General features: G+C 45.4%; 4 protein-coding genes, 1 long non-coding RNA gene and 1 pseudogene across 10 annotated transcripts; 4 read left to right on the top strand and 2 right to left on the bottom strand.

The window, feature by feature from the left end:
- Positions 1–562: 562 nt before the first annotated feature.
- ITGAM (integrin subunit alpha M) lies at positions 563–46,997 on the top strand. 2 transcript variants are annotated; one of them, XM_077141152.1, is made up of 30 exons: positions 4,969–5,065; positions 6,223–6,328; positions 8,512–8,615; positions 8,926–8,996; positions 9,147–9,264; positions 13,909–14,039; positions 14,450–14,595; positions 15,298–15,451; positions 16,488–16,638; positions 17,223–17,296; positions 17,431–17,560; positions 18,848–18,990; positions 32,828–32,968; positions 33,058–33,267; positions 37,465–37,595; positions 37,691–37,854; positions 39,794–39,948; positions 40,045–40,176; positions 40,347–40,420; positions 40,660–40,801; positions 40,901–41,023; positions 41,570–41,649; positions 42,403–42,486; positions 42,824–42,899; positions 43,320–43,427; positions 43,579–43,662; positions 43,746–43,859; positions 43,986–44,087; positions 44,343–44,453; positions 44,753–46,997. In XM_077141152.1, the coding sequence occupies exons 1-30, from the start codon at positions 5,038–5,040 to the stop codon at positions 44,822–44,824; spliced, it is 3,459 nt and encodes a 1,152-aa protein (XP_076997267.1). In that variant the 5' UTR covers positions 4,969–5,037; the 3' UTR covers positions 44,825–46,997. The 2 variants fall into 2 exon arrangements, with proteins under 2 accessions (XP_076997268.1, XP_076997267.1); XM_077141153.1 differs by lacking the exons at positions 4,969–5,065; positions 6,223–6,328 and adding an exon at positions 563–758.
- A 9,132-nt stretch (positions 46,998–56,129) lies between these two features.
- Positions 56,130–56,997, bottom strand: LOC143666721 (tripartite motif-containing protein 64B-like; annotated as a pseudogene).
- A 2,899-nt stretch (positions 56,998–59,896) lies between these two features.
- On the top strand, positions 59,897–80,709 carry ITGAX (integrin subunit alpha X). Of its 3 annotated transcripts, XM_077141149.1 has the most exons (30): positions 59,897–60,166; positions 60,737–60,839; positions 61,301–61,404; positions 61,754–61,824; positions 61,962–62,076; positions 63,302–63,432; positions 63,669–63,814; positions 64,006–64,159; positions 64,460–64,610; positions 64,813–64,886; positions 65,059–65,188; positions 65,289–65,431; positions 65,618–65,758; positions 65,848–66,057; positions 67,819–67,949; positions 68,099–68,256; positions 68,999–69,153; positions 69,905–70,036; positions 70,126–70,196; positions 70,367–70,508; positions 72,390–72,506; positions 72,599–72,678; positions 72,769–72,852; positions 74,508–74,586; positions 74,695–74,802; positions 74,911–74,994; positions 75,196–75,309; positions 75,432–75,533; positions 75,810–75,920; positions 76,446–80,708. In XM_077141149.1, exons 1-30 carry the CDS (start codon positions 60,136–60,138, stop codon positions 76,542–76,544), a joined length of 3,471 nt encoding a protein of 1,156 aa, XP_076997264.1. In that variant the 5' UTR covers positions 59,897–60,135; the 3' UTR covers positions 76,545–80,708. The 3 variants fall into 3 exon arrangements, with proteins under 3 accessions (XP_076997264.1, XP_076997265.1, XP_076997266.1); XM_077141150.1 differs by lacking the exon at positions 65,848–66,057; XM_077141151.1 differs by lacking the exons at positions 59,897–60,166; positions 60,737–60,839; positions 61,301–61,404; positions 61,754–61,824; positions 61,962–62,076 and adding an exon at positions 62,558–62,947 and having other exon boundaries at positions 76,446–80,709.
- Positions 80,710–84,157: 3,448 nt separating this feature from the next.
- ITGAD (integrin subunit alpha D) lies at positions 84,158–132,817 on the top strand. 3 transcript variants are annotated; one of them, XM_077141144.1, is made up of 30 exons: positions 84,159–84,310; positions 86,409–86,514; positions 88,711–88,814; positions 88,944–89,014; positions 89,121–89,235; positions 92,287–92,417; positions 94,017–94,162; positions 118,558–118,711; positions 118,816–118,966; positions 119,167–119,240; positions 120,516–120,645; positions 120,753–120,895; positions 121,082–121,222; positions 121,312–121,521; positions 122,204–122,334; positions 122,418–122,575; positions 123,407–123,561; positions 123,801–123,932; positions 124,700–124,773; positions 125,003–125,144; positions 126,846–126,962; positions 127,075–127,154; positions 127,251–127,334; positions 129,863–129,941; positions 130,101–130,208; positions 130,310–130,387; positions 131,276–131,389; positions 131,519–131,620; positions 131,872–131,982; positions 132,458–132,816. In XM_077141144.1, the coding sequence occupies exons 1-30, from the start codon at positions 84,280–84,282 to the stop codon at positions 132,536–132,538; spliced, it is 3,453 nt and encodes a 1,150-aa protein (XP_076997259.1). In that variant the 5' UTR covers positions 84,159–84,279; the 3' UTR covers positions 132,539–132,816. The 3 variants fall into 3 exon arrangements, with proteins under 3 accessions (XP_076997260.1, XP_076997259.1, XP_076997261.1); XM_077141145.1 differs by lacking the exon at positions 131,872–131,982 and having other exon boundaries at positions 84,158–84,310; positions 132,458–132,817; XM_077141146.1 differs by lacking the exon at positions 86,409–86,514 and having other exon boundaries at positions 84,160–84,310.
- A 1,830-nt stretch (positions 132,818–134,647) lies between these two features.
- On the bottom strand, positions 134,648–135,406 carry COX6A2 (cytochrome c oxidase subunit 6A2). Its single transcript, XM_077141148.1, has 3 exons — positions 135,249–135,406; positions 134,877–135,013; positions 134,648–134,780 (listed from the first exon to the last, which is right to left on the bottom strand). Exons 1-3 carry the CDS (start codon positions 135,319–135,321, stop codon positions 134,697–134,699), a joined length of 294 nt encoding a protein of 97 aa, XP_076997263.1. The 5' UTR covers positions 135,322–135,406; the 3' UTR covers positions 134,648–134,696.
- Positions 134,844–138,562, top strand: LOC143667201 (uncharacterized). The gene is made up of 3 exons (XR_013167947.1): positions 134,844–135,049; positions 135,934–135,969; positions 136,980–138,562. It is a non-coding gene; the product is annotated as an uncharacterized LOC143667201 (long non-coding RNA).
- The last annotated feature ends 1,836 nt before the right edge of the window (positions 138,563–140,398 follow it).

The following is a 140,398-nucleotide window of genomic DNA, read 5'->3' as shown; positions in this document are numbered from 1 at the left end:
ACAATGTTATACTAAAATGATGCAGAATGAAACCTACCCCATCATGACAAATTGATAAATGATATCAGTACAGGGCTGAAACCTGGGGGGGAGTTCAGAAAAGCTGATAAGTTATGGTGGTTGGACTGTGTGTTGTATTTTCTTTAATATTGTCATAATACTGTTTGTATAGTCAATACAACTGGGAGAAGAATGCACAATTACACTAACTTCCTAGGCCTGACTCAACCTCTCTCAGGTTCAGTGGGATCAGATACCTTAGGATGTACCTGACCCACTTTCCAGAAATGACCCGTCCCATAGAGTTGAAGAGAGATTGCTGTCCTTTGACATTTGCCTCCACCCCTAGAAGCAAAAGCATCCCCATAAAAAAGTTCATGGTTCTCCTCCACCCAACCAGTGCAACTTCCTTCCTGTCTTACTCTAGGAGTGAGTAGTTTTCTCCCTGGTCCTCACTGGGTCAGGCCCTGAGCTACTTCTGCTTTTGAGGGGTGAAGTAAGAAGAACTATTTCAGGGGCATAGCTGTCCCTGCCCTGCAAACAGCTGCTGGTCTTGAATGTGATCTTGGTAAGAATACCCATGACTCTGGTAGGGCGGTTTCTCTCACCCGCCTATATTTGAACCCCTGCTTGGACAACTGAGGAAGGAGGGTGGAACAGATTTCTAACTGAGTAACAGTGAGGCAACTTTGAGGTCGACAAACTTTTTATGTTTCACTGGACTGTGTTAACCACAACATTGGTCAACTTAAGGCACAGTAAGTAGAAAAATTATTGCAAATACGCTTTGACATCTATTATCTAATTGAGTTGTCACAACAACCCCAAGAGATGAATACTATTATTACCTGAATTTCTCAGATGAGGACTAAGGGGTTCATAGAGTAGCTATGAGGTCCAAATTCACACATTTATAAAACCAGCATTTTGAACTCTTAGTCTGACCCCAGACCTCAAAGACTTAGCCGGTTTGTTGTAGATGACAGTCAAGTGAAGGTTTTCTTGACAACCTGGTGCAACGGAAATGAATATTTTATTTGTGCTTCCCAGAAACTTCTCAGGAGGGTGGCTCCTGTGTGGCCAGTTCCGATGAATGTAGTTGGTTAAGCAAATTGGTGGAGTTTAGACAGAGCTTAATTGTCTGTGTAACCAAGGGAGAGAGATTTTCAGGGGTGGGTATGGGAGATTGTACTGAGAAAGAGAGGAGCTATGATTCTGGGTGATATTGGGGCAGCAGGAGTTGAGGGAGACCCAGCCAACCCCATTCCTTTGAGATCACACTGAATAATTGGAGGGAGAACTGACATCTTTATTATATTGTCATGTCATCTGTGAATGTGGCCTACCTCTCTATTCTTTTATGCCTTTCAGGAAAATCCAAGTTTTTAAAAATAGAGTTCTTCCATATTGCTTGCTAGATTCATGCCTAAATATTTTGTAGTATTTTTGGTGCTACAAATGGTGTCTTTCCTATTATATTTTCTGACTAGATCAGAAATAAGAATGGCAAATAAGAAATGAATTAGATTTTTATATATTGATCTCACTGAACAAGATTAGTTCTAACAAGTTGTCAGTTAACGACCTTGGATTTTCACAATAGTTGATCATACCCTCGGCAAATAATGACCTTTTTGTCCACTGAATCCCCCTCTAGGATGAAACAGAGTTATGCTTGGATGTTATTCCTTCCCATCCTGTTTTCTCTTGAGAAAGCAATGAAAGGGGTCAGAACAGTTCTTTCTCTTGAAGCAATTTCCATATGGTCCCTCACTCAGCATATCTTATCACTTTCTGCAAGTTAACTCTGATCTTCTCTTACTAATGATCAGCTTCTTCTGCTTATTTATAACTTCATTTTATGCAAGCCTTCTCCAAACTCAGATCTACAACCTGATGTTTCAGCCTCAGCTCCCACTGCTAACTGGAAATTCTTCTCAGTAGGTCTTAGTTCTTAGTCCAAATTCCCAGGGAATTTGAGTGGTTCCAACTTATCTTCCCATTTCATGTTACCTCATTCATTCAGTTAATTTTCATTATAAACCAGGCACTGTTCTGTGCACTGGAGATAGAGGAGTGAGCAAGACAGAAAAAAATTTCTGCAGTCATGGAGCTTATGAACTCTAGTAGGGGAATCAGACAATAGACAACTAAATTCATATATAATATAATTATATATTATGTATATTTTATATATTATTTATATAAATATTTTATATATTTGTATAATATAGCATAATTTCAGGTAATAATAAGTGCTATGAACAAATATCAAGGATCTGTAACAGATGCTGTAGTGGTTGCACCCATATCCCATCAGCATTTAACATTCTTGTGCAAGCTGGCCAGATTTCCAGCTGCTATTACCTGCAACTGCTTACCTGAGAACTTTCCGGCTGGAGCCTCCTCTGGCTGGCAATGCCAGAAAATCAGGGCTTCCCTAGAGAGCAGCCTTCAACCAATAGCTGATGCAAGTTGTGAATAAAAATCTAGTTCCCGTGCTTCTCAGGTGGGATAACTCTCAGACTTGCTCTACGCTGGCTGCCAGAATTCCTCAGTGAATTGAGTTTCAGTTGCCCACGCAGATAACTTGTTTCATAACCCACTTTTTATGGCCTCCTTCCCTTTTCCCTTTCCCACCAGTATTTCCTGGATCACCTCCTAAATAAATTGCTTGCATTCAAAACCTTGTCTCAGGATCCACTTATAGGCGAATCCAAGCTAAAGATGATATCAGGAGTGGAGTGGGGGCCAGGAAGGAGAGAATGAGTATCGGTGTGTAGGTGGGCTGGCCTGGTCGGGTGCCCACCATGGTCTCTGGTCACATGCACACCCACTGGGGGGTCGTTGAGAAAGAATCTGCGGGCTGGAGTTATTCTGAGACTTTGCCTGTACCTTACAGAGGGTGGGCCCTGCTTGGAATAGAGAGGGCCTGCCAGTGCTGAGCTAGAGCCGCCCCTGTGGTGGTCAGAGCGTGAAAGCTTTTGCCAAAACCAACCGTGCTTATCTCTTAGACTACGTAGCACCACACTTTGGTGTGTATTTTCTAGTGGATCTAGAATGTTCCTGTATCCTCAGCCCTTTTACCTTTTAATACAAATAGATATTTTGTTGTTTTAAATGGTTTCCTGGTAGGTTTTCTTTTTCTTCAGATTAGAAAAGTCATTCATTTTTTGTTGTGATTTAAAAGTTTTAAGTAAAAAAAAATACAGAAGAAAATTAAAATCATCCCGCGGCAGATTGGAGATGGCCACAAATCCTTTGACTTTCAATGAGAACTGCCTGGCAAGGTCAGCCAACAGACAGACCTAGACAATATAATATTAAATTGCTGTATGAGGCCAGTAAATGTTGGGGTCATTTGCTATGCTGCAAAAGATAACTGGAGCACACCTGTGGCTCTGTCATCTGCAGATAACCACTGTTAGCATTTTGGTTTTCAAACAGCTGATTTTAAAACAGATGCACAGATTTTTTTTTAACTGTTTACAGACAATCATGCGTAAAATACAGGTTTCCCAAACCCCCCACAACCACCTTGCATTACTGTGAAACATTCGTTACAATTGAGGACAGCGCATTTGTATAATTGTACTATTAATTAAAGTCTATTAACCCTATTAACTTACGGTTCCGTATTTGTGTAGTGTAGTTCCATGGATCTTAAAATTTTTTAAAAATTCTGTTGTTATATTTCCCTTGGGAAAATGTTAGATTGTATATATGACAACAATGTTGTGCTACCATCACCTAAACATTTCCATCATTCCAAATAGGAACCCTGTACATTTTAAGCCATAACTTCCCATTACCTTTTCCCACCCTGTCCCCTGGTAACCTAAATCCTAGATTCTGACTCTTTAAGTTTACTTATTCTAATTGTTTCAGCTCAGTGAGATCATACACTATTTATCCTTTGTATCTGGCTTATTTCATTTCACATGATGTCGTCAAGGTTCAGCTATGCTTTCACATGTATCAGGACTTCATTCCTCTTTACAGCTGTATAATATTCCATTGTATATATATATATACACCATGTTTTATTTATCCATAACACACAGAATTTTTATGGGCTTTTATTTTTTTCCATCAGCAAACATTTGTTTCTATTTGAATATTGGGAAAATAGAACTAGGGACAAAGGAAAAGTTATGAGAGAAAGAATAGAGAAGTTATCTGCTTGAGAATCACATATGGTCATACACAAGATATGGTTTGGTGTTCTATATATTTCATAGAATTTCATATTGCAAGTATCTTTCCATGTCTTTGAAAACAGATTTACAAGTGACTGCACTCCATGGAATGGGACTCCCAACAGAGTGGGACATTATTTAACCACTCCCCTGTTGCTGGATATTTAGGCTGTTAGTAGTTTCTCACTGTAATAAACAATGCTGCTGCACCCAAGTTTGTACATATATCTTGGACTGCACTTCTGAGTTATTCCTTGGGGTAAAAACTTGAAGGGGAAAATTCTTGGGCAAAGGGTTTCAGCATTTTAAAGCTTTTTCTTTCTTAAAGCAAAATATCCAAAAGGCACTGGGTTTTTTTGGTTTGGTTTTTTGGGCACTGGATTTTTCTGCTCCTGAATTGTCCTTGTTGATGGCTACAGAGGAAGACAATTCTGGCTGAAGGATGCCGGTGCTTCTGTGGGCTAGAGGAGGGACATGTTACAAAGTTTGCTTGGATTGTTTAGAACATATGTTCCAGGAGGCATCCTCCAAGTCCATCCAGCTTGCTTTTCACAATGCTTTGGCCAATGTCAGAAGTAGGTGGGCAACACATGACACCTTCTTGATAGGGATTTTGATGGTTTCAGCCAGGAAGCTGGGCAGGAAGGGAGAAGGCTGCGCACAGTCCCAGGAGGAAGGTCAAGCAGGGCTGTGTGTTCACTGAGTCCCGCCCTCTTCCTTTGGGTCTCTAATCAAACTTCTGCCTTCTACTTCTCACTTTCCACCCTTCCTGGCTTTGGTGACTTCCTTGAGATAGCTCAGTGGTACCCAAGCTCAGCGGTTCCTGCTCCTTCCAGCCATGACTCGAAGAGTTCTACTGTTGACAGGTGCCTGAGGGGGCTGAGGAGGCTCTTAGGGTGGGGAGGAAGTTGACTTTTGGGTCTGTGAGTGGAGATAGAGGGCACAGAATATCTAGGGGTTAGACTGGGGGTGGGAACAAATGGAACTTGGGGAAAGATAAAGGGTTTAAGAAGCAGAGTGCTGCTAGTTCAAGATGAGCTGTCCAGAGAAGAGCATGGACAAATGACTAAATCTGTAGCCTGGGCAAGGAGGTTTGATGGTTTCCTTCACTTTATGGATGAGGAAACTGAAGCCCAGAGAGGTGATGTGACTTGCCCAAGTGCACGCAGCTGGTATGGGACTCCTCTCCCAGAGCATTTCCTCTTGGACTCCACCTTCCATCCCTACTTTGCCTCCAGTCCTATTTTCCAGGTGTCAATGTTTGTTAAGTGACTGATAGATCAAAATGATTTGAATTTGTTGTCTTTTAAGCCTGTTTTGCTGAGAATGAGCTGAAGGAGGGAAGGAAATTCTTGAGAGTTATGTAGGAAGGAAATTACCCAACAGAACGTTTATAGAAACTTGATTGTTGGGCAAATCAGTGGTGTGGGGGCGCTGTGAGAAAGGGTGATTTGTGAGTTCAACAAGGAGGGTGAAGCGCAGAGAGCGGCTCATTGTGTCCCTTCATGATGACCCAAGTAGACCTCAGGCCAGGGGTTGGCAAACTATCCTTGTGCAATCTGTGAGCTAATATCAGCTTTTAAGATGAACATTGGTAATTGATTTGATGATAGGGAATGCTAACTTTGCACCCCAATTAAGCAAAATGTTATCCCCCCCAAAGAATTCTATTTGTTTCATTAGTAGACCTTCAGGGTCAAAAAATTATACTAAATTATTATTATGATATTTTGAATTTCCTCAATTAAAATTTTTGTGGCAATGGGTTTTCTCTCTTGTTATATACATATATGTAATATACCCTATTTTGACTCTTATCCATCAAAGCCTAAAATATCTGCTATCTGGGCCTTTACGGAAATGTGTGGTCACCCCTGTCTCAGGTTATCAGTGCTGGACCTGGGAGGCAAGACATTTGAGTAGGGGGCACCCAGGAGGAAGTTGCTTGGAGCAGGACGGGACTCTGCTTGCTTTGTTGTTCCCTTTACTCCCGCTGACCCTCACCCCCTTGTTCTCCCTCCAGCCCTGTCCTTGTGTCATGGGTTCAACCTGGACACTGAAAACTCAAAGATCTTCCAAATCAACGCAAGGGGCTTTGGGCAGAGCGTGGTCCAGTTTGAGGGATCCCGGTAAGAGCCTCAGGTGGAGTTTCCTGCCTCCTGTGCGTTCCCTCCAAATACCTGAAAAAAAAAAAAAGACAATTTCCTTGATATATATTTTTATTGTGAAATATAACAGATACACAAAGAAAAGAAAGAAACGGCAATAATTTTCAAAGTAGACATCAACAGGCAGCTACAGAACAGAACAGATTTCAAAGTTTGTTACGGGTCCGTTCCAACTATTTCAGGTTTTCCCTTCTAGCTGGCTCCAAAACTCTGGAGGCTAGAAGGAGTATTAATAGAGTGATTCAACAGTCATACTCGTTTATTAAATCCTGTTTTGTCTGTTATAGCTCCTCCTTCTCCTTTGATTCTTCTCTCAATCGATAGGGATCTTTAGGCAGTGCCTCTTCTGACTTTTTCATGTTGAGAAAGGGTATTGACACCAAAGAATAGGGGGGGTGTAATTAGCTGATAATCTTGGAGAGGCTGGTCCCTCTGGGTTTCGGGATTTATCTGACCTTGGAACCCTTTGGAAATTATAGGTTCCAGAAAAGCAAACAGTGCCTGAAACTATTAGAGAAACTCAGTTTGAGCCCTAGGTGTTCTTAAGAGTTAAAGGGAGTGATATTGGTTGGGGTTTAGCAAACCATGGCAATTAGCATTATCTAACTGAAGCTTGCATAGGAGCAGCCTCCAGAATAGCCTCTTGACTCTATTTGATCTCTCTTAGCCACTGATGCCTTGTTTTACTACAATTTTACTGGTTTTGTTCAGGAAGGGGTTGTCGATCCCAAGATGCCAGGGCCAGACTCATCCCGGGGTGTCACGCCCCAAGTTGTCAGGGAGACTTTCACCCCTGAATGTCATGTGCTAGTAGCGGAGAGGGTAATCATTTTCCTTGCAGAGTTGGGCTAAGAGAGAGAGAAGCCACATCTGAGCAATGAAAATATTTTTTGAATTTTAAGTTGTAGGTTCTAAATTCAAAAGATACAAAAAGGTGTAACAGTAAAAAGTCTCTTCCTCATTCCTTTCATTCAAGTCTCTTCCCAGGAAAGAACCACAAGATAAATGGTTTCTTGTGTATAGCACATTGTGTATAGCACACGTTACACCTTATACCAGAGACTGGCCAAACCACAACTTGTGGTCTCTGTCTGGTTGTAAGTTTTATTGAGCTGAGACTGTATGTCCTGTAAAGTATAAATTATTTACTATCTAAACTTAACAGAAGTTTGCAGACATCTGCTTATACTGTCCCTTGCTTCCGCCCCCCTTTCTTAATATAGTTTGGTGATTTTACCAAATAAGTACATAAAGAACCTCATTCTTTCTTATGCTTGCATTGTGTTTCTATTATATAGAGATACTGTGATTTACATTTATAGTACATTAAATCTCTTCTTATTGTGCATGTAGATTATTTCCAAACTTTGCTATACAAACAAAGCTGTCACTATGCCTTGTTTATGTGCAAGTATATTTGGAAATAAATTCCTAGAAGTGGATTGCTGGATCAAAGAGTACACGTGCAGATTGCACATAATTTTAATAGATTTTTCCAGATTAGCTTCCATAGAGGTGACCTCAACTTACATTTACAGCAGAAATTTATGAAAATACCTACTTCCCTAGCCATTTGGTAGCCCAATGGGTTATCAATATCATGGACTTTTTCAAATTTGATAAGTGTGAAATGGTATCCTAATTAGTTTCAAATTGCATTTCTCTTTTTATGAGTGATATATTGCGTTTCCTTCTCTGTGAACACTTTTTCTCATCTGCTGCTCATTTTTCTATTAAACTATTGTTTTGTTTTACTTATTGGTTTCTAAGAGCTTTGGCTGTTTTTGCAAGGTAGTCGGTGCGTGAGTTGCTCATCTCCCTTGCCCAGCTTATCATTTGTCTTTTGACTTTGTTTTGGTCATTTATCAGATTTATCTAAAATGTCTGTGTAGTTGAATTTATCCATCCTTAAGGATCTCTGGATTATTAAAGGTTCTTAGGCCTTTCCTACGCGGTGATTTAGAATGCTCCCATTTTTTTTTTCCTTCTTTGATTCTTTCAATTTCTGGGAATTGGGGGATCAATGTGAGGGTTAGCGCCCCCACTTTCCTCTGGTGGTAGAACTTCTTCTCTGGTCCCATCTCTCCCAACATGTGAGATTCTCTTTTGTTCCCATGGTGAGCTGTCCCCACATCTCCCCGCAGGGTGGTGGTTGGAGCCCCCCAGGAGATCAAGGCTGCCAACCAGTCGGGTGGCCTCTACCAGTGCGACTACAGCATGGGCACCTGTGAGCCCATCCCCCTGCAGGGTGAGTCTCTGGGTCCCACCTGTGTACACACCTAGATTCTTCCTGCACATTCCTGGGTTGTGGGGGGTCCGTGGTGAGGGGGGTTGGGAGTCCTTCTCCCCAGCCTCTGCCCTGTCTGCAGACTCCACCAAGATCCTCACAGGCAGCCCTGCTATGTTGCTTTCTCATGACCCATATGACCCCTTGACCGGTTGACCTTGGTGTCTCCAGGACCAAGGCAGCCCTAGCACTGCCCTCTGCAGTCCTGTGGGCCCTAAATTGCCCTCTCTGTCCCCCTGACATGACCCCATGTGCATATCTGTCCCCTCAGTGCCACCAGAGGCTGTGAATATGTCCTTGGGCCTGTCCCTGGCGGCTGCCACCAACCCCTCCCGGTTGCTGGTGAGTTGCACTGGGTCGTGGGAGGGTTCCCGAGGGAACAAGTTGGGTGCCCACAGGCGTGGGAGCCAGGGGTGTCGTGGAGGTTGAAGATGCTGGGAGGAGAGGACAGGAAAGCAGGCTAGCTCCTCCCATTGGCACCCTGCCCCTTAGGCCTGTGGCCCCACCGTGCACCAGATGTGCAAGGAAAGTACCTATGCGAAAGGCTTCTGCTTCCTGTTTGGATCCAATCTCCTACAGCCACCTCAGAGGTTCCCAGAGAACCTTAAAGGTAAGTAACCTCTGACAGGGGACACAGAACGGCAGTGTGGGAGCAGAGGGCTGGGGGCAGGGCTTGCTTGGGGACTATTTGTGGTCTGGGGGTTGGCTTAGAGGGAATGAGAGAACAGGGTTCCAATAGAAAGAGCAGCTGCTGTACTACACAAAGGTTCATAAATAGTCACCTTTATGAGAGCAAAGTACTGAGACACTTGATTTCACAACATCCCAGCTTCTGTCCTTAAAGTGAATGCCTGAGTCTCCAGACTATGGCCTTGGAGGCTCCACACGGCCTGGTCCCTGCCAACCTCTCCAGCTTTTCTCCCATTCCCTCCAACTCAGATGCCGTGCTCCAGCTACACGGCTGCTTGAGCTTGTCCCTGCCTCAGAGCCTTTGTACTTACTGGTCCTCCAGCCAGGCATGCTCTTCCCCCATGTATTAGTTAGGGTTCTCTAGAGAAACAGAATCAACAGGGAACACTCACAAATATAAAATGTATATAAGTGTCTCTCGTGACCGTGGGAACACAGAGTCCAAAATCCGCAAGGCAGGCTGTGAAGCCAACGATTCCAATGGAGGGTCTGGATGAACTCCACAGGAGAGGCTTGCCAGCTGAAGCAGGAAGAGAGCCTGTCTTTTCTGAATCCTCCTTAAAAGGCTTCCAGTGATTAGATTAAGCATCACTCATTGCAGAAGACACTCCCTTGGCTGATTACAAATGGAATCAGCTTTGGATACAGCTGACATGATCATGATTTAATTCTATGAAATGTCCTCATTACAACAGACAGGCCAGCACTTGCCCAACCAGACAAACAGGTACCACCCATATGACACCCCATAACTCATAACTGATGGTCATCTCAGCTCAAATGTTACCCCTCGAAAGAGGTTTTCCTTATTCAGCCTTTCCAATCTGTCCTGCCCATATCCACTATCTCTTGCTATCACATTACCCTATTTCACCATCAACGTATCTATATATTCATATTTGACATGCTTCTTCTCTGTCCTTTCTTTCATGTAGATTCTATGAAAACAGGGAGCTTGTCCATCTTGTTCACTGTTTCATGACCTTTTATTAGTTATTTATTGCTGCTGAACAAATTGTCCCCCGAATTAGTAGCTTAAAACAACAACCATACATTATCTCACAGTGTATGTGAGTCAGGAGTCTGGGCATGGCTTAGCTGGAGACCTTTGCCTCAGGGTCTCCAAAAGCTTGAATGGGGAAGATCTGGTTCGAAGCTTACTCTCGTGGTTGGTAAGGATTCAGTTCTTCATGGTCTGTTGAACTGAGGTCCTCAACTATTCAGGGGCTGTTGGCTGGAAGTTCAGCTCTTTGCTACATGGGTCTTTTCACAGAGCAGCTCACAACGTAGCAGCCACAAGCTTCCCTCAGCAAGAGAACAAAGAAAGTGAGCCAAGACAGAAGTCACAGTCTATTATAACTTAGTCTCAGAAGTAACATCTCATTATTTCTTCCATGTTCCTTAGAAGTGAGTAAAAAAGTCCAACTCACAATCAAAGGGGAGGGACTATGCAAAGTGTGTCTACTAGGAAGTGGGAATTGGGGACCATCTGGGTGGCTGCCTAGCACACCTCTGTTCCCCAAACCTCTGTTGATTGACAGAGAGTAAATGAATGAATGCATCAGAGAGGGGCACTGACTTCTCCTACTGCTTTTTTCAACTGCTTGGCCATCATTTTGTTTGCCTCCAAGTTGATCATCAAACCCAGGGCAGATATTTCTCCTCTTACAATTTTTCTTTCTCAAGCCCTACTCCTCTACACCTCAGTCTCAATGATCTTCCTTCCTTTTTCACAGAGAAAACTGAGGCTGACATCCAGGGACTCCCTCTGCTTTTCTCTTCTCCTGTCCATAATGGTACCACCCTTGGGAGCATCTCACTGGTTTAAGAAGAAGTCTATCTTTCCTCTTTTCCACTTGGGCTTTTGAGACGCTATCCTGTCACCAACTTTTGGACCCACATCTCCAAAAAACCTATTCTCCCCATGAGCTTTAGTTTCTTCCCCTTCTCTTTAGGTAAACATGCTCACATCACCTTATCTTAAAAACAGTCAACCAATAGCAGGACAACAATGGAAACAACTTTCTGTCCCCATCTTCTGCCATGTCTCCTTCCTTTCACCACCAAACTTCTTGAAAGGATTGTCCCTGCTTTCCATTGCTCTCTATTCCCTGACAAATGGTTTCTATCCACCCATTGAATAGACCTTGCCCTAGTGACATCACCTGTGACCCAGAATATCTACTCTTTTTCTGTCCTCTTTCTTCACTGACCCAAAGATCACCTTTCTTTTTCAAACACCCCAGCCTTAGACATCCAATCTCTTCTTCTCCACCTGCCTGAAGGTTTTTCCTCAGCTTCATCCCCAAGGCAGTGTACCTCTGCCTTCCCTGTCTGCCCAGTGCAGTTGGGATTGCAGCATCTCTTTGCTCACTTGCCCACACACTCTTTCTGCATGATCTCATCACATAGCTTCAACCACCACCCCCACATCTTCTCTTTATACCTCATGCTCATGAATTAAAGATTGTTTCTTTAAAAAAAACTTTTTCAGTTCTTTAAAAACAGACAAAAGGGAGGGGTAAGGAGTATGAAAGGGAGGGGTAAGGGGTATGGTATATATGAATTTTTTTCTGTTGTCTTTTTATTTCTTTTTCTGAATTGATTCAAATGTTCTAAGAAATGACCATGATGATAAATATGCAACTATGTGATGATATTGTGAATTACTGATTATATATGCAGAACTGAATGATCAAAAGTTAAGAATGTTTGTGTTTATTTGTTGTTCTTTTTTTAAAAAAAATTTAAAAATTAATAAAAAACAAAACAAAACAAAAAACAGACAGGATATGCCCTTGGTTCAAAATTCAAAAGGTGCTAAGGGGTATACTGGAAACCACCCCCTCCCTGGTCCTCCAGCCCCTTTTCCAAGTATCTAAGGAAACTTATAACCAGTTTCTTGTCCTCTGGGGATACTTCATGTATTTAAAAACATATATGTATCTATACTGGCAGCATATTCTGTGCCTTGACTCTTTACTTAACAAGGTGCCTTTGAGATTTTAGAAAAATTTCTTGGCTAATCTTTGTATATTTTCCATGAAAGTGGTAGAATCTGTTCACTGGGTATGAGAAAAAAAGTGCATTTTGGAGGTAAATTTATTTTCTTCAATTATCATACAGTAAAACTGACTCTTTTAGTGTACAGTTCCATGAATTTTTAACATATGTCTACATTTCTGTGCTTACGACCACAATCAGGATACAAAACAGCTCTATTGCCCTCCCAAACTCCTTGTGCTGTCCCTTTATCATTACCTCCTTCTCCATCCCTTAACCTTTGGCAACCACTGATCTGTTCTCCATCGCTATACTTTGTCCTTTCGAAAATACCGTAGAAATGGGATTGGCCTTTTTGAGATTGGCTTCTTTCATCTAACATAATGCATTTGAGACTTATCCATGTTGTTGCCTGGATCAGTAGTGCATTCCGTTTTTTCTTGCTGAATAATGTCTCACAGAATGTTCCAGGCCATTCACCAGTTCATCCAATCACCTGGGGAAGGATGCTCCAATGTTTGGCAATCATGGACAGAACTGCTATGAATGCCTCATTGCTATGACTATCATTTAAAATAAAAACTAAATCTTCTTCCTTCCTTTTTAAAGAACCTTCAGTGGCTTAAGGGATAAAGTCAAACTTCTTACTGGGGTGGAGAGGCCTTTCCAAGTCTGGTTTTTGCTTCCTGTCACAGCCTTGTCTCTAACCCATCAGTATATTTACCTTTGTAGTACCACTTCCATTCCTTGATTCTCCTAGAATTCTTTTAGGGCCCTCTCCCCTTTGCCACTGTCAGAGTGTAATTAGATACACTCTAATTACAATGATTTGAGATCTGAATAGAGTTTAATTAAAAAGGTGTGGGGAGGGTTTAGGTGACTACAGGGATGGTCCAGGAACCCACGTGAGCAGAAGCAGAGCTGTTACCAACTGTAGGTTGATGGACTGAGGATGATGAGGAGAGGTTATCAAAGCCTGGAGGGAGAGAAAGCAGGTCTCTTTGGTGGGGGAGCCATGGTCTTCTGTTGGGGTTCCACTGGACCCAAAGCAGCTTTGCAGGGAGGGAGCCAAGGGGGGAATACCCTGACCTCTCTCCTCCCTCCAGTCTCCTGTTGGGGCTCTTAATTGGCCAGACCCAACTAGGAGCCACTGGACAAGGGAGCCCTATTCATGTGGTTTTTATAGGCTGGCATCCTGGGCCACCAAGCACTGGATGAGGATAGAAAGTGGACTTAGGGATGGAGGCAGAAGACAGGAAGACATCCAGCACAACTTGATATATGCTATCCCCTTTGTAACTTATTTCTCCCTTTGTAGTCCTGGCAAATTATTACTTGTTTTTTTTTTTTTGTGATGCAGTTTAAATACCACTGTTGTCCCTGACCCTCTTGGGCAGAATTAACCAAATACTTCCATAGCACTTTGCCCATGTTTTAACTTTGCTTGGAGTATGGGTTTGTATCTCGTTGTCCTATACCCTCAGTGCTCAGCATAGAGCTGACATGCAAAAAACAAACACGGAGCCTCTATTAATAAGTATCAATTCATATTCTTTCCCAGACTGTCCTCAGCAGGACAGTGACATTGTCTTCTTGATTGACGGCTCTGGCAGCATCATTCCAAGGGACTTTCAACGGATGAAGGAGTTTGTCTCAACTGTGATGGAACAACTCACGAAGTCCACAACCTTGGTGAGGGTCAATGGAAAGGTTAGGGTATAGCCTATATAAGGCTGCCAAATAAAAACCAGTGCCAATCACTATTGGTTTTCTTTCATACTGCTCCTTCCCACTCGGTTAGGATGCAGCCTCAGCATTCTTCTCAGCCTTGTGCAAAGGTAGCCTTTGAAAGACAGTGGATAGGAGGTTTGCTTGGGAGATGAAACCCATGTATCATCTCTGGCTGAGTTTTATGCTGAGAAGAAGTGGGAGCTGGATGGCAGATCTCTGTCCTGGTGAGAAAGAAGGGCTGGGGGGCAGTGGAGAGAAGGAATTCGGAGGGTGGGTGTTTTAAGATTTATATAGGACCTACTGGGATAAACAAGACACTTTCTGGGGTTGGGGGCACCTTCTCCTATGTAATGCCAGGTGTCTGTTCCCAGTTCTCTTTGATGCAGTACTCTGATGACTTCTGGACTCATTTCACTTTCAATTATTTCAAAGAAAACTCTAACCCGGAACTTCTGGTGAAGCCAATAAGCCAGCTGAATGGGAGGACACACACCGCCACGGCCATCCGCAAAGTAGTGTAAGCTGTCCTCCCCTCTGCTCAGGATGGAAGGAGGAGGTGGCATTTCTAGCTGGTCTTTGAAGGATGAAGGGAGTTGATCAGACGGAGATGGGGTAAAGGATATTTCTGGTGATGGATAGATTGTGTATGGAATGTTCATGAACAAACAAGGTGCAAGTAAAGGGAAACAGTGAGGGGAGGGTGGCTGGAGGGTGTCTAGAAAGGGGGGTTGAGGTCAGGTCACTAAAGATATCTAAAGAGTTTGGTTTTTATCTATTAGTCAGTGCAGAGGTGGGTGTCCATTGAAGATTTTAAACATTGGAGGAATATTATCACATCTAATTTTGAAAAGTTCACTCTGATTTCAGAGAACATGTACACGTGTGTGTGTATAGAGGCAAGGGTGGGAGTTAGGACAAAAGTGCAGGAAGATGAGCTAGAGAGCTGTTGAAGTGTTCCAGGAAAGGTCTGATGAAGACCCAACAAAGCTCATTTTTTAATTATTTAAATTTAAATTTTAGGAATTTAAATTTGCTCTGCAAAAGTATATAAAGGTAGCGAAAATGAAGGCTGCCTTTCCAGGTGTTGGAACAGCCTCATCTTAGTATTAGTCTCACAGGAAACTGAATCCCTTCTAGACTCTGCTGACATTTCCTCTCCAGCGTCAATAGCATTTCTGTCTACTTCCATTTGACTTTGTCCCTCCTCTTCCCTGGACAGACGAGAACTTTTTAACAGCAAAAATGGGGCCCGGAAGAATGCCCTTAAGATTCTAGTTGTCATCACAGATGGAGAAAAGTATGGTGATCCCTTGAGCTATGAGGATGTCATTCCTGAGGCAGACAGAGAAGGAGTCATCCGCTACGTCATTGGGGTAGGCCTGATACTTCTTCTCTGGAGGGTTCTGCTTGGATACACCTTCCCTTCAATTTGCAAATACCAACAAAATCCAAGTGGGGACAGGGTTGCTGCCAGGCCATAAACATCTGTATCAGTTGTCAATGGTCACAGTAATGCTGTGTAACAAATCATCCTCAAATTCAGTGGCTTAAGACAATCAGTAAGTCTGTGGGTTTTCTCATCTCTTCTGGGTTTGCCCATGCATCCATAGAGAGCTGCAGGGTGGCAGGTGGGCTGCTGTTTTTGGCTGGGCCCTCTCACCTGTTTGGGGGTTGCCAGCTCTGTCTGTTTTCTGGACTAGAATGGTCTTGCCTGGGACAACTGGGTCAACCTGGCTCTGCCCCGCTGTGGCATATCCTCCAGGGGGCCAGCTCAGGCATGTCTTCATGGTGAAGGCAGCGGAACAAGAGAGCCACTGGAGATGCACAGGTGCTTTTTCAGGCTTCTGCTTGCATACCGTGATGACATCCATTGGCCAAAGCAATTAAGCACATTGCTGATCCCAGAGACATTAGGTGGTCAGATTTTCCAGCCAAGAGTAGCAGGCAAGGAAAAGTTTTGGGGAAAGGGCTGGACATGGATACAGGAGGGCATAAAGAGTTGAGGTTATCAATGTGATCAGATCACAATATCACCTTCTGTGAATGAGAAAAAGGCATTACCATGGGTGTATGGCTTGGCAAGCAGGAAACACTTTCATGTGAAGGAAAAAGCTCCCTTCCTCTGGGAGTGTTGACTGGGGGGAGGGGAGGATCAGCCCCGAATCATGGTGCTTGACACAGCAAATGAACCAAAATCTGGATTTCAGCCCTACTTGCTCCCTTGGCAGGGTGCCATTGTGCAGCATACAGCCTGCTCAACTGTTTTGACAGCCCCATTCCAGAGTCCTTCTGCTGCATTCTCTCATTTGACAAATAATGTTTCAGATTCTTTTCCTGAAGAATTGTCTAACTGGATAAGACTGCGACCCTCAGGAAGTGTCTGAATTGGCCTCCGTTCTTTGGTAACAGGTGGGAGATGCCTTCAAGAGTGGGAAATCATACCAAGAGCTTAATACCATTGCATCCAAGCCACCTCGTGATCACGTGTTCCAGGTGAATAACTTTGAAGCTCTGAAGACCATTCAGAACCAACTGCAGGAAAAGATCTTTGCCATTGAGGGTGAGTCAGGGTTCTGAATTCCCAGGACAGTTCCAGAGGTAGCACCTATCCCCCAAACACTTATTCTGTTCTCTAGAATGTCCCAACCCTTGGCATCCTGACCCTCCACTCCTAACTCTCTCTCCACCTTTTCCAGCTCACAGCCACCATTTGCAAGTCTTGACTACAAGCTGAAATTTGAAAATGGGGAGAACCAAATCCCACATAGCATTTTCCTCAAAACTTGGATGTATTGCCAACATTTGTCTGGTCCACTGATATTTCCCCAGTGCCTAGGATAATGCCAGGCACACAAAATTTGCTCAATGAATTTCTGTTGAATAAAAGAATTTAAAAGTTAGGAAACTGAGTTTCTGGCTTCTCTTGAAAAGTTGGAAGATTAGGCACTTCAAGGACTACATCCCACTTGGAAAAGATAACTGGAGCTGAACAGTTGCCACCCCATTAAAAGAGACATCTGTTTTCCAGCCAACACAGTTCACAGTTCAATCTCCTTTTGATTGACCACCACAGACATTTGAGTTTCCGGCCCCTGTTCTTGGCTCTTCTGCTTTCTTTACTGTAGAAAGTTTTCCTCATCACAGGTACTCCTGCAGGAAGTACCAGCTCCTTTGAATATGAGATGTCCCAGGAAGGCTTCAGTGCTGCCATCACTTCTGTAAGTGGTCCTTCATTAAACTGCAGTGGCAAGAAGGGAGAATAGAGGCACAAGAGTTTGGTTTCTCTGTGATGGCAACTTTGTTAGGGATGGTGGGCAGCAGAGATTGATTCTCTTCTATCTCCTTCTCCCAGAATGGTCCCTTGCTGGGGACTGTGGGAAGCTTTGACTGGGCTGGTGGAGCTTTTCTGCATACTTCAAAGAACAAAGCCATCTTCATCAACACAACCAGGGTTAATGCAGACATGAACGATGCTTACTTGGGTAAGTGGGGAGGGCAGGGATACTCTAAGATGAAGACAGGCTGTGATGTAACTCAACCTGTGCTGATGTCATTGCATCCTCCCTAGGAGATAGCTTTAATTTCAAGATTCAATTTAAAAAAATTTTTTTTACTGTATAGTATAACATATACGCAAAGCAAAGAAATAGAAAAGCAATAGTTTTCAAAGCACTCTTCAAAAAATGGCTACAGGATCCCAGAGTTTGTCATGGGCTACCATATGATCCTCTCATAGTTGCTTCGGAATATAGGAGGCTAGAGGATCATATGGTAGCCCATGACATATGGGCTGGGTTGACATATGGGTTGATTTTATTAGCACAATCAACTTTTTTTCCTTCTTTTTTTTGTGAATAATAACATATATACAAAAAGAAACTGTAAATTTCCAAGCACAGCACCACAATTAATTGTAGAACGTGTTTTAGACTTTGATATGGGTTACAATTTCACAATTTTAGGTTTTTGTTTTTAGCTGCTCTGGAGACTAAAAGAGGTATCATTTTAATGATTCAGCATCCATTTTCATTTATTAAGTCCTATCTTATATGTAAAATTCCACCATCACCTTTGATCTTTCCCTACCTCTCATTGGGATTGTTTGGGCTATGGCAATTCTAAATTATTGTTGTTGGAAGGGTCTGTCACTGATATGGGGTAAGAAGATGAAACTATCTGATGTTCTGGAGAGGCTGGGCTAGGTGTCAGGACTTATCTGGACCAGGGACCCATCTGGAGGTTGTAGGTTTCTGGAAAGTTACTCTAGTGCCTGGAACCCTTGTGGAATCTTATAAATTTCCCTGGGTGTTCTTTAGGATTGGCTGGAATGGTCCTGGCTGGAGGCTGGCAGGTTATGACAGGTAGCAAGGTCTACTTGAAGCTTGTGTAAGAGCAACCTCCGGAGTAGCCTCTCTACTCTATTTGAATACTCCCTGCCACTGATACTTTATTAATTACACATCTTTTCCCCCATTTGGTCGGGATGCAATTGTCGATCCCATGGTCCCAGGTCTGGATTCATCCCTGGGAGTCCCTCTCCCACGTCGCCAGGGAGACTCTCCCCACTAGATGTCATGTCCTATGTAGGGGGGAGGGTAATGATTTCACTTGCAGAGTTGAGCTTAGACAGACTCAAGATTCCATTTTTAATTGCATTTTCAATGACAAATATAAAGCAGGGTGCAGTGACTCCAACCTGCCACGTGTGGGGCTGCCCCATTGTCCCTACCCAAGGGAAAGCACTTCTGCCTTTAGACCAATGTCTTCAGGTTACGCTGCTAAAGTCTTCATGTGGAACCGGATGCAGACCCTGGTTCTGGGGGCACCTCGATATCAGCACACTGGCCTGGTGGTGATGTTCAGACCAAATGCTGGCACCTGGGAGGCCAACGCTGTTGTCAAAGGTACTCAGGTGAGTGCAGAGTATGTGATGCTTGAATGTGCAGATAAACAACCTACTAGGTTTGAGGGATTCTAGGAGGGGAACGAAGCTTCAGAGGGCTTTAGCTGGAGTTCCAGGATCAGAGCTGCATCTGAGAATGTCATGTGCTCAGCTTTACTAACAACAATACATAACGATGCTCAACTCTAAGTTTACCTAGACCCAGAGCTGGCATTCTATCAGTACATAACCTGTATAGCCATATGAGTTATTGAAATATTAAAATATTGAGGCAATATTGACATGATATTCTATGTCAATAAACAGCTGTTACCCCAACATACACTCACTCTGGTGCCTCTCCTGAGCTCTTTTGGGGTTCCCCAGGATCTAGCTACTATGAGGTCAGGCTGGGCACCTCAGGGGGCTCAAGGCCTGCTCCAACTAGCCCACTCCTATGTAGACCCAGCCATTTGATGTTCTGAGTAAAAATCATCCCAGCATAAGCAATGTGGTTGTTTGTTATGTGGGTGCTGGTGTGCGAGGCAAACATCTCGAGTTAAAATCATCTTCGCAAATCGCTGAAACAGAACTGCACCTACAATATTGGGCACGTAGTTTTATGTCTGTTCCTTTCATTAAAAAAGCACCCAACAGATTTATTGAGATACAATCTGTTTACAAGGCAATTCAATATATTTTTTTTTAGCATACTTACAGAGTTGTGCAATCTCCACCACAGGCAATTTTAGAACATTTTCATTTCCCCAAAAAGAAACCCTGCACCCCTTAACCATCTTCCCCTCCAAACTCCTCATCCTTTTAGCCCTATTCAGTTGCTGATCTGCTTTTTTTTTTTTTTTTTTACATGGGAAGGCACCAGGAATCGAACCCGGGTCCTCTGGCATGGCAGGTGAGCATTCTTGCCTGCCGAGCCACCGTGGCCCACCCTGCTTTTTTTTTTAAATCTGCTTTTCCTCACTATGAATTTGCCTATTCTAGACATTTCATATTAATGGAATATTTGTCCTATTGTGACTGGCTGTTTTCACTTAGCATAATGCCTTCAAGGTTCACACATGTTGTAGCATGTACATTCATTTTTTTTATTGCAGAATAATATCCCATCATATGTGCAGACCATGCTTTGTTTATATATTCGTCCGTTGATGGACACTTGGGTTGCTTCCATCGTTTGGCTATCGTGAATAATACTGATATGAACATTAGTGTACAAATATCCGTCCAACTCCTTGCTTATTATTTGGACTGAAACTTCCAAGTCCTCTGGTAATTCTCTGTTTAACTTTCTGAGCAGCCACCAAACTACTTTTCACAGTGGCTGCACCATTTTGCATTTTTACCAACAATGTGTGTTGTATGTATGTTGAGAAATGTTGTATGTATGTTGAGAAATGTTCTTATTTCTCTACGTCCTTGCCAACTCTCATCATTTTCCATTAAAAAAAAAATATTGTAGGGCGGGCCGCGGTGGCTCAGCGGGCAAGAGTGCTTGCCTGCCGTGCCGGAGGACCCCGGTTCGATTCCCGGCCCCAGCCCATGTAAAAAACAAACAAACAAACAAAATATAATAAAACAAGAAAATGTTTAAAGATGTTTCCCTTTCTTCCTCCCTTCCTTCCTTCCATCCTTCCTTCCTTCTCTGTCTTTCCTTCCCTTCCTCCCTCTCTCTTAAAAAAAAAAAAAAAAAAAAAAAAAAAAATATTGTAGCCACTCCAGTGGGTGTGACAATGTATTTCATTGTGGATTTAGTTTCTGCTTCTTTAATGGTTAATCATGTGACCATCTTTTCATATACTTGTTGGCCACTTGAATATCTTCTTTAAAGACTCTATTCAAATACTGGGTCCATTTAAAAATTTTTTTTTGTTGTTGTTGAGTTGTAGAAGTTATTTAATATTCTGGGTATTCAGGTTTAGATGTACTACAGGTTATTGAAAGTGGTGTATTGCAGTCCCCAGCCAGTATTGTATAACTATCTATTTCTTCCATCAATTCTGTCAATTTTTGCTTCATGTATTTTGAGGCTTTGTTGTGAGGTGCATATGTTTATAATCATTGTCTTTTCTTGATGGATTTAAACTTTTATCAATATATAATATCCTTCCATGTCTCTTGTATTCGTTTTTGACTTAAAGTCTATTTTGTCTGACGAAAATAGAGCCACTCTGCCTCTCCTTTGGGTACTGTTTGCATGAAATATCTTCTCCCTCCCTTTTACTTTCAATCTCTTTGAGTTGTTGTACCTAAAGTGAGTCTTTTGCAGACTGCATGTAGATGGATCACGTTTTTTCATCCAATCTGCCAGGCTCTGCTTTTTAATAAGGGAATTAAATTCATTGACATTTAAGGTAATAACTGAGAAGGAAGCATTTACTTCTGCCATTTAACTTATTTATTTATTTATTTATTTTGGGGTAACACATTTTCCCATTAAGTCAATAGAAGGAAAAAGCAGTTACAAGCCACAAGTACAATAATGCAAGATACTATATTTACCAATGTTGTTTATTTCTTTTTATGTCTTTAAGTTACTATCTAGTGTCCTTTTATCTCAGCCTGAAGGACTCCCTTTAGCATTTCTTGTAGAGCAGGTCTTCTGATAATAAACTCTTTCTGCATTTGTTTATCTATAAATATCTTAATTTCTCATTCAGTGTTTAAAAAATATTTTTATTGAGTAATCTTCACACACATACAGTCCACACATGGTATACAATCAACGGCTCACAATATCATCATATAGTTGTCTATTCACCATGATTATTTTAGAACATTTGCATCACTCCAGAAAAAGAAAGAAAAAACTCATACATTCTATACCCCTTACCCCTCCCTCTCACTGACCACTGGTAGTTCCATCTACATTTTTAACCTTTCTTTAAAAAATTTAAGGATTATTATCATTATTTTTTATTCATCTTTCCATACTCTTGATAAAAGTAGCATAAGACACAAGGTTTTCACAATCACACAGTTACATTGTAAAAGCCATATAGTTATGCAATCGTCTTCAAGAATCAAGGCTACTGGAACACAGAATCAAGGCTACTGGAACACAGCTCAACAGTTTCAGGTGCTTTCCTCCAGCCACTCCAATACACCATAAACTAAAAAGGGATATCTATGTAATGCATAAAAATAACCTTCAGGATAACCTCTCTATTCTATTTGAAATCTCTCAGCCACTTATATTTTATTTTGTTTCATTTCTCTTTCCCCTTTTGGTTAAGAAGGCTTTCTCAATCCCATGATGCCAGTCCCAGATCATCCTGGGAGTCCTGTCCCATGTTGCCAGGGAAATTTACACCCCTGGGAGTCATGTCCCACATAAGAGGGAGAGTAGTGAGTTCACTTGCAGAGTTACTTACAGAGAGGCCACATCTGAGAAACAAAAGAGGCTTTCTGGGGGTGACTCTTAGGCATAATTATAAATAGGCTTAGCTGCTTCTTTGCAGGAATAAGTTTCATAGGGGTGAGCCCCAAGATTGAGGGGCTCAGCCTATTGAATAGGTTGTCACCACTGCTTGTGGGGACAAATGTGGAAGTTTAATATTTCCTCCAAATGTGGAAGTTTAATATTTCCTCCTTTCTCCCCAGTTCCCCAAGGGAACTTTGAAAATACGTCTTTATTCTCTGCCCAAATTACTTTGAGAAAATATCCTGGCATCACAGTAACCTGTTTAAAACCACAGGATCTCACGCCCTACTCAAGAATCCATGTAATTATGGTATTTTAAATAAACTGATAGTACATGTTAAACTAGATAATGCACTACCCAAAATATAAATTTTGCACCAAATAAACATCCCTTCCTTTGATCTCACACAGAAGTCGAAGTTTTGAAATATGGACAATATCATCCTTTACCCTGTATTCTGATCTACCTTAGTCCTATCCAGATCAGCTTCATTCATATCTCTAGTTGAAGTCTGATCCCTTTTCAACTTTTTTTCTTTTTTTCTTTTTTAACATGGGCAGGCACCGGGAATTGAACCCGGGTCCTCGGGCATGGCAGGCAAGCACTCGTACCTGCTGAGCCACCGTGGCCTGCCCCCCTATTTCAACTTTTTAAACAGTTCTGTATGGGGTATACTGACTTTCATATCTTCAGAGCCCTAACACTGAGTCTCAGGTGTCACATAAATACCTGAAGTTTCTAAGAATGACCAGGTTTCTAAGAATGACCAGGTATATTAACATCCTTAATATATGCTCATTCTGTTCTACATATATAATCAGTAATTCAGAATATCATCACATAATTGCGTATTCATCATCATGATCATTTCTTAGAACATTTGCATCAATTCAGAAAAAGAAATGAAAAGACAACAGAAAAAATAAAACAAAAACAGAAAAAGAAAAAAATTATACATACTATACCCCTTACCCCTCCCTTTCATTGATCACTAGCATTTCAAACTGAATTCATTTTAACATTTGTTCCTCCATTATTTATTTTTATTCCATATGTTCTACTCATCTGTTGACAAGATAAAAGCAGCATCAGACACAAGGTTTTCACAATCACACAGTCACATTGTGAAAGCTATATCATTATAGAATCATCATCAAGAAACATGACTACTGGCACACAGCTCTATATTTTCAGGCAGTTCCCTCCAGCCTCTCCATTACATCTTGAATAACAAGGTGATATCTACTTAATGCATAAGAATAACCTCCAGGATAACCTCTTGACTCTGCTTGGAATCTCACAGCCGTTGACACTTTGTCTCATTTCATTCTTCCCCCTTTTGGTCGAGAAGGTTTTCTCAATCCCTTGATGCTGAGTCTCAGCTCATTCTAGGATTTCTGTCCCACATTGCCAGGAGGGTCCACACCCCTGGGAGTCATGTCCCACATAGACAGGGGGAGGGTGGTGAGTTTGTTTGTTGTGTTGGCTGGAGAGAGAGGCCACATCTGAGCAACAAAAGAGGCTCTCTTGGGGGTGACTCTTAGGCCTAAATTTTAAGTAGATTTGACCTATCCTTTGTGGGGTTAAGTTTCATGTGAACAAACCCCAAGACTGGAGGCTCAGCCTATAGCTGTGGTTGTCTGCACTGCTTGTGAGAATATCAATAATTCAACTTGGGGAGGTTGAATTTTCCCCTGTTCTCACCATTCCCTGAAGGGGACTTTGCAAATACTTTCCCACACACTGATCAAATCACTCTGGGATTCATTGGGGGATCACTCTGGACAAACCAATAAAATCTAATGTCCTACCCAAGGTTCCATGTACTTATGTTGTTCAACCTACTATCTACATAAGTTATATTAGGGGATGCACTATTCAAAATATAAGTTTTGTACCAAGTAAATGTTTTTTTATTTAGTCTCACACATAAGTTGAAATTTTAAAATATTAATTACCATATATTTTCAGCACCCTGCAGTAATGATATTCCTTTGTTCTTCCTCATGCAAAAACATTTTTAAATTTGTACATTTAGTCATTATCATTATACACTCTAGGCATTCCTAGATTATACCATCTCAATCTTTATCGTCTATCTTTCTTTCTGATTTCATTTATGCCCCCAGCCCTCCTCCCTCTATCATTCTCACATTCAGCTTCATTCAGTGTTTTAACATAATTGTATTACAGTTAGGTAGTGTTGTGCTGTCCATTTCTGAGTTTTTATATTCAGTCCTGTTGCACAATCTGTATCCCTTCAGCTCCAGTCACCCAATCTCTTACCCTATTTCTATGTCCTGATGGTCTCTGTTACCAAGGAAATATTCCAAGTTTATTCACTAATGTCAGTTCATATCAGTGAGACCATACAATATTTGTCCTTTTGTTTTTGGCTAATCACACTCAGCATAATGTCCTTAAGGTCCATCCATGTTGTTACATACTTCATAACTTTATTCTGTCTTACAGCTGCATAATATCCCATCGTATGTATATACCACAGTTTGTTTAGCCACCCATCTGTTGATGGACATTTTGGCTGTTTCCATCTCTTGATAATTGTAAATAATGCTGCTATAAACATTGGTGTGCAAATGTCCGTCTGTGTCCTAGCTCTCATGTCCTTTGAATAGAGACAGCATATAGATGGGTCTTATTTTTTTAATCCATTCTGCCAGTCTATGTCTTTTGACTGGAGAGTTTAATCCATTAACATTTAGTGTTATTACTGCATGGGTATTACTTTCTTCTACTATTTTGCCTTCTGGATTTTATATGTCATATCTAATTTTCCTTCTTTTTAACCTTTACTCATAGTCTTCCTTTCTCCACTCTTCTCCACTCCTCTCTCTTCTGTCTTTTTGTATCTGTCTCTAGGACTCCCTTTAGTATTTCTTGTAGAGCTGGTCTCTTGGTCACAAATTCTGTCAGTGATTTTTTTGTCTGAAAATGTTTTAATTTGTCCCTCATTTTTGAAGGACAATTTTGCTTGATATAGAATTCTTGGTTGGCAGTTTTTCTCTTTTAATAATTTAAATATATCACCCCACTGTCTTCTTGCCTCCATTGTTTCTGCTGAGAGATCTACGCATAGTCTTATTGGGCTTCCCTTGTACGTGGTGGTTTGCTTTTCTCTTGCTGCTTTCAAGATTCTCTCTTTCTCTTTGACCTCTGACATTCTGATTAATAAATGTCTTCCAGTAGTCTATTTGGATCTATTCTCTTTGGGGTATGCTGCACTTCTTGGATCTGTAATTTTAAGTCTTTCATAAGAGTTGGGAAATTTTCAGTGATAATTTCCTCCATTAGATATCTCCTCCTTTTCCCTTCTCTTCTCCTTCTGGGATACCCACAACACGTATATTCGTGCACTTCATATTGTCTTTCAGTTCCCTGAGTCCCTGCTCATATTTTTCCATTTTTTCCCTATATTTTCTTTTTGTTGCTGGATTTCAGATGTTCCATCCTCCAGTTCAGAAATCCTATGTTCTGCCTCTCGAAATCTACCATTGTAGGTTTCCATTGTTTTTTTCATCTCTTCTACCGTGCCTTTCATTCCCATAAGTTCTGTGATTTGTTTTCTCAGACTTTCGATTTCTTCTTTTTGTTCATTCCTTGCCTTCTTTATATCCTCCCTCAATTCACTGATTTGGTTTTTGATGAGGTTTTCCATGTCTGTTCATATATTCTGAATTAATTGTTTCAGCTCCTGTATCTCATTTGAACTGTTGGTTTGTTCCTTTGACTGGGCCATATCTTCAATTTTCCTAGTGTGATTTATTATTTTTTGCTGGCATCTAGGCATTTAATTACCTTAATGAGTTTATTCTGGAGATTGCTTGTACTTCTTTTACCTAGGGTTTTCTTGCTGGATGAATTTGTTGTCTATATGTTCTTTGAGATTCAATTCAGCTTTATCCGGACCTCTAGCTTAAGTTTTGTTTAACAGAGGATAATTTTTCAGTTTTTGTTTTCTTGTTTCTTGCCCTGCTTTTATGGTGCCTTTCCCCCCCCACACACACTTAGGAGGGTCTACTTAGGTATTATAGACTGCAGCCGGATTTTCCCAGACCAAACTGGCCTCCTGTTAGGAGGAAAGAGTCACCTGTGTCAGTTTTTCCTGAGGATGAGACCCATCAGTTTGAAAGACTTTCCCGTGAAGTCGCTGGACTCTGTTTTTCTTATCCTGCCCAGTATGTGGTGCTTGTCTACCTGCAGGTCCCACCAGCATAAGATGATGCGGTACCTTTAACTTTGGCTGGGGGCGTGATAGAGACAGAGGAGAGGTTGTAGGCTGATTTTAATGGCTTCAAATTACCAAGCCCTGGTGTTTGAATTCCTTGCAAGAGGGGTTCCACCTGAGTTGGGCTTCACCCCTCCCCTGAGGAAGGCACAGACTCCAGACAAGCCCTCAAACGAGTTTGTTTCTGACTATGTCTGGGGCAGTTGCAGCCTGAGGAGCCCTGCCACTGTATCCAAAGGCAGTCAAGCCTCTGTAGAAATGCAGCCACAAAAACCTGTGTTTCCTTCTTTTTTTCCCCTTTTCCCATCAGCCCTGCCCCCTTGGTGACGGGGCAAAAATGAGCGACCTCCGCTTTGACCAGGTTCTCCTGAGCTGGGGGCCTATTTTTAATAGTCAGAATTTGTTAATTAGTGCCACAATTGGTGTTTGGTTGGACTCAGTCCCTGCTGCTGGTAAAGTCCCTTTTCTTTCCCCTCTGGGAAGCAGTCTGTGGGGGAGGGGCACCGGCCACCATGGCTTGGGGAACTGACGGTTCTGGGGGTGCTTGCAGCTGGTCTAGATTGGGGTACACTGTGTGTCTGGTCACTGACGTGGCCCCAGGAGCTGTTCTGTACTGTGCCTGGTTATTTAGTAGTTGTTTTGGAGGATGAACTAAAATGCGAACTTAAATTGTTAAGCTGCCATCTTGGCCCGGAAGTCGCCCTGGATCTGTAATTTTAAGTCTTTCATAAGAGTAGGGAAATTTTCAGTGATAATTTCCTCTGTTAGTTTTCTTCTCCTTTTCCCTTCTCTTCTCTTTCTGGGACAGCCACAACACGTATATTCATGCACTTCATGTTGTCATTCAACTCCCTGAGTCCCTGCTCATATTTTTCCATTCTTTTCCCTATATTTTCTTTTGTCAGATTTCAGATGTCCCATCCTCCCATTCACTAAACCTATCTTCTGCCTCTTGAAATCTGACATTGTAGGTTTCCATTGTTTTTTTCATCTCTTCTACCTTGCCTTTCATTCCCATAAGTTCTGTGATTTGTTTTTTCAGAGTTTCGATTTCTTCTTTTTTGTTCATTCCTTGCCTTCTTTATATCCTCCCTCAATTCATTGATTTGATTTTTGATGAGATTTTCCACATCTGTTCGAACATTCTGAATTAATTGTTTCAACGCCTGTATCTCATTTGAATTGCTGGTTTGTTCCTTTGACTGGGCCAAATCTTCAATTTTCCTAGTATGATTTATTATTTTTTGCTGGCGTCTAGGCATTTAATTACCTTAATTAGTTTATTCTGGAGATTGTTTTCACTTTTTTTCCCCTAGGATTTTCTTGCTGGATGGCTTCGTTGTCTACCTGTTCACTGATATTCAGTTTAGCTTATTCTAGTCCTCCAGCTTAGGTTTTATTTACTAGATCAGAATTTTTCAGTTCCTGTTTTTCTGTTTCTTGCCCTGTCTGTATGGTGTCTTTCGGCCACCCCTTAGGAGGGTCTACTTAGGTATTATAGACCCCAGCCAGAGTTTCCCAGACCCAGCTGGTCTCCTCTCAGGAGGAAAGAGTCACCTGCGTCAGTTTTGCCTGAGGGTGAGATCCAGCAGATTAAAAGGCTTTCCTATGAAGTCTGTGGACTTTGTGTTTTTCCTATCCTGCCCAGTGTGTGGCGCTTTTCTGCCTGCAGGTCCCACCAGCATAAGGTGATGCAGTACCTTTAACTCCAGTAGGTTCTCCCTGCTGGGGCATGGTGGAGACAGAGGAGAGGTTGTAGGCTGGCTTTAATGGCTTCATTTTTCCAGACCCTGGGGTCTGAATTCCTTGAGGGAGGGATTCCACCTGAGCTGCGCCCCACTTCTCTCCTGGGGAAGGCAAAGGCTCCAGACAAGGTCTCAAACAAGCTCAATTCTGCCTATGCCTGGGGCAGTGGAGCCTGAGAAGCCTTGCAGCTGTATCCAAAGAGTAATCAATCTATAGAAATACAGCCACAAAAGAGAAAAAGAAAAATCCTTTTCCGAGTAGGACCCCGTTCCTTAGGTTTGCCAATCAAGAGCTTAAGTTGGTACATTGTTCTGTGTATCTCCAGGTCCTATGTGCCCCTTCTTTCCTGCAGGCCCCAGACCTTTTCAGATCCAAAAAACCTCTGTTTTTTTTCTTTTTTGTTTTTCTGTCAGCCCTGCCCCCTCTGCACCAGGGCAAAAGCCAGCGACCTCCGCTTTTACTCGAGGTTCAGCTGAGCTGGGGGCCTATTTTTAGAGTCAGAATTTGTTAATTAATTCCACAATTGGAGTTTTGTTGCACTCAGCCCCTGCTGCTAGTCAAGTCCCTTTCCTTTCTCCTCTGGGAAGCAGCCTGTGGGGGAGGGGCGCCAGCCGCTGCGGCTTGGGGAACTCATGGTTCTGGGGGGGCTCACAGCCGGTTCAGCTGGTCCAGACAGGGGTACACTGTGTGTCTGGTCACTGACGTGGCCCCAGCAGTTCTGTGCTATTCCTGGCTATTTACTACCTGCTGTGGAGGATGAACTAAATCCCACACCTCACTAAGCCGCCATCTTGTCTCTGTCTCTCACTCAGTTTTTAAAAATAATTTTTCCAGATATAGAATTTCTGGTTGAGACTTTTTCCCTTTATAACTTTAAATATGTCATCCAACTGCCTACTATCTTCCGTGGTTCCAATGAGAATGACAAGTTGCTTCTCTCTTCCTGCTTTCAAATCCTCTCTGTCTTTGGATTTTGACAATTTAGCTATAATAAGCTTTGGCATAACTCTCTTAGAGTCTATCTAAGAACCAAAGTCTATAGTTCTCTTTGCCTTCCAATTAATGAATCATATGCGCATGAAGCCAGTTTGCCCTGATACCTGAACAGCTTGTCCTAATTCTTTGCTCTTAACGAAATTCTTCACATGATCTTTTTTTGGTTTCATCAACAAATATTGATGATTGATGGAGTCAATGCCTGTACTTATAAGGGAGGGGTGGGGGAAAACATGTAGGGGAATTCCAGGAAGTCAATAGTAAGTATGAAGCTGCTTCCTTGTTTTGTGGGGGGGGGGCCAGGATCATAAGAGGAAAGCTGACTGTTCAACTCCTCTCCCACTCCCACAAGTAATCACATGAGCAAATTACCATGATGGGTGATACATGCTTAAATAGGACTGTCTCCTATTTAAGGAACAAATCGGAAGGACACCCACACAAAGGCATCAGGGAAGGCTCTCTGGCAGAACTGACAGATAAGTCAAGACCTGAAGAGAGGAGCTAAAGTGGTGAAGCTGGCAGCAGAAAAAGAGACAGGAGAGAGCAAGTATAGGACAGAGTTCAGTAAGGCTGTCTCTCTCTCTCTCTCTCTCTCTCTCTCTCTCTCTCTCTCTGTTAGAGTGAAAGGAGTAGTGTGAGAATACACTGGGAAGGAGGCTAGAAAGTAGCTACCTCTTACATTTCTTCACTCCCTCCTTTGAGTGACATCAGCCTGGCCCAGGCCATCTTCATCTCTTCTCCGGACCTATCTACAGTCTCTTAACTTGTCTCCCAAAGTCCAGCATTGTTCCTTTCCAGTTCACATAGGGTGGGTGAACTTTCTAAATGAGAAATCGTTATATCAATCTTCAACTTATGACCCTTTGTTCACTCCAGGCCAATATCCTTCATAAATATAAATGTAAAAATCCTCAACAAAAAATTAACAAGTTGAATCCACCAATATATAAAAAGAGTAAAACATCATGACCAAGTAGAGTTTATCCCAGGAAAGCTAAGATTACTCAACATTCAAAAATCAACCAACATTGCAGAAATGGACAAACTTATTCTAAAATTAGGATGGAAATGCAAGGAATCCAGAATAGTCAAGCAATCTTGAAAAAGAAGAACAAAGTTGGAGAACTCACACTTCCTGATTTCAAAAACTTATGTCAAAGCTACGCTAATCAAGACAGTGTGTTACAACACAAGGATAGACGTACAGAAAGAAGTAGAATTGAGAGTCCAGAAATAAACCCACACATCTATGGTCAGCTAATTTTCCACAATTATGATTTATGATTAGCCATAACAGCAACGGATCAAAGAACTAAACGTTTAACTGATAAAGCTATAAAACTCTTGGAAGAAAACATGGGGGTACATTTTCATGACCTTGATTTGGCTTCTGAGATATGAAACCAAAAGCAGGAGCAATCAGGAAAATTGGACCTCATTAAAAAAATTAAAAACTTTTCGTGTCAAGACACCATAAAAAATTAAAAAGACAACATCCGGAATGGTAGAAAATATTTGCAAATTATGAATCTGACAGGGGAATTGTATCTAGACTACACGATGAACACTTACAACTCAAAAAGACAAATACCGCCCCCAAAATAAGCCAAGGGTCTGAATAGACATTTCTTCAAAGAAGATATACAAATGGCCAAAAAACACACGAAAAGATGTTCAACATCATCAGTCAATAGGACACTGCAAATCAAAACTACAATGAGATCCCTCACACTCATTAGGATAGCTTTAATGAATAGTAATAATAATAACAATAATAATAAGATGTTGGTGAGGATATGGAAAAAAATCTGAAACCCTCATACATTGCTGATGGAAATGTAAAATGGTACAGCCTCTTTAGGAAACAGTTTGGCAGTTTCTGAAAAGGTTAAACATAAACCTTTGACCCAGTGATTCCACTCCATATGATCCAGTGATATGCCACATGACCCAGTGATTTGCCATGTGACCCAGTGATTCCACTCTTAGGACTATAACCAAAAGAAATGAAGCATTATGTTCATACAAAAACTTACACATGAATGTTCATAGCAGAATTATTCATAAGAGCCAAAATGAGGAAAAACTCAAATGTTCATCAACTGGTGAATGGATAAACACAATGTAGTATATCCATTCAATGGAGAATTACTCAACCATAGAAAAAATGAGGTGCTGATACATGTTACAGCATGGATGAACCTTGAAAGCATGCTAAGTGAAAGACGACAGTCACAAAAGGTCTCATATTTATATGAATTGTCCAGAACAGACAAAGCCATAGAGACAGAAGGTAGATTAGTGGTTCCCAGAGAATACAGGGAGGGGGAAATTGGTAATGACTGCTAACTAATGCACGATTTCTTTTTGTAGTAATGGAAAACTCCTGGAATTAAATAGTGGTGATGATATGCACACTGTGTCTATACTAAAAAACAATTTTAGAATGGTGACATTTATGTTATGTGAATTTTATCTCAATTAAAAAATTATCCCTAAAAAAATCAATGTAATTCATTATAGCAACAGACTAGAGAAGAAAAATCGTGTAATCATCTTAACAAATACAGGAAAAGAATCTGACAACATATATATCCTTTGATGATAAAAATCCTTAGCAAGCTAGAAACTGAAAGGAACTTAACCTGAAAAAGATCATTTAAAAAACCTACTGCTAACATTATACTAATATTGAGAGGAGTATTTTCTCCTAAAATAGGAACAGGACAAGAACGTCCACTTTAATCTCTCCTATTGAGCATTGTAGTGGAAGACTTAGCCAGTGCCATAAGGTAAGAAATAAAGAACAGCTACACAGAGTGGAAAAGAAAGAAATGAAACTGTCTCTATTTGCAGACAACATGATTAGCACTGAAAATCATTACGTATAAGTCTCACAAAATATGTACAATATTTGTATGCTGAAAACTCCAAAACACTGATGAGAGAATTCAAAGAACCAAATAAAAATGGAGAGATATACTGTGTTCATGAATCAGAAGACTCAAAATTGTTAAGACATTGATTCTCCCCCAATTGATCTATAGATTCAAAACAATCTCGGTCAACATCTTTGAAGGATATTAATAATTGACAAATTGATTCTAAAATTTAAACAGAAGATCGAAGGTAGTAGAATATCTAAAGCAGTTTTAAAAATGAACTTACATAAATATCTCTTAGATTATTTAGTGGAAGATGCACAAACTGCCGGATTTCAAGATTTATTAGAAAATTAAGGTAATTTTGACAGTGTGCTCCTTGACCTGGAAGCACATTCTCATACCATAATGTAACGTGACTCTGTAACAATCCCATCTGTTCCAAAAGCTTTCCCCAGCAAGCTTGATTTTTCTTCACAGGGAGAAAACCCCCATACTCTGCTTTCAGTGGAAAAAGGCATAGATATGAGATTCTGTTCTGTCTCTTTCAGATCGGCTCCTACTTCGGGGCTTCCCTCTGCTCAGTGGATGTGAAGAGAGATGGCAACACGAACCTAATCCTCATCGGGGCCCCGCATTACTACGAACAGACCCGGGGGGGCCAGGTGTCCGTCTGTCCCTTGCCCCGGGGGGTGAGTGGCTGACGGGGCCTGGGCTGGAGGGGGTGGGTGGGGTGGAGGGGTTGCCCGCCTTGGCACCTGGCACCGGTTTTGCTCTGCAGCGGGCTCGGTGGCAGTGTGAGGCCGTTCTCCGCGGGGAGCAGGGCCACCCCTGGGCCCGCTTTGGGGCAGCCCTGACCGTGCTGGGGGACGTGAATGGGGACAAGCTGATGGACGTGGCCATCGGGGCCCCAGGGGAGCAGGAGAACCGGGGCGCTGTCTACCTGTTTCATGGAACCTCGGGACTGGGCATCAGCCCCGCCCACAGCCAGGTGAGGCTTGATTTCTTATCACGACAGTGGCTTCTTTGCGGATCTGTCCCTTTCTTATGCAGTGTTCCCACAGCTGCCACACTGGTTGTCCCAGGCCTTCTTTCCAGAAACTTCAAAAATAATAATTCATTTCACAGAAATCTCAAAGTGATTTCTAGATAATCCTCACCACAATTATAAGAGGTGTGTGTGGATGTCCATATGCTCACTGAAGAGAAGATCTAGGCCCAGAGATGACAATTGGCAAGCTGGAGATGTTCCTTCCTCTCAGGTGGGGTAGGGTGACCACCCATCCAAGTTTGCTCAGATTTGTCCCCTTTCTTAGCACTGGAAGTCTGACATTTCAGGAAGCTGCTGTGTTAGCACTCTGTTGGGAGAGCAAGCTTCCTGGGTGAGTGACTCAGGCAGGACCTGACCTCAGAAAAGCCTTGCCTTTTGTCTAATGCTCTGCTGAAGTCATCTTGAAATCTTCATTTTTGAGTAAGGGAACCTGCATTTTCCTATTGTACTGGATCCTGCAAATTATGTAGCACATCCTGAGGGATGGTCACTATTTTAGTTTGTTAATGCTGCCGGAAATGCAATATACCAGAAATGGAATGGCTTTTATAAAGGGAATTTATTAAGATGCAAGTTTACAGTTCTAAGGCCAACAAAAATGTCCAGAGTAAGATACCTTAATTTAAGAAAGTCAAGCACATGACTTTCTGGGAAGGCATGTGGCTGGCATCTGCTGGTCCTTTAGCTTCTGGTTCAAACAGCTTCCCTGGGGGCGTTTTCTTTATGCATCGCCACATGTCTGTTTGTGTTGACTCAGCTCCTGGCATTTCCTGGGCTCCTGTGTCTGCATCAGCCTAAAGCTTTTCCCAAAATGGTTCCCTCTTAAAGGACTCCAGTAAATGACCCTTGAATGGGTAGAGAAACATCACCATGGAAACCACCTAATCAAGAAATCCCACCCACAATTGGGTGGGTCACATCTCCATGGAAACAATTTAATCAAAAGATCCCACCCAACAATATTGAATCAGGATTAAAGAACATGGCTTTTCTGGGGTACATAACAATTTCAACCTGGCACAGTCACTCTAAACCCTGGCCTCCACAAGTGTTTTCCTCTCTGTTTCCTAGCAGAGGGAATGCACTCGTGGCACTACCCTTATTCATGTTCTATTAAAAGCTGAAACTTTCTCTGTCTTCTGGCCTCTGGGCTCTGGTTCTCCACTAATAAGGGCTCTGATTTAACTGGTCTGAGTTGGGCACCAGGCTTCAATAGGTGTCTTCTTTTTGTTGAGAAAAATTTCAAATATACAGCAAAGTTGAAAGAATTGTACAATGAATACCCATATATTTATCAGCAAGAATTCACAATGAACATGCTACTATATTTACTTTATCATATATCTGTCCTTCTATCCATCCTTTTTTTCTGTCCATCCGTCAGTCCATCTTATCTTTTTTTTTTGAATCATTTCAAAGTAAGCTGAAACTTCAGTTTATTCTGCCAAATGTTTCAGCATGTATATCATTAATTACATTTCAGTATTTTTTTACAGCTCTCCTTTAGGTAGAATTTACAGATGATGAAATGCATAAATGTTTAGTGTCTACATATTCAATGAGTTTTGTTAAAGGAACTTTTTCAAACTTACAGGACAAAATCATACAGAGAACTCCAACACCACCCCCTACCCCGATACCCAGATCCATCAACTTGTAATATTTTGCCACACTTGCTGAATCATTCTATTTGCTCATCATCCATCTGTCCATCTATCTGTTTACCTGTCTGTCATTCAGTGAGTTTCACAATTGCATGTAACTGTGTAACCCACACCCCTGAAAGTTCCTTCTTGCCCCCTTTTAGTCAAATTTCTGTTCCCAGGCCTATCCCAGAGGAAACCATGGCTTAGATTATTTTCCACCACAGATTACTTCTGCTTCTTCTGGAACTTCATACAAATGGAATAATACATTATGTGGAGCACAGAATTTTTTTACAAGCTCTTTAAATGCAGCCACGGTTGAGAACTGCTGTCTTGCCTACTTCTCTCTGCATGCCTACCTTTCTCTACAACTGTATGACTATCCGAATTATGTTCCTTTTTACCTGGTGCCCATTGTCTCACTGTGTAAACAAGGTTTGAGAATTCTGGTTTTATTTTATTTTTATTACAAAAGTTTTGCATGCTTGTTGCATAACTGTAAGCTCTAACTCCATCATCCACACCATAAATCACCCTTCAAAGGAAGATATGACTCAGGGAAGAGTTCTTTATAAGCCTACACTAGCACACACACAGACTTTGGAATTAAAAACGAATATGAAAAGGATCATGCTGTCTTACTTTTATTCATTTCCTAAGGCTGCCAGAATGCAACATACCAGAACTGGAACAGCTTTTATAAAGGGAACTTATTATAAGTTTACAGTTCTAGGGCCATAAAAATGTCCAAACTAAGTCATCCAGGAAAAGACACCTTAACTCCAAAAAAAAGGCTGATGTCTATCATCTGCGAAGGCATGTGGCTGTGTCTGCTGATCCTTGTTCCTGGATCCATTGCTTCCAGCTTCTGATGCCAGTGATTTCCGCTCTAAGAGTCTGTGGGCCCTCACTTAACTCCTCCGGGACACAATGCTGGGTTCTGACTTGCTTAACATCTCATCAGAAGGCACCTGGTGAAGTCTCCTGACTCCAAATGTCTCTGTCTAGGCATGTGTTCTCTCTGTCAGCACTCCAAGCATCTCCAAATGTCTCTCTCGGCTCTCAAGCAACTGTTCTCCAAATGTCTGCATCTCAGGTTTCTCCGAAATGTTTCTCCTTTTAAAGGGTTCTAGTAAACTAATCAAGACCCACCTTGAATGAGTGGAGTCACATCTCCATCTAACCCATGGTCACACCCACACCCATGGAAACAATCCAATCAAAATGTCCCACCCTAAACAGTAGGTCTGGCCCCACAAGATTGGATCAGGATTAAAACATCGCTTTTCTGGGGTATATAATAGTTTCAAATCGGCACCTGACTGTTTGCATTTTTTACCTATTTTTTAGTCTGGCTGGCGTTAGGGGTGGGGGGTGTTGGTGTTTGAACAAGCAAGCACACTGTGGATCTCCAAACTACCACACTTTATGTGATTTCACAACAAAACTTCCCCCCAATAGAACAAAATCACTTTTTCTTAAAAAATGTGTGAGGTCTAACATACATGCCCTAAATACACAAATGAATTTTTACATATGTCTACACCCAAGTAATCATCCCCTGGATGAAGATATAGCACGTTTCCAGCATCCTATCTTTCCCTGTGCTTCCTTCCAGTGGATAAAGTTACTTAAAAAAATTCTTTTTAATTTATTATATACCATATTAACATATATAATATATATGTTATTATATAACATATTAACATATATAATAATATTTAAATATATGTTATTATATATTAACATATTATATATTATGTTACTCTTGCACATAATCTAAGAAGTAAAATAGTTCTAAAAGACTCATTATGGAAAAATAATTTCCACACATGTCCTGGGAATTGCTCTTCAATTCCCCTTCTCCTGAGGAAACCACATTCAGGTCTTTTACCAATTCTCCACACTTCCAAATAACAAGAATATTTTGCTACTTCTTGATTTTTGTTTTAGCACTGACTTCCCACTCTGGGAAGTGAAGAATGAGCTCTCTTTTAGCTTTCCTCTTGCCACACAACAACACGCCTACCATTCCCCACCCCCTTTCCCATTCACTTGTTGTATTTATATTATAATTTTGGTTACATCAATATTCAGTGCTTTTATTATTCTGGCTGTGTAAATGAGATTTAGCTGAGCCAAATATTATATATTATATTATATTATATTATATTATATTATATTATATTATATTATATTATATTATATTATATTATATATTATATTATATATTACTAATAAATATTACTTCTCTTTTCTTGTAAAACTTTCTGATTTTCCTGGAAAACCAGGTAATCGATAGAAATTTTGATATCATCTCAAAATTGTGGTCTAAAGGTGAATGGTCTTAGTTCCTTGCAAAGTTGTGTGAAATGAGACTCGAGTGGAGTCCAGAGAATCTTTACTTGGGTCACCCTGGGTGACTGAGTTGCATACTTTTCTGTTTTTTTCTTTCTTACTTGCTTTCTCCCTTCCTCTTTCTTGCTCTCAGCGGATTGCAGGCTCCCAGTTCTCCCCCAGTCTTCAGTATTTTGGTCAGTCGCTGAGTGGGGGCCAAGACCTCACAATGGATGGACTGGTAGACCTGGCCGTAGGGGCCCAGGGGCACATGCTGCTGCTCAGGTGAGACTCCCTTTTGGACTACATCAGATATCCTTGCCTTGTAGGAGCCTCTTTGTTTTTTGAACCCCCTTGCTGAGCTTTTTGTTTCCTTGTAGATCCCGGCCAGTGCTGAGAGTTGAGGTGACTATGGAGTTCACACCCAGGGAAGTGGCAAGGAATGTGTTTGAGTGTGATGAACAGGTGGTGAAAAATCAGAATGCTGGAGAGGTCACGGTCTGCCTCCGTGTCCGCAAGAACATGGGGGACAGGCTGAGAGAAGGTGAGGCTTAGTGGATAAATCTAAAGAGGTTAAATGACTGGGGACATTGATGGGTGGCCCTGCCATTTCTGCCCAACCTTCTGGCAGTCTTCTGGCGAAGCTCAGTTTTCAAAGGATCTGACAAGCCTTCTCCAAGCTTGGCTGGAAGGCTAGATTCCCTTGATGAGTGGGGGAGGCCCAGGAAATTCCACCAAAGGAGTGATCCTCCCTTACTCTGTCAGTTTGCCAAAGAACCACACCTAACCAGAGAGAGAACTCTACCTGAGAGAGAACTCATTTAAAAAGGAGGTTGAATTGAAGTTAAAAACAAATTCACAAAGGATTCAAACATGCATTTTATCACAACTAACTTGACTTCCTCCTTTCCTTTGTACCTGTTTCCAAACAATGACTTTGTGCTTGGGGTGGGGAAATAGTAATGGTGGTACTAGGAATAAATAGGGGGAGGGGAGGGAGATAAAATGAGCTTTTCAACAGCTGTCTCACTGGGCTGAGGAGTTGTCAGCAGTCAGAGTTTAGGGTAGTCAGCATGGCTGGAAATTGAGGGGCAAAGTCGTGGAAGGTAGGGAATTGCAGAGAAGGTGCCCCAAAATCTACATAGAAATTCCTTCCAAGTCATTGGCTTATTTGCATGCTCAAGTCAATACTCTAATAAAAACCCAGTAGAAAACAGCATCTAGAAAACTAAAGAGCTGAGCAGAGGATTCAACAGCTTCCAATGCTAGGAAGACAGGGATTTGAGAAGGGTTTTGGTAAATACCTTATTCTTTCCATTGAGACGACTGACCAACAACTAAGAGAAATAATAGACAACAGAAATAGACCCACAGGTGAGTCAGAGATTAGAGTTATCAGATAGGGATTTAAATAGCTATAATTAATAGCTTCAAAAAAATAGAAGAAAGGATGAAGAGTTTCAGCAGTATCTGGAATAAGTAGCAAAATTGACTAGTTACAAAGAGAAACATTAGACAATAGAAACAGGCCCATATTTGATTCATAAATTAGAGTTATCAGATAAGGAATTTTAAATAACTACAATTAATATCTTCTAGAAAATAAAAGAAAGGTTAGAAAACTGCCAAAGGCCCAGAATTCATGTAAAAGAATACAACATGAACTCTAGAGTGAAAAATATAATAACTGAAATTAAGAATTCAATAAGTAGATGTAATAGTAGATTAGAAGCAGAATAGAGGATAGTGAACTGGAAGATAGGTCAATTGAAAGTATTCAGAGCCATACAGATAGAGGAAAAATATAGAAAATGCATGCAAGATACATGAAACACGGTGGAAGATCTAACAAACGTGTAATTGGAATCCAAGAAAGAGAAGAGACAGTGAATAAGAAAGAAGCAATAAAGAAATAGTGGTTAAGAATTTTCCTTAACTGATGAAAGACATCCAGATTCTCTACAAAATCAAAGTAGGATAAATATAAAGAAAATCCTACCAAGGTACCTATAGTTAAACTGCTGAAATGCAAAGACAAGAGAAAAAAATCTTAAAAACATCCAGGAAAGGACAATTCACTTTCTGGTATGTAATAGACTAGCTAACTGTTGATGAGCACTTACTACGTGGCAGGGACTGTGTTAAATACTTGCTAGGTATTATTTTGTTTAATCTTCGTCACTGGGAAGGTACAATTATTATCTTCACTTTAAAGGTAAGGAATTGAGGGTGCACAGGTGGTTCAGTGGTAGAATGCCCGCCTTCCATGTGGGAGACCTGGGTTCGATTCCCGGACCATGCACCACCACCCCCCAAGAAAAAGAAAAAAAAAATGCTTAAAGTTAAGGTATTGAGACTCGGAGAGGTCAGATAACATGGCCAAAGTCACACAGCTGGTGGGCAATGGAGCCAGGCCTCAAACTCTTGTGTGTCCGAGTCCAAAGCCTGGGCTGCTTAAGACCATGCTTCTCTGGCCCCTGCAGGTGAAATCCAGAGCATTGTCACTTACGACCTGGCTCTGGACCCCAGCCGCTCACATCCCCGTGCCATCTTTCACGAGACAGGGAACAGCACACGTACACAAACTCAAACCTTGTCTCTGATAAGGAAATGTGAAGCTCTGAAGCTACAATTACCGGTGAGCATGCAGATGACAGGTCTCTCAGTTCTCCAAGCATGGGGTGGGCTTGGGAAGCTGAGGAAAGCAGAACCCCAAATCCCCACTGTCTCTCAGAAATGTGTAGAGGATTCTGTGACTCCCATTGTCCTGCGCCTCAACTTCTCTCTGGAGGGGAAGCCCTTGTCCTCCTTTGCGAATCTCCGGCCGGTGCTGGCTGTGGATTCTAAGAGACTCTTCACTGCCCAGGTGAGTCCTGGAGTTGGGCTTCTGGGGAGGGGCGTGGGGCATGGAAGAGTTCAGAGGCCGAAATGGGCAAAGCTTCTTTTATTTCATTTCATAGAATTTTTACTTTCCTGTTTCACTTCATTGTTTTGTTTCACATCATTTCTTTATTTTCTTTCGTTTCATGTTTTCAGTTTCCCTTTGAGAAGAACTGTGGCAACGATAGCATCTGCCAGGATGACCTCAGCATCACGTTCAGTTTTATGAGGTGATTTTCTCTCCCTCCTCGCCTCCTCCACCATGACCAGACCCTCTGATCTTCTTCTGGCCCTAGAGGGAGGCTGGCATGGAACAGCATCTTGGGTGCTATTTATGTGCCATGGGTCCCCCACCCCGTGGCTGCCCTGTCTACTGGCTTCTCTCTTCACGTGCCTCTCTCCACCCCACCCAGACAGGCAGTCCCAGCGAAGCCCTCGTTGCTCATGGTTTCCCCTGTTCCCCCCACAGCCGGGACACCCTGGTGGTGGGTGGTCCCCGGGACCTCAATGTGACGGTCACCGTGAGAAACCAGGGCGAGGACTCCTACAGGACTCAGGTTGCCTTCTTCTACCCACCTGGCCTGTCCTATCGCAGGTTGACAGTGGTCCAGGTACCTGAACCCGTCTTAGGCTCCAGCTGCCCTTTCACTTTCCCCTTCCCCGTGGCTGGCGGTTCACCTCGCCTGAACCTCCGCCTCCATTGCTTCCAGAACCAGCGCTCGCCACGTTCCTGGCACCTGAACTGTGAGTCCAGCTCTTCCACCGAAGGGCCTGGGGACCTGAAGAGCAGCAGCTGCGCCATAAACCACCCTATCTTCCCAGACAACTCAGAGGTCCGTGCTGCGAGCTCCTCTCCCTTCCTCCTGTGTCTTCTAAAATTTTTCCTGTTTTTTTTTTCCCAGTAGAAATTCCTTTAAAAAAAAAAGAGCTTTATTACAATGCAATTCACGTCCTATCCAATTTACCCATTTAAAATATACACTTCAATAATTTTAATATATTCACCAAGTTCTGCATCCATCAGCACAATATTTCAGAACATTTTCATGATCCCATACAGAGATTCCACAGCTCTTAGCTATCCCTCCCCCCATCCTCCCACGCTCTCAGCAGCAGGCAACTACTAATTTATTTTCTGTCTCTACAGATTTGCTTTTTGTGAATATTTCATATAAGTGAAATACCTGTGTAGTCCTTGCAACCAGCTTCTTTCACATAGCATAATAATTCCAAGGTCCATCCATATTGTAGTATTTGTCAGGCCTTCTTTCCTTTTTATGGCTCAATAATAGTCCATTGAATGGACATACCACATTTTATTTCATTAATCAATGAATGTTTGGGCTGTTACTTCTTTTCTTGCCTTTCTGCAACCCCAGGTCACCTTCAATATCACTTTCGATGTGGACCCTCATGCTTCCCTTGGAAACAAACTGCTCCTTAAAGCCAATGTGACCAGGTATGCTGTGCCCGGTCTCCCCTCCACTCTTTACCCAGGGTGGGTGGGTCTTTGCCCTCTTCCCTTTAAGCTCATACATTTATTCAACAAACATCGATTGAGCACCGAGCATGTGCCAAGCACTGCACTCTGTGCTGGTGAGACAGACGTGGCTCCTGCCCTCCTAGAGCTTATGATTTAGTGGCAAAGATTGATAAGTACATCAGCATTTACAGTACAGTATGAAATGAATGATTAAATGGGGTGTGAACAGTGTTCTTACAAGCACGGTGTTTGGAGAAGGTTCTGCAAGTGCTATATTTACACCGTGAGTTAGCCACGCAGAGGCCTGAGGCACCGGTGGGCATAAAGGCAGAAAGAGGACAGGACTTAGGGAGTTGGTGGAGGTGAGATCTAGGCTGGCGAAGCGGGCTGCGACTGGGCCATAAAATGACTGACTGGCGGAGTTTGGGAATTTGCAGTTTATCCCCTGAGAGTGGTGAGATCAGATTTGCATTTTAGAAAGATTGCTTGCTAAAGGGCTGGGGATTGGAGTGGGAGTACTTTTGAATATTAAGGGCGTCAGTTAGGAGCCACCTGTAGCAGATATCCAGGTGAGCAGGCCTGGTCAGGTAGGGGCAGAGGGCTAGAAAGCAGCAAGGCTGAAAGATAGGGAGGGCAGGCCTTGGTGATTGACCACAGGTGAGGAAGAGGAAAAGGAAAGGCTGCGTCTCAGCTGGCAAGAGCTGGCCAGAGCCCCCTCTTTCCCTTCAGTGAGAACAACATGCCCAGGACAGAAAAAACCGAATTCCAGTTGGAGCTGCCTGTGAAATATGCTGTCTATGTGGTGGTCACCAGGTGAGGGCTTCCAGGCGTTAGCTCAGTCTTCACCCCAGGGGCATCGTGTAGCTGCACGTGTGAGCCTGTGTGCGGCATGCACGCGTGTGTGTGCGTGCCTGTGTGGTTATGTGCACCTGTGTGTGTGCATGTGTGTTTGCGTGCATGGGGATGTTTGTACCTTTGTATGTGTCTGTACGTGCATCTGTGTGTCCGACACACTTCATCCCCATCACATCATCTTTTAGGCCCGGTTGCACACATGCCTTTTCCTCCCCCCTTACACACTTAGTCCTAGCCCATGTCTCCAGGGCACCCCTGATGCTCTGTCACCAATTGCCCCGTTTCCTTCTTTCAGCCAGGAGGACTCAACCAAATATCTTAACTTCACAGACCCAGAGAAAAGCACCAAGGTGCTGGAACATCACTATCAGGTGGGACGACTGGGTCCCGAGTAGGAGGCTGGGGTATGGGGGGGCATCGATGTGACAGAGTAATGCATGCATAAGGTGCCTACTATGTGCTGGGCACTGTCCCAAGCCCCTCTCGCACGATCCACACCCAAACCCACGTGGATGTACTTGCGCACATGTGTATATAATTAAGGCCCTTCACACCGGCCCTGTGACGTAGACGCTATTGTCAACCCCAGTTTACAGATGAAGCAACTGGGGCTTAAGTTAAAAAAACATGCCCAAGGCTGCCCAGGGCCGGCACCTGGACCACCTGTGTGGTCTCGCAGGCATGTGTTTCACCCAGTGCATTGCCCCAAAGCACCGAGGGTGCAGGCTTGGGTAGCGGGGAGGGGAGTTTCCAGAGCCCTGAGCCCCCCAAACCCCACTCCACCCGTGCAGTTCAACAACCTGGGACAGAGGGGCCTCCCCATCAGCGTGGTCTTCTCGGTGCCCGTCCAGCTGAGCCAGGTGGCTGTGTGGGCCCATCCCCAGGTCACCTTCTCCCAGGTAAGCACCTCTCTGCACAGCCCTGACCCTGCCTAAAATCTCCCTCTTGGAATCTGGAGCTGCACGCAGTGTCTCCCAGACCCAGGCAGCCTTGAAGGTGGACCCAGGAGCTCTCTTCTCTCCCTCTAACACCATGCTGCTCTCTCCACAGAATGTCCACCAGCTGTGCCACATGGAGGATAGAGCCCCCGCTCGCTTGGACTTCCTGGCTGCGTTGAAGAAGACCCCAGTGCTGGTGAGGATGGGTCGGGAATCTGCGGCCATGTGATCTACACCCCAGCTTCCTACATCAGCTCCCCACTCTCGTCCTCGCTCCAGAGCTGCTCCATCGCTGTCTGCAAGAGAATCCAGTGTGACATCCCAACCTTCGGCATCCAGGAGGAATTCAATGTCACCCTCAGAGGCAACCTCTCATTTGACTGGTTTAGCAAGGTAAGAGGGGTGCTGGGGCTCGGTCGACTGCAGGCTTGGGGCTTCGGGGTGGCTCCCCCCTTTGGATCCAGCCCTGCACACCTGGGCCCCCGCGACCCCAGCCCTGCACATCCCTCTCTCTCGCAGGCTTCCCAGGACTCCGTCCTTCTCCTGAGCACCGCCGAGATCCTGGTTAACAATTCGGTGTACGCCCTGCTTCCAGGACAAGGAGCGTTTGTGAGGGCCCAGGTATCTCTCTGGAAGCCCAGAGGGGCAGATGGAGGGAGGAGGGGAGGCTGGGGCTGGGGGCGGGAGTGGGGGGTGGTATCTTTGCGGAAAGAGAGGGGAGGGGAGCAGGAGGAGGGGCGGGTGGGGGGAGAGCGGGTAGGGGTGCAGGGGGCTGGGGAGGGCTTAGTCACGGGGCTCAGTCCGACTGGGGAACCCCCTAGAAACCCGGAGCCTGCCTTCCCCGATGCCCCTCCTTCCTCCCCTTCGATCCTCCAGACGGAGACTAAAGTGGAGCCGTACGTAGTTCCAAACCCTATCCCGCTCGTGGTGGGCAGCTCCGTGGGGGGGCTGCTGCTGCTGGCCCTCATCACAGCCGGACTGTACAAGGTACTTCCTGTCGCCCCTCCGCCCCTTACCGCTTCTCCGCACCCCCGCCTCTGAAAGCAGCGGCTCAGCGGCTCCCTTACCGCGCCTGACTGCCCAAAGGCAGAAATATATTTCTCCATTCCCTTCCTGGGTCCCATGTTGATGCTGTTTCCCTCCCTGCTCCACTTTCCCCAGGTCCTGTCTACTCTCTGCCATGTTATTCTTTGTCCCTGTTGGCCACTCCATCTCCCATCCTGGTCTGCATGACCCCTGGCTTCTGTGGTTCTGACTCCTCTGTCCCCTTCACTTCTGCCCCACAGCTTGGCTTCTTCAAACGGCAGTACAAGGACATGATGACTGAAGCTGATCCCCAGGCAGCCCTGCCTGAGTAGTGGCTCCCTCCCACTGCGCGGCCCCTCCTGCAGCAGGCAGGGCTGTAGTGACACCCCAAGCTGCAGGGCAGAGAGGCCCATTTGGAGACTGGGGTGAGGATGTCTCACCCAGGAGACACCTGCTTGGGTTCCCATTCATGAGTGTGTGTGTGTGCTTGAATGTGTCTGTTTGTGTGTGTCTCCTGCATGGAGGAATGCCTTCTGCACAACCTCTTGGGTTGTGTTTGTGTGTGTGTGGGAGGAGGGAGGGGGTAAAGATGCTGTTGGGCCTTCCTCTGGCACAAAGGTGATGGCAGCTTCTATGGGTGAAGAGAAAAAGAAATGCAACGGGTCCTCTTCCTGCTGAAGGACGTGCAGACCGGCGGGGGCCTGTGCTGCTGGGACTGAGACTATGCAGAGAAGCCCAGGGTGCAACCGGGCTCTGGCCAGCCAGCAGGAGCCTGTCCAAACCCATTCCATCCTGGGGCTGACAGGCCCAATAAATACATCAAGTGAGGAATGACCAATCTCCCTCTATCAGTTCATTTATTTATTATTTAGCTGTTACCTGTATATTTTGAATCAGTAAACCTGTCCATTGTACAGAAACCAAAAAGGCCAGGGTGTTTGTGAAAAGTCTCCCTCCTGTCTCCCAGCCATTCAAGTCCCCACCTTAAGGGCAGCCAACATTATGCATGTTGGGGTGTCCTGCAGACAGACACAAACATCTATATCCATGCACACACACGCACACACAAGCGTAAGCTTTTTTGCACAAATGGTAGCATGCTTCATACTCTTCGGCATCTTGCTTTGTTCATTTATATAAATCAGATATTGCTTCTTTTGAGAACATAGAACTCTTTTTCATTCTGTTATACAGCTGCAGAGTATTCCAATGTGAGTGTACCATAATGTATTTAACCAGTCTCCATTTGATACAGATTTCCAACCGTTTGCTATTACATATGACACTGAATGAGTAAATAGAATTTTTGTCGTTTTTGCATATGTGTAAGTGTAGTTGATAGGCTATATTCCTAGAAGTTGGATTTGAGGGAAAGAAGTTCATTTAAGAGGTGGCCCCAGGAAATGCCACCAAGGGCGAGGGATGAGCTGGAGAAGGGAGGGCGGCTAATGAGGGGTGTGTTCACCACACAGTCACCACCGTGGAGCCCCTGGAGCCGAAGCCCATTGAGGGGATCTAAGAGACACTGCCCATCGCGCAGCTTGGCGATAACTCCTGAGGGAAGAAGAACTTGGAGTATTTAAACCCCGTTTCCACCGTGTTGTTGGTTGAGGACTGTGGTTATAGCGGCATCTGGTGGCCAGAGAGAGAATTGCAGCTCTGTCCCGTGGAAATGACAGAGCCCAGGAGACTATGGCTGGTCGCAAGGGGTCTGTGCGCCCAAAGTTCTGAGAGCTGTTTCCAGGTAGCCCTTCCTCCTTGGAGGGAACACGCTCACCTCACGCCAGCGCTGCAAGCTAGCGCCTGCCTCTCAGATCTTTGCCACAGCCTCGGCATGTTCCTTGCTGCTTCTCACACCGGTCCTTGTGTGGTTGCCACTTGCTGTTTGTTATTATCTGAATTTCACATCTGAGGAAGCTGAAGCTCTGGGAGCTATACCAGTTGCCCGAGGTTGCATGGCAGAGAAGAGGGATGGAGCTAGGATTCAAACTTGGCTCAGTCTGGCCCGGAAGCTTTCCTCTTTCCAATGTGCTTGGAGGAACGGTAGCGAGCTTGGGGCAGGGGCAGGAGAGAGAGTGGCTGTTATTTAGGTATTGTAATACCAGGTTGAACCCTGTGAAATTGCTGACTTATGACTGTTGTTCATCCCTGTACAAGGTCATCGCGATTTAGATGGACGCCTGTTTCACGTGTGACAGGAGGGAGGGCTTAGTCCTGTTTCAGGAGTTGAGGGAAGGCTCCCCAGGGGAGGTCACACCCAATTCAAGTAGGGGCAGAAGTGTTTGGGGTGGAGGGTAACGCTGTTTGAGGCCTGGATGGGGACAGGAGCTTGGGCCTATGTGCATTACCAGCCAGATGAGAAGGTTCAATTTTATTGAAAGTGGGGTAAGACGCTATCGAAGGATATTTAACGGGACAGTGGCCTTTGGTAACTTCGAGGGTGTCACAAGTCTTGATCACCTTTAGTCAATTCTAGGCAATTTCCTCTCATTACTTAAAAATAAAAATTGTTATTAAAAACAACTGCAATAATAATTTCTTCTTCCTTAAGTTGAAAGGGCAAAATCTTCTCTATCTCCAGAAATCCTTATCTGATCCAGAAAGTGTTCTATCTACCCCTAGTTATTTATTTGCTCATGGGTGGGCAGTTAAATGCTGCAAGTGCAGAGTCCATGGAAACATCTTTGAATTGAAAGCTTGTGTTGAATTTAGCCAGATAAGAGCTTTATGATGGATTAGAAAAGTAAATCATTTTGGATGGTAAATTACCCTATCATTGCCACAGGGTCATTAACAAACAGGACTATAACCCTCTGGTGATAAGGAGGCAAACCGTTGAAAGGCTGCCCTTCCTCCTTCCCTGGCTGGAATGCCAACGTGGTGGTGCGCCATCTTGGGTTGCAATTCCTAAGGATGCCAGAGCAATGCAGCAGAAAGGGTCTGGAGGTCCTGACTCTGGAGAACTGCCACATTAGCCCAGGACAGCTTATTCTCTGACTGTTATGGGAAAGAGAGATGTCTTCATCATTATTTTGAGCCTCTATTACAAGCAGCTGCCTCTGGCTTATAACTAATACCATGACCTTCCCAAGGGTTCCATTCCCTACTTGGTCCAAGAACCTGAACTCCTGGTAAAGCCTGAAGGCACTGCCCGCCCCCGCCCCCACTCCTAGCCCTCCAATCTCAGTCTCTTTCCATGCATGATGACCAAAACGGAGGCGCTTTGAGAAGCCCCCTCATCCATCCTGTGGGTGGTCAGGTTTTTTTGTCTTCCTTGCTCCCTTCCAAACTGCAAGTAGGTGAGCAAGGACGGCAGTTCTGTCTCTCCGAGAGCACCACGGGGACGGCCGTGCCCTTCTTCCATCCCTCCTGTAGTCAGAATGACCGGTTTCCCCTTTAGACTGAAGGTCCTAGAGCGGTGTTTCCCCCTCTTTCTCTCAAGAGAGTCTCCAGAGACTTGTGTCCTGCTGGTGTGGAGTTTCCATTCTCAGGGGACAGCCAAAGGGCTTTTTTTTTTGGGAAATCTTTGGCTCTTCACCACTTATACTGTAGGAAAGGGATTTCAAACTGGCCACCCTTGGGGCAAACCCGGCCCTTGGCTTGGTTTCATTTGGCCCACATGGTTTTATTTCCTTGTTTATTTTTGACTAGTGGCTGGCATTTTAAAATTGAGAGATTTCGGGGAGAAATCCAGACTTCTGGCTTCTCTTGATAAACTGAATGTTTGGTAAGTTGAGGCTGCAGCGGAGCGAGGCTGCCCTGTGGGGTGGGATGCAGTGATCCAGGTCTCCGCCCATCCCCACAGCCTCCGACCTTTGAGCTCTGTTAGAAAGGGAGCCGTACCTGTAAGAGAATAAATGCTCACCTGATGGTGGAGAAGAAAAGAATTTATTCATGAACTTGCAAGAATGGGCGCTCAACCAAAATGTGGTGGCTGGCGTGGCAAGTGATAGAATGGCACAGATTTGATATCCTAAGCCTAGCATGCAGGTCCCTCGCCTGTTTCCCCACAGATTGGATACTCCAGAGGTTCAGCCTATAGTCTAATCTAAATTTTCCACCAAAGGTGGCTGCTTTTGGTTATGCTTTACATTTCAGTGACCCTGACCGTTACTTAAAGTTATTTTTACCTATATAAGGATTTGGTGCCATTCTAGGCTTGCATCAGAGGCTCTCTCCTTTCCCTGCCTGCAAGACCAAACTGAGCTGTTTTGCAGCCCTTTGTTCAGTGACTTTTGTTTCTCTCATCTTGAACCATTTTACATAAAAGCTAAACTTAATTTTATTTTTACAGGCCCTGGGTGACCCAGCCCTGCTTACTTCTGCCTCCCACACCCAGTTCCCAGTTCTTTCTCTCCATTTCATGTTTCTCAAATGCACGAAACTGAGGGTGACCAATCAGGACCCTTTTGAAAGTGAGAGAGGGGACAATTAATAACGACCCTGGACATCAGGCTAAAACATGGCCTGTCTGAGACAGGCCAGGACGTGTGGTTCCCCTAATTGTGCTCCTTTGCCTGCGCTGTACCCTCTCTCACTTCCTCTCCTTCCCCTACCCCTTGGCTCAGCTTAGGTGTCACTTTCTCCTGGTCTCCTGGCTCCCCAGCTTAGAGCACTTTCACCGCTTATGCGTTGCCATAGTAATCCAAGTTTCTATCCCTGGAGACGGTATGTTCCCTGAGGGCAGGAACCCCCCGTTTCATCCCTAGACCCCAGGATGGGAGCTGGAACATGTAACAGCAATTTCTGAATATGTGCTGTGTGGATGAATGAATGAATGAAAGAATGAATCTTGGGTTTTCCAGCTCCCCATTCTCTTTTTGCTCCCGCATGGGTGCCTGGCCCAGCCGCTGTGATAACTAAAGCAATTTCCTTTCCACTTCCTCTGAGGGCATTGCCATTTTGATACAGACTTAATAGAACAGTCGCTGAGATAATTTCCCTTATCTGCCTCGCCTTCCCTGCTGCCTCTTCTAGTACCAGGCCCCACAGTGGGCTGGGCTCAGGGAACAAATGAGTGCCTGGGGCTGTGGGTTCTGCCTGCTGAGAAGAGCAGCCAAACCCGAGGGGCAGATGCCCAGTGCCTGGCCTGCCTTACCCCCTTCTCCGATTCACCCAGCCGTCTCCATCCAGCCCTTCCCAGGCATAGCCCTTCTGGTCCACACCATCCCTTAAATACTGGGGATCTGCACTGTTCTGTGCTCTCACTCCCCCTTCCTGGGACCCCCTTTCTCCTTTCTTTTGCCCTAAAAAGATTAAATCGAACTATTCTACAGTCACCAGATGCTGTCGGTGCCCCTGCAGAGCTCCTCTACAGGGCTACCACCAACTCCTCAGGTGCTGTTTTGGCTGCTGACACCTCTCGACTGGCCCCTTCTCTGGAGACTCTTCCCCGGGCAAGAGCTGAGACATATAGCAGCAAAGGCCAGACCCTGGCCTCCAGGCGGGACCGTTCTGTGGTGCATTTATGCTCCAAAGCTCCCCAAGGGATCCTGCCGAAGCGAGACCCCAGGAGAAACTTCACTCTCGCTGAGCTTTTCTCTTTGCTTCCCTTAGCAGGCCACGCACCTTCTACTCCCAAGAGCAGCTTTCAACAAATCATGTATCCTCAAATTCCCATCTCAGACTCTGCTTCTAGAAACCAGACCGAAAGCAATTGCCATTCTAAATAATGCCCCGCCCCTTTCATTCTTTGGCCCATTGACTTGATTTTTCCAGCTTTACAGCTCTTATCACTGTCAGACAGAATGTTCTTGCCCTGGCTTGCTTCCTTGTCCTGGCTGCAACGTCAGGCCTCTGAGAGCAGGGATTGTCTGCTTTTCTCCCCTGTGGTATCTCTGGTGCTTGGAACTGTGTCTGGAACAGAATAAGTGCTCAGCAGATTTTTGTTGAATGAATGAACGAATGAAGCTTATCTTGCAGTAATATCAAGGAAACTCACTTCCTCTGCATTGTCAGGAATCTAATTATCTTTTTTTTCTGTGTTTTTTCCCTCCCACCAGGGAACTGGCAGCATTTTTATGAAAGCCAAATCTTGTACAAACTTGGAAAAGGGTTGTGGGTACCCAGGGGCATGGGGTTAAAGGTGCTGGGATGCTTTCCTGGGGATGCTGCCTCCCTGCTCAAGAATCTATAACAATTCACCATTTTATTCTCCCCATTTGCTTAAACCCAGGCTCCCTGCCCCAGCTCACGTTGAGTCCTCAGGGAGGCTGACAGTAGAGCACAAAGGGGCGCTCAGGATTCCTATGCTGGGAAAACCGTGCTCTGTGTTTCAGTCCCGTCAAACTTGGGGCACGAACAAAATGAAGAAAAAATATTTGGAGAGGGGGAAAGGATGTAACCTTTCCAAAGAAGTCAAAGTAGTCAATGCAAAGAAAACCAGAACGTTGTGGCTTTGGACTTACACTTACTTTAAAAAATTTTTGAGATACATCCACATGCCAAATAATCCGTCCAACATATGTAATCACTGGCTCACGGTATCATCACATAGTTGTGGATACATCAATTTTAGAACATTTCCATTACCCTAAGGGAAAAAAAAAAGAGAGAAAACCCCAAATATCCCATACCTTATCCCTTATCATTGATCCCTAGCATTGCAGTGGTTCATTTGTTACTGTTAATGAGTTAATAAGTTAAGAATATTAACTTATTACTGTTAACTACAGTCTGTTTGCAATAGGTACATTTTCCCCACATACCACTCTATCATCAACTCCTTGCAACAGTGTCGTACATTTATTCTAGGTCATGGAGGACACTTTCTATGTTTGTATGGTTAAGCATGGTTATCGTCCACCACGAGATTCACTGTTTCATACAGTCCCATGTTTTAACCTCTGGCTTCCCTTCGGGTGACCTATATGACCTTAGAAACTTTCCCTGTCAACCACATTTACACATAAGTCAGCACTGTTAATTATACTCACAATAGTATAAGGGTAGACACCACACTAATTAATAATAATAAGAGGTGCTACTGCAACCTCTGTCCATTTCCACTCATTCAAATTCAACCTAGCTAAAAATTCTGCACATCCACTCCCCATTCTCTAGCCTCATTCTCTCTCCTGGTAACCCATATTCTAGCTTCTATGTCCATGAGTTGACATAGTACAATTAGTTCATACTAGTGAGAGCATATGATATTTGTCCTTTTGTGTCTGACTTATTTCACTCAACATAATGTCCTCAAGGTTCATCCATGTAGTTTGTGCTTCAGGACTTCTTTCCTTTTTACTGCTGCGTAATATTCCATGGCATGTGTATACCACATTTTGCTTCTCTACTCCTTGGTTGATAGACCCTTGGATTGTTTCCATCTTTTTGCAGTTTTGAATAATCCTGCTATGAACATTGGTGCACAAGTGCCTGTTCCATCCCTGCTTTCAGTTGTACTGAATAGTGGGATTGCCATATCAGAGGGCAATTCTATACTTAGTTTTCAGAAGAACTGCCATCCCATTCTCCACAGCGGCTGAACTGTTTTACGTTCCCACTAGCAGTGAATAAGTGTTCCAATTTTGCCATATCCTGTCCATCACTGTAGTTTCCTGTTTGTTTAATAGAGGCCATTCTTATAGGTATGAGATGATATCTCATTGGGGTTTTGATTTGCATTTCCCTAATAACTGGTGAAATTGAGCATCTTTTCATGTGCTTTTTAGCCATTTGCATTTTCTCTTTGCAAAAATGCCTGTTCATGTCTTTTGCCCATTTTGTCGTTGGGTGGTTTGCCTTTTTATTGTTGAGTTGCACTTACTTTTAAATTTAGAATTCTTTGTATTTTGAATTGCACATTGAGGGTGGGGTAGGCAAAAGCTGCAGTATTTTTCAATTTATGGGCCTTTCAGCCTAAATATTGCAATTCACATGCAACTGTTCCACCAGTCCCGTGCGTTGTTGAGAGGGCATGTCCTGGCCAGGCTCTTGCTAAGCAGGGTTGGGTGAGTCCTATGCTTAAGGCCAACCCAGTTTTCTTTACATCCTTCCCAACTGCTGGGCAAAGAGGATATTATTGTTTCCATTTTGCAAAGGAGGATACTGAAAATTGGTGAGGTTATCTCAATTTGCCCAGTCATGAAGACTTCCTGTACCCCCAGCCCATCCTGTAGCTCCAGCCCACCCACCTCTCTCTGGGGATCCTCCCACCCCCCACCTCCGAGGCTGAGAATTCAGGGAGGCACCATGGGGCTTTCAAATGGAAGGGAGGGCTGTTCCCAAGGGAAACCTAGAATGTGATAAGGGCTGTCACCCACACCTCAGACTCACCCCCAGGCCCGTGTTCAGACCCCCCTCTTTTCTACTATCCCCCATTCCCTCTCTCTTATATTCCCTATTTCCCAGTGACTCGTTTCCCCTTTCCTCCTCCATCTCTGTTTAACTGAATTGAAGTATGAATTAAGTAAACTATATTCTTCCACATTTGGCGAAATCACTTGCCACCCGCAGAGTCTGAGCAAAGATCACCCTTCAGCTGTCTCAGAGGAGTTGGGCGAGGCTCGAATGAGTGGGTGAGGCTCGAATGAGTGGGTGCCGGTAATGGATGTGAGCCAGCTTCAGACGTCTCCAATTCCTCCCTCTTCCCTTGGCAGGTCACCACAGTACTACCCTTGTCCACCAGGTGGCGCTAAGTATGCCTTCGCAAAGTTCTCTAAGGTGTCTCTCCCTTCCTCTGCTTGACCCGTTTCTGGCAACCTTCTACTCAAGCTAAACAAATTCTAAATTCATTTATTTATCCTAAATCAGACCCAGTTCGACTTAGTTTACCTCCCAGAGAGGACCTTCATCCTCTTAGCCTTGTTCCAGGGTGGGTTTCTGATTTATGCAACTATGGAATGGGCCCCAGGCTGGGCTGGGCTGAGTTCTTGCCCATTCAACTTCAAATCTTTGCCGACTCTCCTTCCACCCATCCATCCACCCATCCATCCATCCAGCCTCCAACCTGCCCACGCATCCACCCACCCACTGTCCACCCACCTGCCCACCCACCTGCCCATTCATCCATTCACCACCCACCCACACACCTGTCCCCCGCCCATCCACCCATCCATTTGCCACCCATCCACCCTCCCCTCCATACACAGCCCCTGGGTGTGTCTACTCTAGATCTAAGCTTATCCTTGGAATGACAAGGAGAAGTGAGACACAGTGTCTGCCCTTAGTGAGTGCTCATCTAGAAAGTGTTCTCTTTTATTCTTCACTGGGAAAGAATGCTAAACACAACCCCTTGCCCTCAGCTTATATCAATGTAGCAATCAAAAGTAGAAAATGCTATTTCCTAGGCATGTAACTGAGCTGCAGCAGTGACTGAGATTGGGGATATTGGGTCCTTTGTACAGAAATTCCTTCCTTTGCTGAGGTAATGCTGTGTCATTCATTGACTTCTTTCATACAAGTATTTATTGTGTTTGTGTCAGGCATTTTGCTGAGTGCTGGGGATGAAAAGGTTAGAAGGAGACAGTTCCTATTTTGCAGAAGCCTAGAGTACCTACCCCAACACCTGGTGATTTTTTTTTCCAAGCATCTCCTGAGACTCATCAAAGCATAGCTCATCATTTCCTTCTTTGGGTCGTTCTGCTGTCTAATAAAACTTCTGATTCAGAGTGTTCTGTTTTCCCTTTTAGGGTGTTACCTCCTTAAGCGTTGGGATCTTTTCCTGTTTGTCTATTTTAACAAATTTATTGTGGTAATGCACACACACGTTTATCTACTTTTTGTCTCTGAATTTTTTTATCAAGACATTTCATATAAGTGAGATAATGCAACATAAGCCTTCATGTCTGGCTTCTTTCACTTAGCATAATGTTTTTAAGGTTCGTCCATGTTGTAGTGGGTATCAGGACTTCATTCCTTTTTAGGGCTGAATAGTAGTCCATCATATGTATACACCACATTTTGTTTATCCATTCATCTGTGTATAGACATGTGGGTGTTTCCACCTTTTGGCTATTGTAAATAATTCCACTGTGAACACTGATGTAAAAGTATCTGTTTGAGACCCTGTTTTCAACTTCTTTGGATATATTGCTGAGTCATGTGGTAATTCTATGTTTAACTTAAAAAAATTTTATTGACAAATCTTCACACACATACATTCCATACATTGTGTATAATCAGTGGCTCACAATACCATCACATAGTTGTGTATTCATCTCCATGATCACTTTTTAGAACATTTCTTTAGAAAAAGAAATGAAAAGAAAAAGGAAAAAAAATCATACATACCATACCCCTTATCTCTCCTTCTCATTGACCATTAGTATTTCCATCTACACAATTTAATTCACCCTTTGTCCCTCCTATTATTTATTTATTTTTTTAATCCATATTTTTTTTACTCACCTGTCCACATGCTGGATAAAAGAACATCAGACACAAGGTTTTCACAATCATACCATCATATTGTAAAAGTTGTGTCTTTATACCATCGTCTTCAAGAATCAAGGCTACTGGAACACAGTTCAACAGTTTCAGGAACTTCCCTCCAAACCACTCCAATTATGTTTAACTTTTGCAGCATCATTTATACATTTCCACCAACAAAGCTTCCATTTTCTCCACATCTTCGCCAACTAGTTATTTTGCATTAAAAAAAAAAAATAGCCATCTTAGAGGTATGAAGTGGTATCTCATTGTAAGTCATTTTTAACTTTTTATTTTGAAAAAAATTCAAACTTACAGGACAGTTGTAAAAAGAATACAAATCCATACAGAGAACTCCAACATATCCCCACCTTCCCAGATGCCTACCTCTGCCACTATTGCCGTATAATTTTTCTCTCTCTCCTTTATCTATGTATCTATCAGTTTCTGAACATTTGAGAGCAGAAACTCTAAACTCATTTGCATTAACTGCTCATTGACCCTGCCCTCCAACCCTGATAACCTGTACTCTACTTTATATTTGTGAGTTTACATATTCTCTGACATTTTCTTAGTGGTTACCACGGAGCTTAAATTTAACATCCTATAACCATAATAACCTCATTTGCTTTGATATCAACTTAATTTCAATAGCATATATAAACCAAGTTCTCATACCTTCTGTCCCCCACCTTTATGTAGTTCTTATCATAAATTACACGTTCACACATTATGAATCTGAAAGCAGAGATTTATCATTACACTTTATGCATTTGCCTTTTAGACCCCGTAGGAAGTACAAAGAGGTGTTACAAACCAAAAAATACATTAATACTGGAATTTATGTTTACTCATGCATTTACCCTCACTAAAGATCTTTGTTCCTTCTTGTGCCTTTGGTCTATTGGCTATTGTCCTTTCTTTTCAACCTACAGAACTCTTTTTGGCATCCCTTTGGGGCTGGCCTCATGGTGAACTCCTTCAACTTTCGTTGATCCAGGAATGTCTTAATCTCTCCCCCAATATTTTTTTTTATGATATAGGGTTTATTGACTTATAAACCATGCCTGAACATTTTAAACATGTAGCAATAAATGGGAAATCCAAATATGCACAGCTAAGAAAATTCTTAAGCTGACAGCATGGCATTACATTTCCAATTCAGATGGCAGATACAGTCCAATTCTGGTGATTCTGGCTCTGTCCGTCAGCCCTCCTCCCAGTAAGGGGCACACAGCTCGGCCATCTTCAAAGTTCCCTCCCCTGTCAGTAGTTTAGGACTGAGCTGAACGCGCTCTGAATGAAGCCCATCAGCATCTGAGGACCCCCGGGATGTGCTGTGGAGGGAGGAAGGGGAGCGCTGGCTGTAGCTCTTGCATCTGCACCCTTTCCAGTGTTTCCCGAGTCCTGGAGCAGCTCTGAGTCAGACTTGTGGCAGGTCTCAGCTAGCTCTCCGTACATTTCTCTGAGGTTTTCTATTTGTTTGGTCATTCTGGCTTCACTGTCCTTGAGTTGTTGGAAAATTCCCTCTAATTCCCTCTCCAGTCTCTGCAGATGGAGTTGCTCCTCCCCATAGAGAAAAAGATGCATCATCTGGTATTGAGCCTTGATCATCACCCTCTTTCAGATGACATGACCCGTTACTTCCTTGGTTTTGTCAGTTTCATTAGTTAGATTGTTTTAGTTGTTTTCCATTAACAGCCCATTTTCTTTAAAAGTTTCTCCCTGTATTTCTCAGCAGCCCATTCCACTGGTCTGTGGCAGTGACCACATGGTCTGGGGACTTAGAGCAGAGCTCACAGAGCAGGTCCTCGTCAGCCTCACAGAAGAGCTCCTTTGTCTCCTTGTGGGTCCCACAGATTTGCATCTCATAGCTCTGCTCATGGCAAGGCCTGACTTTTCTGGCAAGGAAAGCCAGCTTCTTCAGGACAATATTGCTTTTGAATTCTAGTTCCTGAGATGTTTCGCTGCACTCAGGACCCTGGGTAGGGGTTTGGGTGTCCTCCTAGCAGAAGCAGAGACAGGGTCTGCAAAAGCTGAGGCCACAGTCCATGGTGACAGGATCTATGAAATAGTTCATGCAGATGGAGCAGGTGAGTTCATTCCAGAAGGCTTGCAGGGCATCTGAATCCATGTTTCTGTGGTAGGTGTGTAAGATCTGTTGAAATCAGAACAGGCAATAGATATTACTGGAGGCAGAAAAACTCTCAGCTCACCAAAGCCAAAGCCAGTCTTCTCTTGAGATCGCCCCCATTTTTGAAAGACATTTTTGCTGGATATAGAATTCTTGATTGGCGAATTTTGCTTCCAGCACTTTAAATATGCCATCCCTCTGCCTTCTTGCCTCCATGGTTTCCAATGAGAAACTGACATTTAATCTTATTGAGGCTCCCTTGTATGTGACACATTACTTCTTTCTTGCGGCTTTCAGAATGCTGTCTTTATTTTTGGCATTTGACAGTTTGATTATACTATGCTGTGGTATGGGCTCATTTGCGTTTATCCTGTTTGGGGTTCATTGAGCTTCTTGGATGTATGTACTCATGTGTTCAGTTAAATTTGGGATGTTTTCAGCCTTTATTTCCTTGAATATTCTGTGTCCCTTTCCTCTTTCTTCTCCTTCTAGGACTACCACAATGCATATATTAGTATGCTCGATGGTGTCCCACAGGTTCCTCAGGCTTTGCTCACTTTTCTTATTCTCTCCTTTTCTGTTCATCAGACCAATGATTTCAGTCGTCTTATCTTCAACCTCACTGATTCTTTCTTCTGCCAGCTTCCATCTGCTGTTGAATCCCTCTAGGAAATTTTAAATTTCTGTTACTATGATCTTGATCTGTTACTACAGCTCTTGATTTGGCACCTGCTCTTTTACTGTAATCCTTTCCTGGGGAATGTTCAGAAAGACATTTCTATCAATTCTTGATGGTTGTTTGAGGCTTCCATAGGGGGAAAGCCCTGAAGCATCTCACTCCTCCATCTTGACCAGGATGAGGCAAACTTCATCCAGTGTTTTTGTCTCCTCCCTCATCCACTAAAGGTAGAACCCAAGACCAGGGAAAGAGATCAATGAAAAGGCAAGGATTCCTGGAGTTTTTGAAGAATGGAGGCTTCTCTGGCACTCATCCTTGGCCATAAGACAAACTTTGAGTCTCCCAGTCCCCTTCTCTGAGTCATTTCCTGTTCGTCTTTCATCCTCTCCAGAATCTGGGCCACGAGACCACTTCTCCTTCCTACTTGTTGAGTTTTTCTGACATCTCTTCCCCAATTGGAAGTCAACTCTCTACTCTCTCTTCCATTGCCTCAGTATTCCAGGACGCTTTCTCCATCCATATTGTGCCGAAATATCCTTGTGGCTCCTCCTCTCCAGATGCTGCTGCTCTGAACTTCTTCACCCTCAACCCCTCCTCAGGCCACTCCGGCCTCCTGGGAGCCCTGGATAACCCTCTCCAGTATGGCCTCTATTGTTATATCTGGGTATTTCCCCCACTGCTTACCTCACTCGACATCTGACTAGCTCATGACACTGTTCACACTCCTTTTCTCCAGCCTGCCTTTCTATGATGCCCTTCTCCTTCCTGGGTTTCCTTCTCTCTCGGATGACTCCTCAATTTTCATGCCTCCAGCATTGGTGTTTCCCAGGGATCTGTCCCAAACCCATCATTTTCCTCCTTGTCACACTCTCACCAGAATATCATCTAGCACTTTTGCTGATGGTTCCAACACTTGCCTCCAGCACGGACTTTTGTCCTGAGATCCAAACCCATGCACCCATGGACATTACCACTGGGGGACCACATGCCTCTCATATGCAACATGATAGTCATCATAGTACAATAATGATAACAGTCAATAATAAAATCTCTTATTCTTTGCACCACATTCTTCTAAGCATTTTGCATTTTTTAACTGAGCCTTCCCGGCCACACCAAAGGTGGATACTTTTGTTATTATCCCCACTTTATAGATGAAGAAACTGAGATCTCGAGCAGGTAAAAGAGTTCAAGGGCTTAAATACTACATTTTGGTTATTTTCAAAACCAAAATTGGCCTTACCCACTACCCTTTTCCACCTCCAGTGCTCTCTGGCTCAGGGGCCATCAACTCCATCCTCTTTCTTAGTGAATAATCAGCCCCCAGTCCTTTTGATTCTATTTCCCAAGTTCTCTCCAATCCCTATTATCACTAGTCCACTCCAGAAGCCCCTATCATCTTCCTTCTGACTGATTTGTTTCTGGCTTGTTCCTAACTAAACCATGCCCACACAGCCTGGCTTTCTAAAATGTAAATTCAATTTGATTCTCCTCTGTTAATGCCCTTTAATGCTGTCCTATGCCCTTGGGATAAAATAAAATTACCCAAGGGCCAGGTGTCTGCTTTTCCTTCCCATCCTTCTCCACTGTCTTGCCCTCATCTCTTACCACTTCCCCTCTCCTGTCTGGTTCCCATCACCGACCTCAGAGTTACAGTAATGGGTCTTCCTCTCTCATGCCTCTTCCACACTCAGCTACCCCATCTGAACATGTTCCCCTGCAGTTTCCAGACTTTGGCTGCCTTCAAGATTCACCTAGACTGCCACCTTGTCCAGGAAGCCTTCTCAGAAACCCACATCCCCAGAGGGGTCTAGGCACCCTGTGGGCTTGTCATGTAGCAATGATCTTGGGGTTTATACATTAGTCTTTTCCACTGACCCAAGGGCTATGGCTGTATGTTTTCTCACCCACCTAGCAAAGTGCTTGCATTATCGGTTTCAAATTGAATACGTGATGAATGAATGAATGAATGAATGAACGAATACACACTCTATGCTCCTCCTAGGGACCAAATCCCTCCTTGGCCCAAGGTTTCAAGGTCAGAAGTGGAAGGTTCCCATCAGCGTCTCAATTAGTGTCTGACCCCACCCCAGGCTGACTGAAGTTTCAAGGTCAAGAGAAGTCTTCCTCCTGTCGAAAGAGGGAACTTGGGAGGGGTGGGGCAGGGCGGGCCAGGGGATTTGTAATCACCCAAGCCTAGAAAGGCGGGAGAAGAGAAGCAAGCAGGGTCATTTCTGCTTAGAAATTCTCCCTCAGTGAGAGAGTGTGGGCTGACCAGGCCCCTTCTCTGCTCACTTTGGTGGCATCTTCCGCCCTCAACCCCTGAGTCATATCGACAACTTCCCTCCCTGCCCCTGGCCTCCTGACCACCTCTCTGCTCATTTGCTTCCTCAGTATCTTGGTCCAGCTGTTTCCGCAGCAGCCTTGGAGCACAGAATCCCTTCTCTGATCTTCCAGTCATGACCAGCACAACCTTCGTCCTACTGATGGGTGAGCTGGGGCCCCAAAGAAGGGATGGTAGGCTTTTGGGGTTCAGGTGTGCCAGGGTCTCATATTGTGGGGTCTGGCTGGTGTATCAGGGTACAGTCAGAGAGGGATTAGAAGATATGCATTTTGGGCTCAGTCATTAGGGGAGGCTGAATCTGTGCAGGGAGAAGATACAGAGTAAATGCATTTGGGGGAAGTTCAAGAGAAGCCAGAAGAGAGACTGCTGCCTGGACAAGAGATTTCTAAAGTGGGCAGATTCAAGTAAAGCCTCTGCTCCCTCCAAAGTGTTCTTAGACTCTCCCTCAGGAGTAGTGATGGTGAAGGAAGTCTTCAGAGCTTCATGTTGCTCTACAGAAATGGGGGAACTGAAACTTGATAGCAGATCAGTGGGTGAGAAGCAGCTCTGCAACTCTGAGGGAGGCTGTACCCTACTTGTTCAGAAAACCAGGAGACTTTGTGGCATTGGTCTGAGAGGAGAGGGAGGGAGACCTGGGGGCCTGGGAGATGCAGCCAGGGGTGCTGAAGCAGGAGAAAGACACTTCTCCGAAGCCTCTCCTTCTGCCTCTTCTCCAGCTGTAGCTTCTCACTGCTTCAACTTGGACACGGACCAGCCAACAACCTTCCGCATGGACAGTGCTGGGTTTGGACACAGTGTGGTCCAGTATGCCAGCTCCTGGTGAGGACAGGGGAATGACTGCCCCTGGCCCTGATCAACCCCTCTCCCTGCCCAAGGGTCCTCTCCCTCCCTAGCCCCTCCCTTCATTCACAAACGGTCTTCTTTCTCTTTGGGGTGACAGCTCCACCAAGCTCACAAATACCTGGACTGAAAGTAGGAGTTGTCTTGCCATCACTATCATCACAGTTAACGTTTATTGAGGGTACTGTGTCAAGCACGTTCCTTGTAGATGCTCATTCAATCCTCTCATCAGCCTCTTAATGTGGTACAAACCAGTCATTCAACAAATATTTATTGAGCACCTACTATATGTTTGGCAGTGTCTCAGGAGCTGGGCATACGGCAGACGATAAGGCAGGCAAAAATTCCTCCCCATGTGGAATTCATCTCTGTTTCACAGACAAGCAAACTGAGGCTCCAGCATCCACACTCAACTGCAAATATTCCCTGTCTCCCCGCAGGGTGGTGGTTGGAGCCCCCCAGGAGATCAAGGCTGCCAACCAATCGGGTGGCCTCTACCAGTGCGACTACAGCACGGACAACTGTAAGCCCATCCTCCTGCAGGGTGAGTCCCTTGGGTCCTGAAGTTGAGGGACCCACTTGTATACTCACCTGGACTCCACTTGCTGTGCATTCCCGGGTTATGGGGATGGTGTCTGTGGAAGGGGCAGGGGGCTAGGTGTCCTGCTCCCTGGCCTCCGTGCTGTCTGGAGACCCCTCACCCTCTGCCAGGCTTCCTGACCCCCTGGAGGTCCCTCTTCCGTCAGAAAACCCTCCCCTTGACTGCAGTACCTGGAAGACCCCTTTTACCTGTCAGCTCTCTTTGTCCCCCCCAGGGTCAGGTTGACCCCAGCCCAGCTCTTACCCCCCTCATGCCCCCTGATGTGATCCTATGTACATGACTGTCCCCTCAGTGCCCCCAGAGGCTGTGAACATGTCCCTGGGCCTGTCTTTGGCATCCACTACCAACCCCTCCCGGCTGCTGGTGAGTTGTCCTGGGTCACAGGAGGGTCTTGAGGCGAGGGTGCTAGGGCTGGAGGTCTTGGGGAAAGGGCAGTTGCTGGAGTGGGAAGGTGGGAAGGAGCAGGGGCAGCCTCTCTCACGGCTGCCCTCTGTCCCCAGGCCTGTGGCCCCACCGTGCACCAGGCCTGCAGGGAGAGCATGCACCTGACTGGCCTCTGCTTCCTGCTGACCTCCCCCTCCCAGCAGGCCCGGAGGCTCCCGGCTGCCCTGCAAGGTGAGTGTGGGTGGCCCCTGGGTCCTGCAAGGAGGCCACACGCCTCTGGCTGGGGGAGGAAGGGGGGTAGTGGGGCCAGAGACACTCTTGCCAGAATGGATAAGAGGTGATCTGGGGGAAAAAAATGTTTCCTGGATGGGGCAGTGTTCCTGGGCAAGGGAGCCTCTGCCTGCTCTTCCATCCGGCCCCATCACCATCGTGCTGTGGGACTTTTCCTGGACCGGACCCCATCTGAGCTTGGTTTCTTTGTCTATCCGATGGGGGGTAATCACACACCGACCCCGCGAGAACAAAACAAATGAAAGGCCAGGGGTCAGCAGAGAGCCTGGCGTGTGACAAGGGCTCATGAGGTGCCAGCTGCTATCAATTTTAGAGAGAAGGGGATTCATTTTGACCTGATGCACACTGGGTGTAGTTGATGATTTGTGCAGTGGGCTGGAAAAGGGTGTGAGGGTGTGGGCGCATGTTGGTGCAGGCTGGGGCACAGCGCCTGGCTTCCCTTTGATAATGGGGAGGGGACAAAGAAGGGGAGCACTGAGCTTTTCAGACCCAGCCCGTGGTAGCCCCCCGTCCCCGGGACACCCTCTCACTAGGGTAGAAAGAGGAAGCCGGCAGCTAAAACTGGATCTCCCCCCCATGAATTGGGGGAACTTCTCTTCTGAGAAGATTCTGCTTTCACCCAGGAGTGGGGAGGAAGGGGGCTGGTATTTAAGCTGAGAACCGGACAGGGCCAACCTGTGGCGGTGCCAAGGGGTGACCTAAAAAATATTGATCAAGAGTACTGTTTGGCACTGACGGATGAGCACTGATGCTGGCCAGCAGCCAGAGCAGGGCTCCTTCCTTGCTGGCTTGTGGGGCAATGGCGGTGGAGGTGGGGTAGGGCTTAAGGGGAGGCGAGGGCAGCAGAAGTGGGAGGAAGCTCTCAGCTGTTTACCCTGGGACTGGGGGAACTTTCATAGCTGTAGGAGCCTGAGGCCCTATTCCAGGCAGGGCCTAGGGATGCATTGCCCCTAACCCGGAAAGGACCTGGGTGTGGGGGTGTGGGGTGTGTAGGGAGGTGCGGGGGTGGGGGGGTGGGGGGGTGGGGGGGTGGGAGGGTGGGGAGGTTGGGGGGTGGGGGAGTGGGCAGGGAAGAGGTGAGAGGAGTGAGTTCTGTGGCCAGGAGGCTGAGGTCCTGGGCTCCGAGAAGTGTCCCTCGGAGGACCGGAGCCACCTCCTTCCCCAGGGTGCCCAAGGCAGGAGCAGGACATTGTATTCCTGATTGACGGCTCGGGAAGCATCTCTCACTCAGATTTTGTCACGATGATCAACTTCGTGAAGGCTGTGATGAGCCAGTTCCAGAGGCCCAGCACCCAGGTGAGCCGGCAGGGCCTGTGGGAGGAAGAGATTCTGCAGGGCAGTGCTGGGCCGGGGGGCGCCGAGCTAGGCGGGGGCGGCGCTGACGGGGCGGAGCCCGGGAGGGAGGGGTGGTGTGGGGGGGGGGGAGGGGTCGGGGGGGGAGGGGTCGGGAGGGGCAGGGCCGGGGTAGGGGAGGGAGCCTTAAGGCTTCTGAAAAAGTTGTCTCAGCCCCCACCCCCGGACGGTTGTCCCAGTTCTCCTTGATGCAGTTTTCCGACGAGTTCCAGACACATTTCACTTTCAACGACTTCAAGGACAGCTCAGACCCGCTGGGCCTGTTGGCCCATGTCTCCCAGCTGCGCGGGTGGACCCACACGGCCACAGCCATCATGATAGTCGTGTGAGTTGAGTCCTGCTTTCTCCCAGGACCCGCCCCAAAGCAGCCCTTTGGGCCTCGTTCATCTCCAGGAATAATGGCGAGCCAGTGCGCTCTCCCAGAGGGAACAGTCTCCCTCCTGGTTCTCACCAAGGTGGCGAGGGCGAGCCGCGGCTCTGTCTACAGCCCTCTGGTTCCCTCTTCTTCCCTGACAGAAACCAGCTGTTCAGTGTCCAAAGTGGGTCCCGCAGGGGTGCCACCAAGATCCTCATTGTCATCACCGATGGGAAGAAAATGGGCGACAGGCTGGACTATAGGGACGTCATCCCCATGGCAGAGATGGCCGGCATCGTCCGCTACGCGATTGGGGTGAGCCGTGGGCACCACCACTTACTTCTCCCTGTTGCATCTCCTCAGAGGAACTTCCCTGTGAAGAACAGAATCCCCAGTTCTCTCGGTTCCTGCTCCCTCAGGATGTAACGCTTATCCCAGCCTGGGGAACCCACAATCCTTTTGCCTTAACTCCTTCACGCTCTCTGGGTCTCAGTTGTCCCACTTGTTCCGGGGTGCAATAATATGGAGGCTATTACTGGCAGATGTTCATGCCCAGCAAGTAGTAGGTGTTGAATTTATCATTATTTTCATTGCGTTGGGCTTTGCTGGGCACAGGTGGGCTCGGCTTTTCAAACAGAGCATTCCAGGAAAGAATTAAATGACATCGCATCGACACCCTCTTACAAGCATATATTTCAAGTGGACAACTTTGATGCTTTAAGGGACATTCAAAACCAGCTGAAGGAAAAGATCTTTGCCATTGAAGGTAATTTCAGAGATGAAGCTACTCGCTTCAGAAACCCTCACCCCAAAAATGCTGTTCATCCTTGAACCCAGACCCAAGTCTCAGCACCCACCGCTCCCCATAGGTATCAGTCAACTTTAGACCTTCCCCAAAGTGAGGAGTCCTTTTTGGACCCGCCAAACCCGCCTTCCCCCTCTAACCGGGCGTCCTGCCTTCTCCTCAGGCACACAGTCCGTGAGCAGTAGTTCCTTCGAACTGGAGCTGTCCCAGGAGGGCTTCAGTGCTGTGTTCATGCCTGTGAGTGAGGGCGTCCATGTCCGGCCGGCGATGGGGGCCAAGGGTGAAGATGGAGCAGCAGAGGCCTGGGTGGGGGTCCCATGAGTGTGTGGAGTTGGTGGCTGGCACTTCAGGGTGGGATCCGCTGTCTGCTTGCTCCAGCCTGCTCAGCCCTGGAATCCTCCCCTCCCAGGATGGACCAGTTCTGGGGGCTGTAGGGAGCTTCAGTTGGTCTGGAGGTGCCTTCCTGTACCCCTCAAATATGCGCTCCACCTTCATCAACATGTCTCAGGAGAACGCGGACATGCAGGACTCTTACCTGGGTGAGAGAAGGCTGGCTTGGAGGAGCTGCGAGGGGAGGGCTAGAGCCCCGGCGTGGGGCGGGGATGGGAGCCTAAGTCCTGAAGCCTGGTCCGCCCCCAGGTTACTCCACCGAGCTGGCCTTTTGGAAGGGGGTGCAGAGCCTGGTCCTGGGGGCTCCCCGCCATCAGCACACCGGGAAGGCGGTCATCTTCAACCAGGCATCCGGGCAATGGATGCCGAAAGCTGAAGTCACAGGGACCCAGGTTGGGTGGGGAGGAAGCCGAGGTGGGGGAACACGTGGGTGGGGCGCTGGCAGGAGCTGAGAGGGAGAAGCTGAAGGGGCTCGGGGGCCTGCGATGGGAAGGGCCTGTGGCCTGGGGAGAGGTGCAGCCCTGCCCAGTGGGGGCTCTGGGGGGACAGGCAGGGTGACTTCAGGCTCTGCCCTCCAGATCGGCTCCTACTTCGGGGCTTCCCTCTGCTCTGTGGACGTGGATAGAGATGGCAACACGGACCTGGTCCTCATCGGGGCCCCCCATTACTACGAGCAGACGCGGGGGGGCCAGGTGTCCGTCTGTCCCTTGCCCCGGGGGGTGAGTGGCTGACGGAGCCTGGGCTGGAGGGGGTGGGTGGGGTGGAGGGGTTGCCCGCCTTGGCACCTGGCACCGGTTTTGCTCTGCAGCGGGCTCGGTGGCAGTGTGAGGCTGTTCTCCGCGGGGAGCAAGGCCACCCCTGGGCCCGCTTTGGGGCAGCCCTGACCGTGCTGGGGGACGTGAATGGGGACCAGCTGATGGACGTGGCCATCGGGGCCCCAGGGGAGCAGGAGAACCGGGGTGCTGTCTACCTGTTTCATGGAACCTCGGGACTGGGCATCAGCCCCGCCCACAGCCAGGTGAGGCTTGATTTCTTATCATGACAGTGGTTTCTTTGCGGATCTGTCCCTTTCTCATGCAGTGTTCCCACAGCTGCCACACTGGTTGTCCCAGGCCTTCTTTCCAGAAACTTCAAAAATAATAATTCATTTCACAGAAATCTCAGTGTCTTCAAAGTCATGATGAGATACCACTGCACATCCATTATGACAGCTAGCATCAAAAAGAAAGTAACAGGTGTTAGCGAGTATGTGGAGAAATTGGAACCTGCATACACTGCTGGTGGGGATGTAAAATGGTGCAGCAGCTGTGAAAAACAGTCTGGCAGTTCTCCAAAAGGTTACACAGAGTTAGTATATGAACCAGCAATTCCACTCACTCCTTGGTATATACTCAAGAGAAACGCAAACATATGTCCACATGAAAACTTACACACCCATGTTCATAGCAGAATTATTCATAATACGTAAGATGTGGGAACTATTCAAATGTCCATTGACTGATGAGTGGATAAATGAAATGTGTCTATTCATACAATGGACTTTTATTCAGTCATAAAAAGGAATGACAGGGCGGGCAACAGTGGCTCAGTGGCAGAGTTCATGCCCTGCCATGCCGGAGACCCGGGTTTGATTCCTGGTGCTTGCCCATGTAAAAAAAAAAAAATAAAGCAAAAAGGAATGACATTCTGATACATGCAACAACATGGATGGACCTTGAAAACATGCTACGTGAAGGAAGCCAGACATTAAAGGTCAGAATTTGTATGAGTCCGTTTATATGACATGTCCAGGACAGACAAATCCATGACGAGAGAAAGTAGACTGGTGGTTGCCAGGGGGGCTGGGTGGGGGGAAGTTAGAGGCATAGGGTGGTGGTGACTATTTTAGGGTACAGAATTTCTTTTAGGAATGGTGACAATGTTCTAAAATTGATTATGATGATGGTTGCACAGCTCTGTGAACACACTGGTTATATATATATATATATTTTTTTTTTGGTTGTATATTTTTAAAGGGTGAATTGAATGGTATGTGAATTGTATCTCCACTAAGTTGTTATGGGGGAAAAAAAAGTCAAGGAAGTTCCTTGCAATTCTGCCACTTCCTAGCTTGTGTGTTCTTGATTAGATTCCTCACCTCATATGTAAAATGAGGGTAACAGAACCAGCCTCACTGGGCTGGGTGAGCTCTGAGGTCCCTTCTTTTTTTTTTTTTTTTTAGGAAAGACAGAGAGAAGGAAGGAAGGATAGAAGGAAGGAAGGAAGGAAGAAAGGGAAACATTTTTAAACATTTTCTTGTTTTATTGTATTTTGTTTCTTTGTTTTTGTTACATGGGCTGGGGCCGGGAATCGAACCGAGGTCCTCCGGCATAGCAGGCAAGCACTTTGCCCGCTGAGCCACCGCGGCCCGCCCTGAGGTCCCTTCTGACCCTCATATTCATCATCCTAATTTATTTGCTGTTGGCCACGTGCCAGGCACTCTTTTTAGAACTTTACCAATGAACTCATGTAACACTCACAGCTAAACCCTGGGGTATTATTGTGTAATGGCTGAGGAAACTGAGGCACAGAGAGATTGAATCCTTTCCCAACACCTCACAGCTCATAAATGGAGAAGCAAGATTTTGAACCTGAGAATAATTGAATGAATGACTGAAGTTCAGAGTACTAGGCCAGCCTTTTTCAGTTTCTGTCACTTCATTAACTTCTTAGGGATCTTTCCTTTTACCAGTCGTCACTCCTTGCCCCCAACTCGCCTCTCTTTCCTGTCTCTGCCCAGAGGATCTCCGGCTCCCAGCTCTCCCCCAGGCTCCAGCATTTTGGGCAGTCACTGAGCGGGGGTCAGGACCTGACCCAGGACGGACTTGTGGATCTGGCCGTGGGGGCCCAGGGGCACGCCCTGCTCCTCAGGTGAGAGCAGCCTTCTCAAGACACCCCCCAATGTGTTCCCAGGTCTCGCCTCAGACACCCAGCACCCCCTCCCTCCCCCTCCCCCTCCAGTCCCAAGATTTTCTCCCAGGACCCAGGGAACTGTCTTCAGCCCAGCGTTCCGCCCACAGAACCAGGCCTGTGCTCCGGGTGTGGGGAAGCATCCGCTTCACACCTGCAGAGATTGCCACGTCCGTGTTTGAGTGTCATGAGCAGGTGGCAGCTGTCCGGGAACTGAGTGTGGCCATCATCTGCCTTCATATTTATGAAAGTCCCCAAACCAGGCTGAGTGAGTCCTTCCACCCTCAGACCCAGGGCTTCCTGAGCCCTGAGGCCCCCTTTGCCCACCTGAGGAGTTTCTAGACCTCTCAGCCCTCCCCATCGCTTGTTGTATCACCTTCTTGGCTGCTAAAACAAATACCATGCAGTGGGTTTGCTTAAACAACTGGAATTTATTGCAAAAGTCCAAAATCAAGGTGTCATTGAGGTGATGCTTTCTCCCAGAAGACTGTAGCATTCTGGGGCTGGCTGCCTGTGATCCTTGGTTCTTGGCTTTACAGTCACATGGCGATGCATGTGGTGGCCTCTCCTGGCTTCTTTTCTGGGTTCCATTGACTTCCAGCTTCTGCTGCTCTCTGTGGTTTTCTTTCTGCGGGTCTGAATTTCATTCTGCTTATGTAGGACTCCAGGAATAGGATAAAGACGCATGCTGGGGGTGCATGGGTTGTCCAGCGGTAGAATTCTCATCTGCCATGTGGGAGACCAGGGTTTGATTCCTGGCCCATGCACAAAACCAGAACCCAAAACATTCAACAAATGGTGCTGTGATAATGGGATATTCACATGGAAAAAGAATAAAATGTGATCCCCACCACACAGCATACCAAAAAAATAAAAAATAAGACCCATTCTGATTCAGATGGGCCAGACCTTAAGTGAATGGGTTCATATGCAGAGCAATGGATTAAGATTAAGAACATGTTTCTCTGGGGCATAGAGCTCCGTGCCACCATGCCTTCCTTCACCTCTAGCCAACCTCCAAAGCTCCGTGACCTTCGACCTGACCCTTGACTCTGGTCGCCTGAATCCTCGTGCCATCTTTGATGAGACAAAGACCCGGAATCTGACTCGAGTCCGAGTCTTGGGGCTGAGAAAGCACTGTGAGGATGTGAAGCTGCTCCTCCCGGTGAGAGGGCCTCGGGGGCCTGGGACAAGAGTGATGTGGATGACAGCGATTCTGAGGCTGGCAGCGGGGTGGGCAGGGAAAAATGGGGTGCGTTTTGGTCCGCTCTGTGGTGCCAGCCTCAGCACAGGACCTGGCATGCTGGAGGTGCTTAATACATGCTAGCTGAATGCGTGAATGAATGAATGAATGAGGTCAGCTGCAACTGATGGAATACACAGCTCGGTTGCGGGAATGAGAATGTGGTTGCTTTGGAGAATTTGGGGGCTTTGGGCAGGGATTATTTCCATCATTCGTTAAATAAATATTTATTGAGCCTTTCCTGGGGGGTGGGGGATGTGGGGGCACTGCGGACATAGCAATGGGCAAAGCAGGTTTTGCCCTCAGGGAGCTCCCGGCCTGTGGTGGGAAGACCAAAACCAAACAGGTGCCTCGATGACAGACGTCAGTCAGGTCGGGATAAATGCTGGGAAGAAAGATGAAACCAGGGCCAAGAACGGAGAGGGTGTAGGGAGGCCTCTTGGAAGGAGTGAAGTTTGAATAGACAATGAGTAAAGGGAGGGAGCCCTGTGGCTATCTGAAGGGGGAGAGTTCCAGCAAAAGGGAGAAGGAAGGCATGGCAGGATGATAAAAATAGCGAAGGCACAGGAGCTGTCCTTACTACCCCATCTTATGGGTGTGGAGGCTGGGGCACGGCTCATACGTTCACGAGGGTCTTCCTTAGCCACTGCTCTAGTCAATTTCCCTTCCCTAGGCCTGTGTGGAGGATGTGGTGACACCCATCACCTTACGTCTCAACTTCTCCCTGGTGGGCAAGCCCATCCCCTCCTTCAGAAACCTCCGGCCGGTGTTGGCCGTGGACGTTCCGAGATACTTCTCGGCCTCGGTGAGTCCTGAACTCAGGGGGCTCCCAGAGTGGGTGGGGGAGTGTGGGCCCCGGGGCTCGGGGAAAGCCTGCTTTGCCTTCCCTCCCAGCTCCCCTTTGAGAAGAACTGTGGGGCCGACCGCATCTGCCAAGATGACCTCAGCATCTCCCTCACATCGGGGTGAGCTTCCCCTGGGGCCCCAGCCTCCCTCCCCAAACCATCTCCCAGTGCTCCTGCTGTGTGCTCAGAGACCCCCCCATCCATCGACCACTCCCCGTCATCCAGACCTTTTCTAGCCCCACCTGAGTCACAGAATCACTTCCTCCCACCCCCCACCCCCCAACACCCAGCCTGAGGACCCTGCTGGTCGGGAGTGACCTGGAGCTGAATGTGGAGGGGACGGTGCGGAACGAGGGCGAGGACTCCTACGGCACCACAGTCACCTTCTCTTACCCCGCGGGGCTGTCCTATCGACGTGTGGCCGGGGTGCAGGTGGGTCCAGCTCTGGGGCTGGAAGTGCCCTGGGGGCCGGGGATCAGCACAAATTCCCACGGTTGGGTCCAGAGCTTGGGTGGACGTGGTTGTGCCGTCCGGGGCTGGCCTCGGTTCCCACCGTGTTCAGCTCTGGGTGTGGTATTTCCAGGACACGTGGAGAGAGAGAGAGATGGGGACCCTGCCTTACATTCTATGTTTTTACATCACATCCATATTCTTCTTTTAAAGAAAAGCATGCTTTGACCTTCAAATACTTTAAACAATGTTCTGTAGAAGAAAGGGTTGAATTTACTGGTTATTCTAGATCAGGAGTGGGCAACTTTTTTTTTTTCCAATAAAGGTCCAGATAAGTAAATGTTTTCAGCTTTGCGGCCCATTCTCTGCCGCGGTGCGCCCCCTGCTGCTGCGGTGTGGGAACAGCCACCGACAGCCGGTGGCCGTGAGCGTGGCTGTCCCCTCTCCAAATTTACTTAGAAAGACCAGGGACTGTGGGGATGCACAGGTGGTTCACTGGTAGAGCGCTTGCCTTTCATGCAGGAGACCCAGGTTTGATTGCTGGATCATACACACACACAAAAAAAACCCATAACAACAATGAGAAACTAGGATTGCAGGGAGTCAAAGAGAAACAGATTATTTTTTTCTACTTAACGATTACAGTTATGATTATAGTAAAAGGATACTAAATCAGGAGAAACCAAAAGAAGAAGACACATATGGCAAAAGTCTGGGAGGGTTTCCAGTGGAAGCTCCTGAGTCCTCTCCACGTGGAGTCAGAATGTCTCGCCCTCCTGGCACTCTGAAGTCATTATCAGCCATGGAAGCTCGGGAGAATCATATTTTTAACAGAAATTTCATTATGAAAAAATTTGAACATTTCCAAAAACAAAGTACTTCAACCCCCCCCCAAAAAAACCCCATAATCACCCAGATTCAACAACGATTAGCATTTTGCCACATTTGTTGCATGTCTTTTGTCCCCTTCGCTGAAGTATTTTAAAATAAGTCCTAGACATAATGTCATTGGACCCCCTCCGATTTCACTCTATAGCTCTGACCATCTTCTCACATGACCCCTTCACCAAAGCAATTAGAAGTGGGGTTAGACCATCATCAGATTTCCCTAAATGTCTCAGAAATGCCTTCCTGTAACTGGGACCTAAACTAGACTCACATACTGCATTTGGTCATGTCTCTTAAGTCTCTTTTCTTCTAATAATCCCAGCAAGAGCATATTTTGACTTAACATATAAAGAACGACCTCCTTTCTGTGGGTGGAAAGCGTCCTGTCATTGAAAGTGTTCTTTGACATAGCAACCAGGTGCCATGTGGGAACCTCTTCCGGATCTTGATTTTAACACGTGTGCTCTGACCTGGCATTTTGGGTACTGCTATTAAGGTTTTGTTAATTTTTGTTGCGTATGGTTGTGGTCTTGTTATAGAGTGTTATGTTGAAAAATCCTTATCTGCTAGTGATATGCATTGAAGTATTTCTCGATGAAGTGATATGATGCCTGGAATCTGCTTTAAAATACTCACCAAGGGGAGGGAAAAGGCAGAGAACAAGAAGGTTGGTAATTTAAGCCGGGTGATGGGTACAAGGGGCTTCATTTATCTAGTCTCTCTCATTTTGAGTGTGTTTGAGGAAATCCATAATAAAAAGCTTTCTAAAGATAGCAGTAAGTAAAAAGGGGGAAACTCTCTAATAAAACCACATCTTAGATTTCTCCACGGGGAAGGCATTTGGCTGGCAAATGTCTTAGAATCTGTTTTGAAACGTGACCTTCAGATAGATTCCAGGAAGCTGTGCCACTCCACGGGGTCTCTTTGGAACATAAAGAAATGCTCAGCTGCTCTTTCCCTCTGGCCGCCTCCTAGAACCAGCTGCACCCGCGCTCCTTACCCCTGACCTGTGACAGCAGCCCGGCCGGCAGCCAGGGTCTCCGCAGCACCCGCTGCAGTGTCAGCCACCTCATCTTCCGCCAGGGCATGCAGGTCAGCCTGGCTTCCCCCCAGCCCCTAATTCCCTTCACCCACCGGCCCCTTCCTCTGCAGACAGACCCCTCCTCTTCCTGCCTCCTCCTTAGATGGCCTTCGTGGTCACCTTTGACGTCTCCCCCAAGGCCATGCTGGGACTCCAGCTGCTTCTGGTGGCCAACGTGAGCAGGTGAGCTGGGCCTCCCAGCCCTGCCTCCTGCCCTCCCCACCGCCTCCTTCTCTGGGGCCCCTCACAACTGGACTCCTCCTCTTTCTCCAGTGAGAATAACAGCCCCAAGACCAGCAAGGCCACCTTCCAGCTGGAGCTCCTGGTGAAATACGCTGTCTACACCCTGGTCAGCAGGTACTGCATCTCCATCTCCAAAGGGGAAGGGTGGTCCTCACTGAGCGTCCTTCAGGGTGCCTTTAAGTGCCGTCTTTAGGTGTTATTATCGCCACCCTTCCCATTGGTAGATGCAGCAACTGGCAGAGCTTATTAACTGATCAGTGAGGATTTATCGTGGGCTAGCTCTGGTAATAACCATTATGATATTGCTATCCTTATATCCTACATTTAATAGGAGTTATAGTTCTCCGGAGGCTTTCCAAAAAGCCCCCTGACTGTCCTGGGTTCCCTAAAGATACAAATATGAGGCATGTGCATTTTAGGGGAGCATGGTTACCTCCAGGCCAGGGTCTCATCCAGGGATGCTTGGTGGTTCTGTGCCCTGGAGCAGTGTGGATTTCCAGGAGAGGAGGGAGAGGCCTCAGCTAAGGGGGGAAGGATGCACAGTACTGGGCTCGGCCAGCAGGAATTCTCAAAGAGGACCTTGGCATTTGGACAGGAGCAGTCATCGTTGCAAGGAGCAGATTTGTCCCATGCAAGACTTTTAGGAACCCCCCTCCCCCCATTTCCAAGTCCCCTTTGAGGAGGACAGGGAGAGATGACTTGTCTCTTCCAGAGATTGGGTGTCAGAGAGACCATGGGTAAAAGGATAGGGCCTTAAAATGCTGCCCAAAGAGTATTCAATTTGAGGGGTTTAGCCCTAAGAAACCATCTCAGGTCAAGTCTGTGAGCCAACGAGGAGCACCAGGAAATACCTTCCTAGCATTTGCCATGTGCCAGGCACAGTGCTGTGATTACTTTCCAGAAACCCATTCGATGTTCAGTAACGATGTATTGAGCCCCTATTGTGTGTCACTAAAAAAATCATAAACAGGCAGAAATCCTTTGTGGCCCTTAGCCTGGGTGCCCTCTCCTGCCAGTGCCACCCACGGACCCCTTCAAGGTTTTCCTCCCGCCCCGAATCTCACACCCTCCTTATACCTGGGCATTTGGGTGCTCGGGGCTTGCCTGCAGGAGTGAGCAGTGGGGTTCGCACGTGGCCTTGCAGTGGACAGCCAGGCAAAGCACCCCCGTGCCTGGCCCCGTGTGGCCCTGTGGCCCAGGCATACTCGGCAGACGTGGCTCGGAGGCTGGGGATGCACAGAGGCACCAGGGTGAGGTTTTGCAGTTTTGTGGAGAGCTTCTTGCAGGGTAGGATGTGGTGGGACAGAATATGGGCCACTGAGACAAAGAAGAAGTGACTGGGGAACAGAGCAGGGAGGGCAGCGGCGAGGCCACCCGCTCGTGCTAGGGGCCAGGCGGCCACTGTGTCACCAGGCGTGGGCTGGGGGAGGCTTCAGGAGCCGAAAAACCAAGGCCCAGTGGAGAGTCTCCTGTGGGAGCCTCCCTCACCTCCAAGCCCCATGCCCTGAAGAGCCAAGGAAACAGGAGTGAAGGGCCCCCAGGAAGGGGGCAGTGCCCATCCAATGGGCACTTGGTCTACAGCTCAGCCTGAGACTCTACAAGCCTTTGCTGTGTCTTTCATGCCCATGAAAGCCTGAAAGGAAAGCTGGGGTGCAAAGAGCCTGGCCCCTGCCCCCCCCCCCCCCAGCCAGTCCCACCATGTCCCCAGGCTGAGCCTCCTCAGGAGAACCCCTGACCTTCAACTCCACACAGGCCTCTTCTCTCCCTAGCCACGAACTGTCCACCAAGTACCTCAACTTCTCAGCCTCGGAAGAGGAGGGAAGCAGCGTGGCCGAGCAGAGGTACCAGGCAAGTGGTGGAGACCTGGGGACAGGGGCCCGGGAGCCGGGCATGGGGGGGCCGGCCTGGGGTCTGGCCCTGGGACTCACGGCTCTGGCCTCGCTGCTCTCCGTGCAGGTGAACAACCTGGGACAGAGGGACCTGCCTCTCAGCATCTACTTCTGGGCGCCCGTGGAGCTGAACGGGGTGGCTGTGTGGAGGGGGATGGAGTTCCTCCACCCCCAGGTACCCAGGAACCGCGTGTGGCCACCCCGCCAGTGCCCTTTCCCGGGAGTCCTCGTGACCCTCACGACATCCCTCTGAGAGCCTCGCCCTCTCTGTGTCCTCCCTTAGAGCCCATCTGTTCGGTGCTCCTCGGAGAAGATAGCGCCCACCGAGCCCGACGTCCTGACCCACCTTCAGAAGAACCCCGTGCTGGTGAGATGGCGCTGGGCTGACCCCACTTTAAGCCACACGTGGGACGGGTGCCACTAAGGACTCTGTGTTGCATTCAGATGGGCCCCTGCCAAAGAGCCCTGGGGTATTCAGATGTGGCTGCTCCTTTGAAGCGAATGAATTTATGCTGTCTTCTCCCTTCAAACCAATCTCTCTCTGGCCTGACGCTGCCTCTGTCCCTAGAACTGCTCCGTTGCTGTCTGCCTGAGGTACCGCTGTGACGTCCCCTCCTTCGGCATCCAGGAGGAACTTGACTTCATCCTGAAGGGCAACCTCAGCTTTGGCTGGGTCAGCCAGGTGTGTAGGGCCCAACAGCAGAGCCTCTCCCCCTAGTTCAGGAGGTACCTGATGTGTCCCCCTAGAGCCAGGCATTTCTTGAGCTCTGAGTCAATTCCCTGGCCTCCCCCTCTCTTTTGCAGACGATGCAGAAGAAGGCATTGGTTGTGAGTGTGGCTAAAATCACGTTCAACAGCTCTGTGTATTCCCAGCTTCCAGGACAGGAGGCATATCTGAGAGCCCAGGTAGTGACTGCGTAGTGGGCAGCAGCCAGGCTGGTCAGGGGCTCCTGATGCTAAACATGGGATGCCTGGTGGGGGTGGGGGTGGGTTGCAGGCCTGGAGGTAGGAAGGATGGAGGTCTCCGGGCAAGAAAGTTGTCTCTAAGCCCACAAATGCTTCTGCATTTCACCCCTTGGTGCAGGGCTTGGGGGGAAGGAGACAGAGGGGATAAAGGTTGGGGAACCTGAAAGGAGATGGCAAGAGTCCTGATGCTTTCTCATGGGGTCCCTTCCACTCCAGACAGAGATGCTGCTGGAGAAGAACGAGGTCTACAACCCCATCCCTCTCATTGTGGGCAGTTCTGTGGGAGGTCTACTGCTTCTGGCTCTCATTGCAGCCGCGCTGTACAAGGTATCTTATCCCACCGTTAACACCACGAGCCTCTGATCCCACTCTTTCCGCAATGTGAGAAAGAGCTCACTTCGGTGTCAGGCAAGACTGGGCACCCTTCCTCACTAGGTCATTTAATGGGGAGACCCCTTCCCACCCACAACATCCCCAGTCCCCAACTTCTCTCCGTGTTTATACCTTCCCACTTGATTCTCAGGACTCCACTAATCTTTCCCCCTTTCTTCTCTCTTCTCCACCCCTCTACATATTTCTCCTGCTAGGAGATTATAATATAAAAGCACAGATCCAGGTTCAATATTGGCACCACCATGGATCCTTTCTGGGACCATAGGCAAGTTCTCAGTTCACTCTGGACCTTGGTTTCTTAATCCAGAGGGAATTCTATCCAGCTCACATAATTGTGTTAAAGTTTAAACCACACAATGTGCATAAAGTTCCTAGCACAGTTTAGGGTTCTGGAAATGGTAGTTGCTCCCCTTCCACTGCACTTTCTCATTTTCTTTTCCTTCCCTCCCTACCCCTCAGGTTGGCTTCTTCAAACGTCAGTACAAGGAAATGATGGCGGAAGCAAATGAAGGGACTGTTGCCGTGAATGGAGCATCAGATGCCCCAGCTCCCCAATAGGAAACTACCTGTGTTTCCCTTTGATTCTGCTCTTTCTTGAGAGGTTTATCATCCTTCTTAGTCTCACCTAATCCAGGCTCAAGAAGGAAAAAACATTCCACAGGATGGAAGCTGGGGCCGGGCTGCTTTCTTTCTTTGGGAGAATGCAATGTGACTGCACAAAGTGCCTTGCCTGGGAAGGACCATCGGTCTTATCAGGGCTCCTATGGGAAACCCCCAGCAAGGGTCCCTGCCATAGATCCGAAGGATTTGATCTGTAATTTCTACTGGAAATACTTGGGCAAAGAGCCCCAGGCCAGTCTCTTTTCCTCCACTAGCCACCAGTGATTTCTCTAAAATACATTCCTGAGCAAGCTGCTCTTCCTCGTCCATCTTCAGTGGCTCCCCATTACTCTCAGGATAACATTCAAACCCTTCAGCCAAGTGTTACTAATCCAATCCCATCTCTAGAAGGTGGATTTTGGAGCAGATAGCATGAAGCCCTCCCTATGATCCTCATTTCCAGTAAAATACTGCCAGTATCAGCTCTTAGCTTCCTTGTGGGAATCTTAGTCCAGTTTTCCCAAACTGCATTGGGAATGAAATGTCTGTACATGGGAATTCTCAGTCCTGGCTCATGGCGTCGGTCAGTGTTTCGGTTTGCCTAAGCTGGCGGAGTACAATATACCAGAAATGGATTGGCTTTTACAAAGGGGATTTATTAGGTTACAAGTTCTTAGGCCATGAAAATGTCCAGATTAAGGCATCAGGAAGATGCCTTGACTCTGAAGAAAGGCTACTGGCATCCGGGTTCCTCTGTTACAGGGGATGGCACGTGGCCCACATCTACTGGTCCCTTTCTCCTGGGCTCCATTGCTCTCAGCCTCTGTTTCCAGTGGCTTTCCCTCTGAACCTCTGTGGGTCCTTGCTAGCTTCTCCAGGGACACCTCTCTGAGCTCTCGGTCCTATGGGCCTCCTCTCAGTATCTCCGGGATTCTCTCTCCCTCTGAGTCCTTCACTTGGTTTCATCTCTCTGCTCTCGGTTTTGGTTTTCTCTCTAAACATCTCCAACTCTTTCTCTCATAAAAGGCCCCACGAAGGGATTAAGACCTGAGAGGGCCTCATCTCCCTGGAAACAATCTAATCAAAGGTCCCACCCAACAAGATTAGATTAAAAGAACATGGCTTTTCTGGGGGGTACATAACAGGTTCATTCCAGCACCGTCAGCGTTGCTGGCTGGCAGGGAAGAGTGTCTTCTAAGCCTAGGCTTTACCCCGGTGCCACTGCAGCTCAGCCAGCTCCAAGGTCTCTCAGAGGTCAAAAGAGGTCCAGGCCCCTACCAATTCCTGAGGCTCCAGTAATAGTAAATCAATGAAGAAAGGTTAGAACATGATTATTAAAAGTGTTATTTTAAAAGTTTGCATTAATAAGTTAACATGTGCATGAAAAGATAAAGAGAATTTTATTAAGAAATATGCCAAAGGTCCAGAATTCAGGCCTTTTGTGGATGTGAGTCCTGGATGATGACCCCCATGGACAGTGCTGGTCATGGTGGACTCAGATCAGCTCTGAGACCTGGGATCAGGGCAAGCCAGTTAACTGGGGGGTGGGCCATGGACATCCCTGTGTCAGACAGAGGTAATGTGACGTCTTAATCTGCTCAGTCCATTTTCAGGGCTGTCACTGGTGGGAAGCTGATGGCACTCAGGGGAACAAGGGTAGAGAAGGGGCATCCCTTGGCGGCCCCTTGTCCCAGCTGGGGCGATCACTGGAGGGAACCCATATGCAGGTGCTGGTTACACATACGGGCCTGTGTTGCAGGAGGCCCTGGTTGCATACGGTCAGCGAATGGGAGCACTTTGGAGACCCATCTCAGCGTCCTGCTGCCCCCAGCAGGTGCCACCCATTCCTAGCGACAAGCTCATTGTGTTAGCTGGCTCTGAGCTGGGGCTCAACGCACAACAGACCTGCCCTGAGAGATCCTACCTCTGCCGCTGCCACCAAGTTGCTCCGGCCATGCAGATGTAGACCCTCTGAATTAGGAAAACAGAAGGGGAAGGAAGTTGATTGTGTGTGTTAAGGTGGTCACAGATGGGCTAGATTGACACAAGCCACCTGCCACCCTCAGGATAATTTCCTTGCAACCATGGACACCTCGTTGCAGGCTGGACCACTAGCACACAGCCTGTCCGCCAGGCAAACAAGTGTCCCGCAAAAGGCACACCATAAAGCATCACACTTGCTGCTAAATCTAACCTCCCTTCAACTCCATTATAACCATTTCCACAACCTATTGTATGAACTACACACAATGTCCATTGTTCATACCCCACCAGGCTCCACAAATTTTTACACTTTGTCTTTAACAATGCAGATGCTTCATACCTGAAGGTTGAAGTACAATGCAGATGCTTCATACCTGGAGGTTGAGTAAAGTATAAACCAAACTGCTAGGTTAAAGGTGATGCTTTATTAGTCTGGTGAGCATGGGCTAAATCTTCTTATATGGAAAAAAATGCCTATATAAATTTACCACCATCCTGTAGTGGGATCTGTACAGTAACAGCCTTCCTTCCTGATCCACAGAAGAGGAATGAGGTATAACTAACCTAGGATCTTTTGCTTATCATCTTACAAGTAAAAGAATCCAGCACAGAATCCAACTCACTGGTCAAAAAGCTTGGTACAGGCTGGAATTTACTAAGAAGTTTTACTTGGGTCCACGGAATTTCCCAACTAGAAAAAGCCATTTGTAATATCTAGAAGTCTTGAGGACACCTTTAATGCTACCATCAAGGCAATAGAGAACCGAGAGCTTGAGGTAGATCATCTAACAAAGTTTGCTCTACAGAATTGCAGAGTACTCAATATCCTTACAGCTCGACAAGGTGGAACATGTAGTCTTAGGACAACAATGATGCTTCTATGTAAACCGATCTGGTGAAGTTCAGTAAAACATTAAAGACATCAAAGAGAAAATTCAAATATTACATGAATTGGGAAACCCTGAAACTTGGGACTTCGTTGACTAAATCTTGGATCTTGGGGAGCTGGGATTCATAGCATATTTCAAACCTTGCTAATCCTTTTTCTTATAGCCACTACAATATCTCTTATTTGTTATTTCATCTCCAGAATAAGAGCCTCAGCTACCTCCTGAGTCATGTTAATGTGCCAAGCCCTTGATCTTGAAGCTTGCACTTGTGAAACTTATTTCTGTAACAACAAAACTAAGCTCAATTATAATCAGTGCTCAAATGTATTTCCTCTCTAAGCCAAACTCTGCAAATAAGCGCTCACATCTTCCACCCTACTTGGATATGACTCCGGGAGATAAACCTCCTGGAACTGAGGGATTAATATCACATTTTGATCAGCAATACTTTTGGAGAAAAATCTTGAGTAAAAGGAGGAAATGTTAAAAGAATGTTAAAAGAAGTAAAACAAAATAGAGTTACTATGGCTAAGAGATTCAAAATAGAACCTGGAGGGTGCACGGGTAGTTCAGTCGTAGATTGCTCGCCTTTCATGCGGGAGACCTGGGTTCAATTGCCAGACCTTGCTTCGCTGCCCCCCCCCCCCAATGGAGTATGGAAGTCATTCTGGAGATTACTTCTTGGCAAATATCAGCCAGATTTCGCAAACTGCCAAATTATGCACCACTTCAAGGAACAACATTCCTCAAAACCTCAAGGCAACATCAAACAAACCAGAAGATAAAGAACTCAATGAACTAAACTGAAGGACAATAGCCACCAGCTATAAGCAATTTATCTAATCTGTTTATTTCCTTTAAAAACCTTTGCTGCTCCCTGGCAACGTGGGGCAGAACTCCCGGGATGAACGTGGTGTCATGGGATTGAGAAAGCCTTCTTGAACAAAAGGGGGAAGAGAGAAATGAGACAAAATAAATTTCCAGTGGCTGAGAAATTTCAAACAGAGTCGAGAGGTTATTATAAAGGTTATTCTTATGCATTATGTAGCTATCCTTTTTTAGTTTATGGTGTATTGGAGGGGCTGGAAGGAAATACCTGAAACTGTTGAGCTATGTTCCAGTTGCCTTGATTCTTGAACATGATTGCATGACAATATAGCTTTTACAATGTGACTGTGTGATTGTGAAAACCTTGTGTCTGATGCTGCTTTTTTCCAGGGTATGGACAGATGAGTTAAAAAATGAATACAAAAAATAAATAATGGGGGGCGGGCCGCGGTGGCTCAGCGGGCAAGAGTGCTTGCCTGCCATGCCGGAGGACCCCGGTTCGATTCCCGGCCCCAGCCCATGTAAAAAACAAACAAACAAACAAACAAAAAAATAATAAAATAAAAATTAAAAAAAAAAAATTGCTTTAAAAAAATAAATAAATAAATAAATAAATAATGGGGGGGCAAAGGGTAAAAAGAAATGGGTAGATTGCAATCCTAGTGGTCAATAAGAGGAAGGGGAGGGGTATGGGATGTATGATTTTTTTTCTTTTTTCTTTTAATTTCTTTTTCTGTAGTGATGCAAATGTTCTAAAAATGATCATGGCGATGAATATACACCTATGTGATGGTATTGTGAGTCATTGATTGTATGGAATGTATGTGTGTGAAGATTTGTCAATAAAAATATTAAAAACAACAACAAAGAACAAAAAACAAACCCTTGCCTGGAAATGCTAAGATTGGATACTATTTGGGTTGCTCCCTGAATCTGTGCTCCCCAAATTACAGTTCTAAGACCTGTTTCAGTTTGCTAATGCAATGGAATGGATTGGCTTTTACCAAGGGGATTTAGTAGGTTACAAATTTGCAGTTCTAAAGCAATGAAAATGTCCAAATTAAGGCACCAACAAGAGGGTACCTTCACTCGAGAAAGGCCAATTGTATCTGGGGTTTCTCTGTCACATATGAAAGCACATGGTGATGTCTGCTGTCCTTCTCTCCCAGCTTCAGGTTTCAAATGGCCCTCTCAGCTTCTGGAGTTCTACATCTCCAAACATCTGTGTCTATGCTTCGGCTCTCTGTATCAGTTCTGGGCTCATTTTCTCTCTGTGAGATTTTTTAAGGACTCCAGTAAACTAAAAGAACCACTTTGAATGGGCAGGGCCACATCGCCATGGAAATAACCTAATCAAAAGATCCCACCCACAATACGCCTGTGCTCACAAGATTGGATTAGAAGAGCATGGCTTTTCTAGGGTACCTAACAGTTTCAAAACAGCACAGACCCTATATAAATACCTTTGTTGCCTTCCAGCTTAATTTGTTATTTCTTGGATGATACTTAGCACCTCATGAAACTCTGGAAGTAAACCAAGAAATTTCTCCATAACTTATTGGTTCATTTGTATCTGAAAATCCAGAACTATCATACACAGCCATCAACGCAACTGCCATTTCTGGTAACTTCTAATTGTGAATTAGGATTTTCTTGTTTACTTGAATTAAAGAGAAATTCAAAACAGACCAAAACACTGGATGAAGAACTTAACCTGACCTATCATGGATCATTCTGGTGAAAGGCTGCAAAAATATCCTCTCTCATACAGATGTGAAACTAGTATTGACTATGTTGTTTTGTTATTATTTTATTTTTCTTTAGAGAATTTTTTTCTTTATTAGAGAAATTATGGGTTTACAGAACAATCATGCAGAAAATACAGGATTTCCATACACCACCCCATCACCACCAACTTGCATTGGTATGGAATTTGTTACAAGTTGTTACAATTAATGATAGCACATTATAATTGCATTACTAATTAAAGTCCATGTTCAACTTAGGGTACATTGTTTGTGTAGTTTCCTCCCTTAATGTTTCTTTTTTTTATGTTGTATGGTAGGGTCACATTTCATTCTTTTTCCACATGAGTATTCCATTATTGCAGCACCATTTGTTGAATTTTTTTGTTTGTTTTTGTTGTTTTTCTTGTTTGTTTTGGGAAGTGCGTGGGCCGGGAATCGAACCTGGGTCTCCCACATAGCAGGCAAGAATTCTACCACTGGACTACCCTGCACACCCTTCATTATTTTTTAAGTACTAACTTTTTAAAGATTTTACTGAAAGTTGGTGTTTCTCATAAATGTGGAACTTCTGCAGAAGTCAGTCTCAGCACTTGGGCACCAGGCCTGGTAAAAAGAAGCTTTCATGACAGCATGTGATTTTTGCAAATATTTGAAAATTTTATTGCATTCCGCCGTTATTGTTCTCTAAAACTGAGCAGAAAAAAAATTGCTAAGATAAGTGATAATGCAATTGAGGCAAAATCAGAAACCTTTAGAGTTACTGAAATCAGCAAAAGTTAGTACCAAGCATTGCTTGGGGAGGGAAGTCCAAAATTAAAGACAATGTAAGAAATGTGATATCATTTAAGGTCATGCCCAAAAGACAGAGTGTAATGAAGATGGAGGAAAGGAAGAGATCTTCAAACTTTTGAATTAGGGAGAATCATCAACAGATTATTCTGTGGGTCGTGGATCCACAGAGCTGCTGACAGGGGTGCTGCCTGGTACAGACCCTTTAGCACAAGAGGGAAAAGGCTCCAAACATCAACTTGGCCTTGATGCCTTTACAGAGACCTAGGTAAGTGCGTCTCAAAGTCAGCAAACAGAACCCACAAAGACAGCATCATACCCTTCCCAGCTTCAAAATGAATGTCTTCTGCCAGTTAAATATCAGCTCAAGGGAATTTTACTCGAGGTAAAAGTTTTGTTCAGGAAATTATTTTATATTGCCTATACTTGACACTTAACCTAATTTGAAAATGTTTTAGATACTGTCACATAGATACAAAAAATGATTTACTCCATAGTTATGGATTTTGCCATATGTTTTGACCTTCTAAGTCTATTCCTGGCTTCTTATCACTGGACTTTTTTTAGTCATTTTTTGGGAAACATTTATTTGTTTATGCTTAATTGTGGAATATTTCAAACACAGAAAACTACAGAGAATAAATATAACCACCTGTTTATCAACCCTCCCTGCTCCCCAATTTGACCCATGTCGAAATACTACATGTTGTTAAAGGTTAAATTTAACTAGTGTTAAAAGTTTTCTTTCCATCCCACCAGAAGCAATCACTTTTCTGATTTCTATCTTCATTGACAGTTTGCTAGTTTTTGCCTTTTCCTGAAGTTCATACAAAAGGAAGCACACCTCATGTACTCTGGTGTTGGGTTTCTTTCGCAGAAGATCAACTTGTTGAGATTTATCCCTATTGTGGCATGTATTTGTTGTTCATTCTTTTCAATTGCTGGGTGGTAGTACGAATTTATTATAGTTTGGCTATTTATTCCCCTCTTGATAGGGGTCTGATCCGCCTCCCCTCTCCCCTATCCGCCAGCACCCCCATCGCTATCTAAGGTGAGGTCTGACCTTCTCTAGGCTCCCAACATCCCTGTGGTGAAGCCTCTCCAGCTGTCTGTTCTGCCTCCTCCCCTCCTACTTGTGATCTGCCTGGTTCTTGGGACCCCAGAGAGTTACAGGGACCCTCTGGGAGCCATCTGGGTCCGAAGGGATCTGGAGGGTGGTCCTCAGGACAGCCAGATCCTGGAGACGGAAGCGAGGCTGAAGTTGGTGGTAGGGCAAAGGCCAAGGCTGTCTTTGGCTTCTTGCCCCCATTCTATGATTATCTGAAATCCTCTTCCCCTCTGTACCCCTCCTCCTGCACTTTGAGGCCCTGAGTCATTACTTTAAGTGCCCCCTGAGCACGGAGCACCCCCAGGGCTCCCACAAGCCCTACACTTCTCTCCGAGTGCTGCTCAGTGATGGCTTCTCCAGCGCTGCTGCTCCTAGGTGGTGAGTGGGGGTCTTTGGGGCTGGAGAAGAGCTGAAGGGAGAGGAGGGGCCTCAAAGAGAGGAGAATTGTCCTGGAGTCTGAGGAAGGGTGTGCCCTGAGCCGAGGTGAGAGAAGGTTGGGTTTATAGGGTATGCTCAGGGGGAGGGCTGCATTCTCCCACACCTCCCTCCTTTCCACTCCTGGGGCCCTGGTGTGGGGCTGTGGGGCTGAGGGGAGTCTGGCTCAGCATCCCCCACAGGGGAAGAGGAGGCCCTGAAGGAACAGGGAGGGGATACACTTGGAAACCTGCTCTTTGGGATCTGGGTCCCCCTGAGGCTTTATTTCAGGGAGGCTGTCCCTCTGTTCCTAAGAGAATAGTCCAGAAGTTGGAAACTGTATCAGGACCACATTCATGCTTTGTGTCTCATTTAGAAATCAGATTCCAACCCCCACCCCCGACCCCCAAAATTGATTTCCAGCTTCTCTTGAAAAGTGGGAGGGTCCGGCAGCTCTGGGTCCTAGAGCCTAGTAAAAGCTGCTCCCTTTAGGAGGGGCACAAGCTCTGAAGTGCCCTAACCCCCAGTTATCCACATCTGAAAGTCCCAGATTTGGACGGAGGTTGGAGATGAGAAATAGAGGTAGAGACATGACACCTGCAGTGGGGAAAGAAGATTTATTAGCAGAGGGGCAGCAGGGAGAGTTGACTCAAGAAATCAACTCTTGCACCCCTGAAGCCAAGTAGAGGGTTTTAAAGGGGGGCTGGAGGCAGCTTTAGGTGGGTTTCTCATAGGTGGGTCTTTGAGAGTTGGCCGTTTTCCATTGGTGAGGTTAAAAGTTAAAATACTGCTTTTATTCTGCAAGGTTGTTGCTGTCGGGGGAGGGGGATTCAGACAAGGGAATTTATTGCACACAGAAAGGTTGTAGCTGCGCGAAGGTGGATGTTTGTACAAGGGGGCATCACGGCAATGCAACTGCTGATGGGGCCGGAAAACCTCAAGATGTTGATTCTCTGTGGAGGCACTTTCCATTCTTGCTTGTTGTCCTGGCTCAGCTCTCACAACATCCACCCCCCTCACTCACTGATATCCCCTGCCTGGCCCCTGAGGTGCTTGGGGCTGAGACCCTTGGCTTCCCACTATGGAGCAGAACACAGGAGTTGCTTTCAAGGCTCAGAAAACAGATTCGCTTGAAGGGAGGAAAGTGTAAGATGCAAGGCACACAGCCTAAGTACAGTTCCAGCGTCCTGAACAAATTCCAGACATGACACTTCTTCCCAGAACCCCTGAGTTCAGGCCTCCGAACCCTCCCGTCACTGCCTGAGCTGACACTTGCCCCCCATAGAGCTTCCCGATGCCAGGGGTTGGGGGTCACTTGAGAAATCTAAGAGGAAGAAGAAGGAAGGATGACTGCTTGGGAGTCAGAAAAGGGCCCTTTCCCTGCCTCCGGGGAGGGGAAGGTGATCAGAAGTGTGGGTTTGGATCCTGGCTGTACCAGGGACTTGCTCAACACCCACCAGACAGTGCTGAGCGCTGGGACCTGCAGCAGCCCCAGAGGACAGGACAGACGTGGTCCTTTCCCCCTACAGCCTGCCGTCAGGGGAGGGAGAATGGATACAAGGACAAGGAGTCAATCAGAGAATCCTAAATATGTTCCCCAGTTTGGACTTTGGGGTCCCCCTCTGTGCAAAGAGACGCTGGAATGGGCCAGTCTTTAAGTGGGGCCTTGGCCTGGCCCAGCTTGCCCAGAGCAGACCTAATGTCCCCAGTGAAATTTCAGTTTAGACAACACATTGTTGGGTCACCCTGTCTTCCTGGGGCATTCCTGAGCTCTCATGCCTGATGGATGCCCTCATTTCAGATTTTGGTTGTCGTCTGAAAGGTTCCGAGGGGGCATTTCTCTGGATCGTGGCCCCTGCCTTTGGGGGTTGGTAATCTTTCAGGCGGGAGAGGGACAGGGAGTAGACAGGTGGCCAGCTTCAATAGAGGAGCTGGACGGGAAGGCCCTCCTGGGCAGATGGGAAAACCAGGGCTGGAGGCAGGGCAGGCATCCAGACCCTAAGAGATCAGGGTGCCCGCGGGGACGGGGCTTCTCTAATCCCCAGCCACTCATATTCCTCAGTCCTGGCTTGTTCTCATGGATTCAACCTGGATGTGGAGGAGCCCACGGTTTTCCAAGAAGATGGAGCCGGCTTCGGGCAGAGCGTGGTTCAGTTTGGTCCATCTCGGTAAGGCCGGCTCCCTTGCCCACTCACCCACTGCCCCCACCTCATCCACAGCCCGCAGGCAGGTGCTGCACGTGACCCTCCCGGGAGGGGCTCTAGAAGAGGGAAAGGATGGGTGAGAAGGCTTTCCTGGACTCTTCCCAAGCCCTGGCACTACTATGAATTATTCATGTTCCCAGGAAGGGCCAAAACACTGTGGCCAAGATGTGACTTTGTAGGGAGGCCTTGAACCTGCGCCCCCAGGCAGGGCCTGTGGTCTCTGGGGTGCACAGGGCCCACGCACAGATGGGGGTACCTGCACTGGGAGGGTTCCATTCTCTTTGGTCACCCTCATGAGTCTTAATTTTTATGTTTGGATTTGTAAAGTGTGGTGGGACAAGGGCAACTTGCTGGGGTCTTGGAGTTGTGGTTCCCCCACCTCTCCCAGGACGAGTTCTTGGCCACCCACTCCATGACCCCTGAGCCCCCTGACCTGGAGGGGCCTGAACATGAACAGGGAAAGGACAGAGTCCAGATGTGCCCACACTGCAGCTGCCGGGTGGGGCCCTGTGATACCCCATGGGAACCCCTGTGCCTTCTGTAGTGTGACTCTAAATAGCAAATGGTAAACACCAGCAGATGAAGAGAGGAAGAGAGCTTTTTCAGTGACAGGCCTGGCATTTTCATTTTGCACTTGACTTGCAAATTCTGTACCCAGGCCTGTTTCCAGGAGTTTCCGTTTTCATGTAACAGAGACAGGTACCCCAGGAGATCAAGTCCCAACCCTGCGTCACACCGGGTAGGGAGGGGTCCTATCCAGGAGGGGAAGCTCCAGGAAGCTTCACAGAAGAGGTGGCGTGGGCCACACATGAGTCTGAAAGGACAGTAGCGTTTCTTTTGGCCCAGAAGGTGTGTCCAGGGGACACTCATCCCCTCCCCTTACCTAACCAGAGGAACAGCAGGATGACAAGCCTGGGAGACAGAAATCTGTGCTGGGTCCCAGGGTTTTGCTTTCCCTTAGTTTGCCTGTTTTGAGATATAATAGATTGAAGTGCACCAACTCAGCAAAGTTTTACATAAGTGTGAATCCATGTGCACACCACTAGATCAAGAAATAGAACATTCCCTCCCCCCGCTAAACTCTAGAAGGTTCTCTAGGTTCCCCTCCCCCCCAGCCCTATCACCTACACCCAGCAAAGCCAAAGGTAGCCAATGCTCCGACTCCTATCACCACTGATTTGTTTTCAGCCCCACTTCCCTTTTTTTAAGGAACATAAACTACTGGTTGACTATCATTCACTGGTATATACAATGACGTCAACTACATATAGATGGATGACAGGTGTTGTTCCCATGAAACCAGTAACCCCCCAGCTGGGAAGGTTGAGCCTCTGTGTCAGGAAGGGGTTGGGGTAAAGGGAATGCCAGCTGGCCGATCATTTAGCCCAGAAGTTTGTTCAGCTATTTGCACGAGCAGGTCCCAAATCCCAATTTCTTCAACCATTTGTTTCAGTTTAAATCACCAAAGTCTTGGACAGTCCCTGAATGTTGACTCTAGGGCTTTCAACTTTCCTCAAAACAAGGGCGCTCGCGAAGAAACCTTATTTGATTAGTTTTCTCATGAGGAGAGGCAGTGGCTGTTCGTAGTGATAAAATTTTTCCAAAAATGAAAAACTCTTTCTGCTTCTGAGAATTTTGCAAATAAGCCATTGCCTTTATATGACTATAGATACAAATGTGGATTCTGCTACAGCTGCTTTGAATAATCCAGTGTAAAACCTTTACATCCTATTTAAATTATCCAAGTAAGTACAGAATCACCTGTTTGTTTTAGAAGCTTAACGCTTCAGGAAACTTTTCATTTTAACTTGAAGTGATCCAGTTTGCCCAGAAGGATGATGCCCTAGAAATCACCTGGACTTTCCCCGGTTGTGAAATGTCATTTTGGTTTTGAATAGCTTAGTTTTGGGTGAATGTTAAAAAACACAACAAACGTTTACATAGGCATTTATGTTTATACACGCAAAACCAAAAATAAAACCCCAGAACGGGTCATAGGTATATATGGGTTAAATGTAAGCCCCAATTTCTTAACACCTTCCCCTGTGGCAGATGCCAAGACTTTGCAATGTCTCACTTCCCCATCTCACAATACTTTTCCACCCCAGAGCGCCCCCTGCTCCCAACCCTCTGTGACTGTGTGCCATGGTGTACCCCCAGACTTCTAGTGGGAGCCCCCCTGGAGGTGGTAGCATTCAACCGAACAGGACGGCTGTACGACTGTGTGGCTGCCACGAGAATATGCCATCCCCTCCCTCTGCACAGTGAGTGTCATGTCCCAGGAAGCAAGACCCTCACCCTCCTGGACTGAGTGCCCCTTCACAGCTTCCAGTCCAGACTCTCCTTCCAAATGAGGGTGTGCCTGGAGTGTGACCATGTGTCTGACCCCTTAGTCCCCCCAGAAGCTGTGAACATGTCCCTGGGCCTGTCCCTGGCAGCTGCCACCAACTCCTCCTGGTTGCTGGTGAGTTGCCCTGGATCCCAGAACGGTCCTGAGGGGAGGGGCAGGGGATAGAAGAGGAGCGGGTGCTCCGGGAGGCCCCTTGCCCACACCAGGCCTCTGCTCTTAGGCCTGTGGCCCAACTATGCACAGAGCCTGTGGAGAGAACATGTATGCAAAAGGCTCCTGTTTCCTGTTGAGCTCCCACCTGCAGCTCATCCAGATGGTCCCAGCCGCCCCACCTGGTAGGTCCATCTGGAACCACGACTCTGTGCTGAGAACGGCCAGGCACTGTGGGGTGGACAGTGCATGAGGCCCGTGTCTCAGCCCCCAGGGCACACGGCCCCTTCCCGGGGGCCTGAGTGGGCCTCAGAGAGCCTCAGCAAGCCTAAGAGAGGGTGGGAGCCCATTCTGGACAGGCAGGGAGGGTAGCCTGGGGCAGGAGCCTTAAGCTGGTGGAGGGATGACGATTCTGATGGGACAGAGGGGAGCCCCAGTGCGCAGGCTGCCGGGAGTGGGGGTGAGGGACATGAGGGTTTTACAGTTACCAACGGGTGCAGGGACGCTTGTTACACTTTCGGAAGAAAGGCTGGTGAAGGCCTATGGCAAGGATGACAAATCCAGGAGGGAGACAGTTCTCCCCTTCTCCCTGTGAGGGGAGCAACCCGTAGGGTTGTGGAGAGTGTAATGCACAGTTTTATCTGCATTGATGCCTTATCTCTCTGAGTCAGTTTGCAGAGTGGTGGTGTCCAAGTTCAAGTCCTCTGGTCCTTGGACGTGACTTCTCTCCCTGGGCTTCCGTTTTTTTCACTGGTAAAATGAGGCTTGTTAATAGAGGTGGTTATGGGAAGTAAAGGACTTCATGTGTATGAAACCACACCTGGCACAGGACCATGTGCCTGCCATAGACTACACAAGAGCTAAACTTTCCAGCTGAGGGCTGTGTGTTTGGATGAGGAAGATATGACCGACCTCATCAGTGGCATCAGAAGTGATTCGGAGCCCTAGGGAGGGCCAGGGGGTGACTCGGGGTGCTGATGGGGAACAATGCTTTGGACCAGAGAAGCCAAGAACCAGGCAGGGTAAGGTTTCAGCTGAAGCTGAAGAGGCAGCACAAACACCTTGTATTCATTTCCTGTGGCTGCTGTAATAACTTACCGCCTGGTTTAAAACAATAAAAATTTGTTCTCTGAAAGTTCTAGAGGCCAGAAGTGTGAAATCTTTTTCAGTGGGCTGAAAGTAAGGTGTTGGCAGGACCGCCCTCTCTCTGGAGGCTCGAGGGGAGGTGGCTTTCCTTGGCTTGCAGCTGCATCCTTCTCTGCTGTGTCTTCACATGGCCTTGCCCTCTGCCTGTCTGTCTTTAATCTTCCTCTTCCTCTCTCTTATAAAGATACTTGTGATTGCATCTAGGGGCTACCAGATAATCCAAGATTATCTCTGCACCTCAAGGTCCTTAACTTAATCACATCCTCAAAGACCCTTTTTCCAAATAAGGTCAGCATTCCCAGGATCCTGGCACACAGTCGCAGACCAAAGAGTCAAAGAACAGAGTCAGCGGAGGGGATGGAGAGAGAGCTTAGAAGGAGGCTGTCCAGGACTCTTGGGGAGTCTGTGAACCAGATTACGGGGTGAGTGACCCAGGGAATGTTGCATTTAAACCACAAGGAGGTAAAGGTCTTCTCATACGGTAGGATTCCTTATAGAAATGGAAGCAGAAGCATAAACCAGGGCAGGAGACTCAGGTTTGAATGGAAGTGGAAGGGCCTGGCATCCACTGAGCACAGGCTGTGAGCCAGGCATGCCAGACCTCCCAGGATCTCTGGGGGACAGGCGTGGTGCTCCCACTTTGCAGATAGGAAAACTGAGGCTCAGAGACGTGAGGTCCCCCAAGTAGGAGGCAGCAGAACTCAGAGCTTCAGCCAACATTGCCTGGCTGGCTTGGTCCCTTTTTCAAGAGGTGCTTAGCCACCTCCAGGCACCTACTGTCGGAAGCCCAGGGCTTGCACAAAAGCACTGAGAAGGAGAAGCGACATTGTGGAGGAACTGGCCACAGAGCCAGCCTGATGGAGGGTTTCGGGGGGCAGTTTCCACGCTACAGCTGACAAACTGGGGACAAATGCAAAATGTGATGGATGGGGAAGCTCCAGCCACCCACAGCAAAGTGGGAAGGGTTTTTCTGCTGAAAGAGGTTCTCAGCCTTGTGTGGAGGTGTAGAGGAAGCAGGGAAGGGAAGTGAGCTCCCAAGACCTCTCACCACAATGGAGGCTCTAGCTGACTGAGCAGATATGATGGGAGTGGAGGGGTGGGAGTTGAGATCGAGCAAGGCATTTTTTTAATACAGTGGCAGGAGGAGGTTCCCACAGCCCTGAGGTTTGGGCATGCTGCCACCCACCAGCCCAGGAGCAATGCAGGATGTGGGTGGCTGGTGGTGGCCAGAACCCAGCAAGCCACCCGGTCCTGCACACAAGCCACAGTTCCCAATGCCAGTCTCAGAGCAACCTGAAGTCTCTTATTTATGAGTTTATAGCCTGTCTTTTCTCTTTACAGTGTGAACTCCACGAAGGCAGGGAGGGGATCCTTTTTAAAGTCGTGGTCTTAGGTCAGATTTCTTGGGCTACAGACTCAGAGGCCTTGGCGGATGCCATGCGGAGTGTGGAGCAGGGTTGGCCCTTCAAACTGTAAGCCAGTGCTTGGATATTTGCAGGGGGTGTAACCCTGGGCAAGGGGCCTCCCTTCTCTAGGGTGATTAATTCCTGGGGAGGGACTCAGGCCTGGTGATGGGGGGTGGGTAGTAGTCAGCCCCACAGAGGGCCAAACCCTGGCTAAAGAGCTTCCTATGCATATCGATTCTTTTCACCCTTGCAACAATCTTACGTGGCAGGTACTGTTATCACTTCCATATTACAAGTGAGAAAACGGAAGCCCAAAGAAGTTAAGTAACTTGCCTGAGTTAAGCCTGGGCCCTCCAGCTTACTCAGAACCACTGTGCCAAATGTGACCTCCTTAGAGGATGCCTTCAGCAAATATTTGTTGAATAAATGAATGAGGACAACACCCAGTCCGTGCTCTCTAATTGTTCCTCACCACTGCCAGGCTTCGTGGGAGGAGGGGGGCAATGGGGACTCGGCCAAGGGGAAAAGAGGCTGGGGCAACGGATTTGGAGCTCCCTTTTGCAGGAGAACCAGTGGGTAAATGGGTGGGCAAGAGTGGCCCCCTGATTTTGTTGAGCAGGAAGGATTCCTGGGCATGGCTGGAACCCATGAGTACGTCTGGGGATCCCCCCTCCCTCCCTGCAGAGTGTCCAAATAGAGAGACGGACATTGTCTTCCTGATCGACGGCTCTGGAAGCATCCACCAAAGTGACTTTGATCAGATGAAGAACTTTATCAGAGCCATGATGGACCAGTTCCAGGGCACCAACACCCTGGTAAAGCCTGGGTACCCGAGGCCGAGGGGTGGGGGAGAGGGGCTGGTGCACTGGATGGGTGCCTCCTTGAGGCTTGTGTCCGTGGTCAAGGTGTGGCCCTGCGCAGGGCGGATTTGAAACCTCCACAGCCCCCATGGCATTTCACAGGCACGCACATCCCACAGGAAATGCAACGGCCATGTTGTTTAAAAGCAGCGGGAGGAGGAGGTGCAGGCTAGTTCAGTGGTAGAATTCTAGCCTGCCATGTGGGAGACCCAGGTTCAATTCCTGGTCCATGCATTCCGCCCCCCCCCCAAACAAACAAACAAACAAGTAAGAACAAATGGAAATCAACCAACCAAACAAAATTCAACAAACAGTGCTGCAATAATGGGATACTCACATGGAGAAATAATGAAATGTGACCCCACCATAAAGCATACAGAAAAAAAAAAAGCAGCGGGGAGGGGGCAGGGTGGGGAATGCTTAGAATACTGTAGGAACTCATTTTATGCAACCAATAATTCTAAGATCCTTCCTGAAAATTGTACATAACAGCGAACACTATTTAATAAGTGTTCCATCATCCCACTATTTGGGATGATGGAATAGTTTTAGTAATGAGTGGTGGTGATGATAGCACATCACTGTGAAAGTAATTAACAGCACTGAATTATATATTTGAATGTAGTTAAAAGGTGGAAATGTTAGGCTGTATATAGGGCACTAGAACAACCACACACACACACACACACACAAAGGAAACTGCCCCCAAAATTGCAAAATTGTATTATCGGGCTTATAACATATAAAGAGGTGATAGAAAGAGAGCTAACCAAGAAACAGAATGCTTGTATTCTAGTTCTGATTTTGTCTTTGATTCAATATGCAACCTTGAACAAATCATTTAGGCTTTGTATGTCTCGGTTTCTGTTAAAGGAAGGATAAAATCCATACACTATTTATGTCACAGCTGTGAAATCAAATGAAATCATTTGTAAAAAGTCTGAGAAGATCTATGAATATGAGAAGGTATTATGATAATCAGTTTTTGCTATTATACATTAAATAACATATGCAAAATGCCTGGCAAAAATAAATAAATAAAAACTTTGGATCTTAAAATACTTTTGTTAAGGAAATTTGACTGAAGAGCACTCCAGCCAGTCCCTGACTCTTGATAAAGTCTCAGTAAACTGAAAAGAATGAACTCTAAACAGTTAATTGATATCTGTTACTTTTTCCATGGAATTCACGACTTCTTTTATCTCATTATTTCGTCTCTTAGCAACCAGAGTGCATATACAATTCTTGAGAAGGGAGGAAATAGAACAGACAAATTTATATCATGACATGTTCACAATCTAATTTCAACAGTTAACGGGGGTTGACCCTATGACGCTTTATAGACTAAGAAAGGGCATTATTTGGTTCCGATTTTCCATTTTTCTTCTGGTATTTGGGGGCCAATTTTTTTTTCCGGGTTTCAGTATATTATTTATAGGGTCTCGAAAACACAAGGGAAGTGGTTTGCAACTCCACAACTATTCTCCCAATAAAAAGTTTATTCAAACAAACCAACAGCCCCCGGGCCCGCGGCCCGGCTCTCGCCCTCTGTAGTTCTCTCTGATGCAGTACTCTGACAAGCTGGAGACCCACTTCACCTTCAACCGATTCCAGGCCAGCCGGAGCCCTCAGCGCCTGCTGGACCAAATCGTGCAATTGAGTGGCCTGACTTACACGGCCACGGGCATCTTGAAAGTGGTGTAAGTTTCTCCTCGCCCTGCCTGGCCCTACGGCTGCCGCATCCCCTCCCAATGCTGGATCTCCGAGGCCGAGGGAGGCTCCTGGGGGAAAAAGGAGGATTGAAAAGGGGGTGAGTGGAGGCCGCGGGCAGAGGCTTCCTCCCTGGAGGCTTTCTGTCCTCGCACCCCGCGCTCTGCAGGGTCTTCGGGATAAGGGACCGGTCTCCGCAGTTGGATCTCCCCTTTGCTGGTTCCGGGGAGGCTGGAGCCTGGGAGCCCATGGGCAGGGTTTTGGGCTCCCCTCCCAGCTCCCCGCTTGCCACCTGGGTAATCCCGGGAGAGTTCCTGACTTTTAAGCCTCAGTAAACTGCAAAATGAGGATGAATTCCCAATTCGTTAAGGATTCAAAGAGCTGCTCTGTGCGAGGTGCTTAGCGCAGGGCGCCCGGGAAGTGCTGGGAAAGTGGGAGGCGCAGCGTCGCTCCCTCCCCGGTGGGGATTCAGGATTGTCCCCGCTAAGTTACTTGGCCAAGCGTCTTCCTTGTGATTTTCTCCCACTTCCTCCCTCCACTGCCCCACCCCGTGTGTGTGTGTGTGTGTGTGTGTGTGTGTGTGTGTGTGTGTGTGTGTGTGTGTGTATTTTTAAACATGGAGAGCTCTGTCACCGCCGCACCGCCGCACGGCCGCACCGCCGCCTTCCCACTATATTAACTGAGCACTTACTGAGTGCCTGCGGGCACGGGGGGTGGCGGGCGACAGGAAATACCCGCTAGTTCCAGGCTAGCACAGAAGAAGCTGTGGTTCCCGTTGGAGGGAACTGAGCTAGATGTCTGGGTCCCCCGACTTCCTGTATCCCAGGGGCGCTGCACTGTGGGTCGTCCTGGAGAAAAGCTGAGCGAGGGAGGCTGCCGCCAAAGCACCCTTTTTTACTTCTGGGGGACTCTTATGTCTTGAACACCGCCCCTCCCGCCCCAGTACTGAATGATTAGAAATAAAGCCTCCGTCTGTTGAGTTTAAAGTCAAAATGGCACACCCACACACACCCTTCTCAAATCGCACACTACGGGGCCTTCCAAGCCTCCTGAGGTTCTCCCAAGTCATTGCACAAGATCCTCACATTAGTGGGGCTGGGGAGGAAAAGGTAAATGCGGTGTGTGTGTGTGGGGGGGGGTGATGTTGTGATTCACATCACAGCCTGCTGCTCCCCATCCCCAGAATGCATTGCTTCTCCCACCGATCTCCCCACTCCCAAGAGCCAAGCCACCTCAGCTCCCACCCCCACCTCCCACGGGTTTGGTTTGTTCTTGAAAAGAAATTACCAAAAAAAGACAAAATGGTAAGGTCATTAGGGAAACTTGTGGGAAAAAAAAAAAAGTATTAGCCACAGTTCCCCTAGCCAGGCACCTAACAGCTTTGTAAGAAATGAATAGATAAATCCCAACGGGGAACGCTGCAATTTTTTTTTAACCTTTGCAGTAGTAGTTCATGCAAGAGCTTATTTATATTTGTAGTGTTAATTGGTGGGGCCCATGAGTCTATATACCCCTTTCAATCATGTTCACTTTCAATATAGTAGCATTACTTATAGACCCACTACTGAACTGCCTTCACTTCTACCTATTCCCTTACAATTAACTTCAACCTCATTACCTAACTGTTCACCATCTTAAGCTTCTGTATATCTCTAGGTCCCCTACATTCTGTATTATAAGCCTCTGATTTTACCTTTACCATGGTCATAATAGTGGAATCATACAGTATTTGTTCTTTTGTATCTAGCTTATTTCTCTCAGCATTATGTCCTCAAGGCTCATGCATCTTGTCATGTGGTTCAGGACACTACTTTGTCTTATGAAGCATAATATTCCATTGTATGTATATACCACATTTTGTTAATCCACTTGTCTGTTGATGGGTATTTGGATTGTTTCCATCTTTTAGCAATTGTGAGTAGTGCTGCTTTGAACACCAGTGTGCAGATTTTTTGTGTGTCACTGCTTTCAGCTTTTCTGGGTATATTCCAAGTAGTGCTATTGCTGGATCATAGGGCAACTCAATATTTAGTTTTCTGAGGAGCCACCAGTCTGTCTTCCATAGTGGCTGTACCATTATACATTTCCACCAACGGCGCTTAAGAGTCCCAATTTCTCCACATCCTCTCCAACATTTATAGTTTTCCTGTTTGTTTAATAACAGCCATTCTTATAGGTGTGAGATGGTATCACATTGTACTCTTGATCTGCATTTCCCTTATAGCTAATGAGAATGAGCACTTCTTCATGCACTTTTTGGCCATCTATATTTGCTCTTGAGGAAAATGTCTATTCATATCTTTAGCTCATTTTATAATTGGGTTGCTTGTTCTTTTGTTGTTGAGTTGTACAATTTCTTTATGTATACAGGATATCAAACTTTTATCTGTTGTGTGATTTCCAAATATTTTCTCCCATTGAGTTGGCTGCCCCTTCACCTTTTTGACAGTCTTTTGGGGCCCAAAAGCATTTGATTTTGAGAAGTTCCCATTTATCTATTTTTTCTTTTGTTGCTTGTGCTTTGGGTGTAAAATTCAAGTCTTTGCGCATTTTGTAATTGGGTTGTATGTCTTTTTGTTGTTGAGTTGAACAATATTTATTCCTAAATATTTTATTCTTTTGGTTGCAATTGTAAATGGATTTTTTTTCATGATTTCCCTCTCAGATTGTTCCTTAATAGTGTATAGAAACACTACAGATTTTTGAGTGTTGACCTTGTAACCTGCCACTTTGCTGTATTCATTTATTAGCTCTTGTAGTTTTGCTGTGGATTTTTTGAGGTTTTTGACATATAGTATCATATCATCTGCAAACCAGTGAGAGTTTTATGTCTTTCTTTCCAATTTTGATGCCTTGCATTTCTTTTTCTTGTCTAATTGCTCTGGCTAGAACTTCCAACACACTGTTGAATAAACAATGGTGATAGTGGACATCCTTGTCTTGTTCCTGATCTTAGGGGGAAAGTTTTCAGTTTTTCCCCATTGAAGTTGATGTTAGCTGTGGGTTTTTCATATATTCCCATTCTCATGTTGGGGAAGTTCCCTTCTATTCCTATCCCTTGAAGTGTTTTCAACAGGAAAGAATGTTGAATTTTATCAGATGCCTTTTCTGCATCAATCGAGATGATCATGTGTTTTTTCTGCTTTAATTTGTTGATATGGTGCATTACATTAATTGATTTTCTTATGTTGAACTATCCTTGCATACTTGGGATGAATCCTACTTGGTCATGGTGTATAATTCTTTTAATATGGTGTTGGATTCGATTTGCAAGAATTTTATTGAGGATTTTTGCATCTATTTTCGTAAGAGAGATTGATCTGTAGTTTTCTTTTTTTGTAACATCTTTGCCTGGCTTTGGTCTGAGGGTGATGTTGGCTTTGTAGAATGAGTTAAGTGGCTTTCCCTCCTCTTCGATTTTTTTGAAGAGTTTGAGCAGGATTGGTACTAATTGTTTCTTTCTTTTTTTTTTTTTTGATTTACATCACTCTTTATTTTAAAAGTGCTTGACCAACATATACTAGTCTTCACAACATTCAAGGGAGGTAGATAAGTATCACACCATTTTCACAGATGGAGAAACTGAGGCAGAGATCAGTAGGTTGTGTCGAAGGGCATAAAATATAGCACAATCAGGAAGAGAATCGGTTGCAGCCACAGGGCACGGTCCCCCTTCCCGTGACTTCTGAGTTCCACCAACAGAAAAGTAGCAGGTGTGACGTGGAAGCCAGTTAGGATTGGTGTGGCTGGTCTAAGGCTAAACTGCACCCTGTTGGTTCTAGATGTGCTGTTGTTTGGCGAGCAGGCGCCTCACACACATTCATGCACCATTCCACCTCTCAAACAGGAGAATGGAAGCTGTCGTGAGCACAGAAGGAAGATGTGGAGAAAGAGGGCTGTGAAGGTGGGGAGACAGAAGAGAAAACATGGACTCATATCAAAGCAAGAGACAGGAAGAGCGAGAGGACCAGCTGGGAGCCAGTGCAACAGAAAGGAAACCCGCAATGGAAAAGGAGTGACATGCTATTTCAAAACACAGGAATCCAGAAATGCATTTAAAGGGTAATTCTTAGCAATGACATTACAAAATCACTCCTCATGACTTTGCCAACTATAATCGTCATGTATTCCCAGAAAGCAGAAGCATCCCTTTCCTCAGGTCAGGCTAAGTGGTTATATAATTGGCCTGATGCTACAGAGAATGTTGACAACTCAAATGCCTCTCCTCCATGTCACTTCTCTTCCCCTGCCCTTCTATTCTCTTTCTTAAAAAGCAAACAAACAAAAAATAATGCATTAGGATTCTCCCTGCAAAAATCCTAAAACAGTTACTTCCTAAATCATTGACGGACAGGATCTATACCGAGTCAGGCACACATAGGGATTAACGGACGCCTCTCAACATGGGACATTAGGGGAAAAAAACAAACTCTGAAATTCACAGATGCCGAATGTCTAGAGGAAAACTGGAGATCAAGGTAAAGAAGGAAACTTTTTTCTGATCTTCTTGTGCTAAGTCAGTATAAGAGATGGTGACTGAAACACCTCCAGCTCCAGTGAAGGTTCTAATGGCAGGGGCAGGACCAAACAAGAGGGAGGCCAAGGACACAGCAGGGAGGGGCTGAGGTGTCAGATGAGCAGATGGAAGTGGCAGCAGAGGCAGCCGAAGAGGCAGAAGCCACCGTGATGATGCCTTAGCCAGAGATGGGTGGAGGCATTGGTGCCCAAGGCCAAGTGGGAGGCGGCAGCACCGGTTTGTCTCTAGGCTTCTCCTGGGACAGGTCGGAAGCCAGAAGTGCATCAATTCTTCCTTTGTTTCAATTGGCAGCTTCATCCTTTCAGGAAATTGGCTACACAATTGTACCCCTCCTCTCCAACAAAAGCAATCAACTGCCCAGCCCTACCGATTTCACTTCTGCAACGTCATATAGGGTCTCCTTGCCAGGGTCCTCAGATCATCTCACCCTAACTGGAGCCAAACCCTTCATTTCCATTTTCTCATCTTTCTCCTGGAGCACAGTTCTGATCATATTACTGCCCAATTTGGGAATTCCCCTTGCTCTTTCTCTGCCTCCCAATTATGTCTCATCACCCTGAATCTTCAACAGGGCCATGTCCAGTGAAGGCCCTCTTCTTTGCTAACCTTTGCCTGCCAAAATGCAATTCTAAAGACTTAGCTCAAATGCCACCTCTGCTGTAAAGCCTTACTTCAAGATTCTTAGCTCTCTGCCCCAAGCTACAACTGCACTTGAAGACATGCACTGATCATGTATGCGACAGCTGCATCTAAGCTGTCCCTCCTATAACTGTGATAGGACAGGGTGAAGGAAGGTGAACTGTGTCTTAATATTTATCTATTTCCTATAGCACCTACCAATAAATAGTTATTGCATTTCCACCTCAGGTAAGAAACTGCCCAAAAGTGAAATAAATTGGAATGCACCTATTCATGAATGAGACACAAGCACTCCGAAGATGTAACCTGGCTGTCAGGAGAAAACAAATGCATGCTACTTTTTCCAGGCAGGGGGGCAGGCACAGGCAAGTGGGGCTATAAGTTTTGGAGTCAGGAGAGGTTCTGCTTTGCCATTCACCAACTGTGGGATGGGAGCCAGTTGATTATTCCTAATTGTTTCTTGAAAGTTTGGTAGAATTCACACATGAAGCCATCTGGTTCTGGACTTTTCTTTTTGGGGAGCCTTTTAATGACTGATTCAATTTCTTTTCTTGCGATTGGTTAGTTGAGGTCGTCTATTTCTTCTTGAGTCAATGTTGGCTGTCCATTCTTTCTAAGAAGTTGTCCATTTCATCTGCATTGGGTGAGATGATCTGAGGACCCTGGCAAGGAGTTTATTAACATAAAGTTGTTCATAGTATCCTCTCATTACTTCTTTTATTTCTGCAGCATCAGTGGTTATGTCTCCTCTTCCATTTCTGATTTTATTTGCATCCTCTCTCTTCTTCTTTTTGTCAACCTTGTTAAGGGTCCATCAATCTTATTGATTTTCTTGTAGGATCAACTTCTGGTTTTGTTGATTTTCTCAATTGTTTTCATGTTCATTTATTTCTGCTCTAATCTAATCTTCATTATTTCTTTTCTTTTGCGTGCTATAGGGTTAGTTTGCTGTTCTTTCTCTAGTTCTTCCAAGTGGACAGTTAATTTCTCGATTTTTGCTGGTTTCTTCTTTTTTGATATAGGCATTTAGGGCAATAAATTTCTCTTAGGACTGCCTTTGCTGCATCCCATAAATTTTGATATGTTGTGTCTTCATTTTCATTTGCCTTGAAATATTCACTGATTTCTCTTGTAATTTCATCCTTGACCCACTGGTTGTTTAAGAGTGTGCTGTTGAGCCTCCATATATTTGTGAGTTTTCTGGCACTCTGCCTATTATTGATTTCCAACTTCATTCCTTTTTGATCTGAGAAAGTGTTTTGTATGATTTCAATCTTTTAAATTTCTGAGACTTACTTTGTGACCCAGCGTATGGTCTATCCTTGAGAATGATCCATGAGCACTTGAGAAAAAGGTATATCCTGCTGTTGTGGGATATAAATGTCTGTTAAGTCTAGCTCATTTATTGTATTATTCAAATTCTCTGTTTCTTTATTGATTCTCTGTCTAGATGTTCTGTCCATTGATGAGAGTGGGGAATTGAAGTCTCCAATTATTATGGTAGATGTGTCTATTTCTCTTTTCAGTGTTTGCCTCATGTATTTTGGAGCATTCTGGCTCGGTGCATAAATATTTATGATTGTTATGTCTTCTTGTTCCTTTTATTAATACATAGTGTCCTTCTTTGTCTCTTTTAACTATCTAATTTGTTGGATATTAGTATAACTACTCCTGCTCTTTTCTGATTGTTATTTGCATGTAATATCTTTTCCCACCCTTTCACTTTCAACCTATGTTTATCTTTGGGTCTAAGATGCGTCTCCTGCAGACAGCATATAGGGTCTTGTTTTTTAATCCATTCTGCCAGTCTATATCTTTTGATTAGGGAGTTTAATCCATTAACATTTAGCATTATTACTGTACAGGCAGCACTTTCTTCTACCATTTTGCCTTCTGGATTTTATACATCATGTCTAATTTTCCTTCTTTTTACCTTTACTGATAGTTTTTATTTCTACACTCTTTTCGACACCTCTCTCTCCTGTCTTTTCTTACCTGTCTCTAGTGCTCCCTTTAGTATTTCTTGCAGAGCTGGTCTCTTGGTCACAAATTCTCTCAGTGATTTTTTAATGTTTTAATTTAAATTAAAATATTTAAATTTCTCTCTCATTTTTGAAGGACAATTTTGCTGGATATAGAATTCTTGCTTGGCAGTTTTTCTCTTTTAGTAATTTAAATGTATCATCCCACAGTTTTCACACCTCCATGGTTTCTGCTGAGAAATCTACACATGGTCTTATTGGTTTCCCTTGTCTGTGATGAATTGCTTTTCTCTTGCTGGTTTCAAGATTCTCTCTTTTCTTTGACATCTGACATTCTAATTACTAAGATCTTGGAGTATGTCTATTTGGATCAGTTCTGTTTGGGGTATGCTGTACTTCATGGATCTTTAATTTTAAGTCTTTCATAAAAGTTGGGAAATTTTCAATGATAATTTCCTTCATTAGTTTTTCTCCTCCTTTTCCCTTCTCTTCTCCTTCTGGGACACCCACAACACGTATATTCATGCGCGTCATATTGTCATTCAATTCCCTGAGTCCCTGCTCATATTTTTCCTTATATTTTCTTTTGCTTGTTGGATTTCAGATGTTCCACCCTCCAGTTCATTAATCCTACCTTCTGCCTCTCAAAATCTAACATTGTAGGTTTCCATTATTTTTTTCATCTCTTCTACTGTGCCTTCATTCCCATAAGTTCCGTGATTTGTTTTTTCAGACTTTCAATTTCATCTTTTTGTTCATTCCTTGCCTTCTTTATATCCTCCCTCAATTCACTGATTTGATTTTTGATGAAATTTTCCATGTCTGTTCGTATATTCTGAATTAATTGTTTCAACTCCTGTATCTTATTTGAATTGTTGGTTTGTTCCTTTGACTGGGCCATATCTTCAATTTTCCTAGTATGATTTGTTTTTTTTTTTTTTTTTTTGCTGGCATCTAGGCATTCTATTACCTTAATTAGGTTATTCTGGAGGTTGTTCTCACTTTTTCTACCTAAGTTTTCTTGCTGGATGACTTTGTTGTCTATCTGTTCTTTGACATTCAGTTCAGCTTATTCTGCATCTCTAGCTTAGGTTTTGCTTAACAGATCAGAATTTTTCAGTTCTTGTTTCTTGCCCTGCCTGTGTGGTGCCTTTTTTCCCCCTTAGGAGGGTCTACTTAGGTATTATGGACCCCAGCCAGATTTTCCCAGACCAAACTGGCCTCCTGTGAGGAGGAAACAGTCACCTGCGTAGGTTTTCCCTGAGGGTGAGACCAAGCATGTTGAAAAGCTTTCCTACGAAGCCTCTGGGCTTTCTGTTTTTCCTATCCTGCCCACTATGTGGAGCTTGTCTGCCTGCAGGTCCCACCAGCGTAAGATGATGCAGTGCTTTTAACTTCAGCAGACTCTCTCTGCTGGGGGCGTGGTGGGGACAGAGGAGAGGTTGCAGTCTGGTTTTAATTGCTCCACTTTTCCAGACCCTGGAGTCTGAACTCCTTAAGGGAGGGATTCCACTTGAGCTGGGCCCCACCCCTCTTCTGGGGAAGGCACAGGCTCCAGACAAACACTCAAAGAAGCTTAACTCCGCCTATGCCTGGGGCATTGACGTCGGAGAAGCCTTGCAGCTGTATCCAAAGAGCAGTCAAGCCATAGAAACAGCCACCAAAGTGAAAGAAGAAAATCCTTTTCAGAGCAGGACCCCCATTTCTCGGGTTTACCAATCAAGAGCTTAAGTTGGTACCTTACTCTGTGTATCTCCAGGTCCTATGTGCCCCCCTCCCCCTTTCCTTCAGGGCCCAGACCTTTTCAAATCCAAAAAAACTTCTTTTTTTTTCTTTTTCCATCAGCCCTGCCCCCTCTGCTCTGGGGCAAAAACCAGTGACCTCCACTTTTACTCAAGGTTCAGCTGAGCTGGGGGCCTATTTTTAGTAGTCAGAATTTGTTAATTAATTCCACAATTGGAGTTTGGTTGCACTCAGCCCCTGCTGCTGGTAAAGTCTTTTTCCTTTCCCCTCTGGGAAACAGCCTGTTGGGGCAGGGGCGCTGGCCACCGTGGCTTGTGGAACTCATGGTTTGGGTGGGCTCGTAGCCAGTCCAGGTGGTCCAGACTGGGGTACGCTGTGTGTCCAGTCACTGATGTGGCCCCGGCAGTTGTTCTGTGCTGTTCCTGGCTATTTATTAGCTGCTCTGGAGGACGAACTAAATGCCACACCTCGCTAAGCCGCCATCTTGGCCCCTGAAGACCCTTTGTTCCATTTATATAGCAGCACAACATTTGTTCATAAGTATACACCATCGTTTGTCAATCTATTTCTCAGTCAGTGCATCCTTCAGCCACCTGCATTCATCAGGGCTCATGTATAGTGCCCAAAGTCCACATTCCATCAACACTCTCAATTTTAGATAATTTCATTGTTCCCATGAGAAAGAAAACCAATAAACACACCCTCACCAAATAGGAAATCTAAACCTCCTCTTAACTCTTGTCCCTTCCCCCATTATTTACCTCTACTCTTGCTGTGGTAGTGCTGATGTTTTCCTTTTAAACATAGCCCATAGCATGCAATAGCAGTTTTTCCCCTGTACCCTGGACTTAAACACTTTTTGTACATGCATCATACCTTTGAAGTAGTTCTTGCAAGAACTGATTTATATTTCTAGTGTTAAACAGTGGGACACGTAGATCTATACAACACCTTTCAATCTTGTTCATCTTCAGTTTGGTAATATTACTTCTAGACCCACTAGTGAACCACCTTCATTCTTCTGTTTTAGGATTCTTTTAGCTGTTTGGGGTCTCTTTCCCTTCCAGATGAATTTGGTAACTAGCTTTTCCAAGACTTCAAAGTAAGTAGATGGAATTTTGATTGGTAGTGCATTGAATCTGTAGATCGATTCGGGTAGAATTGACATCTTAACTAAATTTAACCCTCCTATCCATGAGCAGGGAATGTCCTTTCACCTATTTAGATTTTCTTTGATTTCTTTTAACAATATTATGTACTTCTGTGTGTACAAGTTCTTTACATCCCTAGTTAAGTTCATTCCTAGATACTTGATTCTTTTAGTTGATATTTTGAATGGAATTTTTTCCTTAATTGACTCCTCAGTTAAGTCATTGCTTGTGTATAGAAAAATTATGGATTTTTGCACACTAATTTTCTAACCTGCCACCTTGCTAAATTTGTTTATTAGCTCAAGTAACTTCGTTCTAGATTTCTCAGGATTTTCCAAGTATAGTATCATGTCATTTGCAAATAATTAAAGTTTTACTTCTTCTTTTCCAGTTTGGATGCCTTTTATCTCTTTTTCCTGCCTGATTGTTCTCACCAGAACTTCTAGTACAATGTTGAAAAATAGTGGTGACAGAGGGCATCCTTGTCTCATTCCCAATCTTAAGGGGAAAACTTTCAACTTCTCACCATTGAGTACGATGCTGGCTATGAGTTTTTCATATATGCCTTTTATCATGTTGAGGAAGTTACCTTTGATGCCTAGCTTTTGAAGTATTTTTATCAGAAAAGGATGTTGAATGTTGTTGAATGCTTTTTCAGTATCAATTGAGATGATTGATTTGTCAATGTGATATATTACATTAACTGATTTTTTGGTACTGAACCATCCTTGCATTACTGGTAGAAACCCCACTTGGTCGTGGTGGATAATTCTTTTAATGTGCTGTTGGATTATATTTGCTAATATTTTGTTGAGAATGTTTGCATCTATGTTCATTAGAGAGATTGGTCTGTAGTTTTCCTTTCTTGTAGCATTTTAACCCAGTTTTATTAAAGTGATGTTAGTTTCATAAAATGAGTTAGATAGTACTCCTTTTTCCTCGATTTTTGGGAAAAGTTTAAACAGGATTGGTGATAGTTCTTTTTTTGGAATCTTTGATAAAATTCCCCTGTGAAGCCATTAGGCCCTGGACCTTTCTTTGTGAGAAGATTTTTGATGACTGTTTGAATCTCTTTACTTGTGACTGGTTTGTTGAGATCTTCTATTTCTTCTTGACTCAGTGTAGCTTGTTTGTGTGTTTCCAGGAATTTGTCTATTTCATCTAAGTTGTCTAGTTTCTTAGTGTATAGTTGTTTATAGTATCCTTTTATATATTTTTTATTTCTTCAGGGTTTATGTTAATAAACTCTTCCCCCCATTTCTGACTTTTTTAAAAATTGCATCCTCCTTTTTTTTTTCTTTGTCAGTCTTGCTAGTGGCTCATCAATTTTATTGATTTTCTGGAAGAACCAACTTTTGGTTTTATTGATTCTTTCTATCGTTCTTTTGTTCTCCCACTCATTTAACTCTGCTTTAATATTTGTTATTTCTCTTCTTCTATTTGCTTTGGGGTTGGTTTGCTGCACTTTCTCAAGTTCCTCCAGGTGAGCAGTTAAGTCCTCAATTTTTGCTTTCTTCTTTCATTAGTATAGGCATTTAGGGCAATAAATTTCCCTCTCAGCACAGTCTTGCCACATCCCATAAGTTCTGATATGTCACATTCTCATTTCATTTGTCTCCAGATAGCTACTGATTTCCTAGCAATTTCTTCTTTGACCCACTCATTGTATAAGAGTGTGCTATTTAATCTCCATGTATTTGTAAAACTTCTTGTTCTTTGGTGATTATTGATTCCCAGCTTCACTCCACTGTGGTCAGAGAAAGTTTTAAAAATAATTTCAATGTGTTTAAATTTATAAAAACCTGCTTTGTGCCCCAGCATATGATCTATCCTGGAGGATGTTCCATAAGCACTAGAAAATAATGTATATCCTGGTGTTTTGGGGTGTAATGACGGATATATGTCTGTTAGGTCTAATTCATTTATTAAAATGTTTTAGTTCTCTCTTTCCTTGTTGATTTTCTCTGTCTGATTGTTCTGTCAATAGAGGAGAGTGGTGTATTGAAGTCTCCTACTATTATTGTTGAAACGTCTATTGCTCCCTTCAGTTTTGCCTATGTCAGTCTCATGTACTTTGGATCTCCTTGATTGGGAGCATAGACATTTATGATTATTATTTCTTCTTGGTTAATTGTCCCTTTTACTAACATATAGTGTCCTTCTTTGTCTCTTATGATGTCTTTACATTTAAAGTCTATTTTGTCTGATATTAGTATAGCTAATTCTGCTTTCTTTTGGTTACAGCTTGTGTGGAACATCTTTTTCCATCCTTTCACTTTCAATCTATTTGTATCCTTGTGTCTAAGAAGAACCTCTTGTAAGCATCATATAGCTGGATTGTATTTCTTAATCCATTCTGCCAATCTGTATCTTTTAATTGGTAAGTTAGTTCATTAACATTCAAAGTTATTACTATAAAAGCATTTCTTGAATCCACCATCCTATCCTTTGGATTTTATTTGTCAGATCTATATGTTTTTTTCCTTCTTTCTCTTTTTATCCTTTAGGTTACACCTACTGGTACTCTTCAATTCTGTGCCCTCCTCCACACCCCTCTCTCTTGTCTTCTTTTTTTAGCCAGCAGAACTTCCTTTAGTATTTCTTGTAGAGCTGGTCTCTTGTTGACATATTCTCTCAGCCTTTGTTTGTGAAAATTTTAATCTCTCCCTCAGTTCTGAAGGGCAATTTGGCTGGGTACAGAATTCTTGGCTGGAAGTTTTTCCTCTTTCATGATCTTAAATACATCATACCACTGCATTTCACCTCCATAGTGCCAGTTGTGTAGTCTGAACTTAACCTTATGTGGTTTCCCTTGTATGTAGTAGATTGTTTTCTCTTATTGCTTTCAGGATTTTCTGCTTCTCTTCAGCATTTGACTGACTGATTAATATATGTCTTGGGATAGCTCTATTTGAATTTATTCTATTTGGAGTTTGTTGGACTTTTTTGATTTGCATATTTGTGTCTTTTATAAAGGTTGGGAAGTTTCCCCCCATTATATCCTCTGCTAATCATCTTAGCCCTTCACTCTTTTCTTCTTCTTCTGGGACACTGATTATTCTTGCATTTGTGCACTTTGTTTTGCCCATCATTTCCCTGAGATCCAATTCAAATTTTTCTATCTTTTTTGCCATTTGCTGTTTTTAGTGTTTGAAATCAGTTGTCCTGTCCTCTAGTTCACTTATTCTTTCTTCTGCCTCTTCAAATCTGCTGTTGTGTGTCTCTAGTGTATTTTTATTTGGTCTATAGCATCTTTAATCTGTGTGATATCTGCTATTTTTCTATCTATTCTTTCAAATTCCGCTTTATGCTCTTCTAGTCTCTTCTTGATCTCTTTTATGTCATTAGCCATCCCACTGATTATTTAGTAAAGTTATCTTTGATTTTTTAAAGCATCTTTGATTAGTTGTTCCAAATTCTGTGTTTCCTCCTGTGTTTTAATTTGGTCTTTAGATTGGTATGTATCTGTCTGCATCTTCATATGGTTAGTGATCTTTTCTTGTCTTTGCAGCATGTAAATATCTTGATAGGTTTAGTTTGGATGTTGATTTCCTTCAATAGTCTAAAGCTTTGTATTTGCGGGATGGGTGTGGAGAAGGATGCGGGGCATGGGAATGGACACAACAGTGCAGTGATGGGTTGCAGTGTAGGTATATGCATGGGTCCAGAACTCTACACTGGTACCTGTGTGCATGAGGTGCTGGTCACGGTGCTGTGGTCATGTGTTGTAGGAGCTGTGGGGGTGAGGTGCAGCTCAGGAAGGCTTTGGAGTGCAGGAGCAGGGTGCGGTGTGGGGGACACAGAGGTAGGGTGTGGCGGAGGCAGATGGGGGTGCTAAGCAGATGCACAGTGGTGGTATGTGGGCAGGATATTGGTGGGCACATGAAACTGTGTGTAGGTTGTGGGTGTCAGGGTGTAGGGCACAGGGAACAGATGTCAGGGCACAGGGCGGTCGGGGCGTGGGTGTGTCCTTGAGTAGGGGTTGAGGTCCAGGGGGCCCGGGATGCGGGTGCCCTAGTGTGTAGGGTCAGGGCACAGGTCTTGGAGTTTGCAGTAAGTGTGTCAGGTAGGTGATGATGGGTGGGCGGGCCTTGGAGAGGGTCGACAAGTGCAGAGGGTGAGGTAGAGGTGGCTGCTAGTGCAGGGCGGAGGCTATATAGCACAGATGTGCCCGAGAGCACCTACCAGGTCTGGGAGAAGTACACTTGTGCTGTGGAGTGGGGCAAGGTTGTGCATGTGTGGGGGCAGGGGGGTGGGGTGCAGGGGTTAAGAGGTCCATGCACGGATACATGGGTGCCCAATAGGGAGGAAGTGGCTATGCTAATGTGTGGATGTGGGGGACAGGATCCTGGTGTGCACATGTGCAGGGCTCTGGGGCAGTGGGGACTGGGGGTGGGTGTGGCCTGGATGTGCAGGTCGGCTCTTGCCCAGAGCTGAGGGGATGTGGCATGCATGGGTGTGTGCATATGCATGTGTCTGGGGAGTCCGGTGCTGATGCGTGTGCCAAGTTCAGGGGGGGCCTGGGCAGAGTTGTGCAACTGTATGGGCTGGGTGCAGGTGTAGCCTGGGTATGAAGGTGAGTGTAGCCTTGGTGGGCAGGTGACTGCTTGCAGTGGGCATGGAGGGGGAGGTGGGGATAGAGGAGCTGACTGAAGTGGGTCTAGGGAGGGGCAGGGTAAGACTCTGCGCTTGCACGGAGAGGGAGTTAGTCTGGGACAGGCTTGTGCACATGTGCGGAGTGGGGATGTGGGGCAGGGATACGTGGGAAGTGGGGTCAGGGCAGTAGTGCTTAGAGCATAATTGGAGGGTGGTGGGGTTCAGATGTATGGGGTGTGTGGAGAGTCATGGGTTGCTGGGTGGAGGTGGCACGTATGAGGGTAGTGTGTTCAAAGAACGTGGCTTGGCTTACTTCCTAGTCCTTGTCTCCCTGTCTATGCACTCTTGATGGCTCTGGGTCTCTGTCTGGAAATGGATGCGCTAGGCTGTTTGCACTAGCTGGCTGGTCACTGTTTCTCTGCCTCTCAATTCTGCTTTTTCAACCAGGGCCACCCTGTGTGGGGGTAGAAGACCCTGCCAAGTCACTTACACCCTGGAATTGCTCTCCTGGTCTTTTTTCTCAACCTTCTCTAGCTGTTCTTTGGAGCAGGGGTAAACTCAACCTACCCTATTCTGCCATCTTCCCAGAAGTCTATGTTGTGTTCTCCATCCTTGTTTTCCTTTGGGCATATTTTATATAATCACCGTCAGAGCAGAAATGATTTCATCCTGCTTTCTTCATTGAGTAATTTAGTAGTATATGCTTTTCTTGTTTTCATCAGAAACAGTTGTGTGTTTTTCCACCAAGGGACTGGGTCTGGATTTGCTAAATTACTTCTCTAATGGTGGATCTTTAAGTTGTTTTCTGTTTTATTTTTGGTATTATGGAGATTGCTGTGTTAAGCATATCCACATATGTGTGTGCTGTGTGTACACATATCCTTAAATTTACAATTATTTGCAACAGCCACCATTTAATTAATACTTACCTGTAGGGCACTCACTGTTCTGAAAGCTCATAATCCTCAAGATAACGTGATACTCTTTGTCTCATGGTATGGCTGCCTAACAAGTGACCCCAGAATTTAGTGGCTTAAAATGAAAACTATTTTCATGAGCCTGGGCTCAGCTGATGGTTCTTCTGTTGTTCTCACATAGGGCCTCTCATGCAGCTATAATCAGATGGCAGCTGAGGCTGGAACACCAGGATAGTGGTGTTTATTCACGTATCTGGTGCCTTGGCTGGGTTGATGGGAAGGTTGGGCTCAGTTGGGATGGCTGGGCCTCTTCTCTCATTGTGGCTACTGCATGTGGTATCCAAGCTTCTTAGGCCCAGTGTCACTTCCACTTCATGCTGTTGGTTCAAGCAAGCCATGTCCAGGCCAGGTTCAAGATGGGAAGGAAATCAGGTGTGGTTCATTGGGGACCATTGTTGGAGACTAGCAACTATATGATTACTATTTTCATTTTGCATGGAGAAAAGCAGAGCCTCTGGGAGGCTGAAATAACTTGTTCAAAGCTGGACTGACTCCAAACCTGAACCATACTGCCTCTTAGGAATGAGATACTGTAGTGGATGGATTTTTTTTTCTAACATTTTTATTCACACACCATAAAATCCATCCAAGTAAGCAATCAATGGCTCTCAGAATAATCATAGAGTTGTGCATTTATCACCACAATTAATTTGAGAACATTGTCAAAATCCCATATTCCTTAAATCCCCTATTACTGAAGCAATTGTTATGGTGCCTATTTTATAACTGATGAAAGAATGTTACAATATTACTGCTAACTATAGTCCATAATTTGCATTAGTTTTTTTCCATTATACCACCCTATTATTAATACCTTGTAATAGTGATATATATTTGTTCTAGTTCATGGAAGAACATTCTTAAATTTGTATTATTAACCAGTCATCATCCACAACTTTTTCAGCCCCATGTTTTATCCTCTAGCTTTTCTTCTAGTGACATACATGATCCTAAACTTTCCCTTTCACCCACAGTCACACTCATAATTCAGTACTGTTAATTACAGTCACAATAACATGTTAACATCACCCCTACCCACTTTCCAAAACTTGCAATCAACCTTATGAGAAATTCTGCACAAATTACACATCCGCTCCCCATTCTCTACTCTCATTCTACCTCCTGGTAACCTATATTATAGAGTTTAACTCCATGAGTTTGCTCATTATAACTAGTTCATATTGGTGAGACCATAAAATATTCATTCTTTGTTTCTGGTTTATTCCACTCAACATAATGTCCTCAAAGTTCATCCATGTTGTTGCGTGCTTCAGGACTTCATTCCATTTTACAGTTGAATAATATTCTATCATATGTATACACTGTATTTTATTTATCCATTCATTGGTTAATAGACTCTTGGGTCATTTCCATCTTTTGGCACTTGTGAATAATGCCACTATGAACATTGGTGTGAAAATGTCTGTATGTGTCCTTGCTTTCAGTTCTTCTGAGTATTTACCTAGTAGTGGAATTGCTGGATCATATGGCAATTCTATACTTAGCTTCCTGAGGAACTGCCATACTGTCTTTCACGGTGGCTGCATCATTCTAAATTCCCACCAGCAGTGAATAAGTGTTCCTATTTCTTCACATTCCTTCCAACATTTATAGTTTTCTTTTTTTTTAATAGTGGCCAATCTGGTAGGTGTTCAATGATATCTCATTTTGGTTTTGATTTGTATTTCCCTAATTGCTAGTGATGTTGAACATCTTTTCATGTGCTTTTTGGCCATTTGTATTTCCCCATCGGAACAATGTCTATTCAAGTCTTTTACCCATTTTCTAATTGGGTTTTGTCTTTTTATTGTTGAGTTTTAGGATTTTTTTATATTTTCTGGCTATCAAACCTTTACTGGATATGTGGTTTCCAAATATTTTCTCCCATTGAGTAGGCTGCCTTTTCACTTTCTTGAGGCAAGAAAAGATTTGATTTTGAGGAGGTCCCATTTATCTATTTTCTCTTCTATTGCTTGTGCTTTGAGTGTCAAGTCTCAGAAATTACCACCTACCATATGATCTTGAAGATGATTCTCCACATTTTCTTCTAGGAGTTTTATGATCCTGGCTCTTATATTTAGGTCTTTGATCCATTTTGAATTAATTTTTGAATAAAGTGTGATATAAGGGTCCTCTTCATTTTTTTGGTTATGGATATACAGTTCTCCCAGCCCCATTTGTTGAAAAGACCATTCTGTCCCAGTTGAATGGATATGGCAGCCTTGTCAAAGATCAATTGACCGTAGATTTGCGGGTCTACTTCTGAACTCTCAATTCAATTCCATATATTCCAAGATATATCTATCATTATGCCAATACCTTGCTGTTTTGGCCACTGTAGCTTTGTAGTACGCTTTAAAGTCAGAAGTGTGAGTCTTCCAAATTTGTTCTTCCTTCTCAAGATGTTGTTGGCTATTTTGGGTCCCTTACCCTTCCAAATAAATTTGGTGATTGGCTTTTTCATTTCTATAAAGTAGGCTCTTGGAATTTTAATTGGGATTGCATTGAATCTATAAATCAATTTGGGTAAAATTGACATCTTGTTGATATTTGGTCTTCTGATCCATGAACATGGAATGCCCTTTAGCAATGTTTTGTAGTTTTCTGTGTAGAAGTCCTTAACATCTTGGATAAATGTATTCCTAGATATTTGATTCTTTTACTTGCTATTGAAAATGGAATTTTTTCTTCATTTCATCTTTAGATTGCTCATTACTAGTGTATTGAAACACTACTAATTTTTGCACGTTGATCTTGAATCCCACCACTTTGCTGAACTCATTTATTAGTCTAGTAGCTTTGTTGTAGACATTTTGGGGGGGGGGCTTCCTAAATATAGAATCATGTCAACTGCAAGTAGCGAAGGTTTTACTTCTTTCTTTCCTATTTGAATGGTTTATTTCTTTTTCTTGCTTAATTTCTCTAGCTAGAACCTCTAGTACAATGTTGAATAACAGTGGTGACAGTGGGCATCCTTGTCTTGTTCTACATCTTAGAGGGAAAGTTTTCATCTTTCACCACTGAGTACAATGTTAGCTATGGGGTTTTCATATATGCCCTTTATCATGGTGAGGAAATTTATTCTACTTGTATCTTTTGAAGTATTTTATCAGGAAAGTATGCTGAATTTTTTCATATGCCTTTTCTGCATCAATTGAGATGGTCATGTGGGTTTTCTTTCCATTCAATTTGTTAATGTGGTGTATTAGATTGATTTTTTAATTGAACCACCCTTGTATACCTGGGATAAAACCCACTTGATTGTGGTGTATAATTTTTTTCAAATTATTTATTTTTATTGATATGTATTATATATTCACATACCATGTAATCATATAAAGTGTATAATCAGTGGTCCAAAATATTATCATATAGCTGTGCATTTATCATCACAATAAACTATTTTTTTTTCTTTTTTGTGAAAAGTAACATCTACACAAAAAAGCAGTAAATTTCAAAGCACATTGGAACAATAAGTTGTAGAATAGATTTCAGAGTTTGGTCACAATTCCTCAGTGTTAGGTTTTTACTTCCAGCTGCTCTAAGATACTGGAGACTAAAAGAAATATTAATATAATAATTCAGCAATCATACTCATTTGTTAAATTCTACCTTCTCTGTATAACTCCACCATGACCATGACCTTTCATCTTTCTCCCAGTCTTTAGGGGTATTTGGGATATGTCCATTCTAGCTTTTTCATGTTGGAAGAGGCTCTCAATAATATGGGATGGAAATAGTTGATGCTCTGGAGAAGGTGCATAGTTATTTTAATGTGCTGCTGGATTCAATTTGCAAGCAGTTGGTTGGAATTTTTGCATCTATATTCACTAGAAAAAATAGTCTGTAATTTTCTTTTCTTGTAGCATCTTTATCTGATTTTGGTATGAGGGTGATGTTGGCTTCATAAGAATGATTCCCTCCTCTTCAATTTTTTTTTGGAAGAATTTGAGCTGGTATGGTACTGCTTCTTCTTGGAGTGATAGGTAGAATTCACCTGTAAAATCATCTGGGATTTTCTTTATAGGGAGGTTTTTGATGACTAATTCAATCTCTTTACTTGTGAGTTGTTTGTTGAGGTTTCTATTTCTTCCAGAGTCAATGTAGGTTGTTTGTGTGTTTCTAGGAATTTGTCCATTTCATCTAAGCTGTCTAATTTGTTGGCATACAGTTATTCATAGCATCCTCTTATGATCTTTTTTAAATTTCTGTGGGGTCAGTTAATGTCCCTGCTCACATTTCTGGTTTTATTTATTTGCATCTTCTCTCTTTTTTTTCTTTGTCTGCCTAAGTAAGGTTTTAACAATTTTATTGATTTTCCTCAAATAAAGAACTTTTAATTCTCTCTATTTTTATTCTCAATTTCATTTATTTCTGCTCTAATCTTTGTTATTTCTTTCCTTCTGCTTGCTTTGGGGTTAGTTTGCTGTTTTTTTTTCCTAATTCCTCCAGGTGTACTGTTAGATATTTGATTTTAGCTCTTTCTTCTTTCTTAATGCAGGCATTTGAGGCTATAAATTTCCCCCCTAACACTTCCTTCACTGAATCCCTTAAGTTTTGATAAGTTGTGTTCTCATTTTAACTCATCTCAAGTTATTTTCTGATTTCTCTTGTAGTTTTTTCTTTGACCCACTGTTCTAGTTAGTAAGCTGTTGGATTACAATATACCAGAACTGGAATGGCTTTTAAAAAGGGAAATTTAATAAGTTACATGGTTACGGTTCTAAGCCTACAAAAAGTCAAAACTAAGACATCCAAGGAAAAATACCTTAATTCAAGGAAAGCCAATGGGTCAGCAACACCTCTGTCAGCTGGGAAGTCTGAGGCTGGCATCTGCTGGTCCCTGGTTCCTGGGTCCCATTGCTTTCAGCCCCTGTTCCTGTGGGGGTTCCTCGTTTTGCTTCTCTGAGGCTGGCTTTCATCTCTTGACTTCTCTTGGCTCTCTCTAGGTTCTGGCTTGCTTAACATCTCAAGGTTGATGTCTGCTGGGCTCCAAGCATCTCCAACTATCCATTTCTCTGTTCTCTGAAGCAACTGTTCTCCAAACATCTACAAGTGCTCTCTCTGTCTGCTCTGAGTTTTCTGTCATTTCTAACTCTTTCCAAAATGTTTCCTCTTTTAAAAGATTCCAGTAAACATATTAAGACTTACCCAGAATGTTTAGAGTCAAATCTCCGTGGAGATAATCTAATTAAAAGTTTCCAACCTACACTGTTGAATCAGGATTATAAGAAATGGCTGCCTCCACAAGATAGAATCAGGATTAAAACATGGTTTTTTCTGGGATACATAATAGTTTCGAACTGGCACACCCACTGATTGTTTAAGAGTGTGTTGTTTAACCTCCATATATTTGTGAATTTTCCAGTTCTCCCGCTGTTATTGATTTCCAGCTTCATTCCATTTTGGCCAGAGAAAGTGCTTTACATAGTTTCAGTCTTTTTAAATATATTGGGCCTTGTTTTGTGACACAAATCTGGTCTATCCTGGAGAATGATCCATGAGCACTTGAGAAGAATGTATATCCTGCTGTTATGGGGTGTACTGTTCAATAAATGTCCTTTCGGTCTTCTAGTTCCTTTATCATATTGTTCATGTTCTCTGTTTCCTTACTGATCCTCTGTCTAGTTGTTCTATTTCTGTCTTTAGTTTTGCCAGTGTTTGCATCATGTATTTTGGGGCATCCTGGTTAGGTACATAAGTTTTTATGATTGTTATTTCTTCTTAGTAGATTGCCCCTTTTATTAGGATATGGCATTCTTTGTCTCTTTTGACAGTTTTGCATTTAAAGTCTATTTTGTCTGATTTAGTTACCTGCCCCAACTCTTTCTTGCTTATTGTTTGGTTGGAATATCTTTTTCCGACCTTTTACTTTCAACCTATTTGGGTTCTTGGGTCTAAGGTAAGTCTTTTCTAGACAGCATATAGATAGATCAGATTTTTAAAATCCATTCTGCCAATATGTGTCTTTTTATTGTGGAGTTTAATCCATTAACATTCAACATCATTACTGTAAAGGCAATACTTCAACCATTTTATCCTTTGGCTTTTATATGTAAATCTTATATTTGTCTCTTTTTTACCCTTTTAGTTACCCTTACTGACAATCTTCATTTCTGCACTCTCCTCCAAGCCTCTCTCTCCTGTCTTTTCCTTTCAGCCTGTAAAACTCCCTTTAGCATTTCTTACAACTCAGTTTTTGTTTATCTGTGAATATTTTAAGCTCTCCCTCATTTTGGAAGGACAATTTTGCCAGATAAAGAATTCTCGGCTGGTAGTTTTCCCTTTCAGAGCCTTAAATATATCATACTACTGCCTTTGCACCTCCATAATTTCTGGTGAGAAATTGGAACTTAGACTTATTGAGCATCCTTTGTATGTGATGAATCATTTCTTTCTTGCTGCTTTCAGAATTCTCTCTTTGTCTTTGGCATATCACATTCTGATTAGTATGTATCTTGGCGTAGGTATATAGGATTTATTCTGTTTGGATAGGTTGCACTTCCTAGAAATGTACATTTATGTCTTTTATAAAAGTTGGGAACTTTTCAGTCATTATTTCCTCAAGTATCCTTTCTTCCCCTTTTTCCGTCTCTTCCCCTCTGGAACACCATGATGTATATTTCTGTGTGCTTCATGATGTCATTCATTTCTCTGAGAACCTGGTCAAGTTTTTCCATTATTTTCTCTATCTGTTCTTTTGTCTGTAAGATTTTAGGTGTCCTATTCTTCAGTTCACTGGTCCTTTCTTTCACCTGTTCAAATCTGCTGTTGTGCATCTCTAGTGTATTTTTATATAGATGGACAGGCACCGGGAATTGAACCTGGGTCCTCTGGTATGGCAGGCGAGCATTCTTGCCTGCTGACCCACCGTGGCCCACCTCTAGTGCATTTTTAATCTCTTCTGTTGTGCCTTTCATTCCCATACATTAATTTTTTGCATGTTTTCAAATTTATGCTCACCCAATCTCTTCTTAATATTCTTTTTATCTCTTTTGCCATATTTTCCTTCATCCCCTTGAATTGATTTAGAAGATTTGTTTGAACATTGTTGATTAGTTATTTCAAATCCTATGTCTCCTCTGAAGTCTTAAATTGTTCCTTTGACTGGGTCATAGCTTCCTACTTTTTATTGTCTTGTAATTTTTTGCTGGTGTCTAGGCATCTGATTTTCTTGATGAGTTAACTCTGGAGGTCAGTTCTCTCTCTTGCCTAGGGTTTTCTGGTTGATTGGATTTGTTATGACACCATTCTTTGACATTTGCTTCAACTTATTCTAGATCTTTAAAATAACTTCTATTTACCTGATCAGATTTTTTTTTTTTAGCTCTTATTCATTTGATTCTTGCTCTGGATATATGTTACAGTTCTTGAGACTGCATTATTTGTGTAATTGTTTCACCCCTGAGGAGAAAGCTTCCTTTCCCCTTTTCCTCCTCTTGGAATGTTGATCTGTTCTCTTTGTTTTTTATTTACCTCTCAATATTTTTAACCCTCTTTTTGTTGTCTCTAGCTGCTTTTCTCCAACCAGCTAGTTCTGGGAGGTAGGTTCCCCCAGAGAGGACTTTCCCAAGTCAGTTTTTCCCAGTCAAAACAGACCATAGACCCACGATGGGCGTGTAGATCAATTCCAAAGTGCCCTGAGGAGGAGACCCAGAAGGATGTCTATCTTCTTCTTCTTTTTTTTTTTTTTTGGCATGGGCAGTCTCTAGGAATCTAACCCAGGTCTCTGGCATGGCAGGCAAGAATTCTGCCACTGAGGCACCATTGCACTGCCCTCTGTCTTCTTTTTGATGACTTCTGAATCTGAGCTTTCCTGCACTGCCCAGAAGACAGCACTCTTCAGCCAGCTGTTTCCTGTAGTCCTAATTAAGGCAACCGATGTGGCCTTAATTCTCAATTGTCTCAGCTCTTTTTGGAAGCATGGTTGAGAGAGAGGTTGCCAGCCACTTTTGGCTGGGACAGGTTGAAACTGTTGCTCAGGTTTCTAGGGGAAGAGCCATCCTTTGGCAAACTGTTCCCCACCACCCCCAAGAAGGTATGTTGCCTATAATTCAGCCCTGTCTCCTCCACTGCCAGAGGCAAGGTTGAGACAGAGGTTGCCCGCTGCTTTCCATTCTGGGTAGGTTGAAACTGTAGATGTCCTTGGAACCCAGCAATCCAAATTTGCAAATCAAAAGCCACAATTTGTACCTGACCTTGCTCCCAACCCCCACCCCCACCCCCACTGTTCTTGGCAAATAGAACTTCTGTTTCCAGCCAGGGTGAGGCTTTGGAGATGGCTTGCCACACCAGTGGGGGATGGGCACCAGCCTCATGGCATGAAGGGATCTAGTCACAGGTCTTCACTGCAGTTTTTCAGTCTCTTCCTCCCACTCCTCCCTGGATGCTGTACAGTGTTATTCTTGTCTTCAGAGCCCCAAAACAGTTGTTTCAGACAGTTCCTGGCTTTTAACTAGTTGCCTGAAGGATGAACCTGAATCCTAGAGCTCCCTATTTCACCATTTTCAGTGGATGGACTTTTAGGAGCAAAGAATATAAGTAACTTTATGTAAGGATATAAGTAACCAGTGATTACTGATCTTACTAATTATTGTCAATGTGACTTTCAAAAAAGGTTGAGTTGATTCTTAACATGACTGACTGAATGTGGGGTGCCAGGACTCCCAACCTCTCCAGCTGAGCTTTTAGGACTGCCAATGACATATTTCCAGAACCAATCCTATCTCAGTAGAGTCACCTGGCTTTCTTCCCTAACAGGACAGAACTATTCCATAGTAAGAATGGGGCTCGCAAAGGTGCCCAGAAGATCCTCATTGTCATCACAGATGGTCAGAAATACAAAGACCCCCTGGAATATAAGGATGTCATACCGCAGGCTGAGAGAGCCGGCATCATCCGCTATGCTATCGGGGTGCGGTTTCTTCCTCACAACCCCCTCTCACCCAAACTCAGCCTGTGCTTCACCCAGGCACAGAGGCTGCAGGCACCTGTCTCTCAGCTGACTCTCTGCTGCAGGTAGGAGATGCTTTCCAGGAACCCTCCGCTAGGCAGGAGCTGAATACCATTGGCTCAGCGCCTTCACCGGACCATGTATTCAAGGTGGACAACTTTGCTGCCTTGGGCAGTATCCAGAAGCAGCTGCAGGAGAAGATCTTTGCCATCGAGGGTAGATGGGGCACCAGGCTTCGGGCTGGGCAGTGAAAGGGTCCTGACCCAGTGGTCCCCTGCAGTCCTGACAGCTTATCCCTCTTCACACTCACCCAAAACTGTTCCCTAGAAGCCAAGCCTCCGACCACATTTTACACCCTCTGCTCTGAGTCCTCTTGGTCTCGCCTCCAGGTTTCTAAGTGACCTGTCCCCCAACAGGAACCCAGTCGAGGACAAGCATCTCCTTCCAACATGAGATGTCGCAAGAGGGCTTCAGCTCAACCCTCACAGTGGTGTGTGGAGCATGTGCTGGATAAATGGGTCTCAAGCATCAAATGTGGGGTGGACCCTGGGCTGGGAGCTGGAACCCAGAAGTAAACCAGAAAGCAGATCTCCAGCTTACAGTATAGTGGAAGACAGACATACAGCAGTGTGTTAGGTGCCAGGAACACAGTAGAGAACAGGATAGGCAAGTGCCTGCTCTCAGGGAGCACATATTCTAGTGCACAAAAAATTTTCAGATTCTGCTAAGTGTTGTAAAGACAATATAGTAAGGTTTTGGGTAGAAAAAGGGAAGGTGGTCATAGGAGGCCTGAGGAATAACAACTGAGTCTGAATGATGAGAAAAGGCCAGCCCTGGGGAAAGATTGCTCCAGGCAGAGGAGAAAGCAAGTACAAAGGTCCTGAGGCAGGAACAAGGTTACTGTGCTTGAGTGGTAAAAAGGCCTGCATGCCTGGAGCAGAGTGAATAATGGGGAACAGGGAAGGAGAGGGCTACAGAGGCACAAAGGACCAGACCATGCATACCAAAGAAATGACAACACAGCACAGTTTATCTAAAAGTAGATGTGTGTTCAAAGTGTCCAGAGGGATTAATTTTGAGATATTCTGGGGATGGAGGTGGGCTGGTAGAAATGATACAAGGATAACTGTGAAGTAATGAGCCTGGGCCATGGATACTTGGCGGTTTGTTATACTCTTCTTTCTACTTTTTATATATTCTAAATTATCCATAATAAAAAGTTTTTTTTTTTTTAAAAAAAAAAAAAGACAAAATGTGCAGACTAGGAAACACCTTTCTCCCCCTGGGAGCCGAGGAAGACCTCACGTGGAGGTGACTCCTCTTCCAGAGAGAAGAGTGAGTTCTAGAAACAGAGCAGGGAAAGAGGTGTTCCAGGTCAAAAGGCTTCATATGTTTTGGAATAGAGGGTAACTCCCTGGGTTTGATTGGGAAGGTCCTTGACGCCTTCTCAGAGGCTTGGTGACAGGGAACCACCTTGGTTTTCCAGCAGGGCAGTGGCTGCACATCTGGGCTGGAGGAAACCTAACTCTGGGGCAGGGGAAGATGGAGCAGAGGAGAGCAAGATGGGGGGCAGGAAGAGCCATGAGAAGTGGTGGGGGCTGTGGGGATGGACTGAGAGTCAGAGAGCATTGAGGTTGCTGGTAAGGGTTGGGGAAGAAGGAAAAAGAGGAGTGCAAATAATGAGTAGCATTTGGAACATGGATTTGTTTAGAACATACTGTCTGCTTGCTCCAGCCTGCTCAGCCCTGGAATCTTCTCCTCCCAGGATGGACCAGTTCTGGGGGCTGTAGGGAGCTTCAGTTGGTCTGGAGGAGCCTTCTTGTACCCCACAAATATGGGCTCCACCTTCATCAACATGTCTCAGGAGAACACGGACATGCAGGACTCTTACCTGGGTGAGAAAAGTCTGGCTTGGAGGAGCTGTGTGGGGAGGGCAGGAACCCCGGGGTGGGGTGGGGATGGGAGCCTTAGTCCTGAGGCCTGCACCCTCCCCCCGCCCCAGGTTACTCCACCGAGCTGGCCTTTTGGAAAGGGGTGCAGAATCTGGTCTTGGGGGCTCCCCGCCATCAGCACACTGGGAAGACGGTCATCTTCACCCAGGCATCTGGGCAATGGATACCGAAGGCCGAAGTCACAGGGACCCAGGTTGGGTGGGGAGGAAGCCGAGGTGGGGGAACATGTGGGTGGGGCGCTGGCAAGAGCTGAGAGGGAGAAGCTGAAGGGGCTCAGGGGCCTGCGATGGGAAAGGCCTGTGGCCTGGGGAGAGGTGCAACCTTGCCCAGTGGGGGCTCTGGGGGGACAGGCAGGGTGACTTCAGGCTCTGCCCTCCAGATTGGCTCCTATTTCGGGGCTTCCCTCTGCTCCGTGGACGTGGATAGAGATGGCAACACGGACCTGGTCCTCATCGGGGCCCCCCATTACTACGAGCAGACGCGGGGGGGCCAGGTGTCTGTCTGTCCCTTGCCCCGGGGGGTGAGTGGCTGACGGGGCCTGGGCTGGAGGGGGTGGGTGGGGTGGAGGGGTTGCCTGCCTTGGCACCTGGCACCGGATTTGCTCTGCAGCGGGCTCGGTGGCAGTGTGAGGCCGTTCTCCGCGGGGAGCAAGGCCACCCCTGGGGCCGCTTTGGGGCAGCCCTGACCGTGCTGGGGGACGTGAATGGGGACCAGCTGATGGACATGGCCATCGGGGCCCCAGGGGAACAGGAGAACCGGGGCACTGTCTACCTGTTTCATGGAACCTCGGGACTGGGCATCAGCCCCGCCCACAGCCAGGTGAGCCCCCCACCCCCACCCCGGGCTTCAGCTTCTTCTAGCCCCACCCATGTCATTACCATGTCTTGGGTTTCTCCCATTCAGCCTTCACAGTTGCCGTTCACCTCCCTTTTCTGGTGATTATGTCCCTGAATCCCCCAGGCCCTGCTAAGCACAAATCATCTCTCCTCTTTCCCTTGGCTCCAAACTGACTTCAGTCAGTTGTGAGCCCCTGAATGGTTAAGACATCAGACTTTGGGGTTAGACCCCAGTCCAACCCCCGACTGTCCACCATTAGCTGTGGGGCCTTGGGCATGAGTCGGACTTAAGGTATGTAAGCCTTAGTTTTTGCCTATGAAATAGGAAATGATAAAACCAACTTCATGGGCCTTAGAAGGATAGCACAATGAAAGTGGAAAGGACTCCATCATATATCTTTGAATGAGCACAGCAAATGATGACTACATAAATCTATTCTGTCCCTGTTGTTATGCTTTTATTTCCCAGATAATCTGCACCCTCAAGATGGGTTAGATCAAAGGAGCTCTCTCTTTTCCGCTGGGAGATCCCCAAGTCCCTTGCTCCACTTTCCTCTCTGACCCCCTCATCTCTGATCCCTTTGCACTGTACTGTCTTTTCCCAAAGCGCCCTCAATCCTTTCCAGTTGCTTCCCCCTGACTCTCTTCTTTCCCTCTCTGGCCAGCGGATCTCGGGTTCCCAGCTCTCTCCCAGGCTCCAGCATTTTGGGCAGTCGCTGAGTGGGGGTCAGGACCTGACCCAGGATGGACTGGTGGACCTGGCTGTGGGGGCCCAGGGGCACGTGCTGCTGCTCAGGTGACCACCCCCTCCCCTCCAGACGCTGTTCCCCTGCAGGAGGCCGGGCCCTGTCTGCAGCCCCTGCTCTCTTCTGCCCTCAGGAGCCGGCCAGTGCTGAAGGTAGGCGTGGCCATGAGTTTCATTCCCGTGGAGGTGCCCAAGTCTGTGTACCAGTGCTGGGAAGAGGTGCCTACCACTCTGGCAGCTGGGGATGCCACAGTCTGTCTCACTATCTACAAAAGCTCCCTTGACCAGCTAGGTGAGTTCCCTCTTGATGGACCCAGTTCCTACCCTCCATCCCCCAGGGCCCCCAGCCCTATCTCAGGAATCTGAATCTCACTTCCACATCCATACAGCTGTTGTGCCAGAAACTGGGGTGCCTTCTCTCTCCCTCTCCCCACACCCAGGCCTGTTGGTTCTGTCTCCTAGAGCTGGGTCAGCTCACTTGCCTTTCCTACCTAGATAGGAGTAACAACATTTAGAGCTGTTCCCTACATCGATTGTTGCACCCTCCAACCCATTCTCCAGATTAGAATGATGAATCGGGAAACGCAAATCTGGTCTCCTTACTCCCCTACTTAACCTTCCTCCATTGCTCCCATCTCCTTTCATTTGTAAAACCCCAAATCCTTCCCTCTGATGCCCTCTCTGATTTGGCCCCTCATCCTACACTTCTCACTCCTTACATTCCAGCCAGGCTGATATTTGCATTTTGTAAACGTGCCAGCCTCCTTGTCCCTCTGGTCCCCACTGCTGCCACAATGTGGGACAACCTCCCCTCTCTTCACCTGACTCCTCATCCTCCAAGCCTCAGCTTAGACACTGGCCACTCCAGGAGGGCATCTCTGACACTCCAGGGCTGAGTGAGGTTGCCCTCTTCAGGGCCCCCAGAAAGGCCAGCCCTCACACCCATCACTCGCCACTCGCCACTCGCCACTCGCCACTCGCCACTCACCAATGTCATATGGCCTTGATATTTCTCTCCTTTGCTAGAGCTTCATAGGGGCAGAGGCCGCATCCATTCTCTCCTTTTGGGCCCCCAGCCCATCCTTTCTGACTTTCCATCCTCTGGCTCCCCTTTACGCTTCAGGTGATGTCAAAAGCTCCATCACATATGACCTGACTTTGGATCCAGGCCGTCTGATTTCTCGCGCTATTTTTGAGGAGACAAAGAACTGGACTTTGACTCACGTTAAAAGCGTGGGGCTGGGGAATCACTGTGAAACTGTGAAGTTGCTTTTACCAGTGAGAACTTTGGATTCTGGGAAGGGAGGAGGGAGGAGGAGCTCTGGTATCTCTGCCTTCTGCTGAGTGAGTTGGGAAGGTGGGAAGCTGGGGCTGGGGACAGGAAAATTGGGGTGGGAGAACTCTGCTCACAAACATGGGTGGAGGCTGTCTGGACATCAGAGAATGGACACAATGTAGAAGAAGTGGTGAAAAGTAAGGAGAAGGATAATGGGTTCTAGAAAACCATTCTCCCTCAGGAATGCGTGGAGGACTCGGTGAGCCCTATCATCTTACGCCTCAACTTCTCCCTGGTGGGAGAGCCCATCGCCTCATCTGGGAACCTACGACCCATGCTGGCTATGGGCTCACAGGACCTCTTCACTGCTTCCGTGAGTCTTCCTATGAAGTCCCAAGGATGCTCTGACTTTTATTGTAACCCCATGTGCTTAAGAATCTAAGTGGTTCCCAGTTGACCACAAACCACATCAAGTCTAAATACCTCCACTCGGCTTACAAGGCCCTACACACAACCCAGCTGGTTACCCACTTTACCGCAACATAAAGCATCTCATTCTGCAGAGCGCTCTCAAGTTTTTTCATTTTATCACCATGCCTTTGTCCATGCTTTGTTTCTCACTTGGAAAATGTCCCCTCTTTTCTCTACTTCAAAGACCTTCCCCAGTCCTCAAAGTCCCAATCTTGTCTACTCCTCTTTTGAAAACCACACCCAGCATCTGCACTAGTAATTCTGCCTCATGCTAATCTGCATCTGCATCTGGGGGCTCTTAGGACTAGGAGGTTCCTTGAGAGCAAGAATCATGTCTAATTCACTTGTGGTTTCTACCTGCCCCAATCCCTCACCCACCCTAGTACCTGTCCCATTCTTGGCACTTAATAATGTTTACTGAATATCTATTTCAGTATGAGTTGGACTTGACTCCTCAACTAGACTTCACGCTTTTTGAAGCCAAGAAATCTTGCTTTATCTTTCTTTTATGTTCCTTCCCCTCCCACCCTCACTCTTTGCCAGTGTCTAGTACATTGCTGGGTACAGAATAGTGCTCAGTAATACTCACTGTTGATGAGTGCGTCTAATGAGGGAATCAGGGAAAGACAAAGACATGGAATGGGAAGGGAATATACTGTTTCGCTGCAGCTTCCCTTTGAGAAGAACTGTGGGCAAGATGGCCTCTGTGAAGCGGACCTGAGCCTCAACCTCAGCTTTTCAGGGTGAGGTCTATCCCCCTTCTTATCCAGAACTCAAACTTCTGGGTTTCCCATCCTCAAAGGATGAGAAGTGCTCATGCTCTCTGATTCTCCTTCTAACGAATAAATTATTTTGATTGGAATATTATCGGTTCATCGGTCATGAGTTCCCATAATCCTGCCCCTGCACCTGATCCAATTCCAATCTATTTCTGTTGGAGTTATACTCCCAACCTTGTCCTTTTCCCTTCAGCCTGCAGACCCTGCTGGTGGGGTTTTCCCTGGAGCTCAATGTGACAGTAACTGTGAGCAATGAAGGTGAGGACTCCTATGGAACCATGATCAGCTTCTACTACCCCACAGGACTGTCCTATCGGCGGCTGTTAGGGACCCAGGTAAACAGGTCTCCTGGGCTCCAGCAGGCTGGGACCTCTCCCCTGTCCTGGGTTATAACAGTTTCCCTTTAATTCTTCTTCTATGATGAAGTATACAGAAAAGTGCATAAAATACATACATATTTAATAATAATAATTTAATAACATAATAATGAATAATTATTAAGCAAACATGCACGCAGTCACTATCTAGGTCATGAAATAAAACATGGCTAGCGCTCCCAGAAGATCTCTTCCCATGTGCCCTTCCATGATAACCCCATCTTCTTCCCAAAGGTAGTCACTATTTTGACGTGATAACCATTCCCTTGTGTTTCTTTATAGGTTTGCCCATCCATGAGTGCATCCCTAAATAATACTGTTCAGTTTTGTCAATATTGAAACTTTAAATGAATAAGAACATGTTGTCTGTACTCTTTTGTGTCTTTCTTCTTTCCCTCCATGTAATGGTTGTGAAATTCATCTGTTGTTTTGTGTAGCTGTAGGACATTTTTATTGCTGTATAGAATCCCTTTGTATGACTATACCACAATTCTTTATTCTCTGACAGCTACCCAATTGAGGTTGCTCTTGGCCATGACCATCTTGAACATGTATCCTGGTCTGTATTTTCTATGCATAATTTTCTGGAAGGTCTATACCACAAATGTAATTGCTGGGCCATTGAGTATGTGCATCTTCAACTGTCCTAACTAATGCCAAAGGATTTTCTAAAGTATTTTTTTTTTAACCTATTTACACTTCCATCAGCAGTGTATGAGAATTTCTGTTGCTTTCCGTCTACCTTAACCCTTGACCTTGTCAAACTTTCTAATTTTTGTCAATCTTGTGGGTGGTTAACAGTGTTTCTCAGTTTCTCAACTGAGGCTGTACTACTTTCCTCATTAGAACAAACAGCCACAAACTTGTATCAAATTACCACAAACTTAGTGGCTTAGAACAACAGAAATTTATACTCTCACAGTGCTGGAGGCCAGAAGTCTGAAATTAGTATCACTACACTGAAACCAAGATGTTGGCAATGCTGGTCTCCCTTCAGGGCTCTAGGGGAGAGTCCATTCCTTACCTCTTTCAGCTTCTGGTGGCTGCTGGCATTCCTTTGCTTGTGGACACATCACTCTAAGCTTTATGGCCAGCATCCTCAAACCTCTCTTTGCTCTGTCTTCATACTACCTTCTCCTCTGTATGTAGTCAAATCTCCCTCTGTCTACTTCTTATCAAGATACATGTGATTGCATCTAGGGTCCACCTGGCTAATCCAGGATAATCTCTTCACTTCAGTATCTTTAATGCAATGACATCAACAAAGACCCTTTTTCCCTATAAGGTAACAGTTACAGGGATTAGGACCTGGTAATTTGGGTAGTCATTATGAGCCTACCAGAGAGATTGTGAAAATTTTCTTATATTTCTTGGTCATTTGGATTTCTGCTTTTGGGTAGTGCCTGCCCAAGTATTTTCCCTGTTTTACTATTGAGATATCCATCTTTTTCTTTCTGATTTGTCAGGGCTCTTTACATATGCTGGTTACTAGTCTGTTTCCAGTTATATGTGTTCAAATATATTGTCTAATTCTGTGACTAGTCTTTTCAGTCTCTTTATGGTTTCTTTTAATAAACAGAATGTCTTCGTATTAGAGTGGCTAAACATCAAGCCCATATGTGCCTGTAGGTAACTTAAAACTCCATTCTCCTCCCCTAGAACCAATCGTCCCGGCACCCACTGCGCCTGACGTGTGACGCGGCCCCTGTTGAGAATGAGGACCTGAGGAGCAGCAGCTGCAGCATCAACCACCCCATCTTCCAAGAGGGCAGCAAGGTCTGTTTCCCCGTCCTCCCCCCATGAATCCCCCTCGCCCTGATCCACCCTGCCTTTCCCTCGCTCCCCCATGACCTTTCCTCTCCAAGTTCCTTCTTCCTTCTTCCCCCAGGGCACCTTCATTATCATATTCGATGTCTCCTCCAAAGCCACCCTGGGAGACAGGCTACTTCTGACGGCTACTGCAAGCAGGTGAGCCCGGGCCAGGCCCAGGATGGTGTGCCCAGGCCCTCCTGGAGACTCTTCTCCTGGATCCCTCCCCAAGCAGGCCCCTTTCCCTTTCTCCAGTGAGAACAACAAGGCGGTGACCAACAAGACTTCCTTCCAGCTGGAGCTCCCAGTGAAATATGCCGTCTACACAGTGATCAGCAGGTGCTTAGTCCCTGGCCTTCCCCTGGGACTCTGCCCTTCCTCCAGGGCTGGTGTTGGCCCCCGTGCTCCAGCCTGCTCTCTAGCGGACCAGCACCTACGCTGGCCCCTGAGACGCCTCACGTGGGAATGCCTGTGTGGGTCACCAAACATATGTTGACACCATAATCCTTTTTCTTTCACTGATGGCAAGATTTTAATTCAAAAACTAGCATGAGTATCTTTATTTAACAGTGAAATTTTCAATTTGGTAAGTTTCATTTCAAAGCAGATTCTGAAACGCAATGCTCATAGTTTTTGAAGGCAGGAAGGAAAGGAAAGATCCACTCTGTATCTGATATTGAGTTTGCAGTTGATTCTTTCACACTGATTTCCTAGGGGACTGAAGAAACGATCTGCTCTCACCTTCCCAAGACACATGTGCCTCTCTTTCCCTGGTAGATTTGCTCTGGCATTTTATACATTCCCGGTATCCCCTTCGTTACCCAATTAAGCACAGCAACTCAGCTCCTTCAGCTCTGTACAGTATACCCTGAAGGCTCGGCTGCAGGTGTGCCCCTGCCACCATGGGGCACCGCCTCCCTCCCCCCAGCCCCCGGGCTTCCTAAGACCGGCAGCCTGTCCTCTCTCAGCAAAGCTGCTAGATTGAGATCAAGGTTCTTTTGAGTACTCTGAAGCGGGGAGCTTGTGCCTAAGCAGGATGCGGTCTCTTATCACACAGAGGAAAAGGAAGGTCAGGCCACTGCAAGGCCCAGAGGAAAGCGGAGTGTGGGGGGCTGTGAAGGTCTCCAGGCGCCCCAGAGTCGGCTGCTGCTGTGGGCTCTGAAGGCTGGGGGGCGGGGGTGTTGCTGGGGTGGGCCTGGTTGCAAGCAGAGAGCATGGGGCCTTCTTGCACTGGTCTGGATGAAAAAACCTCAGAGGTTTAGAAGTTGGTCAGCAGTTTGCAATATCGCCCAGGGCAGAGGTCGCTGCTGTCGCTGCTGTGGCCGAAGTGTGAATTTTTAGAGAATACAAGGAGGAGGGGAGGGGGAGTCAGGCAGGGTCATTGCCTTTCCAAGCCCCACCGGTGAGTCTTCCCTTCCATCCATGGGCAAATACTGACATTGTAATAAGAATTTACAGTCGTATCTAGTTACGACGACGTGCCAGGAAGCGTCTCACCACTTTACAAGTATGCCTTCGTTTCATCCTCCCAGTGATTCTGTCAGGTAGTTACCGTTATCCCCATTCTATCCGGAAAGAAACCAAGATGTTAAGTCACTTGGGTCTGTCTTCCGGCTGGTAAGTGGTTGAGTCTGTGCCATGGCCACGCATACCACGAATCTCAGAGAACTGGGGAGAGAGAGAGGAGATTTTCCCAGACTTGAAAGGAGGTTTAGAACTGGAAGATTTTAAGGAGACAGAACCGAAGCAGAGAGAGAAAGGGCCTGGGTGGGGAGCAGGGAGGAAGGCTACATGCGAAGGGCAAGCTAAACTCTGACACGGATTGGGGACTTGATGATTGCTGCCCAGGTAGCCCTCCGCACGAGGCTGCTAAGAGGTCGGCACTATCTATTAGCACCCCTCTTTTTCAAGAGGAAGAAACGCCAGGGCTCTGGAGAGGCTGAGTAACTTGCCTGAAGTGATTCCGGTAAGAGGTGGTGAAGCTCAGAGCTGGGCCGGGGTGCCTGGCTCCACGGCCTCTCTTGGTAACCCTGAGCCTGCAGTCACAGGGCTGGGAAAGCTGGGGAGGCCCACGGAATTTGTGTGGCTGCTCTGGCTTCCGGGTGGTAGGTGCTGCTGAAAACGTGCAGGTCCCTCTGCTCATCTGCTTGATCCTACTAAGTTATTAGACACTAAGGGATTAGGGCTTGTTACCTGTTGACTCTCCAGGGCCAAGCACACAGCCTGGCACAAGGTAAATATTGGATGGATGGGTGGATGGACGGATGGACAGATGCCCACCTGCAGCCTGGCATGCTTGTGACCTCGCCCTGGGCTTGTGTTCATGCACCATCTTCCCTCACATTTATTCACCTGCCCCAGTGTAGCCACATCTAGTTTCTTCATTCCCACATGGAGAGGGTCTCCATTTTTGCCCAAGTGATTCCCAGCCAGTGTCCCCCAGGTTCCCCTAGGCTTATCTTCTCTGACCACAGCATCTGCAAACATTACCGGAGGCATCCATGCATCTACTGGAGAAAGCAATGTGAAAACCTTTTCTCCCTGGGAAAATATTCATAAACATCATGGGAGGTGATGTTTAAGTGAAAATTTCCAGCAGTACGGTGGATAAGGACATGCCAGACAAAATAAGGTCTTTAAGCAAAGTCATGGAGGTGTGAGTGAGCCAGGGGTATCGAAGGGAGACCTAGTCCTGGGGCAAAGGACACAGGTTGGGGAGCAGCTGGAGCTGAGGCTGGAGAGGGATGTGGGGATGATCATTTTGTCCCAGGTCATCTCTGGGCCCAACAGAGTCCCCAGCAGCAGGCTGCGGTACCAGTGGGGATGGTTTGGGGCTGTTTTTTCACCCCCAGACCCTCTCTGTCCAGGCAGGAAGAATTCACCAAATACTTCAACTTCTCAACTTCCGAGGAGAGGAGCGGGAAAGAGGCTGAGCACCGATATCGTGTGAGGGACCAGGGAAACCCCATGTCTGCCCTCCCGTGGTGCCGATAAAGTTGCAAGTTGGTGTGGAGAGATGGAGAGGAGCCGTGTGGTGGGGTCAGGAAAGAAGTGGGATTTGGGCTGCTCCGGGGAGCATAATAATTTTCTCTCAATTCGCTGCAGGTGAATAACTTGAGCCAGCGGGATCTGGCCATCAGCATCCACTTCTGGGTTCCCATCCTACTGGACAGCGTGGCTGTGTGGGATGTGGCTGTGGTGGCCCCTTCACAGGTGCCTGCACTTCCTTTCTCACCCCCCGCCCCCCAGATCATACCTTCTTACCAGTGAAATGTGTATTATTCTGTGGCTAAAGTGTTTCTCTCTCTCACTAGGGTCTCCCCTGTGTGTCAGAGAGGGAACCTCCCCAGCATTCTGACTTCCTGGCCCAGGTCTCAGAGTGTCCCCTGCTGGTGAGAAAGGCCTCAGCCCCCTACTGCTGGTCCAACTGTGCAGGGAAACCCACTGCTGGAATGCAGCGCTGTATAGCCATCCTGTGACTGCTCATCTGTGCCCCACCCCAGTTGGGCATTTCCCTTATGATTCCTTATGATTCCTCCCTGCAACGCAATTCTAACTATAACTACGAGAGTCAGTCCAAACTTTGCAGGTTAAGGGCACAGCCCCCTAAGACTGCCCTCGCCTCAGGACACCAGCCACAAGTTTGGGGCCTTCCAGGGCCATCTGCACGTCTGATCGACTGGCTACAAATTCGGGGCTCCCGCCCCTCCCTCGGGTTTCATAATTTAATAGAATGGCTCATAGAATTCAGGAAAGCTCTATTTTATGATTATAGTTTAATTACAGCAAAGAGGAACCAAATAAGGAGTCCAAAGTAGAGGTGCGTAGCGTGAGACCTTGGAGGGCCTCATAAGTGAAGCTTCCAGTGTCCTCTCTCCATGGAGTCAGGATGCGTCACCCTGGGAGATGGGGATAACCAACCAGGGAAGCTCACTGAGCTTCGGCTTCAGAGTTTTTACTGGTGTAGGCATGACTGACTGAATGGATCCCCAGCCCCCTTCTCTCCCCAGAGGGCGGGCTCCAAGCCCCAACCCTCTAATCACTTGATTGACCACACCCCCCTCCCCCCCCCACTTCCGCCCCCCCACCCCCACCACCGCAAGACCACCCAAGGGGCCTGTCCCACCCTGAGTCATCTCATTAGCATAAACTATCCAAGGATTTAGAGATGACTTACCCAGAGCTGGAACAAAAGCAGACCTATCTTTGGAAGCCAAATTCCTTACTCTATACTTCCCAAGTCAAGACCCTTCTCAACTTCATTTCTCTCCTGTCCCTAGAACTGCTCTGTTGCTGTCTGCCTGAGGTTCCGCTGTGACGTCCCCTCCTTCGGCATCCAGGAGGAACTTGACTTCATCCTGAAGGGCAACCTCAGCTTTGGCTGGGTCAGCCAGGTGTGTAGGGCCCAACAGCAGAGCCTCTCCCCCCAGTTCAGGAGGTACCTGATGTGTCGGTGCCCACCCTAGAGCCAGGCATTTCTTGAGCTCTGGGTCAATTCCCTGGCCTCCCCCTCTCTTTTGCAGACAATGCAGAAGAAGGCATTGGTTGTGAGTGTGGCAGAAATCACGTTCAACAGATCTGTGTATTCCCAGCTTCCAGGACAGGAGGCATTTCTGAGAGCCCAGGTAGTGGCAGTGTCCAGGCTGGTCAGAGGCTCCTGATGCTAAATATGGGATACCTGGTGGGAGTGGGGGGTGGGGTTGCAGATCTGGAGGTAGGAAGGACGGAGGTTTCTAGGCAGGATGTTGTCCCTAAACCTGGGGGTGCTTCTGCATCTAACCCCTAGGGGCGGGACTTGGGGGAAGGGGAACAAAGGGATAAGCGTTGAGGAGCACCAGAGGCCTGACGCTTTCTGATAGGGTCTCCCCCAAATCAGACAGAGACTGTGCTGGAAGAATATGAGGTCTACGACCCCATCCCCCTCATCGTAGGCAGCTCCGTGGGAGGTCTGCTGCTGCTGGCTCTCATCGCAGCCGCGCTGTACAAGGTGAATGGATTTTCACACAACTCTTAGGTTGGATTTTCATCCAACCTGAGCCCCCCTACAGATAAGACCATATGGTGGGCAAAGCCCAGATTCTGGATTCGGGAAGACCTGGGTGCACATTTTGACATCATCACTCACTGTTTACTGCTAAGCAAGTTGCTTACCCTTTCCAAGCCTGTTTCCTCATTTTTGAAGCGAATAATGCCTACATCCAAGGCAGAAATGAGGCTGGAGGTGCAGAGGCCTGCTTGATTCTGAAGTCCCTGCTCTTGTCTTACAAACTATGTGTGTAGACTGTCTACTCCTGGATTGGTACACAGTAGAGGCTCAACATATGATAGCTGCTGTTCACATAAATAAATGTTCTGGCACACAAATACAAGTTAGCTTTATTCCCTTCTCTTCTCTCTCAGCTTCTTCTATTTCCGACTTTCTTCCCGCCTTCTTACCCAGTTGTTCTGATTTCTTCTTATAGCTTGGCTTCTTCAAACGTCAGTATAAAGAAATGCTGGATGACAAAGCTGAAGATGCAACTGCAGATTTGCCTCTGTCTTAAATAATGTACTTTCCCATTGGTCTCTACCCCCATGGCTTACAAATCTACTTCCACCAGAATAACTTCTGCACAGATCTAACTGGACTGGCCTGATCCACCCATCACGGTGCCCAACCACCTTCCAAATATACCGAGCTTTATATTTTTACATATCTGTCCAACTTCCTCATTGATGACCTTTGTACAGTGCCAGCACAAAGCCAGAATGAATTTTCCTGTGTATAAGAACCGTCACATTAAATGAGGATGTTTATAACCCATTATCCTTGTTTGAAAGAGCTCTAATTCAGGGACCCAAGTGCTGTTTTATAATAGTTGAGGGAACATGCTTGTGGTTGTGGAAAAAGTTCTCTTTCTCAAGTGACTGGGGTCTGGGGTCATCTTTTCTTTTCTTTTTTTTTTTTTTTTTGAGATTAGAATATTTTATTTGATTTATCATATAAGATCTGCTTGCTTGCCTCAGGAATGTCCAGAGGACACAAGTTTCAAAAGGACTCTGAGGAAAAAATTTATGAGCCTAACTCTACGATCCCTGAAGACCTCCATTGTTGCTTTTCTCTGTAGGGTCAGATGTTACTGCTGTCACTGAGCTTGGATGCTTAAACACAATGGGGCTGATTAGAACCTGGGTTGGCAGAAGCCAGCCAGGTGGGTGTGGCTACCATAATGGAAAGCAGACTCAAAGCAGTATTCAAAATGGTCTGACTTGCATAGACCTATAGTATTATCTGGTAGATCATGGGGTACCTAGAAGTAAAACAGATTGGCAATCTACTAAATCCTTACTTGATCTGTATCATCAGAGGAGTTCTAGGTCAAGTGAACAAAAGTTTAATCATTTACAAAAACAGGGAGTCATAGTCCCTTAATCAATTCCCAGATTTGTGACAGCTTGCAGACCCAGAGTCACTTGAGTGAAGGGAAGAACAGATCCCCTTGGTGAAGGACCCTGCTACACTGTAAAGAATTAATACTCTTAATCTTCCTCCTAACCTTCCCCTAAGAGTAACTGTATATTGGGGCAAAAGGAAATGATCAGGTATTTTCAGGATGACTAGACACTAGCTCAGAAGTGACACTGATTCCAGAAAACCAAAAAATGTCACTGTGATCCACCAGTCAGAGTAGGGGATTATGGATTATCAATGGCGTTTTCACTCAGGTCCATCTCACAGTAGGTCCACTGAGTCCCCAGACCCTTTCTGTGGTTATTTCTCCATTTCCAGAATGCATAATTGGAACAGACATACTCAGTGTGGTGTAAGGGGTTATTTTTTCTTAATGGAGCAGTGAATAGTATCCCGGGGTGGGGGTGTCAAAGGAAGCTCTACATGTGTATGTAGTAATGATGGATTTCAGAACAAGTTTCAGGTTCCTTGGTAATGACAAGGAGGCAGACTGTCCTAGGAGGTAAAGGAAGTGTCTAGAGCTTGTATGTGCCAATGGCCCCTTGAACAGGGTTCCCAGCAGCCAGGAGATCCAGGCTTCCAGAAAAAGAGCATGTGATTTCACAAACTAATGCAGAAGACCCATTAAAGGTGGTCACAGAGAATGACCAAAATAACCCAAATCCAGAATTAGGTCAGGAGGCTTCACAGTGGACTGTAAAACCTATGTTTGAAATCTGCCTTATCTCCAAATAACTGAGATTCACACAAGCTGTAAGCTCAGGCGGTCTGTGCCAAGCAAAAAGTAGTACTTCAGGGTCTGCAAAACTTGGGATCTGGTGGAGCCTCTGACCAGGTTAATTTAAGCCATTTAATCGCTGAAAATCTGTATCCTTCTTGGGAGAATGGGAACTAAAAGTCTAGCTTGCTCCCACTGGGAGTTACTGAGAGGATTCATTGAAGGTGAAGGCCCTCTATAGCTTAGAGACCTAATTATGAATAGGCGAGGAATTGTGTTAGAATCTCCAACCTGCTCTGAAAGGACATTCCTATTCCCTCCAGCCCTTCCCAAACTGCTGAAGCTGGAAATGCTGCAGCCTAGGGATGCACGTGGATCGCCAATCGCACTGCGCGCATGCGCCCCGACGACGTAGCGCGCACCAAGGGCAGCGCACGCGCAGTCAGGACCCAGCCCTCCCCACGAGCATTGCAGACACAAACCTTCCAAGGCGCGACGGCTTTATTGCGCCCGCGGGGCTTCTGCCCGGCCCTCAGGGGTGCTCGTAGCCCGTGGGCAGAGGGTTGACGTGCGGGTTGTGGAACAGGGTGTGGTTGCCGTCACCCCAGGAGTAGGGCTGTGGAGAGAGGGCGAGCAGGGGGTCAGGGCCGGCCCGGCGGCCCCGCCGCGGCCCCCTCGCCCACCCGCGCGCCGAGGCCTTGGGCCGCCCTACCTTGGTGCGGATTCGGAGGTGGTGGTAGGGTTTGAACTCGGGGCGCTCGCGGTGGCCCGCGTGGAGCCAGGAGTTGAGGGTGCAGAGGGCCACGCTCGGGAGCGCTAGCACGAAGGTCAGGAGGCGCCAGGTGCTGGCTGAGCAGAGGGGAAGGCGGTGTGAGCCGAAGAAGGGTAAGCGGGGTCCCAGGATGCTCCCAGAAGGTCTGCGCAGGATAGGGTGGCTGGTGGGGGCTGTTTCCAGGACCCTGGAGGGCTCCAGAGGCTGGTGGGGTGGGGGTTACCGGAGTGGAGAGGGATAGGAGGGGTGGTGGGAGAGGACGCGGGGTGGGCAAGGTCAGGGCGCCTCGGCGTCAGCCCCGGCTGCACTCACCTCCTGCCCCTCCGTGCTCTCCCTTGGCTGCGCTCGCCAAGCCCCGGCTCAAGGACCGCAGAGGCAGAGCCATTATTGTGGAAAAGGGTGACAGCGCTGTCCTTTCGCTCTCCTTCACTGAGGCCTGAGGGAGAGTTCCCCTCCCCTCCTTTTGAGCCAATCACCTTTTAAGTTTGGAACTTGGATGGCTATTTTTAGGGGCTTTCTATATTTAAAACAGGGCCTGCCTGGCATGAAGTCCCCTTCTCCAGACAGCTAGCTGCTGGGCTGTGGTTCTTATTTGGGCAAGGGGAAACCTAAAGTGCAGCATTCTATTCTTTTTTATAGTTGCAGGGAAGTGTTTTGTACAATCCTGTATTCCCAGTGCCTGGCACATAGAAGGCCTTCAATAAATGTTTTAGAACTAATTAAGTGTCCTTTTGGGTCTCAGTTTTGTCGTGTGTAAAATGTGTAACAAGTCTTAAATGATTTTCACACAAGTGGCCACCTTAGCATCTGGTACATTACAGTAATTGAGTACATGTATTAGCCATAGTGCTTTGCAGTAAATTCATTCTGGTTTTAGAAGACAAGCAATTAAGAACCTTAGATTTTGGTCTCTAGTGTCTTGGAACAGCTAGAGGGAAAAAATGAGGAGTCATGGAACTGCAATCCATGCCTAACTTTTTTTTTTTTTCATGGGCAGGCACCAGGAATCGAACCTGGATCTTGGGCATGGCAGGTGAGAGCTCTGCCTGCTGAGCCACCGTGACCCACCCACCTATACCTAACTTTGATATTTGTTATATAGCTACTTGTTAAAATGTACTTGGAAATTTATTGCTTTTTGTATATATGTTATTTTTCACAATAAAAGATTAAAAAAAAAAAAAAGAATCTTAGGTAGCTCACTGGTATCTTTGCTGTGGCCAGAGAGGCCTGCAGTCGCCACAGCCAGGAACAAACTGTTCTGTGGAGCCAGCTGCAACGAGACATGGCCACAGCTCACACTGCTGAACACTGGATGCCAAAAACATCATCATTGCCAGATTATTTCACCATACCCACCCTCCTTGAAAATGAACTCTGTGGGTTGCTCTCCTTGAAATGAAAGAATCATGTGGGTGAGCCACTTGGCAAGACTCAGGTCAGCGGGCTCTAGCTGTGTGAAAGTCTGGGAAATTGAGTTCTGACTTCTGCCTTGGGGAATCAAGAATTGTATCAAAGGGAAGAGTACAGGGATATAGAAAGAGTATTCAAAAGATGCTGGGTAGCCCCAAACCTGACAAGTAAATTGTTTCAGTCTGAAAAAAAAGAGAGAAGCAAGCCTAGGTAGGCCTGCATGAACCCTGTATCAAAGCAGGTCACTAGAGAACTACAAGACAGGGCAGGGACGATGGCTACCTTTTATACTTTCCTATCCTCAGCACCCAGCACAGAACCTAACGTGAAGTAGGTGTTCAAAAACTATGTGTTTAATAAATGCTGGAACCACGTTACAGCCCTACAGACAAGCGTTTTCAGAACTACAGTCTGATAGGAAGCCTTCAGCTTTGATCTAGGGCTCTTATTATGGTCATGTATATAACTTGAATTTTATAACAGACAAATGAGGAAGATAGATTTTCAAGAAGCTGCTCAAATTCTGTTCCCCTCATTGGTTCTAAACTGAACGCTAGCTTTCACTTCACTTTCTTAGGTTTTGTTTTGTGTTTAAATAATTTTGTTCTTCCTACATTTGCTGTTTTCCAGGTGGACTTTGGAATTGCTGCCAAAAAGATGAGGCCTTATCCCAGTTAAAGTTTGGCATCTCCCGCCACACATTGTCCGTTCAGACACCCTTCCCAATGCTGACCGTGGCTCCTGGAGAAAATATAAATGAAGAAGGGTATTTTTACTTGGAAAAGGTTCTAGGTGCCCTCTCTGCCCTAATAAACCCTCAAAAATTTGCTGATCATTGCCAAACAATTCCCTATGAGAAAACCCTTTTCTCAGTTTGGAAGCCCCCTCCTCTCTGAGCTTTTCTTGCTGGAACTTGGTGATGGCCCTGAAAGCAGCTTCCATCCCCTGCTGCTGCCGCCATCGTGTAGTCCACCTACTCAAGGACCCAGAGACTTCTGCTGAGGCAGACTGCCTTTCTAGGCTAATCCTGGTTTTCCTCTCTCTAGAGGCAGTGCAGAGCCAGCCCCTGTGGTCTTTGTATCCACCACTGCTTTATAAATTCTCTCTCATAATTAATTGAGCCGCTGCCTAAGCTTTCAGATTCTAGAGACTTAGCTAGCTTTTTCTTTCCTTCAGGCAGAGGGAAGAAGAAACTCACCAATTGTTAAGTACACCCTGGTGAGCTGCATCCCAGCTCTTTTTCAGACCTACTTCAGCCCTTCGTGGTGAAGGACAAGTCAGTGTAAGTTTCTCTAGGGCATCTTTCTTGAGATGCTACATACCATGTCCACGTTTTCCAAAGCAAAGAGCAATCACAACAATGTGATCTAATAAATATAAATTTTGTTTATAGGGACCCTAGGACAGGATGTTTGAGATTGGAACTGTCCCAGAAAGACAATTATTTGGAAGATAGGACAGATAATTTAGCAAGGATGAATTATAAAGGAAAATGGAGATAAGACAGAATCACTATGGATCCTGCCAGTGGGCTAATGCCAAGAGGATGATGGGAGAGGGGGGTTGCTGCTAGTTCTCTCTGCCCTTGAGAGAGGCTAGAAGCTTGCCATAATGACATTTACTGTTTTTTGTCATGGCCCAAATACACATGCCTTCTCCTTCTGATAATAACATACTGGGTTTTTTTAATGAAATCATCCCTCTCCCATTTTCAGGTCACAGTTCAGGTGGGGCAGACTCCCTCCTCCAATGCCAAAAGAGTTCACATGATCCAGGTCTAGCCAATCAGAACATTCTATTTTTGGTCACAGTGATTGGTTTAGGGGAGGGCACAGGCCCTGGAGTCTCAATTTGGGGACTTTTCTTCAAGTATTGAGACAAAATAGTATTTTAACTTGGAATTGCTGGTCACTCAGGCTGGAGCCTTTGATTGAAAATACTGAAGTAAATTTTCAGAGCAGACCTGAAAGTTGTAGAGAGATTTAGTCTTGTTAATGTCTCCTGGATCAAGGGGTGCCAGAATAAAGATCTTTACAGCTACAAGAGATAACAAATCCGCCATTTATAAGAGCCAGTTTGAGTGGGTTTATACGTCTTAATTTATTGTTAAATGTTTTCTGTGAAGCTGGAAGCTATAGCAGGTCTAAACTTTTATCAGCAAATATCTGATTTCTGTTCCCTTGCACTATGATCCATGTTCTATTAAAGCTCTTTTGCCTTAGTTTAAGACTGTATTTATAGTTTTTTTTTGTATTACTGATCTAAATGTCTCTTTTAAACTTTTTTTTAAGTGTATAATACAACATACATACAAAGCAAAGAAAGAAAAGCAATAGTTTTCAAAGTACTATTAAACAAGTAGTTACAAGACAGATCCCAGAGTTTGTAGTAGGCTACCATACCATCATCTCATATTTTTCCTTCTAGTTGCTCAAGAATATAGGAGGCTAGAAGGAACAAAAATTTTTTTTTTTATCATCACAGTCGGCTTTTTTTGTGTGTGTGAAAAATAACATATATACAAACAAGGAATAAATTTCAAAGCACAGCACAACAATTCATTGTAGAACATATTTCAGAGTTTAGTATGAGTTACAATTCCACAATTTTAGTTTTTATTTCTAGCTGCTCTAAGATACTGGAGACTAAAAGAAATGTCAATTTAATGATTCAGCAATTGATCTAGATGTCTTTTATAAACATCCTGGAGCATGTCTGTCATTAATGAATTAAACATAATAGACCCTATTGGAAGTGAAGGGATTTAATATGTTGAAATGAAGTTATTAAACTAAATGACATATTGCTATATAACACAGATTGCTAAAGGTTCAATGGTTGAGTCTTTGTAATTTTCTATTCTCCTTGCATTTCATAATAGGGTCATGTTACATATGAAAATAAATCCATAAGCTGTGACTGAGTCTGTTATATTCCTAGTAAGAGACCCTTAAGACAAGTTGCTAAGGGTTCTGAATTCATATATAAGCATTCCAGAATCTTATGTGCAGGAGGTCAACTGTTACTGCAACCTCCACATCTTTAAAGGTGACGGTCATATGGGTGGGTCATAATGATTGCTCACCTATAATTCCAACTGAATCATCACAGGTTATGCATCTTCAGGACTCTTTTTTTTTTTCACATTTTTTTTTATTAATTAAAAAAAGAATTAACAAAACAATTAGAAATCATTCCATTCTACATGTACAATCAGTAATTCTTAATAACATCACAGTTGCATATTCATCATTTCTTAGTACATTTGCATCGATTTAGAAAAAGAAATAAAAAGACAACAGAATAAGAATTAAAACAATAATAGAAAGAAAAAAAAAAACAAAAAACCTATACCTCACATGCAGCTTCATTCAGTGTTTTAACATAATTGCATTACAATTGGGTAGTATTGTGCTGTCCATTTCTGAGTTTTTATATCCAGTCCCGTTGTACAGTCTGTATCCCTTCAGCTCCAATTACCCCTTCTCTTTTTTTTTTTTTTTTTAATTAACGGAAAAAAAGAAATTAACCCGACATTTAGAAATCATACCATTCTACATATGCAATCAGTAATTCTTAACATCCTCACATAGATGCATGATCATCATTTCTTAGTACATTTGCATTGGTTTAGAAGAACTAGCAACATAACTGAAAAAGATATAGAATGTTAATATAGAGAAAAAATAAAAGTAATAGTAAAATCAAAACAAAACAAAACAAAACAAAACAAAAACCTATAGCTCAGATGCAGCTTCATTCAGTGTTTTAACATGATTACTTTACAATTAGGTATTATTGTGCTGTCCATTTTTGAGTTTTTGTATCTAGTCCTGTTACACCGTCTGTATCCCTTCAACTCCAATTGCCCATTATCTTACCCTGTTTCTACCTCCTGCTGGACTCTGTTACCAATGACATATTCCAAATTTATTCTCGAATGTCTGTTCACATCAGTGGGACCATACAGTATTTGTCCTTTAGTTTTTGGCTAGACTCACTCAGCATAATGTTCTCTAGGTCCATCCATGTTATTACATGCTTCATAA

Source organism: Tamandua tetradactyla, chromosome 23 (assembly GCF_023851605.1).
Source record: "Tamandua tetradactyla isolate mTamTet1 chromosome 23, mTamTet1.pri, whole genome shotgun sequence".
Taxonomy (NCBI): domain Eukaryota; kingdom Metazoa; phylum Chordata; class Mammalia; order Pilosa; family Myrmecophagidae; genus Tamandua; species Tamandua tetradactyla.
This window is presented reverse-complemented; position numbering and strand designations above follow the sequence as displayed.

What these genes read in the sequence shown, in the direction of transcription:
- COX6A2 (XM_077141148.1), bottom strand. Translation starts at nt 135,321, where the DNA reads ATGGCTCTGCCTCTGCGGTCCTTGAGCCGGGGCTTGGCGAGCGCAGCC. An exon ending in AGAGCACGGAGGGGCAGGAG is followed by an intron (nt 135,014 to 135,248) that starts GTGAGTGCAGCC and finishes CCCTCTGCTCAG; the next exon opens with CCAGCACCTGGCGCCTCCTG. An exon ending in ACCTCCGAATCCGCACCAAG is followed by an intron (nt 134,781 to 134,876) that starts GTAGGGCGGCCC and finishes CTCTCTCCACAG; the next exon opens with CCCTACTCCTGGGGTGACGG.
- ITGAM (XM_077141152.1), top strand. Translation starts at nt 5,038, where the DNA reads ATGACTCGAAGAGTTCTACTGTTGACAG. An exon ending in TCTGTCCCTTGCCCCGGGGG is followed by an intron (nt 32,969 to 33,057) that starts GTGAGTGGCTGA and finishes TTTGCTCTGCAG; the next exon opens with CGGGCTCGGTGGCAGTGTGA. An exon ending in GGGGGACAGGCTGAGAGAAG is followed by an intron (nt 37,855 to 39,793) that starts GTGAGGCTTAGT and finishes TGGCCCCTGCAG; the next exon opens with GTGAAATCCAGAGCATTGTC.
- ITGAD (XM_077141144.1), top strand. Translation starts at nt 84,280, where the DNA reads ATGGCTTCTCCAGCGCTGCTGCTCCTAGGTG. An exon ending in TCTGTCCCTTGCCCCGGGGG is followed by an intron (nt 121,223 to 121,311) that starts GTGAGTGGCTGA and finishes TTTGCTCTGCAG; the next exon opens with CGGGCTCGGTGGCAGTGTGA. An exon ending in TCAGCCCCGCCCACAGCCAG is followed by an intron (nt 121,522 to 122,203) that starts GTGAGCCCCCCA and finishes CTCTCTGGCCAG; the next exon opens with CGGATCTCGGGTTCCCAGCT.
- ITGAX (XM_077141149.1), top strand. Translation starts at nt 60,136, where the DNA reads ATGACCAGCACAACCTTCGTCCTACTGATGG. An exon ending in GTCCAGTATGCCAGCTCCTG is followed by an intron (nt 60,840 to 61,300) that starts GTGAGGACAGGG and finishes GTCTCCCCGCAG; the next exon opens with GGTGGTGGTTGGAGCCCCCC. An exon ending in CTGGTGGCCAACGTGAGCAG is followed by an intron (nt 72,679 to 72,768) that starts GTGAGCTGGGCC and finishes CTCTTTCTCCAG; the next exon opens with TGAGAATAACAGCCCCAAGA.